Here is a 144,179-nt window from a genome sequence, read left to right on the forward strand (position 1 = left end):
TTTAATTCTTTCTCACTATACTTCTTAAATTTTTATTAGAGTAAATAATTATTCTACCATTAATAATTTCACTAAGTGTCACACTTCATTGGGTTATGTCGTCCATAATTGATTCTAAGACGGAGATATGCAGATAAAAGCAGTTCAATAAACATCAATTTTACTTAATCTTTTGAGAATACCTGAAAATTATGTATTTTCCTAGTTTTCCTAGACTGTGCGCAGTTGCTCCATGTTAGGTGCATGCATATTTGTTCCTGAATCTTTTGCTTTTCATTATAAACATCATCACCGCAGAATTCAGTGTCAGATTCGTTGAATGTCTAGAAGGACAAGGCAGGCCCTGTCTGGTAGGTGTGTATGCAGTCAGCACAGATTGAAAGCAGATGATTTTCTCTTCAGGATTTCATTGGCAATGAAGGGCACGGTTTGGCAGTATTGATGATTTAAATGCATCTGAGTTACGAGATGAGGCTATGGCAGCTACCCTCCATATAGATCAAGTTTAGACAGGAAACCCCATGATTTTATACAGAGATTGATTGCAGTTTTGGTGTGGTTTGATTCATTCCAAAATGTGTCTAACACGTCTCCATAAAGCAAATCCCCACCTCCTTGGACTTATGAACACTAAGCAAGACATTGATCTTGTGTTTTACGTGAAGCTGAAGACTCCCAAGTGCTGCTAGAAGATTTAGCCTACTCCTCCCCCCAGCCCCCCTGCCTGCTGCCTTTCACAGTCAATCAGATCATTGGTAAAATGAGAGGAGGCCTAAGAATGCAGTGTAACTTGGACTCTGCAATGCCACCCCAATTCTTTTGGGGACCTCCAGGACTGCATCAGCATGCTCTGAGAATCAAATTGGGTCAGCTTTGCTTAACTAAAAGCTATTCTGTTCCCTCCACAACTTAGCTAGATAATAAGAAAAGCATAGATATACAAAAATAAATTAAGCTAAACAGACATGGGAAAGGATACTTATTTAACACCAGTGAGAACTGAAAATAGGAGGCAAGGGATTTTCCTTGTTCTGTCTCAGCTGGAAATATACAGATTGAGTGACATAACTTTTCACTGCGCTGGACTTTTCCCAAAAAATGACCATGAGCACACCGGGGTCTACTGATTTTGAGACTGTATATACATTTTAGCATGCACACAAATTTATAGGTATGGAATTCACAATGATGAGAATGAATTGTTCTAAGGAAAATTCAATGACAAGGCAACCAAAGATTACATAACATTTTGTTAATTCCATAATAAGGTTGAAATTATGTTTAAGTGCCTCATCATTCTACTACATACATTTTGTTAATTCCATGATAAGGTTGAAATTAGGTTTAAATGCCTCATCATTCTGCTACATTATATTCGAACAATGAAAACTGTTTATAATCTTCGCATATATTTACTACTACAAACTTCTAATTACATAGCTTTCTCTGTGGAATGTTCTCCTTTATTTCTGTATCTACTTCTTATTCAATCTTTACAACTCAAATCAGCATCATCCTTTTAAGGAAGTCAGTCTTGATGCCGACCATCCTGCTAAACAAGCATTCCTCTATCTTGCCATTTGGTATTTAATATATCACCTATCACTTCAATATTAAAAACTTCCTCATCTATTTACCTATTTTATAGCCATAAAATCTAGCACAAATTATTGTCCATAAAACTGTCAACTATTGAGTTAAATTGAATTGAATCAGAAAAGATTTAGAAAAAAATGATAAAAGATAAAAATTTACCTTGGCTATGCAAAAAGATTTTAAAAATCCAGTACTGAATTTTATTGCTTAAATGAAATATAGCAAGTTTTAAAATACATTTGATTTAAAAAAGGAAAGACTTTTTGTGCTCAAGTATTGAGGGAGGGTGAATGATTTAAAACTCATATAATACTAACAGGATGATTCAGCAGCATAAAGCAATTATGTAGAAAGCTAACATTATGTTGGAGTATATTAATAGGAGTATGACAAGCTTATCATCAGTGGTAATCTTTCTTCCATATTTGGCAATAATCAAGTCTTTCCTGATTGTAAAGAAATTGGAACTCATTCAAGGATCAACAAAAATGTAAAATATAAAATTATTAGGAAAGATTAAAGGGACTTCAGGATTCTAAGGAGGTCAGAGAATAGCCTGGAGGATCATGAATTATAACTTATCATCAACCCCAACCCACTACTTGGCAGTAGTTTCAATAAGTATTTTTTATTATTTCAAATATTAATAATTCACAATTCAAATTAATATTCAGCAAAGATAGATCTGTGTTCCTGTATGGACTAGTAGTCAAAACTGGATAAAGTAAATCTATCAAAATTCTAAAAGCTGATTAAAAGTTCTTTAAAGGAGAATCTGATGGAAACAAGTGCCTAGACACTAGATACACTTCAGCAAAAGGTTAATTAGAATAATTTAAGTGACAAACTACTTTAAATGGCTTCACTAAGTCCAACCTAGAGAAGGCTTGGTTCATAGCCTATTATCCTTTAAATGATTCTAGCAGAATTTCATTATTTACTCATGTTTTATTTTTTTAATCTAGAATTCAGTGGTATTAGTTCCACTTAATCTGTTTATCCTGTGTTCATCGTGCCTATTTTCATTTCCCACTTTCATGCTTATGTATATTTTCCACAGATAAAGCACAATGTTTTCTCTCTTTATTTCATCCTTCTTATTCTAATGTTATGATAGATGCTGCCGAGGTGTAGGGAGAAAAAAAGAAGAAAATTCTTGGCATAAAGAGCTAACTACATTTCTTGCACAAATAATAACAATAATAGTTATTTTGTCAAGCATTTTGTTAAGAATTTAAATGCCACAAATCTCAATTGCTGCAAAAGTGTTTGGAATTTTATATTTCTAACCAACAGTTGTTGAGAGATATCTTGTCCCCAGAAAAGTACTTTCCTGATGCAAACATTCCCTTCACTCAAGGGCAACTATAGAGAGGGACTCGGCCTAGACTATGTGAGATGCACCAGTGTGAAAATAGAAAAGAATACTCACCTTAGTTAAGCTTGTGTATTACAGAACTGGAAGGATCAATATTAACATGGAAAATGGGAAAAATGTTTATGCTGAAGATGATCTGCAGCAGCCTAATATGGATGGTATTTCATGGCTAGAAAATAAAATAAAAGAGAGTTCGTTCAAAAGGACCGATGAGATCAGAAGTCAGTGAAAAAAACAGAACGGGAGAAAGACAGGAAGATGATACAGGAGCTCTGTGACAGACTAAGGGAACTGGCATTTATTATGGGCTGGAGTGATAGTGGAGTGAGTGGGGCGTTCGTCTTGCACTCAGCCGACCCGGGTTCAATTCCTCCATCCCTCTCGGAGAGTCCAGCAAGCAACTGAGAGTACCTGCAAGCTATCCATGGTGTATTTGATATGCCAAAAACAATAACAAGTCTCACAATGGAGACGTTACTGGTGCCCACTCAAGCAAATTGATGAGCAACAGGATGACAGTGACAGTGTCAGTGAGTTAAGAGTTTGATCGAGGATTTTGGAAAGAATTTGAATGTAAAATTGGAATGATCTGTTAAATTTATACCCATTTTTTCCCAGGACAGATAATAGGGAGACAGAAGAGAAACTAAATGTTTGCAGCAGCCCAGGTAAAACTGTGGGAGCATTTACCAGTAATTGTAAAGTTGATGAAAAGTAGCTGGACTCTGGTTACATCTAAGATGGAATCAAAAGAGTTTACTAATCTAAAATTTATGATGTGGACTTAAGCAGTTCATTTCTTTTTTGCTTTGTTCTTTGGTTTTGGTTTCCAGGCCACACCTGGGGTTGCTCATGGCTTCTGCTGGCTCTGCTTTCCAGAATCACTAAGGTGGTGCGAGGGATGGGGCCCTAACCACTATACTATCATTCTGGCCCATTATTTAATTTCTTAACTATTTTTTCTTAAAAATATGATATAATGGATAAGATGCTTATTCAATTGAGCAGCTTAGGAGAAGTAAATGAAAAAGAAAAAATAATTTACAAAGTGCCTAGAACATAATATATGTTCAATAAACACTATATTCTCCTTCTTTCTGGCCCATTATTTAATTTCTTAACTATTTTTTCTTAAAAATATGATATAATGGATAAGATGCTTATTCAATTGAGCAGCTTAGGAGAAGTAAATGAAAAAGAAAAAATAATTTACAAAGTGCCTAGAACATAATATATGTTAAATAAACACTATATTCTCCTTGTTCTCTTTGTCTTCCACTTTCATCAATGTAGTTTGACTTTTTTCATTTGGTCTTTGAAAACATAATTTAAGTTAATGAGACTTACCTTAAGATCACTATGATTTATAAATGGAGACTTGCAAAGCTGTTATTTTTAGTTATTATTTGAGACAGTATCAAAGCCTGATGAAAATATCACTGGACTGAACTCTATCAAGGGTAGAGCACTACCTCTCACATATTGATATTTGAACCCTTGCATACACCCCATCAGTCTTACAAAAAGCAACATTTACCCTCAGCAAAATTTTTGGTGAATTTTTAAAATGTGCTTTCCAAATTTTATATTTTAAAGGTTTCTTTTTAAGAAACATATGCTATCCCAGCTGTCTACATTTAATAAAGCAACAACTGACATAAGGAAGAAGAAATAGGATATAACATTTGAAGGTTCTTCATAGACACTGGAGACCGAATAATATGGATGAAGTTAAGTCAGGTTCTCATGTAAGCTAAGGGATTGTGAAAAGTAAGATTCCAATATATGTAAAATCCCAGAGTTTCAAAAGCAAAACTGTTTATAACATACATTATAATACACCAGAAAAATCAGGTTAATAAAAAGATGATACCTAACTTTCAGTGTATATAGCATATATTTATCTACACACATTTTGTGATATAAGATAAATTAGACGTTTTATAGATACTATTATCCTTGTTGCTCACGACACTTGGTTTTTTGGACTCGTTCAATGGAAACATGAAGAATTTGAGAACATGTTTAAAGAAAGTAGTTCAAGTAATATATCACAAAATACAGACATTTTAAAATGAACCCATGAAGGGTTTGATAGAGTGAACAAGAATCTTAACGAGGTCAGAGAAAAATGGGAAGTGGGCGAAGGGTGTTCTCCTTCTTGAAGTTGTGTGTGTGTGTGTGTGTGTGTGTGCGTGTGTGCATGCACAATGTGTGCATTGTGTATTAGAAATACAAACGGTATCAAACATACATGAAATTTGCTTCAAAAATGGTTAAACAACAGCTATAGGATAGATAAAATTTCTCAAAGACAAAACTAAGACATTGCTCTACTCTAGCAAAATATTGTCCCTATTTCCTAAAACATCGGTCTATGAGTACATAGTTAAACAATAAGGATGTTGACTGTTTAAAACATAAAATCTTGCTTATCGGTTCCAAGGGATAGCAAAGCACAGGGTGTGTGCACAAACTGAAGAAACTCTGATGAAATTAATGGCCAATAGGGTAAAGGTCAGGATGGTGAAGCAGCGACTGTGGTGTAAGTTCTCAGGGTAGAGGGGACTATGGCAGGGTGTAGGAATGGGAAGGAAGGCTTTAATAAAGTTGAATGATGAAGGTGGATGGAAATAGGAGACGGAGAGTTGACGGGAGGCTGGTTGGGAGTTGAAACTTCTATTCTGACCCCACGTCCCTAAGAAAATGTAGAGCTTCAAAGAAAGCCAATGCCTAAGAGAAGCACCAGGTTCGAGGAAGACAGGATATCCCGGTTGTGGAAAGATGAAGACACATAGAAAATAGATTCCCAAGGTAGGTGACCCTGAACGTTTGTTATGTGTCTCTAATGTCTTCAAATGGGGCTTTGCTCTGAGATGGGGCTCCTGCACCTGGGGTTTAAGGTTCCATGATTCTCACTTTTAAAATTCTATTCAATTTAATTTTTGGCTTTGTGGGTTTTAAAAAAATATATTGAATCATTGAGATAGAACCCTTACAAAGCTGTACATGATTAGTTTTTAGTCATACAGTGTCCCAACACCCTCCCCTCCACCAGTGTGCATTTTCCAGTACGGTGTCCCCAGTTTCCCTGCCATCACCCTCCCACTTCCTCCCCCATCCTTCCTCTACCTCTATAGCATACCTCTTCTCTCTCTCACTCTCTCTCTCTCTCTTTCTCTCTCTCTCTCTCTCACTCACTCGCTCGTTTGCTTTGTGGTTTGCAATATGGATACTGAAAGGTTATCAGGAATATCCCTTTACCTACTTTTAGCACTCAGTTCTTGTCTTGGATTTGTGTCTTATAAATGAAACACACACAGGCATGCACATGCACACACACACACACACACACACACACACACATACACACACACATGAATTCACTGCGATTCACCTGTTGTCTAAAATCTGCCAGTTCCTCTTGTCCCCTATTTCCCAGGAACTTCAGCTACCCTCATGGAGTCTAGGCATGGCCCTGGGGATAAAAACTGGGCTTCAGAATCCTAGCCCCTACAGAGAATTGCAGTGATGGCAGGTGGGGGAATGGGGTTTCTGCTAATGGTCCATACTCACTCTGGATTGAACAAGCATGCCATTTATTTCTAAATACATTTAAAAAATAAAATGTACTATGTCTTATTTTAATAGAAAAACCCGTTCTCCCTGCCCTTTATACAGTAGTCCCTGAATTTCTCACTGAGTACCACAAAAAAATGTTGTCAACCACCCCTGAGATTACTGAAGGAAACAGGCTGAAATTTATGAGGATGAAAATGGCTAGAAGAGGGATCAGAGAAAAAGAACATCAATGAGACTTTAGGGAAGAAGGGATTGATAGGTCACAGTAACAGGGAAGATAGATTTTACATTCTGAGCAGTGGCCAAGGATAACATTGCGGGAGACATGGAAATTGCCTTGTCAAAGATCCAAGTGGAACTCTGGCAAAAGTTTCAGAGTGAGTGTGCTGAATTCCAATGCTTAACTTTACGGCTGATGGCCTCTGCCACTGGGCAACAAACAGAAGGCAGAGAGCTTCTTATAAGTTGGTTCAATAAATCTTCTCCCAGGGGCAATTTAGTTAGAGAAGACTCACTTCAAAATTGAAACAGCTGCTCTTGTGGAATCTAACAGTAAGCCCATGTTACGTGTGGGTGGGTAGAGAGTGAGGAAGGAAAATGGGGACAGTATTGGGGACTCATAAAAAGGGATAATCAATGCCTATTGAACATACAAAAAGAAAAAATAAAAGACTTTGAGTACTCGCTTTTTCATCAACAATTTTTTAACCCTAGTTGCAGACCTTCATTTCTTTGGGGCTGATCTCTAATGGGAGTATGATTACAATACAAAAAGTCAGTTTTCTGACTGCCCAGGGATGTAAATGTGAAATTGCCTTTCAAGTAGCTAGATGAATATTAACTAGCACTTTAATTCTGTTCTGTTTTGTTCTATTTTGTTGTTTCAAGAATACAGGATACCTCAAATGATTATGTATTGCTTGTAGGAAAGAGTCCTGGAGTCATTACTTAACTATGGTCAGTCCCACATCTCTTTGAAGTCTAAATTTTAGGGTAACACAACGATAAACTTAAAGCAAAAGATGAAACTCCAGAGCAAAGGAAATCTAAGTGTTTCCCCAGACAGGGGAGTGGAGGGAGATAGGCCACACCTGGCTGTCTTTGGGGCTTACTCCTGGCTCTGAGCTCAGGGATTACTCCTGGTGGCAATCTGGCAACTATGAGCAGTGCCAGAGAGGGAACAAGTCTCCCAGGTGCAAGGCAGGCTCCCTACCCATTGTACTATCTCTCCAGATTCCTAATTTTCAATTTCCAAATATTTAATGCACATGGAAGAAGAAAAATGATGAGAATAATGTGGGCAAAGAAAGACAATATATTATCTTCCTAAAAATCTAAATATTTTCATTTTTATCATTCATATTCATCTAAGTATTCCCTTTTCTATACATTTTTGGTATTTTTAATTATATTATGGGGGAGGGCTCTGGAAATATGGCTAATCTACACATGAATATGTAAACATGTAAACCTTACATGTTTAAGAGTCTGAGTTCCATCCCAGGCCCACAAAATTGTTACGTATAGAAAGAAATCATAGAAAGTCTAAAGTAAGTGGGATTAGCTTTGTTTAAACTCTTTTCTTCATTTTATCAGTGGAATACCTCCAAAGGAGCTTTTCGACACAGTGTGAAAAGAATAATTATTATCAAAGAGATCATTGTATCACTGTATCACTGTCATCCCATGCTCATGGATTTGCTCGAGTGGGCACCAGTAATGTCTCCATTGTGAGACTTGTTGTTACTGTTTTTGGCATATCGAATACACCATGTGTAGCTTGCCAGCTCTGCTGTGCGGGCGAAATACTCTCAGTAACTTGCTGGGCTTTCAGTAGCTTGAGAGGAGCGGAGGACTCGAATCCAGGTTCGCTGCATGCAAGGCAAATGTCCTACCCACTGTGCACCTGGGTCAAAATTTTTGAAAAAGTGACATTTTCCTGCATACCTGCTATACAATTGTCTTCACTGGTTGAAATCTTGAAGAATTTAATTCTAGTTGAATAATCTATCTACTACTGAATTATTATAAGTCTACTCCACTGAACGGCTCCCTCTAGCTCTGACACTTTCTCTGTGCTTGGGTTTCTTTCTCAGAGAGATAGGTCAGTGGGGAGGGCGCTGGCCTCGTGTCCTGACACCCTCTTGGATTCGCCCGAGCCAGGAGTCAGCCCTGAGCAATGCCAGCTGCGGGTCTGAAACACAATTAAAAACAAATTGCACATCAAAGAGATAGATAAAAATTTTAAATAATGTCAAAAAAAAACAAAAAAGCAAAAGAAAAATATTAAATAATGTCAGCGTTTTAGAAAAGAAACTACAAGCAGTCCCAAACTCAAAATTAAGTAACATGCCAGTCACCTCCAAGATAAACCAAAATTTCTGCTTACTCAAACCAGTGTTTTAAAAGTACCTGTTCTCAATTGAGTTTAAGGGTTTTTTTTTTTAAAGAGAAACGATTGCTCTCTCACATTTTGTGAAATTTTAGAGATATAATTTATCATAGCATAATGTGCCCAAACTGCTCGTCCTCCCCCTGCCTCCTCCCCGTGGTTACGAAGCTAGATTAGGGTGTACACATTTCCTGCAGGCATTAGCTCATCCGTTAGGAGAATGGTGACCGCATCGCTTCTTTGAAACCATCGCCACCTAGCGGAAATCACGTATCAAAGCAATATCTGCAATGCACCACATTTGCTGTGTAATGCCTAAGAATATCTAAGAAGAAAAACGTGAAATATTCCCATCTGCCAGTATAGGAGGTGGACCACCTAAGAGACACATACTAACTAGTAAGTTAGTGGTCTTAGAATGTATCTGTACTCAGTTTCATTTTTTCCTAAGTAACATTAGAACTGCCTTTTGGATTTTGTAAATGCTTTAGAACTTCTATCATCCCCCTTCACACTGAGAAATATTTTCGGAATACTAACACCCTCAAATTGGATTCCATGGCTAAAATTACATTTTGGAAAAATTATTCCACTTAAAAAATTTTAATTATTAGCCTGAAAATGATGAAGAGTTTGACATGCAAAATTATTTCCATGTAACTTATATTATATTGACTTACAAATATACAGAATATCTCTCTATAAAATCATGTTTCTTGAATTTTAACAAGATCCCTCAAATAAGAGTAAATGGAATTGAAGAAAACTTAGTTGACTGACAAGTAAAATGAGATTTAAAAAAATTCCATTTATGATGTTTCTGATAAATGTCTTAGGGAATCACTACTTTTTATGGGACAAATAACATAAAACATGGTTTATCTTTACATGCCATGGTACTTGAAAGAAAACAATTATCTCAAAAGTTTAAATTGATAATTTTTTATCTGTAAGAAATGTCACTTTTTTAAAAATTTATTTTAGGGAGGCCACATCAGGCCATACCACACTTAGGGGTTACTCCTGCTCTGCACCCAAGGATCACCTCTAGAGGTGCTAAGGGGAACCGCATGGGATGCCAGGGATTGAACATGGCTCTGCCATGTTCAAAGCAAGCACCTTACCCATTGTAGTACCATTTTAGTCCACTATAATTAAAAGAAACATATATATATATATATATATATATATATATATATATATATATTGCTTTTTGAGTCATACCCAGCGAGGCACAGGGGTTACTCCGGACTCATGCACTCAGGAATTACTCCTGCTCGGGGAACTATATGGGATGCTTGGAATCGAACCTGGGTCGGCCACATGCAAGGCATGCCCTACCCGCTCTGCTATGACTCCAGCCCCCAAAAATATATATTTAATTTTTAAAAACTAGAAACTTTCTTTCTGCAGACAACAAACGTTGGTAATCAGATGTCTTTGGGTTTAAATGTTTTCATGTATCGAGAATTATGGAATAGAAAGGAGTATAAATTTAAAGAAAAACTATTCTGAGATGTTTCATTAACTTGAATTTTATCTGGGAGGGATGACCAATGCTCAGACCTGATTCCTGCCTGGCTCTATCTTCAGGGCTTACTTCTGGCTCTGAACTCAGGAATCTCATCTTAACCACTATATTTTCTCTTTGGTCCCTCACCTACCTTTTTAGATCACTTGTCTTACTTGTTTGGTGACAGCTTAACCGCTCATCAATCTTTCTCACTAAATAGAATTCTCTTGAGACTAGATACTATGTTTCACCTACAATCAGTCCCAGGGTGCCTTTGGGTTAGTCTCTTTTCTGATTTATTGCTATTCTAAGTAGAAGTAGTTAAATATTTTAAAGTATATCATCTAGCTGTATCTTTAGCACTTAGACTAATGGCTGACTAATGGGAGTGGAGGCCAGCAATAATGAGCACTCTAGATGCTGAACACTCCCCATTCTGAAAGGTCCTTGTTCTTATGAACTTTCACATAATTCTTTGTGTCTCTGTCTTAAGTAATATTGACCAATTAGCTTTCTGCCTTTAGTAACCATCAGTATCAGCTCATTTGAATCCTCATCAAATATTAACCCATTCTATTCCTAACTAGTTCTCATTCCCCTTACATCTTTATGAAATGGAATAAAATAATCAAAATTAACAAATATACTTATTGCTCAGTTTCTTGTCTCCTGATAAATGCAGAATAATTGATTTCTAAGGAAAAAAAAAAACCCTACCCTTAATCTAAAGGAGTTACGAGATTCACAGTGAGGGATGTTTAAGTTAGAGTTAACATAAAAACTCCATGGACCAGTAGGCTACTTTGAAGAAAGTAGAGTTTTAAGACACAGTGACATTTACACTTCCTGTCTGTCTTTTGTCCAGACTCATGACTGTCAAAGAAACTTTAATGCTACATATGGCATTATTCCCAATTGAGTTCAATTTACATATTATATTTAATTTTTTCCACACTCTAACTTCTGATCCTTTCCTAATGGTGACCCTTTTTCAGCTTGTTGTATTTTGTTACATCTATATGCTCTCAACTAACATTAATAGTTGATATTGATATTGACTGCTTTTAATTTTATAGCATAAATATAGTTCTGAACATTGGTTGCCACGTGGCAGCTCTGAAACACTTTGACCAGTAGTTAGCACTTTTCCATTTCCACTCCCTTCCATTAGGGATAGCTGATTCCCAATTTAGAGCATTAAGAACTCTGCAATCAGAAAGTTTTATACTTTTACCTCAGAAGAAAGGGGAAGCAGTCCAGAAAATTGTTCTAATGATGTGAATATTTTAGCATTGTTTTTCACTCTGCTACTTTTTCTCTCTAAAGCTTCTCATCCCATAAATAATTTATCCCAGAATTTTTGGACATCAATTACTGAGACTCAGCATTTTCCCAGGACATTATTGCAATATGCAGCATGACTGCAGGTTTGACTTTGAATATAGAATCAAAGTTATATCCTTGAATAATATCAACTGATACTAAAATTTCTCTACATTCCCCTCCATTTTGATGAAAGAGAGTTGTATGTTTTTCAGCTTCTGTCACCAATTAGCTGTTCAATTTTGGGTAAATAATTAATAACTTATTTTGGTGGGGGGGGGGACAGCGGAGCACAACCAGTGGTACTCAAAGCTTACTCCAAGCTCTAAACTCAGGGATCATTCTTGATGGAGTCCTGGGGACCATGGACAGTGCTGGAGATTAAACCCAAGTCAGCCATGTGCAAGAAAATGAACTTCCTTCTTAAAAGAATAAAGTGTTCTACTTAAGGACATTTCTATGACACAACAGAGTTTGGGTACAAGAGATGTGGATGGATGCTTGAACTTCAAGAGCTCCTAGTTTGCTCACCCATCTTTGTGCTTTCCTACTAAAAGTAATTTTTAGTGAACTGGAGAAATTGTACAGTAAGGCACTTGCCTTGCATACAGCTGAATCAGGTTTGAACCCCTCAGCAGTGTATATGGTCCCCTGTGCCCTGCCAGGAATGATCTTTGAGCCATAGACAGGAGCAAATCCTAACATGACCAGGTATAGTCCCAACACAAAACAAAAATCAGGTGATTTTAGTTATAAACATCATACGTGACTAGGGTTCTCTGTTAGCATTTCTTGTCATAATTCATTTCCTATTTAGTTTTAGTTATTTTTGTCCAGGCCTGGAGTGGAGCACAGCGGGTAGGGCGTTTGCCTTGCATGCGGCCAACACAGGTTCTATTCCTCCGACCTTCTCAGAGAGCCCGGCAAGCTACTGAGAGTATCCCACCTGCACAGCAGAACCTGGCAAGCTACCCGTGGCATATTCGATATGCCAAAAACAGTAACAAGTCTCACAATGGATACTTTACTGGTGCCCGCTCCAGCAAATTGATGAACAATGGGACAACTACAGTGCTGTCTTTGTCCACAGTATTAAAAATGCTTATTGAGAGTTTCTATGAGCAAGGTTTTGAATTGAGAATAGAAAATCAGTTCTAGGCTTTTAGGTTTACTAGGCTGAAGAAAACCACAGATAACTATTTATTGTTTTCAGAGATAATGAAATTATCACCACAGGGCTCTTATGCAAATAAAGTGAAGAGTATCTATTCTTCCTAAATGTGCTCTTCCTGCAATGAATGAGTGCGTTCCTAGAAAAGCTGTAAACCAGAACACAGCCTCTCCAAATGCAGAGCCCCTACATCCTTAGCACCACACTCCCAGTAGATGGGTTTAAGCAACTAAAGAGACACAGGAATAAGACAACATTAAACCTTTGAATCATCCTCTGGATGCCAGACCCACGATTACATGTTGATGTGGTCTCTTTCTCTAACATGTTGCGCTCTAGCTACTGACGACAATAATTAACAGATCAAATTATGTTCAAGTTCCAGGTGATTGACTTCCATTAGTCCCATATTTAAAATTAAGTTTATAGGGACCAAGAGATAATGCAGAGCTTGTGGTACTGGTACCACATGGTTCTTTGAACCACCAGCCTGGTTGGCTGAAAGTCACCTGTGGAGTCCAGGGACCACTGCTAGGAAAATCCCCATCCCCAAAATATAACCCCTAAGTTTCTGTATACATCTTATCTGTATATTTTAGGATTAAGATCACTGTCACTATCACTGTCATCCCGTTGCTCATCGATTTGTTACAGCGGGCACCAGTAACGTCTCTCATTGAGAGACTTATTGTAACTGTTTTTGGCATATCCAATATGCACGGGTAGCTTGCCAGGTTCTGCCACTCGGGCTCAATACTTTCAGTATTGAGCTTGCCGGGCTCTCAGAGAGGAGCAGAGGAATCGCACTCGGGTCGGGCGCATGAAAGGCGAATGCCCAACCACTGTGCTCCAGTCCAGGATTAAGATATTAACCAAATTTAATTGGAAATTTCAGTTTTTATCACATAAAATAAACCCATTTTGAATTGTTCATTCAGCATTCGAAGGAAAACAAGTAACCTATCAGAGTAACTGCTAATATGAATTAGTGGTATTGATAACAAAATGAATTAAAGTTTATCTATTGCAATAAAGCCTTCCTATAAATGTCTATTAGAGTATGAAAAGAATAATCTGGAGCTAGGGTGACAGTAGAGAGGATGGGGAGCCTGCCTAGTATGTGGATGAACTGGCTTTGATCTTTGGCATCCTGTAATGTCCCCTGAGCCTAACAGAAGTGATTCATGAGTACAGAACAAGGAGTAAGCCCTGTGTACTGCTGGGTGCCTCTTAGCCCCAAACAGAATAGTCTATAGGGGCTGGAGTGGTAAGCTTAATCTTGTCAGCTTGATCCCTAGCACCATATATGATCATCCAAGCCCAGATAGAAATAGTCCTGAGGGGCTGGAGCAATAGCACAGCGGGTAAGGCGTTTGCCTTGCACGCGGCCAACCCGGGTTCAATTCCCAGCATCCCATATGGTCCCCCAGCACCGCCAGAAGTGATTCCTGAGTGCAGAGCCAGGAGTAACCCCTGTGCAGAGCCAGGTGTGACCTAAAAAGCAAAAAAAAAAAAAAAAAAAAAAAAGAAATAGTCCTGAGCACAGAATCAGGAGTAAGCCCTGAGCTTACTTAGTACCATATGGCCCCAAAACAAAATAAATAAATAAAATAGAATAGTCTATGAAAACCAAAGAACTCTTATTTGTCTTATCATCATTTTTTTCTTTACAAATTTTGATAGCTTGTTATTTATATTTGGCTTCATATGTTAAATATTTAATTTTAATTAAATATGAACCCCTAATTATTAAATATTGAGGCATTTGACAATGCATTGTAGCAAATATTATCACTGTATCACTGTTGTCCCATTGCACATTGATTTGCTCGAGTGAGAGTCACTAACGTCTCCATTCGTCCCTGTCGCATTCAGGGTCAGGGGAATGAGGCCCATTATTGTTACTGTTTTGGGCATATCAAAAACACCATGGGTAGCTTGCCAGGCTCTGCCTTGTGAGATTATGCATTGCTCTCTTCCGGGAGCTTTGTTTTATAGTCTCTGGATCTTGATCACTGATTAGATTACATGAACGTCGGGGGGGCAGTTTGTGTGTGTGACTGTCAAGCTACTAGAAATCGGGGAGCCTGGGTGAAGGAGGCCCAGTTCCCCATCTGAGCAGGCTTAGAGATCTCAGCCATGGGTCCCACATACCTGGGTTCCTCTGTTGGTTCCTTCATGGGTGTGGCTCAGCCGAGCCCATGGAGAGAGGCCTTGAGCATGACTGTGGCTGGGTTCTGGAGGTTTTCTGCTGCCTGGACTCTGCTTGGGGTAGGGAGGGAAACTCATGGTCATGGAAGACCATGGTTACTGGTTTGCTTTGAAAGGTTTTAGTTTGCCACTAGGGGGCTCATGTACATTAGTAGTTGCAAAGCATACACTGCACAACACAGAAAATGAGACGAAAGCTAATTTTATTAACTTTTTGTGTTAATGTGTACTTGGATGGACTGGAGCAATAGAACAGCAGGTAGGGCATTTGCCTTGCACGCGGCCGACCCAGGTTCGATTCCCCTGTCCCTCTCAGAAAGCCCTGCAAGCTACCAAGAGTATCTCGGCTGCACGGCAGAGCCTGGCAAGCTACCCATGGCATACTCGATATGCCAAAAACAGTAACAACAAGTCTCACAATGGAGACGTTACTGGTGTCTGCTCCACCAAATCGATGAACAACGGAGCAACAGTGCTACAGTGCAGTTCTTGGATGACATGGGTTTATTGCATTTATTTAGTGCGGGCTACATCAAAAGCACTTTTGTTTTGTTTTGTCTTTTGCTTTTTGGGTCACACCTGGTGATGCACAGGGCTTACTCCTGGCTTTACACTCAAAATTAATCTTGGCGGTGCTCGAGGATGCTGGGAATCAAACCTGGGTCGGCCGCGTGCAAGGTAAATGCACTACCCGCTATACTATTGCTCCAGCCCCATAAAAGGCACTTTTAAAGAAGATGGAATATATTAACTACTGCCATTTTTCAGGATTGGGGGGTTGCCCCATAAGGACTGTCCTGCTGGGACCACTCTTTGGGAGGAGTGCAGGCATGAGAGTTTAGGGCTCTGGCCCTAGCGTGTTTACTGGGGACGAGATGAGTCACGCTCCAACATTCCCACGCCGTAGCAGCATTGAACCTGGCATCTCCACATGCAAGCCAATCTCCCTGGCCGCTAACCGTTCTTTTATTTTTAAGAACAATTTTAAATGTACACTTCTTTGAAAAACTTTCTCTGTGTGGGGCAGGGGTGGACATAGAGGTACCTAGTCTTGTGTTCTGTCATTTATATTATAATCTTTCTGCTCAAAGAAAAGCCACCATCAATAGAATAAAAAGCAATGCAACCTATAGCAAAATGACCATCTTTCACTTGGTAGTGCTACCTATTGGCTAATATGTGAAATATCTAATAGTGATTTTTGTCATAAATGGTAAACTCAAAAGTCAAAGTCATAGATTATAAATAAAGTTGTCATGCTAAAAATCAAAATACATTCTGGACTTCTTAAAACTCAGGTTATTGAAGGATGTTGTGTTCCTAGTTACAAAATTCAAAAAAAGACAATGGAAAAATACGGTGGATCCACAACTTTGGATTAAAAATAAAGAACTTGGACCTTGCAATAATTCTTTTCCTGGGGCTAGAGTGATAGCATAGCGGGTAGGGCATTTGCCTTGAACACGGCCAACCCGGGTTCGATTCCCAGCATCCCATATGGTTCCCCAAGAACCACCAGGAGTAATTCCTGAGTGAATGAGCCAGTAGTAGCCCCCATACATCGCTGAGTGTGACCCAAAATGAAAAGAAAATTCTTTTCCTATGATCTTTTATTTGAAAATGGAACAAAATCATTAGTTTGCAATGGTCAGATGTTTAAATGTGATAATAAATGTTAAGAATTTTGTATATGGCCAAGTATTTCTGAATGTATTAAATTTCTATACATAATCATTTCACTCTAGGTGAAACAATTTTCAATCCTTAAGTGTCACATAAAATATAAACTGCCTTAAGCATTATGATGCATTTAAATTGTTTTGAAATGTTCCATCCTAATACCAACTGCTTATATGGAAAAAAAATAGTCCTGCTTTAAGTAGGTGAATTTTAGAACTAGCCATTAGGATATTGTTAACCATAAGAAGATACATTATTCATATGAAGGTGGAGTAAGAAAAAATGTCAGAAAGAACATTATAGAATTAATCTAGCTCAAGAAATGTAATTAGCTCTCATAGTCCATACAGTGATATGTGCAACTCAAAGTAATCTAATTGCGGTTGTCCATGGGAAAATATAGAGTAATAAATCATTTTGGCAACAACCTTAGAAAATTCACATTATTTTTCCAATCACCAAAGTCACTTTTAGACAACACTAAGTATGTCAAAGATTCAATCGTGCATATATCAAATATGCATTACAATTAGTAAACATTAATGTCACTTATGAAAGCTTCATTATCTGGGCATTAAGTCTTTCTAAATTCATTTAATCCATTAAATAAATAAAAACACAGATAAAAAAATGGAAAATCAAAAATTTTAGAAACATGCCAGATTCTCAAAATAGTAATAGAAGTTGTTTTTTTTTTGGGGGGGGGTCACACCCAGGGATGCACAGGGATTACTCCTGGATCTGCAATCAGAAATTACCCCTGGCGGTGCTCAGGGGACCATATGGGATGCTGGAACTTGAACCCAGGTTGGCCTCATGCAAGGCAAATGTCCTACCTGCTGTGCTATTGCCCTAGCCCCGTAATAGAAGTTTTAAAACCACAAACCACCATCATTTCATTCCATGAGGCATAGTAAATCTAATGTGTCAACAACAGAGCTTCTAAGTATTTTTTTAAATATGTGATTGCGTTGACAGGGCAATCATAGTGTAATGGTTTTAGTGTGTAATTTTAGTATCTACCACTACCATTGGTGATGTGACACTAACCATCCACCACCGTATTATGTCACTTGGAGTCAGTCACAGCTTCTCCTTCTCCTAGCCACTGTCTCCCCCTGTACCCCCATACTTGGTTATCTCAGTTCCTGTATCTAAGTCCATGGGGTTGTTTTTTATTGGATACTGTCAATTTCCTAGTTTTATAAGTTTTTGTAATGCATTTCCCTCTGAAATCCTATAAAGTTCACACCTGTCAGTGCACAGGGCGTATTCCTGGCTCTGCACTCAGGGATCACTCTAGCGGGGTTGGGTTTAGAAAGATGCAAGATGCAGGTCACCTAGCCCTAGTAGGCCAGGCGATCCAGTCTCTGGATTCAGAATTTTAAATAGTTTCTCCTATAGATATATGACCAAATCAAGGCATTCAACCGGCACAAGTACTATTTTATTTAGCTATTTACCCGATGCCAACACTTAATTTCCAGGACTGATTCATGTGTGTTTCAATGATATTAAGCATATCTCATATCAGCATCTCATTCCAAGAGAATACACAATTTTTCAGTTCTTGTTAATTAATCAAGGATAATCTCATGTCCACAAATTAAGCAGATTCTCAAATATAGTTTATGTTTAATGTTTTAATAAGATTTATGGTCTATAGTGCAATTATTCTTTGTGTGAAGATATTTTTTTTATAATGTCTGATCAGTAAGTAATGAAGCATGACAACTTATCTCGAGGAAACAAAGACCAAAAGTGAGGGGTTACCAATAAAGGTCTGTCAACACCAACCCAACCTTCTCTTCCATCATCTGATCAGAGTTTGGAGCTGTGTTCTGGTTATTAATGGCTAATCCTAACTTGCTGGGGAAAATGCTAACACTGAAACCACGACTGCATCTTTGTTTCTGTTTTAATATACAAAGAGTCAAGGGCAACATGATTCTGAAGCATTGCTATCAAGAGTAATTTTTGAAATGTAATTATTATTACATTATTGCAAACAATTTAAGGCAAACAATTAATTTGCATTGGCAGGCTGTTAAGTGACTTTGGTATGCTGATAATAGGCTTTGCATGTGGCCGACCCGAGTTCGATTCCCAGGATCCCATATGGTCCCCCAAGCACCACTAGGAGTGATTCCTGAGTACGTGGTATGCTGATAAACATTAAACTAAAAAAAAATTTTTATTCACTCCTTTTCTCCAAAACCACTGATAGAGTAATATTTGTAACATTCTCTTCTCTGACCCTGTAGAATGGGTATAGCTGCTAATGTTATTACAAGAAGACTAGTTATTCATCTCTTGTGTTTATTTTAATGGAATTTAATATGTTGTAATTATTTCTTCATATGCAGCTGCTCTAAAATATTTATGAAACCAAACTCAAAATTCAGAATTGATCTCCATATGCCAATTTCTTATGCCCTCTCTAGAAGGCTAATATTTCATAGAAGAAAAATTTCTTTTATGGCAGATAATAAAGACAATTTTTTTAAAAAGCTGCCACTAACTAGTACAAGGAAAATACCTGAATCTCTACATATGGAAACATCTGAAAATTCAGTAAAATTTATTGCCTTCTGGACACACTTATGATTTACAATATTTTTTTCTGACAATTGACAAATGACTCCATTCTTAAATTGCTGTGGTACCTTATTATTCATACATGAAGCTTGATATGCACTTAAAAAACAGTGAACTTACTCTGGAAAACTCTCACAGCAGTATACTTACCTCTAAAACTAGAGACTGCGTATACTCTCAGCCATGCTAACACTGATGCTGTTGAGTCAACAATGCTGTGTTGAACAAGTTGTGATGAAGTTACCTATGGAGTCCAAAAATTACGGTGCTCCAATTATGCCTCACAGGCATTTTTAGGGCCTTTCCATCTCATGCTTGTGAGTTGGGGAGGGACAAGTATCTGAAAGGATTGGTAGTGTGTGTGACACTGCAGTTCATCCCCAATTTATTTCCTCATTTCACATTAGTCTTCAAAGATTAGTGAAGACTGTCACAAAACCTGGCTAATAAATGAGTTCAGAGAATCACTGATCACTATTTTCTCCTGTCATTAATTTTTGTGTTTCAGAAGTTAGAAATTACACACACATGCACAGATTCTATGATTTCCGCTTACCTCTTCTCTCTTCTTGTTGGCTGTTTCTTCTGGATTCTCATTTCTCTGTTCTCATTTCCTCTTCCTAGTTCTCCGTTTTTACCTCTGTCCACAGTAATTCTCCCCACTTCGGTGTTAGGCTTTCTTATAATATATACATTCTTAGTGTTATAATTTCCTTTACAGACTTGCACTGGCAAATTTGTCTTTCTGTACTAAATGTTCTTTTCTATCAAGAACATGAGTAGAGATTTTACTTGTTTATTGTGTATCTTTATCTCTAATTCACACTAATTGGTCCTCAATGGGTCATTAAAAGTTTACTGAATATCAGTCTGTGAACTTGTTTATAGTCCTTAAGCACTGCATATTTGCATTTCTTAGAATGACTTGTGGATAAAGCCTTATCTATCTATCTATCTATCTATCTATCTATCTATCTATCTATCTATCTATCTATCATCTATCTGTATATATATGGAGCCAAGTAATGTGCTGCATTATTTTTATGTCGAAGTAAAGCTGATGATATATTCTGTAAGTGTGATTGTGAGAAAATTCAATCATTAGTGAGAACATAGGTAAAACTTGAGTTTTCATCTGGATATATGGAATAAAGGCTTGTAATTTGTCATGGACTACAATTTGTAATGTGGATTAATCAGTATCAAAAGCAAGGGTCTTTGTTTGCCCCTCCCCCAGAAAAGAACCCCACAGGCATGACCATTTTATACTACCTTTATAGATCACCAGAAATTCCATCTTGTAGAAAATGATTTCTAAGAGTATGATTAAATTTTTGGTTACACACTGCTGTCATTGGAAATTTTAAAATTACTACAGATGTTATTTTTTTCTTTGTTTATTCTGACCATTGAATTACTGTTTAATAGATTTCTGATGTTTAAATAACAAGAAATAAGAACCATGGTACTTTTATCACTTTTATTTTTTTTTAAAATCGGAAGTATAATTTTATTGCACTGGAACATATAAATGTAAATCATTATTCAGATTACACATCACTCTCCAACAAATAATAAATTGTGTTTCAAATTATACTTATATAGTTTTGTCAACAATCTACTTTTTTGAGAAGGCAGGTTCAAATTATTCACATTAGAGTGTTCTTGAAATAGGCACTGGATCAAACCTTTGAGTGATGAAAATTAAGTTTCTAAGAAGAAATGCATTATCTTTCTTAAAAGAAACAAAAGCTATTATACTCAAATGACATATTTTCCATAGGTGATTGCTTAGACTGTAGAAACTAGCTCACATGGGCGAGCACTAACGCATCTTGGCCTTACTGCCCTTTATAAGGAGCATATACTGGGAAATAAGATATTCGACACCTGAAAGGCTAAGAAAATTTTTTAAAAATCTGTTCTGCAAAACCTAGTTTTATGATTCCTGTAAACTTATGACAAGGAATTATCTAGTGAACAAGGCTGTAAAAGCTTAGCTATGTTCCATGCTTTGCAGTTACCTTGGATTTTAACTAGATGTGCAAGTTGACATCTGACCATGGGGAATCCTCTCCATGCATGGATTTATGGACTGTTGAGGCCATGGCAACCAGTTCCACAGAAGCAACTTCATGTTCTTCTGAGGAAGATCCATAGCACTGTGGAACAAGGAATATAAATGAGCGAAGCCAGGAGAAACTGTGTTATGGGGTTATCAAAATACAACCCTCAAACACAAACCCTGAAAGTGCAAAGTCTACAAGGGAAAAAAAAAACAGACATTTAAAAATTGTTTGTTATGCTCAGAGCACTTAATGACATTCAAAGTGATGGTAGATACTTCTGAAACAGTCTGAAAATCTGTTGATTTCAAGCTCATTAAGTAAAAAAATTGTGTAGATTTGTTATTTAAAAAATAGCTTCTCATTGCCAGTATTAAAAAACAAAGAAAAACAAGATCTCTAAATTGTTTAGAGAAAAACTCCAAATAAAAATATTTAAACTGTAGTGATAACTATCGTAATCGTTTCCAATTAAATTTTATTTGTAATGGAAATCTTCCATCCCCCACCTATAGTCATACACAAACACACCGATGTTTAAGCATTTTATAATGGCCAAAGAAAGGGTTTACAGATGTTTATTAATGGAACTCACTGTTTAGCTCGGTTTACTAAATTGCTAATTTGTTTTAGCTTCAAATCAGTCCCAACCCTTTCCCCAATCCCTTTCCTGGTATCTAACAGTTAATGTCCTGTACCCTGAAAAGGTCCTGAGATACTTGGTGCATGTTTTCTGGGCTAAAATAAGTACAGTTTATAAAGTTCTCTCTCTCTTCTTCAGCCCCAACTAGGATTGATAAAGGCATTTCCAGAGGTAAATGATTCTCTTCCCCCCTCTGCTCCTGCTCTTCTTCCTCTTCCTCCCCCATCTCCTCCTCTTCCCCCTCAACCTCCACCTCTTCCTCTTCAAACTCCTCTTCCTCCCCCTCTTCCATAAAGTCATCATCTCCATAGTCAACCTCCTCTTCTCCACCGGCTTCTGCCTCTTCATCCACCTCCTCTCCCGCTCCATCCTCCTCTTCCTCCTCTTCTTCCTCCTCCTGCTCCTCACTCTCAGAGTCTTTCTCACCGCACTCCTCACAGCACCTCTTATGCTCCTCCTCCTCCTCCCCTTCCTCCTCCTCCTCCTCCTCCTCCTCTTCTTCTTCCTCCTCCTCTACTCCTTTCCCTTCTTCTTCCTCCGCGTGCAGTGCCTCGGGATACGGCTCAACCTGGTGGGGGTCGGGGCTGAAGACCAGCGAGGGCTCCTGCATGAAACTGAACAGAGACGCGGGCAGCTGGTCGTCGTCCTCGCCGCCGCCGGCAGGGGGCGTGCCCCCGGCGCCGCCCCGCAGCGCCCGCTCGGCCTGCCGCTGCCGCTCCAGCTCCTCCTGCTGCCGCATGTCCTCGTAGATCTGGTTCATGATGAACTGGGTGGTGTTGCGCGGCGCCCGCATGCCCGGCGCCCGCCAGCCGTACAGGTTGACGGGCCGCAGCAGCTTGCTCAGGTCCACGGGCGGGTTGGTGGGGCTGGCGCGGCGCGCTGGGCGGCGCAGCCAGCGGCCCCGGCGACCCCAGCGCTTCTTGCGGCCCGGGGCCCGGCGCCAGACCGGGGTGCGCGGGCCGCGCCAGCAGGAGCAGCAGCAGGGGCAGCGCGGGTGCGGGCCGCACAGCCAGAACACGGGCACGCGGGCGGGCGGCTTGCGGAACCCCGCGGGAGGTGGGTGCCAGGGGCCACTCCAGTGCCCCCAGTTGGAGTACAGGGCCCAGTAGGGCCAGCGGGGTGGCGGACACCAGGGGCCCAGGCCGGGCGGTGGCTTCGCCTTTTTTCTCGGGGGCTCGTACTCGGCCTTGGGACGGTAGCTGCAGCGCTGCTTGTACGTCGGGGCGCCCCCGCGCCTCTGCTGGCAGGAAGACCAGGTGGGAAACGGCATCGAGGCTGCCCAGCCGCCGCCGCCCAGGTTGAGAGGGTTCTCCCTCTGGTCCGGGATCTGGGTCATGATGCAGGCAGCTCTGAGAGGTCTAAGCGGCAGCCCACCCCGCCCCGAAGGTGGCAAGTCTGGCCCGGTTCCTACAGTCGTTAGAGCCTCACCCCCCGGAAGGCGGCTGGCAGCGCCACGTGCCCGGCACTGGAATCACAACTTCGGGTTCCGGGGGGCTCTCTCGGTTCTGCTCTCTCGCTCTGCGTCGCAATATCTTCTCGCGGGGTTGTCTCGCCCAGGTGGATTGGGTGGAACTGGGGCTGCCTAAGGATGCAGTGGGGAGGGAGGAAGGTATTGGCGGGCGCAGCTCAGTGACACCCGCTCCCGGGCCCCCCAACACACCCGCCTCTGCCGAGGAGGCGCTGGCCGGGGTTCGGGGAGGCCGGGGGTTGCGCTTTACCTTGCTGCTCCCTCACAACCCAGGGGCTCCACCGGCTCCGTCCAAGCCGGACTGAAGAGACGCGGGCCTCGTCCTGGCCTTTAAATACTGGCCAGTGCGGGCCAACACGTGCCTTGCACATCCTCGGTTGCCTAGCAACAGCCAATCAGCGTCAAGTGGTTCTTCAGCTCCTGGAGGCGGGGTTCTGGCCAGAACCTGCTGCCCCCCGAAGGTTCTTAGGGGGCTTGTGATGCAATGCTGAGGCCCACACTAGGGTTGTGCTGCCCAGATCGGGCAACGATGGAGGCAGTTAGACCCAGCCATGGCACCTTGTGTTACCAAGATCTAAAGAGTCTTCAGCGGAAAGCCTGGAGGGCTGGAGGGTGGAGTCAACTGTCCAAGTGGGGCAAAACAGTGCCTCCTACCCCTTTGAGGGGTCAGGGGACTCAACACAAAATGCTCCTCGAATCAGACAACTGAGCTCACTCCTTACGTTATGACCCGAGCCCGTTTCCAAACTCTCACGGTGTCTCCCTGTTTGCGAAACACAACTTTTAGCACCCTGGATTGCCGGGCCCACAATCCTTACCCCAGCCCCGGGAAGGAGGATTGCTATTTTGTCACACAAATTAGGAGTGGAGAGGTTCCTTATCCAGAGTCTGGGGCTGGTGAACTTTAATACAACTGTTTCAGGCTTAGGCAAATTTGACTACAGCGCACACATTTTTCTTGACTTCATAAAATTGTTTATTCCCCTACCCACCGGCTTGATGGAGACTCTAGAAGAAGGCATCTTGCTCATCGGGAAGTACTGTGCTAGCAAGCAGCGATTGACTACGTGCAGCCCCAGGATGGGACAAGGCCATGGGTTCTTGGGAATACAAACGCGTCCTTCTGTGTCTTTAACTCACCACGTAGTTACATACTCTGGACTCCTTATGTCTTAGGGTTTTGAATGTGTTAAGTAGACTTGAGCTGACTGAATATTTTCTCTTAGATGCATAGCAATGTTTAGATTGGATTTTATCCAAATCCTTCGAATTTACCTCGATTGATCCCAATGGATTCTATGTACTTTGCTGTGATTATAACATGCCAATATGAGATTACTAGCCAATGGAGGAATGTTCATAAGGGGGGGTTATGGGAAATCTTTAGTTTCAAGGTCCCCCCCTCAACATAAGACTGTTTGGAAAAAGAAAAGTTCTTTAAAAATAAATAGGTATAATTCTACTTTGGCTCACCAGTTATTAACCATGTAAATCAGTCTCAGTTTCTGTAGTCAGTTGTGAGTATAGAGATAGAGTAGCATGTTCCTTATTCATTCCATAGTATGAATTAACTAAGGTACTACATTAAAGTACTCAGCTCAGGTAGGTAGCTGGTATATACTCGGAAACTTAAATTTCAACACTGTCAAATTTAAATATGTGTGTCTTTTTTTAAATAAGGTAATGCTGAAATATAATTAACTATATTTTAATGCAAAAATTGGCATTACTGCCCTTGCATCTTTTTATTCTTTGTGTTTTTAGGAACATCACAGATATGCTTGGAAGCATCATCCTAGAGAAAATCACCTGGAGCATGAATCTTTATTATTTTCCTGCAGTAAGTAAGTGCAAAACAGAACACTGCCCACTGGGAACATGCGTCTACACATGTCACTGTGGAGTGACAGAGAACAAAATGTGGAAAAGTTCTGGAGTTGATAAAGGACATTTTATATGTTCCTGATTGAAAATTGAGGATATCACTGGGGTTCTTGGACCAGGACTGCAATTATAGACTAGGGACCTAGACTCCACACACTTAATTCTGCTTCTTTTGCTCTGTGGGTTGTTGAAGACAAGCTGGCTTAGCTCAACAAGGAGTATGCTGAAATATTTTACCTCTGGTGCCCCTTTCTGCTTATAGATTTACACAAGTGGAGGTTACTGCCCTGGATTGTAAGTGCCCAGTGTTTGTTTTTATTTCCTGCTTTGCTTCTTTCCTCTCATCCTCTATCCTTTCCTTCCTTCCTTTTCTTTCCCTATAAGGGTTGGATGTCTCAAAGATAATTATCTCAAAAAGAAAAAGACAAGGGCTATATAAAGACCAAGGCTCCATCCAAACTTAAAGATATCTTTGTTTTATAAATTCTGTAGCATATTGATGTTTACTAAATGGCCAACATTGCTTCCTCGGGAGATTTAGGAATGATTCATGTGGGTCATAGTACTCTTGGTGTTATTAAGGCCCTTTAACATATTAGCTTAAAGGAGCTTTTGGGAGCAAAGTGAGTACTTTTTAAGTATTTTTTAAAGACATAGCCAAATAAGTTCAGAAACTTCTAGAATAGATGTTGACCATCTTGTTACTGTAGTAGAATTTCCAAAGTTTTTCTTTGTTTAAAAAAAATATAGATAAGAATATTATAATTGGGTTGTTGATGTGAACTTTATAAAAATAACAATAGATTCAAACACTTTTTGCTTCATAGTGCATAAAATGTAACATGATACTGTATTGTCCTGCTATTTTTTTAAGTTGCAAATTTTGATACTATGAAATAGGCAGTAATTGCCTAAAATTAATAAATAGTTGGAAATATCAGATATTATCTGAAAAGGGTTGTCCTGAGACTACTCAGAACCAAATAAGGCCCAGAAAAGACCCAAGAAAAGAAGAAAACTTCAATTTCCAAGTCTTTTTTTGACTAACAATGAGTGCCTGATCACTCTCATCTGCTCAGAGTGATCAGAGCCCTAAGCTAAGGCAGCTTGGGAAAAATATGTATCTTCAAGTAACACCAAAAGAATTTGGGAATTTTCTCCTCTCTTTGAGAATCCCATATTCTTTCTTAAACATGTCTCATTTTTCTTTAACAAAGTAATTCTGCTTCGCTATTTTCTTCTGTAATTCTTCCACATGTGAAAGGCAAAGAAGCAGGACCCCAATGGAGTTAGGGTTTAACTCCTTTTCTTTTTTTGAAAAAGTGGGCTTTCATTTTTTTAAAGTTTTGCTCTTTTGGGTCACACCTGGCTCTGCTCAGGGGAGCACGACTGCCAGGGAAAATGGTGTCCATGAATGTTGAGCTGAACCTTCCATCTGCTGGTCCAGAGAGATGGTCCAGAGGTTTGGACACCTGTTCTACACCAGGGTCTCTCTCTAGCACCACGTGACCTGGTCCCCCCGTACTGTCCCTTGTAGCCCCAGAGGCCCCAAAGGACCACCAATTGTGTCCTGGATGATCCCAAGTCTGGTGGGGCCTGAGGTGGACTATGTGCTCGGCCTGGTATTGACCACCAACTGGGCTGGCTGGGAATCACCAGGGGCTCCCCCAGGCCGCCAGAACATCATGTGAAAAACTCCCACCAAATGCAACATCTCCCAGTTGCTACTAAGGGCAGTAAAACAGGAAATTCTGCATGTTCACTCCAGACAGTACTGCATGTTGGTGAGAACTGTCTGAGTTCAAGCTCTCCAGGTGACTTGAAAGTGCTTCGTGAGATACTGAGCAAGAACATTCATATGTAGGAGAATGTTCACTATGGGCTTATGGAATTTTGATCTTTTTAAAGCAATTAATAATCTATTACATTTATCTATTGGTGTGTTCTCTATTTTATCTATTTCAATTCCTTCCTTTTCAGTGATTCTACTTGGTCAGGCTCTGTGTCTCTATCTAGTCTCCTCAGGTAATATCTTGGATCATGGAGGTCTATTGGGTCTTATTAAACTATGACTTTTCCTCTTCTCATGGCTCTAGCTGTATACCTCAAATTTTGGATGCTGTATTCTCATTATCATCCCTCAAAAATTCCTTTCAACTAGTTCTTTTTTTTAAATGACAAATCTAGAATGAAATAGAAAGCAAATAATCCTTCCATTGGGGCACACCTGTGGTCACTATTATGCAAGAAAAATGAAATAGTGACTGAGGTTTGGAGCACCTTTTCAGAGCACTCATTTTAAAGTCCCTTTTTCTTCCAGTTTTGCTAACAGGGTCAAAGACCAAGAAGCCATCATCAACTAGGAGCAAAGTGCAGCCTTTTGGCATTTCAGGGAGATTTCCCAGTTCCCAGTAGCTAGACGGTCACATCCAGGGACTGCCCCCAGTGCTGTGTAATCCCATCCACAGCCAGCATCCAGAGACTTAAAAGCAAACTCCCAGAAGAGAGCGACACAGAGAGTCTCTCGCCTGCACACCTGGCTATCTTGGCTATCTTCCCCGGGACCCCTCGGAGGGGATGGGCCCCAGCTTCCCTCCCCGCCCGGAGCAGAGCTCCCGGCGGCCGAAGATCTTCGCAACCTAGCCACAACTATGCTCAAGGCCCCTCTCCACACGTTCGGATGAGCCTCATGCATGAAGGTACTGGCAGAGGAACCCAGGTGTGTGGGACCCAGGGCTGAGACCTCCAAGCCTGCTCGGATCGGAACTGGGACTCCTCTGCCCAGATTTCCCATTTCCCAGTAGTTAGACGGTCACACCCAGAAACTGCCCCCAGTGCCACGTAATCCCATCCATGGCCAGCATCCGGAGACTTAAAAGCAAGCTCCCGGAAGCTTGTGATATCTTATAACCTACTTCTCCGGGAAAACCTGGCAAAGTACCAGGAGTTTCCTGCCCACGTGGGAGAGCCTCGCAAGGTCCCCATGGTGTATTAATATGCCAAAGCTAGTAACAAGCTGGGTCTTTCTCCTGACCCTGAAAGAGCCTCCAGTGCAGCATCGTTGGGAAGGAGGAGAAAAGAGAGGCTTCTAAAATCTCAGGGCTAGGACGCATGGAGACGTTACTGAGACCGCTCGAGAAATTCGACGATCAATGGGATGATGATGATCACTGAGGTCACCAAGGCATGTGTATTCCATGTTTGATCTGTCCCTCTTTTAGCGACTTCCAGCCCTAGTTCTCCATACCCGCTTCTTCCTTGGTTTACCTGATATCTGTAGTTCAGCTGATACCTGGCAGCCCCAAGTGAGGGCTCTCATTCTTGTACCTGCCAGGATGCACTTCCCGGTGGAGGCGAGGCAGGAGAAGGGCCCTGCCAGGATGGGCCCCTGAAAGGAAAGGGGAACCTCACTCACTCATTGGTTCTCATTTGCTCTCAGAAACTTGGTCATGCGGGAAGGGGCAGGGCATCTGAGCCCCGTGGATGACTACATCGGGACAGTGAGACCAAAGGAAGAAGCAGGCTGCCCCCCCCTCCCCCCCCCCCCACACACACAGAGTCCCCAGGCCTTGCCCCCACCACACACACAGTCCCCAGGCCTGTCGCCGCTACTGGCCTAGGAGAGGAGTGAACTCCTGGGAGGGAAAGGCGCCCCCACTAACCCAGAGCCCTCACAAAGACCCTCCTCAACCATGTCCACACACAACAAACACGAACAGCAATGAATCCGTCAGGCTTAGACGCTGCAAATATAAACTGTGGCAGAAATACAAGGAGCTGATTTTGTGGGTGGAAAACTGGAGGGCTTGACAGATGAACAGAACCATTCACCAAAGTTAGAGGAAACGATGCTTCTAAAATGTTGTGCAGGTCCATGCAGACGACCAGTGGCAGACCCGCTGGCCACACCGAGGAAGAAGAGGTGTCCGGAGCCACCACAAGTCACTGTTCATCTTCAGCTTTAAAATTTGCATTTATGGGACTGGAACGATAGCACAGCAGGTAGGGCATTTGCCTTGCACGTGGCTGACCCGGGTTCGATTCCCAGCATCCCATATGGTCCCCCGAGTGCCGCTAGGAGTAATTCCTGAGCACAGAGCCAGGAGTAATGCCTGAGCATCGCCGAGTGTGACCCCAAAAGCAAAAGAACAAAATTTACATTTATGGGGCTGGAGCTATAGGACAGTGGGTAGGGTTTTTGCTTTGAACGTTGGCAGACCTGGGTTCAATTCCTTCGCCCCTCTCAGAGAGCCCGGCAAGCTACCGAGAGTAGCTTGCCATCATGGCAGAGCCTGGCAAGCTACCCGTGGCATATTCAATATGCCAAAAACAGTAACAGCAAGTCTCACAATGGAGATGTTACTGGTGCCTGCTCAAGCAAATTGATAAGCAACACGATAACAGTGACAGTGACTGGTCTTTTTGGGTCACACCCAGCTGTGCTCAGGGGTTATTCGTGGATCTACACTCAGGAATTACTCCTGGCAGTGCTCAGGGAATCAAACAGGATGTTGGGAATCAAACTCAGGTCGGACACTTGCTTGGCAAATGTATTTCACTCTGTATTATTTCACGCTGTATTATCACTCCAGCCCTTATTCCTTTTCTTGTGAAAAGCACACCTTACCTTGGTCTGAGTTCCATAGCCCCCTAAAATGCTGGTAGCAAGATGAGCTCATGTGCTGTGCAGATCAAGTCTGTGTGAATGTAGCTTGACAGCAACCTTAGTGCGGTTGGTAGCACCTTCACAGGCCTTGCCATGCAGGACTTCCTATAGACTTTGCCTGTCCTCACCATTGTGATCACTCACTCCACTGACCTTGTGCCCGGCTGCCAGCAGTGAGCAAACTCCCTATTATGACTTCTTCCTCCACTTTTATGGCTCTTCTCTTCATCTTCTCAGTGCATTCTACAGACAACTTGATCTTCAGTGTTTTTTTAATAGTCCACTGGCATAATTCAAATTGCATAGATTCAGGCAAATCATCACCCATTACCAAGCAGAGGATGTTGAACATAACCATTAGATGTTTAATTAATGACTTTATGTCCTCTTTCATCAGAATCTTTAAAAGCTACAAAACAAAATGTCCCAATTCAATAAAAAATAAGACACAGTTAACATGTTTTTCTATTTTATTTTTCTATTGCCACGTAACAAATTCCCATAAAGGTAGTTAAAGGCATTCAAAGCAGTATACAGCTGTTTTCTCAGATGTCAGTGGTTCAAGTTTCTTTGGATCTCTGCACAGCATTTCACTGGGATGTTTTCAAAGTATCTGGCTCATTTTGTTTCTGATTGGTATCAATTCAGAAAAATCTTTTCCCATGAAATTTTATTTATTATTGCAGATTTCATTCCCCTTTCTAACTAAGGGCCCTGGCATTAGCTGTTAACTAAAGGAATTTCAGTTTATAGGTCACAGACAGGCTCTGGATGCCAATAGTAGTTTCTAGAGACTGTCTTCTGTGTGTGTGTGTGTGTGCGTGCATGCGTGTGTGCATGTGTGTGTGTGTGTCTGTGTGTGTGGTCATTAGCTTGCCATTTGCCATTTGCTTTACTCAACAGTTTCATCATGTTCTATTTTCTGAAAATAAGAATGAGGTCCTACTGTACTCCAGTTCACTCAGACATGAGATCCAATAGGTGAGAAATTGTTGGGTCTTCAGCTTACAGTCTGTTAATCACATATATAGTGTAAATAAATACTTCATACTAACTAGTTATGACAATTTGGGAGTTTTAATTGCAAGATTGTGAAATTCTCAGTAGTATCATAAGACAACAGGTGTTACCTCATATATTATGTTAGGCAGAGCATTGTATTACATTTTATTTTATTTTATTTTATATTTATTTATTTATTTATTTTTTGCTTTTCGGGTCACACCCAGCGATGCACAGGGCTTACTCCTGGCTCTACACTCAGGAATTACTCCTAGCGGTGCTGGGGGACCATATGGGATGCTGGGAATCGCACCCGGGTCGGCCGAGTGCAAGGCAAACGCCCTACCCGCTGTGCTATCGCTCCAGCCCCGAGCATTGTATTACATTTTAAATTGTACAATGCAGTCTTCATCGGATTTTCTCTGTGTACACTCATATGACTTGAAAAGAATGAATTCTAACACTTGATGGCAGTAGTAACTCATTCAAGTTTCATTCTTCAAGATTTCCTATGCAAAACAAATTTTGAAAGTAAAGTACTATGTAAACTAAGGTACAAAAATTGTAGTATTTTATCATTAAATTATATCTCATTTCTAATACTAATTTCTGTTTGGTTTGGTGCAATGGATCTGATATATATTAATTTTAGCAATTTTTCCATTGGTTTTTAGAAAGACAACATGGGTTAATTAAATTTGTAAATGAGACACTTTGCAAGGGAAGTTGTATATACTTAAATATATTCAATCTGAGAAAGAAATTCAACAAATATTTTATATCTGTCTTTGTTAAAAAAACATTGCGACATTGGATGCATTTTACACAATTTCAAATATTTGTCTTTTTCAATCTTGAATATATACATGTAATATGAATTTAAGCTAAAGATGTTGTAACCAACTAAGAGTCACCAAAAGTGAGAGTCCCCTGGGTCCCCTGGGGTGGGGAGGGTTCTCACCCCTGCCCGGGCACCCCGAATGAAAATAGCCTGGTGTGGTGTCCCAACATCCAAATAAAAAGAGTATATATAAATATATTAAGTACATACAAATTACCAAAATCCAAGGGAAAGTCTGAAAACAGCCTTTAAAATGAATTACAATATCCCAGAAAATTATTGACAAAAACAGTACTTCATAATACTTCATACTAACTAGTTTTGTTAGTTTGAACGCTGACAGACCTGGGTTCAATTCCTCTGCCCCCTCTCGGAGAGCCCGGCAAGCTACCGAGAGTAGTAAAGTAAAAATGAAAGTAAAAATGAAAGAATTATAAAGGAATGAAAGATAAACAACAAATAACTAAATGTGAGCAAAGATTCCCACCTATTTTTCATTAAGTCTATCAGTCCTCACCCTTGTGTTAATCCATCATTCATTTCCTATAAATCATACACCAAAACTGTTTTTTCAAGGAACACTCTCTATACGATCCAGTCTAATAACTTCCTTACTTCAAATTAACCTCTTGAGGTTTATAAAAGCAAATAAAATAAATAAATAAACAGATAAATAAATAAATAAATAAATAAATAAATAAATAATGGGCTGGAGCCATAGCACAGCGGCCTTGAACACAGCCGACACGGGTTTGGTTCCTCCGCCCCTCTTGGAAAGCTACTGAGAGTATCTTGCCCACATTGCAGAGCCTGGCAAGCTACCCGTGGCATATTGGATATGTCAAAAACAGTAACAAGTTTCATAATGGAGACATTACTGGTGCCTGCTCGAGCAAATCAATGAGCAATGGGATGATAGTGACAGTGACAGTGAAATAAATAATAAATAAATAAATAAATAAATATAGTAATAAATAAATAACATTCAGTATATCTGTAGCACTATCTTCCCTTTGTTCATCGATTTGCTCGAGCGGGCACCAGTAATGTCTCTATTGTGAGACTTTTTACTGTTTTTGGCATATCAAATAAACCACGGGTAGCTTGCCAGGCTCTGCCATGCGGGTGAGATACTCTCAGTAGCTTGCTGGGTTCTCCGAGAGGGACGGAGGAATTGAACCCGGGTCAGCCACGTGCACGGCAAAAGCTCTACCCGCTGTGCTATTGCTCTAGTCCATTCAGTATTTATTAAATATAATAAGATAGGCAAATAGATAGATAATAAGTAAATAAATAAAATAACTACAAAGTCATTTTTATATAAATTTAAAAGTAAGAGAATAGATTCCACATACATAAGGGTATTGTGTTTATGTACATCAGTTCTCAGCTTGTGAAATATTTATTAATCTCACAGCACATCAGGATTTTCAGTGAATTAACAGAAAGTATTTGGGAAAAAAAGTGTGTTTAGCAGTGATTAGTTAGAAATTGTTAGCAGGGAAGTACTTATTTTTTTTTTAATTAAGGAAATCAGGAAAGCAATATCCCTCTTCCCAAATTTCTCTTTGATATAAGCTATTACCTTGAAATATTTAGATAAAAAATAAATGTGCTTAATAAATGAAGAATAAGAGTTAATAAAATTAATTTATTATGAAAAAATTCTGTGTTTCATCAAAGTTCAGTGTTAGAGTATTCAATTAAGTATGTAAAACATTTGAAAAGACCATTTAAATAGCACACTTGTAGCAATATTAAAACATTATTATATTCTCAGGCTTTGGTAAAGCATTTTTTCTTCCTGAAATTCATGGCAAATTTAACCTGCAGTGTTGCCTTCTGTGTAATAATATCATAATGCCTGTGCAAATGTCAATTGGACTCTTGCATAATAATGCCTTTTTCATGCAAGCACCTTATTTCACTTTTTTGCTATAGCTTCCCAGACTCTTTTTTTTTTTTAAATAATTATACTGAAGATGCTCTGAGGACAAAAATGTGTTTTATGACATTTGTGAGGTAATCTGAGATTATCAATGTTGTTTGAGTGGATAGAAACTTATTATCACTTTCTTGGTCCATCTTAAAAATATTAAAAGTTATATTTTATAATATAACTCTGGGCTCAATGGGACCTGGGAGCGGAGATCCCCTGCCTGCTTCCTCAGTTTCTGGTGACCTAGGGGTCACACCCGTAAACCACCTCCTCCTGACACCTGATAATCTCATTGGCACCCTCCAGAAGTCACGGCTGCTTCTCCTGGAAGGGAGCATAAAATGAGGCCCCCATAACCATGCCACCGTATTCCACTCCAGGCTGTTTCACTCGGGACACCCCAAATCGGGGAGGGTGAGAGCCCTCCCTGCCCTGAGGGACCCAGCCCTAGCAGCCGACCTCCACTATCCAACCACTGCCACGCTCTAGCACGCTCTAGGCTACTTTCCACATGCTCGGGCCAAGCCTCACACATGAGTGAACATATTCCTGGACACAACATTATAGAGGGAAATAAATTTACCTGCCTTTCTGAGAGCCCAGCAAGCTACTGAGAGTATCCCGCCCACACGGCAGAGCCTGACAAGCTCCCTGTGGCATATTCAATTTGCCAAAAACAGTAACAATAACAAGTCTCATTCCCCTGATCCTGCAGGAACCCTCCAATTGTTGGGAAAGACGAGTAAGGAGAGGCTGCTAAAATCTCAGGACTTGGATGAATGGAGAAGTTACTGGCGCCCAATTGAGTAATTGATGAACAACGGGATGACAGTGATACAGTGATATTTTATAAGCAGTCATTATCATAGTGAATGTAACATCCAATATTTATTATTGCATTTATTTAATAAATAATCATCCAGTACGTATTCTATTCTCAGTTTAATCGGCATGGTTCCTTTTTAATTAAATAAAAGTATTTACGTTCACCTTGGTATGTATTTAGCCCTTTGGCACAGCAGTCTGTGTCCAGAGTAATTCCATCAGTCTTGACTGAACGGTCTCCCTTAACTGTAACTGCTTTTTGCATCTAAACACATCTATTTTCACATGATCCAGAGCCTCAGTATCTGTAAGACGATGTTAGACACCCCAAATCTTTCCTATAACATTGTGCAAAGGTCCTTAGTCACTTGGAAGTCTGTGACATGTAAAACTCAGTTGTAAGCTTGACATTTGTAGTAGTCCATTTGACCCCCATAGAAAACTATTTTAAAGAAATAGCTTAAGCAATGTAATTTTATTTCTCACAGGTTTGGGGACAGGACATTCCAAGACTGGTTGAGTGCTGTTTTTCTGACTTGTAGAGAACTTATTTATACTATGTCCTCACATTGTGTACACACAGACACAGATAGATATACACATACACATAATAAGATCTCCTTTTCTTCCTCTTCTTATAAAACAAACACTAAATCTGTGTTGAGAGCCTTTATGACCTCATCTAACTAATTTACACTCAAAAGTGCCATCTCTAATACCATTACTTAGGGATCAAGGCTTAAATATGTGAATTTTTGAGTGGTCACACATGGTCCATAACAGATTATCTGAAATGTCTGCATATGGTTCTCTAGCATTATGCAAGAGGTATTTCTATGATATTTTAAACAGTATTTAAGTCAATAAGGAGTATAGTGAACTGGAATAGAAATGCGTTTTGATATTAATTCTTAACCCAGGTAAAGTTATTTAAGCTCATTCTCTGCTCTTTGACTTAGAGTAGTCATTACTATCCCCAAATCCTGTTATGTCTTTAATGAACACAGAGTTAGCATATTAGAGTCTTTCATGTCTTTCATGTTGTTTGTATCTAAAAGTTGAATATTGTTATAATGTGTATAAATACAGTAGCACTGTCATCCCATCATTCATCGATTTGCTCCTGGGTCGGCTGCGTGCAAGGCAAATGCCCTATCAGCTGTGCTATAGTTTCAGTCCAATACACTAATTATAAATAATACCCAAGATGCTTCAAAATCAAAGTTCAACTAAAAATGAACTTCTCCTTTGTGCCTTTCTTCTCTGATACTAGAGTTAAAGGCCAGGGGGATCTCTCCAGGGCTTGGAAGCTGACCTCATATGCTGGGGTAAAAGGCATCTGGGATAGAAAATGGACCACCAGGTAAATATGCTTGGAGGGCTCGCTCATAATGGGATATGTGTTTTGAAAGTAGAATATAGACCAAACATGATGGCCCATTACCACCTGTATTGCAAACCATCACACCCAAAAGGAGAGAGAGAGTAAAAGGGAACTGCTTGCCACACGAGTTGGGGGGCAGGAGATGGAATAAGGGTGTCAGGAGGTGTACTGGGAACATTGGTGGATTGGTGGTGGAGAATAGACACTAGTGGAGGAATGGGTACTGGATCTTTGTATAACTGAAACCTAATCACCAAAGTTTGTAAGTCTGTAACTGTATCTCTTGGTGAGTCATTAAAAAAAAAAAAGTTTGTTTATTGCATTTTTTTTTTGTTCGCTTTGTTTTTTCTGCTTTTTGGGTTACAACCGGTGATCCTCAGGGGTTACTTCTGGCTTTGCACTCAGGAATTACTCCCTTCATTCAGGAATGACTCCTGGCAGTGTTTGGTGGACCATACGGGATGCTGAAAATTGAACCCTGGTCAGCACTGTGCAAGGCAAACACCCTACCCGCTATACTATCGCTCCAGCCCCCAAAAGATTATTACATTGTTGTTTGCCATTCTATCCCTTACCCCTCACCCTGCACCTACCTAGCACAATTTCTCTTTCCCTATATTAGCACTGTTTGCTCTCAATAAAGTGGTCATTAGCCATTAGCCTGTCAACTCATTCTTCCATCCACCTGCCTGGGGAATGACTTGCAGTCCCAAACTCACCCAGAGAACAGGGCCACTGCAGGTCAGTGACAATACAGAAATACTCCAAGAGCCAGTGAGTCAAACAAAGAATAAATGTGAGTTGTGAGTTTAAGATGATGAAGTATTAATATTTTAAAAAAATGTATTTTAGTATCCGGATCCTTCTGAGAAATCTTCTGAAACTTGTTTAACACAGTATGCATATTTGGTTGAAGAGTCAATTTCATTTTCAGATCTCACTGGGACTTCCAATGGTAAGTCCTTTTTCCCTAGTACATGTACCAATTCACCCACTGAAATATTTGTTCAGTAGACATTTATGTTACTGCATGTTAAAATTTATCACAGTTAAAAGAATCCTTTCTGTTTTAGGAATTCATGTTCCTAGTAGAAATGTTTCAAAATTCTTAAGGTGTGAAAGACAGCAATGTCTGTTCTGAGATGCTACTAGTAAGAGTTAAGGAAATATTTTCAAGCTGATAGAGCCTAATACAAAGTAAAAGATCTCTAAGCATATTAACAATGCATTTTTTAGAGCAAATATACTATTTTTGTTTTGTTTTTTAATTTTTTTCTGGTTTGTTTTTTGTACAATAAAAACCAACATTGAAAAGTTATTTGCCTTTCCCAAAATCATATGTATGTTCAAAAAAATCACCAAGAAGTTATTAAATTTACTTTCAGCTTACCTGTCTTTTTTTGGGGGGGTGCAAACCAGCGGTATTCAGGGCTTACTCCTGGCTCTGCACTCAGACATTACTCCTGGCTAGGTTGGGGTACCATATGGGATGCCAGGGATTGAACCCACAACAGCTATGTGCAAAGCAAGAGCCTCACTCTTCTATTACTCTGGCTCCTTACCTATAAAGACCTATAGTTGTTTTTTTTTTTTTAAACCTATTCATGGGAGAGCTTGGCAAGCTCCCTGTGTTGTATTCATATGCCAAAACCAGTAACAATGATGGTTCTCATTCACCTGAAAGAGCCTCCAATGTGGCACTGTTGGGAAGGATGAGTAAAGAAAGGCTTCTAAAATCTCAGGGCTAGGACAAATGGAGATGTTAATGAGACAGCTCAGGAAAATTGACAATCCACTGGATGATGATGATAATGATAATGTATTTTAGTATGTCATTGTTGAGTATGATTATTTGTATGCTGTAAATGATGAAAATCATTGGTCATTGTAATTTTCAAAGTTTTTAAGTTTTATTAGCACTTTAATAAATTTGGAAACAGACACATGTTTAGTGAAAAAAGATTTAGTTAAAATAGGTAAATATTTTCAAAACTAAAGTATTCATTTGAATTATTCTTTACTTTACATTCAATTTGAAGTTATATGGTCTATGAACCCCTAAACTTCCTAGCTACATACAATACATGGGTTTGAAAATTTTTCTATCACTTCTTTTTTTTCTGTACATATTTTGACTTATTCCTAACTCACTTTATGTTTTATAAATTGCCACTCCCTAAAATTTTTTGTCACATTTTGTATGATTATGTCATTCAGAACACAACTTGACACTATGCTGGGTTTGTTTTTGAAAGCAACAAAATTTATCTGCTGTAATAACCATCATTAGGTTTTGCATTATTGGAAATCATACAAGACTTCCAATAGGCAAACGGGGTAGGCACATGTATGCCTGAGGAGTTTTACTAAGATTAATAGGATTTCCATCCAGTCGAATGTCCTCTAGAGCCTTGCGAATATAGGTCAAATTTTTCACATTGCAGAATGTATCTTCATGCATCTCAAGGATGTTGTTGTTCTAAACAAGGTGGAAACAAAAGGTAATAAAGACATATCTTAGCATGGATTTACATGGTATGTTTTAATTCTCATCCACAATTGCATGTGAAGTGATTATTGAACAAACCTTTTATTATACACCAAACACTTTCTAGTCAATAGGAAAAAAAAATTAACAGAATGGACACGTTCTGACTCTTCCAGAATTTATGTCTCAGCAGTGAAAGTATAAGTAAGACAAGAAGTTCAAAGAAAAAACTTATTTTCAAAATAATTAGTACTATGAAGAAAGGATTGATGACAGAGCATGTTATCTTGACAGGAAAAATTCTCCTTGAAGTAGAAATAGCAACAAAACATGAACTTGAAAGGAGTCAAAGTAAAATAGTCCAAAAATAGATTATCAGGCTTAAATTCTGAGTGATTAGTATTTTCAAGAATGTATTATTATAAGTTGAAACTGGCCAAGTATAGTACTCAATGGTAAAGTGGTAAAGTGGATGTCTCATTTGTGAGACTCTCAGTTGAAAGGTTTTTACACGCAAATATGTGCATGCACACACACAAAATCATATAGATAGAGATATAGATAAATCACACATATAATCAATATGGTGGAAGCAAGTAAAGGTAGAAAGTGAGCCAATGTTAGAAAGACACACAAGGTTCAAAATTTGATTTTGAAGAATTTATTGACTATACCTTATAGCCTGGCAAGCTACCGAGTATCCAGTCCACACGGCAGAGCCTGGGAAGCTACCCATGATGTATTTGATATGCCAAACACAGTAGCAATAGGTCTCATTCCCTTGACCCTGAAGGAGCCTCTAATCTCTGGGAAAGATGAGTAAGGAGAGGCTGCTAAAATCTCTGGACTGAGTGTAATAGAGATGTTACTTGTGCCCGGTAGACTAGAGCTATTCCCGACTGGATTCCACCTACAAGATGGTCAAATTTCTTCACCGGTGCCCTGAATGAACGGTTTGAGGCTCTTCATATTCCTGGAGTGATCAGACACCATTTGGATGAATGGAGATGAATGGAGATGTTATTGGCACTCACTTGAGCAAATCGATGACTAACTAGATGACAGTGATACAGTGATACCTTATAAATAATAAAATTCATCCCCATTTAGGTATACCCTTCTGTAGTTTTTTTAAAGGACTTTGAGTTATACCATTTCCACAGTTTAGTTTTAGGTCTTTTTAATCTTGAAAAACTTTATAACTATTTATGTCAATTATTTTCATTTCCCTGCCTGTAGAATCTTAGAAATTCCTATTCTACTTACATTTTTATAGTATTTTCACAAAAGACCATCTAGGTAAGCTGTTCCTAAGAATCTTTGCTAGAGATCCCTTTGGAGCAATAGCATAGCAGGTAGAGCGTTTGCTTTGCACGGCCGACTCGGGTTTGATTCCTCCGTCCCTCTTGGAGAGCATGGCAAGCTACTGAAAGTATCCCTCCTGCATGGCAGAGCCTGGTATGCTACCCGTGGCGTATTTAATATGCTAAAAACAGTAAAAACAAGTCTCACAATGGAGACATTACTGGTGTCCACTTGAGCAAATCTATGAACAATGGGGCAACAGTGCTATGACAGTGATACAGTGTTGCAATATGTTGTAGTGTGCACTGCACAAATCATTTACATCTTTTGTCAAAATTATTTACTTGTTATTTTTTTAATTATTTAAGTGGTTTTAGAATGTTTTAAATTTAATTTTCCATATTTGTTTTAGTATATGCTTGCAAGTAACATTAATTTATAAAATCAGCACGTGCTGAGCTTTTTTTTTAAAATTGCTTTTCGGGTCACACCCGGCCATGCACAGGGGTCACTCCTGGCTGTACACTCAGGAATTACTCCTGGCGGTGCTCAGGGGACCATATGGGATGCTGGGAATCGAACCCGGGTTGGCCGCATGCAAGGCAAACGCCCTACCTGCTGTGCTATTGCTCCAGCCCCCAGCACATGCTGAGCTTATTAACTCAAATAATTTTCATAGGATTCCTTAGATTTTACTGTATAAGATATTATGTCACCTAAATGTGGCAATGCTACTCTTCATTTCCAGTTAAGGTAACATCTAATTAATTACTTAATGATTTCCTAATTGCCCTAACTGGAGCTGCCAAGTGCAATGATGACAAGATGTGGTGAGACGTGAGCCAAACGTTCCTTGCTTCTGATCTTAAGGAGAAAGGTTTCTGACATTTTGTATTATATATATAGTAGCTGGAAGGGTTTTATTTTTAATAAAATTTTCTTTAATGGGTTCAAGAAGTTTCCATCCATTTCTAGTATTTTCAGTTATATTTTTGCCCTCTCCCCACTTAAAAAAAAAAACACCTTGCTGTAATTTGTCCAAAGCTATGTTCTGCACGTATTGTATAGCTTATAATGTATGTATATTTTTAAAAATATTATTTGGATGGCCTAAACCTGCCTGTGCTCAGGGTCCATTTTAGCTCCATGCCCAGGGACCACTCTTACAGTATTTATGGGAAAATATGTAGTGCTGGTGTTGAAATTGATACTAGCTGTATGCAAGGCAAGAATGCCCCTGTGTTATTTCTGACCCATAACTGTACACTTCGAACCCAATTCTATTAATATGATAGAATTTTATGGTTTATTTTTATTTATTTATTTTTTTGCTTTTCGGGTCACACCTTGCAATCCACAGGGGTTATCCCTGGCTCTGCACTCAAGAATTACTCCTGGCGGTGCCGGGGGACCCTAAGGAATGCTGGGAATCGAACTCGAGTTGGCCGTGTGCAAGGCAAATGCCCTACCCACTGTGCTATCACTCCAGCCTCTCATTGGCTGATTTTTTAATATTAAACCATTTTGTGTTTCTAGAATAAAACCCATTAATTCTCAAGTATTTCTTTTAAATTGCTAATAGATGTGATTTTCTTGTGTTTTGTTAAAGGTATCTGCATTAATACTTTAGAGATAATTGTTAGTCTTCTCAGATGGTATTTTTGCATGGTCTTTTGTTGGAAATGGTGAGAATGTGCCAGTATTGTTTGACAGTATCTCTTTTTGAAATTATTCTTGAAATATGTGACAAAATTGACTATTAAATCAATTTAGGATTGGATTTTTACCTCCTCGATCATCTGCAGCCTGGGTGTGCAGGCCTAGCCATTCAGCTCTGAGACGGTGTTTTGTGGCACGGGTCCAGCAACGCAGAGAGCCATTGGCGCTACCCCAGAAGTACTCAGGGGCTACCAGAGCTATAACCCACAAAACCCAGTGGGCCATGAGATGCCAGGGTCTGAAGCAGGGCCTTGTGTTTGCAAAATATGCACTCTAGTCCACGGAGCTCTCCTCTTTCCCCTTTCATTGTTTCATTTTTGATTTTAATAACTTTGCCCCATTTTTTTCTTGCTAAGAATTTTTCATTTTGCTCATGTTTAATTATTTATTTATATGGTGGGGAGTTGAGAATCATATGCAGTGATTCTCAGGGTTTATTCCTGTCTCTGTACTCAGGATCATTCCTTTCTTGCTCAAGGGACCAAATGGGGCACCAGGGATTGATTCAAGTCAGTTGCATGCAAAACAAATGCCCTACCTTATGTACAGTTGTTCTGGAGTCTATTATGGGTGATTTTTCTGTTTGTTTGCTTATTTGTTTATTTGTGGAACACACCTGATAATGCCTGGGGCTTCCTTCTGGATCTGCACTCAGGAATCATTCCTGATGGGCTCTTATGATTATATATGACGGCCAGGATCAAACCTTGGTCAGCTGCATGCAAGGCAAGCACCCACCCGCTATACCATCATTCAAGACCCTCAGCTTGCTTATATTTAAAACACCTAATTTTTAGTTTGATTTTGTCCATTATGTTTTTGTTTAGTTCTTTTTTGTTTTGCAGGGCCTATTTGTGTGTGGGGTACCATGTTCAGTTCTGAGGACTGAACAGGACTCCTGTGTGCAAAGCATGTGCTCATGGCATTAAACTTCTCTCTCCATCCCCAAATGTGCTTTCACTTTTTCCTTCAATGTCAAAAAGTAGCTTAATGGAAATTAAAGTAAGGCAAGCTTTCAATCATATTTTTTTTTTAAATCTTGCATTTTCTTGATTCTGTGTAATTGAAGGCTGTCATCTTTTAGTACATGAGGACCTCTAAGACAGTAAACTTAATTTAATACATAAAGCCTAAAATAAAAAGCTAAAATAAACCATTTAACCCCTGAAAGCTTAAAATAAAATTATATTTTCTTTACCCCATTGCTCTTACTTTTATAACACATTTTTTTCTGGTGGAACTTTCAAATTTTTCAAATCGTATTGGAAAACCTTGCTGTTTGTGGCAAAAAAAAATGATTTTGGTGACTAAAGACTAAAGATATATGAGTAGTTGGTGACTGCTCAAAAAATGATAATAAAAACTAACATTTTAAGAAATAAACCAATAAAAATAGGGTGATAAATATGCATGTTTTTATACTCAGAAAAAAAAAATGAAAAGAGAAGTTAGAAAAAGTCACAGTGTGTTAATGTGTCACTTCAAATAGCCCCCTACTTTCTCTTGCTTGCATTTCTCCCTACTAAAGCTCTTAGGCACATGCACCGTGCAAACCCTACCTGGAGGTGAAGGGCTCGTAGGTTTTCTGGGAGTGGCAGAGGAATGTGATCCAAGTTGTTATCGGTGAGGTAGAGATGATGGAGATCGTACATGTCCTGCAAGCATTCCAGATGTAAGGAGTTAGTAGAAACGGTGGTCCCGTTGCTATATTTTTCATTTGCTGTCGCTGTGACTATTTGTAAGTTATCTTATTATGTATAGACTTCCCAAACTCTAGGTAGAACTTTTTGTTGTCTGCTCTAGACCTTACTTTAAAAAAATATATAAAGAGAACTGCTTTCCATGAGAGATATTCTACGCTAGAATTGTGAGAAGTTGGTGAGGCAGAACAGAAATATTTTGTGTTGTAGTATAGAGAAATAATCATTTCTTTCTAATGGAAGGTCAAGCTCTGTCTCCGGAAACCAGGAAAAGAAGAGTCTAGCAAGACAGGAAACACTCACAGAGATGCACACAGGTACTATGATCAAACACGACAGAGCAAACCGACTTAGCATTCCCTTGAGAGCCAACGCTGGTGCAGAACTGAACTCTGACTCTTACCCGGGAGACTCACAGAAGTGACCTGACTCCCTGGACCCCCAAGCGCTGTCTGCAGAAGGTCAGAGGAGAGATCAGCCTCTCATCATTGCCTACTCTCAGTGGATCCGCTTTCTCTCAGGGAGTGGTGTCCCTTCAACTAGTATTTTACATTATTTGTTCCAACTTAAGTTACAAGGGATAGCAAAAATGCAGTAAGAATGTGTAAGAAAACTGGTGGCGACTGCTCGTAGACTGTGTGCTATTATTCTAGCAGGTTATCCGAGCCCCATTTCCATTCCTTCATAGAGAAAGCAGCGTTCCTACGATGAAATGAATCAATCCTCCTACAAAGTAATTTAGAAACCACCCACACCCCGCACAAGAAGATATTCCTTTTAACCACGTAGAATATTCTCCTTGAGTAGAGTTATTAGGAAATAAATGTTCTCTTATATCATTTCCAGTGACACTTATGTATTTAGATGATTTAGGCAGCTGCTTTGGGGAATTTCCCCACTTTCTGTTATGGGGACTGAGCAGTTACAGAACAAAATACTGCCACCCTCTTCCCCCCAAAAAAGAAACCCATGGTAAATCATTTTGTAAGGCTTATATTAGGTGCTAAAAGTTTCATCAAATTGAATCCCCTTATAGAAATAAAAAGACTAGTCACTGACAGCAAATAGAATGGGAAGATTAAAGTCTTTCATATCCAAACTTAAAACTTACTTTAAAAGCTTCTTGCTTGATTCCTTTCCTCCCGAGCCTATTGTTGCTGATATCAATGAATGTCAAAGTGGTTGGCAATTCTGGGAGCTGTCTTATTTTGTTGTCACGCAAGACAAGCTCTTGAAGCTGGGGCAGCCTTCTGAATGCATCTTCATCAATCTCAGATATTAAATTCGATGTCAAATCAATTCGTCTTAAATCATCTAGAAGAAAAAATGGAGAAAGCAGTTCAATCACATGTAATATTTTTGGTCACATAGAAATATGATTATGACTGGTCCCATGTGCAAAAAAAATTAAATATGAATTAAACCGTTGGAAGCAACAGAAATGATTAGTTCTAATTTATAAAATGTTATTGTTTCTACTGAATATGCTTCATATTTGTAAGAAAGAACAAACTTTAGCAAAGGACTTGACATGTTATCTGTAAAATTTCTGTTGTTTTCTTTATATTCAAAACTTATAATAGATTTTACCAATTATACTCCAAACTTTTAATAGATTTTACGAATCAATATATCTTCCTTTTGTGATATTGTGCTGTACTTTCCAAGACCAAAGTTCCATTAGTGTTAAAATATAAAGGCATTGGGCCTAGGGGAATGCTCAGAGGACTGAACAAATACTTTGTGGACAGAGTTTTGCACACAAAGTATGCTCCAGTTCCTGGCACCTCAAGGTCCCAGGTACTGTGGGAGTGACCTTCCAGCACAGAGCCAGGAGTAGCACTGAGTACCAGCAGTGTCTCTCAAAATCAAGCAAACAAGGATATAAAAAGTTTACGCAGAATTTTTTATAGAATTAATTTCATGATGGAAACTGCTACCAAAATTAAGTATGGCAATAATTATCAAAATAGAAGATGGCAATAATTATTTAGAACTAAGACATACATTTGTCGATCAAGAAGAACTAATTGATGGAATCCAATTCAAACAAGTCAAATATTTAGTAAGTTTATGGCCATGACATTTTTTTCAATCAATGTCAAAACATCTAATATTGAAAAAACATGCAAAATAAAATTGCTTTAATGAAAGATTATTGAATTGTTTTTAAAAAATCAACAACTATGTAGTATCTAAGAACCTTTAATTGTTTATTGTATCATGACCAAATATTCAAATATTTTATGGGGAAATTAACTTATGAGACAAATCTACTTATATTCATTTTTCCCTTCTCAGTGCCAACATTTTTAAGACAGTTAAAGAAAAGGAGATAAATGCAGCCATCCATACTTAGGTTTGCAAAGTCATTTTTGTTGATCTTCTTGATTCTGTTAAAGCGAGAATAGAAATAGCCAGTGCTCCTTGGAAGTGGAGGGATTGCATCAAGTTCATGGTCATCACAGTATATGGTGGTACTTATACAAGTACATAGTAGGCAGGTCGGGAAGTCTGAAAGGAAGAGAAAAGTAATGTGTAAATAACAAAAACAAGTCTTAAGAAATGATTTAATGTGTTTTAAAGAACATTGGAACCTCACTGAGCCATCTGGTATATTTTATGTTTTTCCAATACAGCTCATGAAAATGGATATTGATGGCAACTAGCCAAGTAAACTGTCCTAGCAATTAGCATATAATTTGTCATTTAAAAAAGTTTAATTACTGAGTGGGTTCAACATGGCTGTGTTTTCCTACCTACTAGAAATTTTATTTTTAAGTATTCTATTTTCAAACATAAATATTATAATTGTGATTATGTTTATATAGTTTTAATTGAGCATTATTCAGCTGTTTGGAAAATGAAGTTATGAAATTTGCTTATAAATTGATGGACTTGTGGAATATCGTGGTGAGTGAAATGAGTCAGAAGGAAAGTATTAGACATAGAATGGTTGCACTCATTTGTGGGATTAAAAAAAATAAACATAATATGAGACCAATACCCATGGACAGAAGAAACAAGGGACAGAAGGGACAGGAGGATTGGTCCACGGTAGGAAGCCTGCCTCAAGGACTGAAGAAAAGGCAGTTGGTACACAGAAGGGACTGATATGACAAAGATAGTTGGAAATGATCATGCCCCAAAGGTGAGAGAGAGAGAGAGACAGAGAGACAGACAGAGAGAGAGAGACAGAGAGACAGAGAGACAGAAACAGAGAGACAGAGAGACAGAGACAGAAACAGAGACAGAGACATAGGGAGAGACAGAAAGAAGGAGAATGTCTGCCATAGGGAGAGGCTGGTGGAGGGTGGCAGGAGGAAAACTGGGGACATTGTCGGTGGGAAATGTACACTGGTGGAAGGATGGGTGTTGGAACACTAATGAATAAAACCTGATCACAATCAGCTTTGTAACTCTGTATATCTCATGGTGATTCAAAAAATAAAATAAAATAAAAAATTAAAATGAATCATTATAGATAATGCCTTATTAGTTTTTGGTTCAATATTAACTACCTCACCAAAACAAAATCTCACTCAAGAAAAAGGATAATAAGCATTAATAATGTTGAATAGAAGTTATTCAACATTAATTTACTAAAATGTTCCATATATACACTATATATGTATATATACACTATATATACTATATATATGCTAGCAACTGAAATAGTAATGAGCAATGAGTAATGTTTTATGCTCTGCTATGTAAGATCATTGTCAATGACAAATAAATGAAATGACCATGGTGATAAATTTCATGACATATTATATGAGCAATGTTCCAATTAACTAAAGGATTTTGAACCAGTCTGAGAGCCACAGTTCTCTGAGAAGAAAATATAGAATTTGCTTTGCAGAGGTCAGGATAAAATATGCCAGCAGAGGAGGACATACCAAGGACATGCCACGTTCCTTCTCTTTGAAAAGGCTGAAAGACATCAATCTGGTTAGAGCAGAGTGAGCTTCAGAATGTGTTGGACAGGGCTTACTGGAAAGATCTAGATTGAATCATAGGTTTGGCCCCTTATTGTATATATACAAAAACAAACAAAGCAGGAATGGAACCATAGTTCAGCAGGTCAGGTTGTTTTCCTTGTTTGAGGCCAACCTGGTTCAATCCCAGGCATCCCATCTGACTCCCTGAACACCTCCAGGAGAGATTCCTGTATGTAGAGCCTGGAGCAACTCCTAAGCATCTCCAGATGTGACCCCTAAACACCAAACAAACAGAAAAAGCAGGAGTCATCTGTGATTAGGAAGGCATTTTAGAAGGCCATACAGCTTGAAGGTGACTGAATGTGGTGAAAAGGGAAGGATGGGGTAAGTCGGATAAAAATAGTTTACCCTGCTATCTTATAATGATCGGACAAAAAGAGTGGTGATCGCAGCCCTGAGCAGTGGCCACAAACCCCAAATAAATAAATGAAAAGATTAAAGTTCTGTGAAAAAAATAGTAGTGGCTTAGATAATGATCGAATAGGCAAAACATGTTTTTATGAAAGTTGAATTATCTTTTAACTTACTAAAGTATTTATCTCTGTTCAACACAAACACACACTCACACACATACACATAGAGGCACACATTTCATACAAATCTTACTCCTCCTACACTCTTTGCTCATGGACAAAGAATTTTTAAAAACACAATAATCAGAAAAAAATGAGGTAAACAGGATGAACCAAGTTTCTAGTGTCCAAGTGGAGAGGGAGTTTAAGGAAAAGGCAACAGGAAACAATCTGAGGATGCTGAGAGTTCATGGAATTTGAGGACTGAAAAATTAACAGCAAAAACACCCTCTTGGAATAGTTACTGTGTTGTTTAGGGAAGGCTGCGGAAGAGCCACGCCACTCGAGACCAGGTTATCATCAATTAAAGAGTGAGTTTTAGGTGAGGAAAATGCTAAGCAAGCATCGACAATGCAAGGAGACGTGTGATAGTGAAGGAGGAAAGAGAGATGGTGATAACCAGAGAAGATAAATGTGTGACTTGTAAAATGAAGGACAGTTACTAAAGTGGGAGAGCGGTAAAGAAAAGAATATGAAAGGAAATGTTGAATATAAGCGCCCTGCCGCTTTCAAGGCTCACTCCTGGATCTGTGCCCCAGGATCACTCCGGGTGGGGTCAGGGGACCATACGGGATCCTGGGGACCCAACGGGTCAGCAGTGTGTCAGGCAAATGTTCTACCTGCTGTAAAACATGCTCTGGCCTTCAGATCACTTTAAAGACAAACATTACTTCATGTACTCCTACTATTAGTAGTAACATAGTTAAAATGTTATTTTTAAACTGACATTTTTGAACCATAATATTGACTGAAGGTTATTAAAATATAGACATTATGAATTTCAGTTTGTCTTGGCTGAATTGAAAAGGTTCCTGGAACTGTTGATGGTACTAGATAAGTCAACCTTTGAAGGATCTGAATTTGCTTAGAAGCAAGTCATGTTCTAGGGCTACTTAATTTCCTTATTTAGAGGGCTTCCTTCTCAGTACTTTACATTTCCTTCTCATTGAGTGTTGTCTTCCCAATTCTCCTTGTAGAGTGCGCACATTAACTATTGTAAAGAATATGACATATTTATCAAGATGGAATGGCCTTGGATAGGAGAGTAAGCACTGTAGGTAAGGTGCTTGCCTTGCACATCTTGACTAGGATCTAATCTTCATACCACATATGCACCCTTGGGCATCCTTAGAAATGACATTTCAGTGCAGAGCCAGGAGTAAGCCCTGAGCACCAAAAGGAGCGGTCCAATCCCTACTACCCTAAAAGTGATCGTTGCATTCCAACACCACTACTTATAATCTTTACAATGTTGGAAAGTTTTGTTGTATGTTGGAGTTTTAGTTTTTATCTTAATAAAATGGAGATAACAGACTAAGTTATAGTATTGTAATTGTACTAACTCATGAATTGATGTCCAGAAAGCCTTGTTAGTCACTTTAAAATAAAATACTTTGGAAAAGATCCCTTCTTACATTCGCACTGTAGCACTATAATCCCACTGTTCATCAATTTGCTTGAGCGGGCACCAGTAACGTCTCCATTGTGAGACTTGTTGTTACTGCTTTTGGCATATTGAATACGCCATGGTTAGCTTGCTAGGCTCTTATTGTTAATTAATTAAAAGCTCCAGTTTGCTCTTTGATATCATCCTGTTGTGGTAACTTTGTATCCCTAATATGTTAAACTGTTTACATTCCTGTAAACCAATTCTTTCTTTATGAAAAACATTTTTTCATAACTCATGGAAATAGGGACTGGTGGAGGAGAAAATGTAGACGTGCTCAGTGGGCTAAGATTTTTAGTGATGTAAGATGAGTTAGTTTTAGTTATCAGTATTGCTACAGAGGCCTGTAGCTAAAAAATTCCATTATACACAAATTGTGATATTAGAAACCAGAAGATACTGTCCCCTCAATAATAGTACAATGATCATAGTGAGTGTTGTTACATTCACTATGGACCTGGCACTTAATCCTTGCAGTCAGTTTATTCATTTGCTTAATCCTCAAAATGACTCTGTTTTGTGACATATATTGTTTGTTATCCTAGTTATATGAAATAATAAAAGCAAAATGTATTGAATGACTTATTTGATATGTCTACCCAGCAAGTACCAAAGCCAACGAATGAATGATTTCCCTCATTTTCTCTCCCAGTATGATCCGAATTTGCTCTTATTACCGACTATTGACACAATAATGTCTCTAAATATCTGTGAGAGGATGGAGAGATAGTATAGGAGTTAATGTGTTTGCCTTGCAAAGCTTCTGCCTGTGGTGGTTCAAGTCCTGAGCATCACATATTGTACCCTGAGCTCTGCTAGGGGTCTCTTCTGAGCACAAGGTCCCGACTAGCCCCTGAGCACCTCTGGGTGGGTTGTGCCCGTCACCCCAACACATGTACACAGTCTGTGATCATAGCCACTTTAAGGTAAGCTTTATAGCTCTAAAATTAAGGGCAGAGAGACACGACTATCATTATGATGATCTTACAACCTTGAGTTGCTCTGAGCAGATAACTCACAGATTCTGATGCTGCCAAAAGGTCATCCTTTGTTCTAGAAATACATTTGGCAGCACAAATTTGAGCCACAATGCTAGACAAATATTTCCACTTCAAATCTGGAACTAATGGATCATTCCCATGAAACCAAAACTGAATTTTCCCAAACAGCTTCATACTTAACTATAAAATATGGCTGTATCTCCTACTTCGCCCTGATATATCCTAAAATTGGCCATTTATTCAACTATATGCGTTTGGCAGTTTGGGGGCGTCATCATGCTTTATTTTATCATAAATTCAACTTTGATGGACCAGACCTTCGCTTGTGTGTGGGCCGAGAACCCCAGTGAACTCAGGTTCTTGGGGTGAAGAGCCATCGATCAGCCTCGGGGTGGACTCCTCCTCCTCATCTTCTGCCTCCTCTGATTGTGGGGGCGGGGTGAGGAGCTCTCTGTTCCCAGAAGGCATCACTGTAGCTATTTCGAACTGAAAAAGAAGTGGAAATTTATTAGACAGTCCAGCACCTGGTGGGGCTGTGATACGGATTTATAAGGTATGTTTATTGGCCACCAGAGGGCACCCGTGCTCTGAAGTTCAACACCGACCTAGCTTGCCTGCAAGGGCAGCATATAATGAAGGAATTAACCTGTTGCTGTTTCCAGCTGTTCCCTGAAACCTTCATAATAGTTTCAGTGCCTTTTAAATATAGTTTTTCTCATTAAAATGCCACATTTAAAATTTTTCAAGGTTCAAAAAACTAGCTGTTTTCTAAAGACTAGAATTTATTATTGTGAAAGATTAAAATTAGTTCTAAAATGTACTGAGTAAAATCCAAAAGGTCCTTTCAATTTACAACACAAATTCTACCTTTTTTTGGGGGGGTCACACCCGGCAATGCTCAGGGGTTCCTCCTGGCTCTGCACTCAGAAATGACTCCTGGCGGGGCTCAGGGGACCAAATGAAATGCTGGGAATCAAACCGGGTTGGCTGAGTACAAGGCAAATGCCCTACCCGCAGTGCTAGCCCCACAAATTCTACCTTCTTGAGCAATGAGAAACTTGTGTGTCAATTCCAGTCCTTTTAATCTGGATTCAATATTGGTCGCCGTCATTTTTTGTTAATAATTTATATATACTTCCTTCAATAAAACAAAATCATTTTAATAATGAATATTATGAAAAGTTTCTTTGTATTAAACTATAAATACTCAAAACAATGTACTTTTATTATATGACATTACTTATTTATTTTCAATTTATTTATTACTCATTTATTTACTTTGAGTATTTGACTAAAAGTATTATGACATTTGAGTCAGATACGATTTAAATATTGTTTGTTCATAAACCTTTTTTGTGAAGTAAAATAGTTTTATTTAAAAAACTTAGAGAAATGTTAGGGGAGAGAGACATTTTTTGGGCAGTATGATAGAGGGACGAAAGAAGAGGGAAAGAGGGAGAGAGAAGAAAAAGGGAGAGATAAGTCTTTACTCGAGAACATAGGTTAACAAGGTTCTGACAGTTAAGGAATAGTCCCTAAGCAACACCAGGTGTTCACCAAATCCCCTCCTACATAGCTGATAAATAATGTTTCTTCAAATACTGTATTTTAAATTATACTTGCTTTTTTTCTACAGCAGCTACTTCCTTTTGGGGGCAACTTTTATATATTTTATTTTCATAAAGTAGTTCACAACAGTTCATTACAGACAATATTCAAACAATATTCAAACACCAATCTCACCACCAAGCACCTTCCCACCACCATAAAAGGGAAGTGTGTGAAGTTTGTTTTTCATTCTGGAGCCATTTATGCCCTTGTATAAGACATTACAATCATGTTTGATAAACCCAATCAAATGCTGTGGGCTGCTCTTGGTAAGTGGGCCAGAGTAGAGCTTACACGGCCACAAATGTTCTCTTCTGGGAGGTTTAGTTTATAGTCCCTGGGCCTTGGCCATTGATGAGATTACATGGCGCCAGGGGCAGTTTGTGGGTGTGACTGCCAAGCTACTGGAAAACTGGGGACCTGGTTGGAGGGGTGCCCAGTCCCGTCTGAACAGGCTTTGAGTTCTCAGTCATGGGTTCCCGCATACGTAGCAGCTCCTTATAAGAACACTTTACATCAACACACACACACACACACACACACACACACACACACCAAAACACACATAGGTATGTCTTATGTGACTCTTCATTCTCAACCCCCTTCCCTAATTTTAATGTTGATTTCTTTTGGACTTAGCAAATGTATACTTTCCTCATGACGCAGCAACCTGGAATAGGAATTATGATAGAGTATTTGCTCTCCGAGCCTGTGTTCTGCCTTGAACACATAATCTCACTTGCTTGTCTGGATTCTTTCTCTGGCTTTTTTCCTCTTTAGATAAGCTTGTTCTCTCTTTAACACATATGTCTTCTCTTTCTTTTCTTTCACATCTTTCGAAGTAAGCTTTATTCAAGAGAACTTATCTTGCTTCAGTAAAATTAAAAAAAAAAACAAAAACAAAAAACATGCTTGGGTTGACAAAGTGCAGGCCGCTCCCTCCAGAGACCACGTTTGTCCTGACATTCTCAGAAATCCAGAATCTCTTATGACTTTCCTGTTTGAACTTTTGTCCTCTGTACCCTCTTTGTTTGGTCAAAAGATGAACTACCCTCACACAAGTGACTTTCTAAATTTTAATACCAAAATGATATAAGAAGTATTGCTTTTATGTATCAGATAGGTCCATATTAGGCCATATAATTTTCATCACCATAAATACGCAATGAACAATTTTTTATTTTTTATTTTGAGCCACCTATGCAGTGCCTCTGGCCTACTCCTAGTTTTGCACTTAGGGAGTCACTCCCCTCGCGGACCCACAGGTCCATATGCAGTGTCTGTGATGGTATCAATCACGTGCATGGCTAATGCCTAAATTCCTGTATTTTCTCTTTGGCCCAAAGTTTGTTAAGTTTTGTTGATTTGGAGGCCATTTTTAGCAGTGCTTGAGGCTCTAGAAGTTGTGCTTGGGTGGAACAAGAAGCTCTAAAAGGAGCTCAGGGTCTCATAGAAAAAATCATAAGTTCTGCTTCTTGAACTTTCTACAGCCCAATCATAACTTCTTTTTTTTTTTCTTTTTGAGTCACACCCAGTGATACACAGAGGTTACTTCTGGCTTATATACTCAGGAAATATCCCTGGCGATGCTCAGGGGACCATATGGGATGCTGGGAATCGAACCTGGGTTGACTGCATGCAAGGCAAACGCCCTGCCCACTGTGCTATTGCTCCAGCCCCACATATAATTATAAAGATATAACTTAATGTAATTTTTATAAATGTTAATTCATTGCTTCAGAGACAATGCCCTGTCTCCTATCATAGTAAGAGTTAATTGACACATAACACTGCACTGTACTGTCGTTCCGTTGTTCATTAATTTGCTAGAGAGACCACCAGTAACATCTCCATTGTGAGACTTGTTATTGTTTTTGGCATATTGAATAAGCCACAGGGAGCTTGCCAGGTTGTGCCCTGCAGGTGGGATACTCTCAATAGCTTGCTGGGCTCTCTGAGAGGGACGGAGGAATCAAACCCAGGTCAGTTGCGTGCAAGGCAAATGCTCTACCGACTGTGCTATTGCTCCAGTCCAATTGATACATGGTACTGATAAAATATAAAGTATCTGACATGGGTATTTTAATTAATTTTTAAATCACCTAACAGTTTCCATTAGGGTTTCACTTACCCTGTTTATCTCCTCACTTACTTTCTATATTTTATCTATTTTATTTTTATTTCTTTCTTTATTTATTGCTTTTTGGGTCACACCCGGCAATGCACAGGGGTTACTCCTGGCTCTGCACTCAGGAATTACTCCTGGCGCTGCTCGGGGGACTACATGGGATGCTGGGAATCAAACCCGTGTCGGCCGCATGCAAGACAAATGCCCTACCCGCTGTACTATACCTGCTCCAGTCCCTATTTTATCAATTTTAAAACAGCAATAATTTTTGACGTTCAGGAAACAAATGTACATTAGAATGGAAAACACTTTTAGTCCCTAAGATATCAGCGTACTTATTTGATATAACAACCGAGAGGAAGCATCTTGTCGTTTCCTCCTTATGTTCATACAGTCCTTAGAGAGCCCCTGAAATAGTTGGTGATAACTCTCTCTAGCCCATCACTTCTCTATGCTCCAAGGGGCTCACACAAACCGCCCAAATTGGACCAGGTAGTAAGTAACACAATAGAATTATTTTTTTTGTTCTGTTTTGAACAAAGGTCACCTCTGATGATACTTGTCCTGGTAGTGCCAGGCCTAATGGTTTGGTACCCAGACCCAAACAGACCCGAACATACCATGATGCTCAATTGGCAGAATTGACATGGTGATGCTGAAGGGGGTGTGTGTATGTGTGTGTGTGTGTGTCTGTGTGTGTGTGTGTGTGTGTGTGTGTGTGTAGGTGGGCAGGTCAGTGCCAGGATTCCAACACAAGGCCTTGAAAACGTAAGGCATGAATTCCTCTTCTTTGATTTATCTCCCCAACTCAAAAAACAGCTTAAATTGAAAAAATATATAATTAATTAGTTCTTGGTACCAGAGAGTATAGCAGGTAAGATACTTTTCTTGTAGGCAGCCACTTCAACTGACTCTATTTGATACCTGGTACCTCTTCTGGTCCCCTGAGCACTGAGCTAGGAACAGTCCCTAAGAATAGGAACCCCTCCTAAGTTATTTTTTGATTTTTTTTCTTAAGACCAACATGTTTTATACTTATAACACTGCACTCCAAGCTCACTCCCAGGGTGCCGAGATCCTGCCAGCATTATCCTTAGGTCTCTTTTCCTCCCTAGTGAAGTGAGTCAGAAAGAAAATGACAAATACCAGATGATCTCACTCATGTCCTGTAGAGAGAAACAAAGCAAGGGATTAGCCAATCCCCAGTGGAAACAAACCCAGAGAAAATGTCTTGAACTGTGATCTGAAGATGCTGTTTCTTTCTTGTGGTATGAACATTTAGAATGCACTCTTCTGACAGTATTTAATATATGATATAATGTGATTTATATTCACTCTGCTGTACATTAACTGCCTAAGCTTCTTCATCTAATAACTCAAAGATTGTGCTCTGATAGATTTCTCAATAATATTCTCCACTTTTCATTCCAGTAACAAATATAATGAATGTGTGAATGCCAATTTTCATACATTTATGACATGAAATTTAGTCAAAAGCAAATCATACTGTACATCAGGAGCCATCCACGAATACATTGTGAATAAATTTCTTCTTTAAATAGACATACGGTTTCCATCTGAAGAGTCAGAATGAGGCAGATCAGAAGGAATGAATTTTCAGAGACCAAAAGTAAGCTTCAGGAAGAGAGGAAATGAAGACAGATGTTTCATGGCACAGAGGCAGTCTAAGGAGAGAAATGCATTCCACACACATTGCCTTGAATCTCCAGCTTTGTAGGAAAAAAGTTTGCACATACTTTTTATAGATAATTACTTTTGCGTGGTTTTGATGGGAGCTGTAAGATTTCACTTGTCTTCCAACACAATGAGGCAAAACAGCTTTTGTGTTTATCAGAAACTTTGTATAAGTGTACTTGCTAATAAAACAGAAAAACTGACCAACTTTTGAAATAAAGAGCGAGGGAATGGTTTTAAGTTCAGTAAATTTATAGAACTGAAACCTCACAGCAGTGTGTCTGGAGAGCCTTTTGAACCACAGATGCAGTTATTCTCAGTATTGAATGGGAGTGATTCAGTGTGCCATTATTTTTCTATTCGTTATTAAAACAATTTTTATGCAGTGACATGAAGTTATGAAACAAGGAATGCAATGGAAGGAGACCATGGAAACACATGAACCTGACCCTTTTTCTGGCAGCAGACTTTCATGCTCATGCTGCAGATATAAATTGGTCATAAATACAAATGTCCAGGCACAACTCAGCCTGAGACCTCTTATTCCTCCAAAAGAGCTCAAATTACTCTCATCCCGATGCTGTTTCCTGCAACCTGATATAGGTGAGCTGGATATCAATTTGTCCCTGCATCCCAGAAGAAGTATCTGGGCCAAAATGTACCCTGTCCAACTCTATGCCTACAGAGGATCAACGAATGCTCCCATCCCAGTACTATTTCCCCTGACCTGATATAAATGAGGAACATTGCCCTTCCACTTGTTCTCACCTCACTTCTCTCTCACAACTAAGTGCAGAACACTAGGATCCCCCTTCTGGTTTTCCAGATTCATAGAGCTTTCATTCATAACTCATGGAGAAAAAATTTGGGACTCCTCCTGTACAGTGAACCCACAGACTCTAGAGAGATCGTCTGCCCCCAATTCTGCTAGGAATAAGTGAATTCTATTAAATTAGGATTAATCACCTATTCCCACAACCAGTCACAGACGTAGCCACGCTTGGAAGAAATCATAAATCCCTAAGTTAGAATCAGATGTGAGGCATGGACAGAGATAGTGTAAGTCACCTTGGGGCCCTCACATGAAACTGCACACAGAAACAACATGAATTGGGATAGCTCTGGTGCGAGAGGAAGAGAACAACACTCATGTGAAGTTCTCAGAGTGATGGTAATGGTGGGGACATGATTGGTGAATCAAAAAGACTCACCACACACAGAGCAACAGACTCAATGGGGTAACAGCATAGAACCTCACTAAGTTTAGTGAGTGAAGATAATAGCCTGGAAGACTAGACCAGTCCCAACCAGCTCTATAACTTCTCAAGTCATGATTTTAGAAGCAAACATGTTAAGGATATTTAATGATCTCAAAGAAACAACACAAGAAACAAATAAAGTTCAAGAAAGCATTAAGTTGGAAATGAAAAAAAAACTGCAATCAAAAATGACAGAAATTGGTAGGTGACATTTTAAAAACTCAGTGGAAGATATTGGCAGTAACTGATAAAGCAGTGAGCTGCAAGATTGGATCTGGTAAACTTCTAGAGAAAAAAATAATAGAGCAGAATATGAAAAAAAGTGTCTCAAAATAAGTGAATATCACGAGAGAATTATGGGATCAGTTCAAGAAGAACCACACAAACTCATCAGAAATGCAAGGATAAGAAATTGATTTTGATGAAACTCTGTTAGTCAAATAATCATAGCTGAGAATTTCCCAGAGTCAAAGATTCCATGTACTCAGGTTCAAGAATCCTAAAGGGTTCAAGACAAAGAAGACCCAAATAAAAGTAATATGTTATATCATAATCAGCTGATAAAAGCTAAAGGCAGACACAGAGAGACAAAATATTGGAAGCAGCAATATCAAAGGAGGGAATTCTATACAAATGATCTGCTTTAAGGTCCTCATCAGATCTGGGAACAGGAGAAATTGTACAGCAAGTATGGTACCACATACAGTCCCCAGAGAGCCACCCAGAAAGATTGCTGAGCCCGGATCCAGGAGTAAGCCCTTCACATTGCTGGGTGTAGCCCCCCAAAAAACAATAAAGAAAATCAGCCCATTTCTCCGCGCCCGCACCCCCAGAATGACTGACGAAGAGGATGGAGCTGCTTGGGACACCGGCAGCCCACCAGCAACCTGCACACAGCACCTACCCCACTTCTGAGCACAAAATGGAGAGACGCACCCAAGTGCGCGGCGCGGCTGGCGGGGGATCGAGGGCGGGGAAGTACCGGTCTCCGCCCACATCGGACACTTAAAGAGAGTGCAGGCACGTGGGCTTTCCCATTTCTCCGCGCCCGCACCCCCAGAATGACTGACGAAGAGGATGGAGCTGCTTGGGACACCGGCAGCCCACCAGCAACCTGCAGTATGTGACTTGAGAGTCTCCGCCAGGTCCCCCGTGCGGAAATCTCTCTCTCTCTCCTTCAACTTTTTCCCTGGACTTTAGACAGAAACCCAGAACCGCGCGGCCGCGACAGCGCGCGACCTAATGTCATCTTAGTATCAGCAATATGTAATGGTTCCTTCTTAATGGGTCGGACTTTTGTGGGTGATCCTAACAAGAATAGTAAGTATTTTGCTGAAATATTGAAGGCAATCAAAATGGTAGCCATCTCTCTAGACTGAACTAAGCTATATCCCCACGCCGGCTGAGAAGAAATATCCTTCTATCTCGGGAAGAAACGCGGCGTGGTGTCAAACATAGTGTGATGTCCATTAAGCAAACAGACCTGGTGGCGTGGGAATGGGAAATAAGGGGAAAAATTAGGTACATGGACCAGCGGGACGCTGGTGGTATCTCGAGCCGGAGCCGATATTAGCGCAAGAGCTTTGGTTCCAGAAACTGCTTCCAGACACTCTACTAGACTATCAACTAAGCCAGAGCCCCACGCCGGCTGATGACGGGAAATAACCATCCTCTTCGGTTTTTTTCCCTTTGTCAGACAGCGTGGCGATTACTAAACAGGCGTGAACTCGGTGGCGCGGGGCAAGGGGGAAAAAGAAAAGTTATGTAACAAACAGCAGGACTTAATATCTCTATATGCTTAGTAATGGAGAATTATCAAATGCCTCATTGGCAATACGACTGTCTTTTTATTTTTGGGGGGAAACCCCAGCAACAGTAGTGAGTTGTGTGTTGAAACATGGGATGTAATCGAGATAAGTGCAAATGAAGTGAAACTTATCACGTACAAGGGTGGGGACTAGGGAGGTGGGAGGGGGCGGCAGATATACTGGGGGGGTTGGGGATGGAAGATGGGCACTGGTGAAGGGAGGGGTGTTTGAATATTGTATAACTGACATAATCCTGAGAACTTTGTAACCCTCCACTTGGTGATTCAATAAAAAAAATAAAAAATTAAAAAAAAAAAAAGAAAATCAAACAAAACTGATTCACAGCAGTTTTCTCAAATGAGAGACTTGATAAACCAGAAGAGAATGGTTCAGTATTATAAAACATCTTAATGGTATGAGCACCTCACCCAAAATACTCACCCTAACTAGACTTTCATTCATGTTTAAAGGAATGAGCTCCACAGAGAAGCAAAAATTCAGGAACTTTATAGCCTTGAAACCAACTTTCTGAGACCCATGGAAAGGGCTTACTTAAGACAAGACAAACAACAAACACATAAGCTATACAGAATGATAAAATAAAGAAAAAGAAAACTTTTTTCATGCCAGTGATCCCAGTCAATATCAAACGGCCTTAATATACCAATAAAGAAATAACAGCAGGGTGAATCATACAATTGAACCCAACTTTCTGCTGCTCACAAGAGATACATTTGAATAGTAAGGGCAAGCACAGGCTCAGAATCAAAGGCTGGGAACCAATATTTCAAGCAAACAATTTCCTTTTAATGGCCAGGTTAACCATATTTATATTAGACAACATAGACTTTGAAGTTTTAAAAAAAAGTTTTAAAGGAGAGAGGAATGATCTGTATAACAGGAAGAGTGAACTCTCCTAAACATTGTGCACCTCATTAGGGACCATCAAAATATTCAAACAACTGCTAAAAGGCCTCAAAGAAGATATTGACAGAAATTAATAGTAGCTGGAGTCTTCCACACTACTTTGTCATCTCTGGGTCTATCAACCAGTCTATAACTGAACAAAGCTTTGAAAGAAGAAATAAGATGTGAGCCAAATTTATAAATATATGAGTCTACATCCCCAAACTTAAAAACACATTCTTTCCCAAGGAAAATGATTTATTCTCCAATAGAGACTGCACTGTTCAAAAAACATGCTTCCATAAAATCAAGAAGATAAAAATTATATCAACTATCCTTTTAGACCATGATCCATTGACAGTGGAAGTTAATCAAAAACAGAAACAAGAGGAAATAACCAAATACTTGGAAATTAAATAACTCATCACTGAACAAACAGTGGGTCAAGAAGAATATCAGAAAGGAAATCAAAAGATTTCTGGAAACAGAAGAGAATGAAGAAATGAACTGCAAAATATAAGGAACACCAAAGGCCGAGTTAAAAGTAAAGTTCATAACAATGTAGTGATTCATGAGAAAACAATAAAAGTCCACATAAATAACCTAACTGTATAGCTTATGCAGCTAGAAAAGACAAAGGAAGCAAAAGCAAACACAGAGACTGAGATATTAAAATCTACAGATGAAATTAATGAAATATGAACTTAAGACACATGAGTCGCTTAGTTGATTCAAAAGATCAACTAAGATAAGAATTATTTCATTAAATAAATTAGCAAGATTGACAAATCATTAACAATACTTGCAAAAAAAAGAAATAAAACTGTAGGAAATTAATCAGCAATGAAGGGGGAGAAGGCATAGCAATTCAAAGGATTAACAGGATTACTTAGACCTTTATGCCATAAAACTGTAAATTCTTAGAAAGTCTTTATGCCATAAAACTGAAAATCTTAAAAATTTTCAACTACCATAAGCTTTCAAGGTTAAATGGACAGGAAACAGAACACCTGACTGTACCAATTATTATCATCGAAATAAAAATGTTAATCAAAAATCTCACCCCAAACAAAACCCAGGTAGACTATAATAAATGAGTTCATCCAAACCTTTCAAAAGACCTACTCCCAATATTCTACAAGCTTTTTCAGAAATTCAAAGAAACAGGGATCTTCCAAAACCATTTCTTTTTTAAATTTATTTTTTATTTATTTATTTATTTATTTTGCTTCTTGGGTCACACCTGGTGATGCACAGGGATCATTCTTGGATCTGCACTGAGGAATTACCCCTGGTGGTGCTCAAGGGACCATATGGGATGCTGGGAATTGAACCTGGGTCAGCTGCATGCAAGGCAAACGCCCTACTTGATATGCTATCACTCCAGCCCCCGGAAACAATTTCTAGAGACAAACATTACCATGATATCAAAAGCAGACAGAAACATCACACAAAGGGGGGAAATTATTTATCTGTATCACAATGAACATAGATGCCAAGATAAATTAATTATTAATACTTTATTAATACTCAATAAAGTATTAATAATCCAAGTTCAGTTATACATAAAAAACTTTCAGGTATCACGGCCAAGTCTGATTCGTCCTGAAGATGCAAGAATGACTTGATATATGCAAGTCAATCTGATACCAGAGTAATAGTACAGCAGGCAAGATGCTTGCTTAACATACTGCCAACACAGATTCAACCCCTAAAGCCACTTTGTCCCCCCAAGCCCTGTCATAACTGATCCCTGAGCACAGAGCCAGGAGTAATCCCTGAACACTGCTGGTGTGCCCTCCAATATATATACATATATAAGTATATAAATACATGTACATGTATTTTAATAAATACATATCCCAAGGATGATTTAGCTTGTATATGTCACTGACATCAGCAAAATCTCATAGTTTTTGTTATTCTATTTTTGATTTCTCTTTTATAGCCAACTGTTCTTTGAGTTTGGCTAATTTTATTTATTAAGCATTTTTACCCTCAAATTTGAGGAGAATTTACTTGTTAGGTTTGAAAAACCTCAGTATCTTTAAATTTAAGTAAAATTAAAATGTATATTGTTAATAAATGTAGGTTACATATTAAAAATAATGGCTTTCTCTATGTCAAAATAACAATAATTTTAACATTTTTATTACCTTGCACTTATATAAAGTTTCAAATGATTTATTATTTTAATATGTTATAAGTGGTAATTCTTTGTACATTTATAATTCTATGTAACAATGATTTTTAATCAATGTCATATTTACATGAAACCTTTTGTACCAGTGAAAAGAGCTGATAACTTGAAGGTTTTTATTTAATTTTCTCTTTCTAATCTGTTTCTCTTCTGAAATCTTGGCTGTTTTTATTCTTGTTCAGATGTTTATTTTCTTATTCCCTTTTCTTATGTCAGAAAATGGTCACATTCCAGCTTCTGCTGCCAGAAAGATTTTTCAATTAAATGTTATCCCAGTGTATTCAGGACTCCAATTCATCATCATCCTCTTAGGCTCTTGGAACTCAGTGGTTTTTGTTATCTTAGTTTTCACTAGTTGTATCATCTATTTCTAATTGAATGTCTTCAAATAATATTGTTAGGGAGCTTTAGAAAAGGCTTTAAAAACATTATCTAATTGCAAAGTCAGTTCATGTTCCCTTTCTCCTTTCTGCCTTGTTCCCCAAGTAAGGATGCCAGAGGGGGGGAAAATAGTGTAGGCTGAAATCAGTAGTCTCCTGAGGATAGGGGTAGGGAGACAAAGTTAATCACAATAATTTAAAACAAAGGCATTGGACAGAAAACCAAGTGCTTTGAAAGCTTTCAAACTTTATTTTTACTGTTGGAATACCTTAGCATTTTTAAAAGTTTTAGTCTTTCCTGGACTGGAGCAGTAGCACAGTGAATAGGGCATTTATTTGCCTTGTACATGGCCAACACGGGTTCGATTCCTCCGTCCCTCTTGGAAAGCCCAGCAAACTACTGAGTGTATCCCACCCACATGGCAGAGTCTGGCAAGTTACCTGTGGTGTATTCGATATGCCAAAAACAGTAACAAGTCTCACAATGGAGACGTTATTGGTGCTTACTTGAGAAAATCCATGAACAACAGGACGACAGTGCAGTGCTAGTCTTTCTTATCCTAAGACAAAGTACACTGTTCCTTTTAATATAGAATTTATTGAAGCACAGAGTATAATAATTTATGCTATTTTATTATAACTTCTCTGAATATTTCTTATTCAAAATGTTTGTAAGTACCCAGTGATCATAATGGCAACAGTTTTATCTTCATCAGAGAATAGTAGTTATATTGCAGAGGAGTTATAACTAAATCACTGACAGTGATACAGTGATCAGTCAAAAGAACATTTGTTTTCCGAGGGTTAAAAACTTTTTCATTTGTTACATACTATAATTTTGAAGTCATTTATATGAAAAATCTTTTTGTGATTAAAAGCCTACTAAGTGTCACTGAAATGAAATTTGATAGTTTTCAAGTGACTGATTTTTATTTTTCTCTTAGAAACACAATGGGCAAATCCTCTAATCTTCATTATCTTTGAATGCCACAGATTAAATATAGTTATAGTGAAAGAAGTTTATAATGTCCTGAGTCTGATTTTTTTCACACTAACTCTCCAAGAACTTTGGATATTATAGCTCCAAAGATAATATATTTTACAAAGAAATTTGATCCAATCCCAATATATATTATATGTATTTTTTGTATTCTCCTCATATTAAAAAATAGAGAGAGCCTCCCACCTACTGACTGTGATCCTGAGGTCTCCTAACCCATTTTGGCACCAGAGCAGGTTCTTGCAGCCATGCATTTTGACTGTGAACTGAACTACAACCTCGTGCAGCCCGGGAAGGGATTTTTTTCCCTCTCCACCCCATTTTTCTGAGCGAAAATGGCGGCAGCGGCAGCAGCCACGCGGTGAGAGCCACCCTCTAAGACCCCTCCACCAGGAGGTAGGACTCTCTTTAGTGACGTAGCCTGTAGATGATCCTGGGAGGGGAGGTGTTCCCGGCGCGCCTTCCGCCCAGAGATGAACCAAGAGCCGCGGCACGAGAAGCAGAGCCTCCCGCCTACTGACTGTGATCCTGAGGTCTCCTAACCCATTTTGGCACCAGAGCAGATTCTTGCAGCCATGCATTTTGACTGTGAACTGAGCTAAAATATTAGAAACCCAAAACTCAAAGTCTTCACTTTTACCAAGGAAGAGAAATTATTAGATGATGCTTATTCAGCAGGCCTGATTGTTGGGGAAAATTTCCAATCAACAATAGTGAGTTCTGTATGGAAATATGAAATGTACTCAATATATATAGAGAATAATGGGAATATCATCAGCTCCTTAGATGGGGGGTGGGGTGGGAGGGGGGTGTATTGGGGTTCTTGGTGGTGGAACGGGTGCACTGGTGAAGGGATGGTGGTTTAATCAGTATTTGACTGTGACTTAAACCTGAAAGCTTTGTATTTTTTATCTTGTTTTCACGGTGGTTCAATAAAATATTTCTTTAAAAAAAAATAGAAGATATAGGGCAGGAGAGATAGCACAGGAGGAAGGCACTTCCCTGGCATTTAGCAGACCCCAGTCTGATCTAGGCACCACAAATTGTCCACTGAGAACCACTAGGAGTGTGCCTGAATACAGAGCCAGGAGTAATCCTTGAACAAGAATGGATGTGATGCCAAAATGAAAGCAAATAAGGAAGGAAGGAAGAAGAAATGCAGGACAGAAAAAGAAAGAAAGAGAGGGGAGGAGATAAAGAGGGAGGGAGGGATGAAGAAAGAGAGGGAAGATTCATATTAATATAGATGACATATATCTTTTAAAGCCTTTGATAAATGTTGGCAGAATTTGCACAATGTCATTATGATGGTCTTTTAGGGAACACTATCTATATCTTATTGATTTGACCTGAGCTAATCAGATCATGCAACCTGGTTAAGGATGGCATGTTAATGAAAGAATTCTTGAATTCCTTTAACGGTCAGTATGCCTGCACCTTAATGAGTATAAGGTAAGTCTTTCTGCTCCTAGCAAATCCAAGATAGGGTTTAGTAGAACTGTCCTGGAATAAAGATATTTTCAGCATCATAAGAGATCTAGTAAATTTTAGAAGGGTAAAAGGAAGGCTAGCAGAACAATAACAGGCCAAGTCAAACTATAGAAATTAGTATGAAGGGAGAATGTTTCCAACATAGGATCATCTAATTACAAGATATGAAGAGGTCTAACATTTTTGATCATTACTTTTAACACATTTATAAATTAATGATCTTCTATCTGTCACTATGGAAGATAAGATGAAACAAAATCTAGAGTGTTATAATAGAAAATCTAAAGTCTGGACCACATATTAAAGAGAAGGTGCTCATTTAAAACACCTTCAAGCAAAGTACTATAGACATCTCATAACTATCACAGTACTAGAATAGTTCTAAAAAACAATGTTAGAAAAGAAAAGTAACTAAACAAAGCAAATAAAAATACATGTTCTTGAAAGTAAGAGCGAAACATCAACTGACACAAGAAAGAACAGACAAGGAACAAGTCCCATCCTAAGACACTCAGCATAGCAATCTGGGGGTATGGCCTGACAGAATTTTTTAAAACTCTAGAGGTGATTCAAATGCGTGGCCACTGCTGAGAGTTTAGTGAAGAAGAAGCTGTAGAAGACAGAAATGTTGATGTTCTCTCCCAGAGTTTTGAGATGGTGGAGAGAGTGCTTTACACTTGGATCCTGGCGGGTCACAGCCTTCAGAAACATCAACAGCAGCTGCAGATCAGGTGCAAGGTGAGTTTGATTTTTCAGTTGAAAGAAATTAGTAGAGGACTGTGGAAGGCTGAATTTTTGAGTTTCTTTGTAGGAAGCAAGAATGTAAATCACGGATAGCTTCAAGGATGGGGAAGAACCCTAGGTAAAAAGCCTTTAACAAAAGATGGATGGTCATTTCACAGAACAGACACTTGATGCATCCTCAATTTCTGGAAACTCAGCACTTAACAGACAACGGAAACTCAATGATTTTGAGTGTATAGATAGAAAGAGGAACTTCAGGTAAGTTCTGATGACTGGTCTGCTGTCATTAATAAAAACAACACACACACACACAAACACAGATAAACACCACATATACAGTGCTAGACAAGAGGCAGTAGGGGGATATTTCCTAGCTTCAGCACTGCAAAAACCACAGGTGTATCAGAGGAACCCAGAAAATTAGCTTTATCACTGAATCCTGGACTTATAGAATTTCTGACTCAGTAGGTTTGAAGTAGGATTTGAGAATATATGCTTTTGACCAGCCTCAGTTCAGAACCCAATGTTGTGCTAAAAATGGTTAAGCAATGCCATAACTTAACTCCAAATGGTAGATTTCTCCAAACCGTGGACACATCTCTCTTGGTTCTCTAAAACCACTATGTACTGGTTTGAGTATAGCTCCGGCAGCTGAAAACATCCAGAACCCAGCCACAGTCATGCTCAAGGCCCCTCTCCACACGTTCAGACGAGATTCATGCATGAAGTGACATGCAGAGGAACCCAGGTGTGCAGGATCCAGGACTGAGATCTCCAAGCCTGCTTGGATCCGGACTAGGCTTCCTGCTCCTCCACCCAGACCCCCCCATTTTCCAGTAGCTTGGCAGCCACACCCACAAATTGCCTCTGTCACCATGTGATCCCATCAATGGCCAACATCCAGAGACTAAAACCAAGCTCTCGGACATCTTATAGCCTGCTTCTCCCTCTGGAAGAACCTGGCAAGCTACCGAGAGATTCCTGCCTGCATGGGAGAGACTGGCAAACTCCCTGTGGCATATTCGTATGCCAAAACCAGTGATGGGTCTCATTCCCCTTACCCTGAAAGAGCCTCCAATATGGTACCATTGGAAAAGATAAGTAAAGAGAGGCTTCTAGCTTTTGGACCCGGCTGTGGAAGGAGCATGATGGAGGGGCCCGAGGGAGCGCCCTCGGACCCCAAGCAGCCCACTGAACTAATTCCGGCATGGGACCAGAGACCCCACGGCGTGCTGAAGCTGTGGGACCCGGGCATCCCCCAATTCTTTTAACCTGTCTCTCTCTCAACTCCTCCCTTCTGAGCACAGCGCAGGGGCCGCGGTTTTCCTGAGCGCAAAACGGAGTCGCCGATTCAGCCAAAACAGGACGTGAGCGCGCTTGCGGGAGTCCCCAGGGGGCGGGGGCGGCGACCCCCGCCCACCGCAGTTAGATACTTAAACCCACCTCCCCCACGTGTGCTTCCTTTTGGACCCGGCTGTGGAAGGAGCATGATGGAGGGGCCCGAGGGAGCGCCCTCGGACCCCAAGCAGCCCACTGAACTAATTCCGGCATGGGACCAGAGACCCCACGGCGTGCTGAAGCTGTGGGACCCGGGCATCCCCCAATTCTTTTAACCTGTCTCTCTCTCAACTCCTCCCTTCTGAGCACAGCGCAGGGGCCGCGGTTTTCCTGAGCGCCAAACGGAGACGCCGAGCCTCTCTCTAGGTTTCTCCATCTTATGAGCACCATAAAAGGGTAAAAGTTTATAGTGATGTTATTTCTGGTTGTACTTTCCCTGGACTTTATACAGAAACCCAAAACCGCGCGGCCGCTGCCGCGGCCGCGCGACTTAATGTCATCTTAGTATGAGCAATATGTAATGGTTCCTTTCTAATGGGGCGGACTTTTGTGGGAGATCCTAATAGTAAGTCTGTTGCTGAAATATTGAAGGCAATCAAAGTGGTAGCCATCTCACTAGACTGAACTAAGCTATATCCCCACGCCGGCTGAGAAGAAATTTTCTTCTTTCTCGGGAAGAAACGCGGTGTGTCATCAACTACAGTGTGATGTCCATTAAGCAAACAGACCTGGTGGCGTGGGAATGGGATATAAGGGGAAAAATTATGTACAAGGAACAGCGGGACGCTGGTGGAATCTCGAGCCGGAGCCGACACCAGCGCAAGACCGTCGGTTCCAGAGACTGCTTGCAGATACTCTACAAGTCTATCAACTAAGCCAGAGCCCCACGCCTGCTGATGACGGGAAATAACCATCCTTTTCGGTTTTTTTTTTTTCCCTTGTCAGGCAGCGTGGCGATTACTAAAACAGGCGTGTACTCGGTGGCGCGGGGCAAGGGGGAAAAAGAAAAACTATGTAACAAACAGCGGGACTTAATATCTCTATATTCTTAGCAATGGAGAACTATCAAATGCCTCCTTGGCAATAGGACTGCTTTTCTTTTTTGGGGGAAACCCCAACAACGGTAGTGAATTGTGTGTTGAAACATGGAATGTAATCGAAATAAGGCGTAAACGAAGTGAAACATATCATGTGCAAGGGTTGGGACTGGGGAGGTGGGAGGGGGCGGCAGGTATACTGGGGGGGTTGGTGATGGAAGATGGGCACTGGTGAAGTGAAGGGTGTTTGAGAACTGTATAACCGACATAACCCTGAGAACTATGTAACCCTCCACATGGTGATTCAATAAAATTTAAAAAAAAAAAAATAAAAAAAAAAAAAATAAAATAAAAAAAAAAAAAAAAAAAAAAAAAAAAAGAGAGGCTTCTAAAATCTCAGGGCTAGGACAAATAGATACATTACTGAGACTACTCAATAAAATTGATGATCAATGGGATGATGACCCAAATTGTTCCCTCTCCCCCCAAAAAGAATTTCCTTTAAATTGGCTACTTTCAAGTATAACATTCGAAGGCAGCCGAAGACCTCCAGAACCCAGCCACAACCATGCTCAAAGCCACACTCCACACGTTTGGACAAACCTCACGCATGAAGGAACTGGCAGAGGAACCCAGATGTGCGGGATCCAGAGCTGAGATCTCCAAGCCTGCTTGGATCGGGACTGAGCTTCCTCCACCCAGACCCCCCACTTTCCAGTAGATTGGCAGCCACACCCACAAACTGCCCCTGGCACCGTATCATCCCATAACTGCCAAGATCCAGAGACTCTAAAATAACACTCCCAGAAGCACACACCTGCATTCTTGGCCGCATGACCATTTAGAGCCTATTCTTCCTCTCAGAAAACCAAGCAAGGTACCGAGAGCATCCTGCCCACATAGCAGAGCCTGTCAAGCTCTCTGTGGCATATTCAATATGCCACATACAGTAACAATGATGGGTCTCATTCTCTTTACCCCGAAAGAGCCTCCAATGTGGCACTGCTGGGAAGAACGAAGAAAGAGAGGCTGCTAAAATCTCAGGGCTAGGGAGAATGGAGACGTTACTAGTGCCCGCTCAAGCAAATTGATGATCAGCAGGATGACAGTGATACAGTGATACGTACAAATAAAATACTCAACATCTTAGATTTGTTTTTCTGAGCTGTGACTGATGACAGATTTGTTTTGTTTTGAGACTGTGGTCGGTGGTTCTTAGGGCTTAGTCCTGGTTCTGGATATGCACTCAAGGACTACCCCTGGCAATGCTCAGGGACCATATGGACTATTGGGGATTGAACCTGGGTTGACTGCAAGCAAGGGAAGCACCCTACCACATGTACTGTCTCTCTGGTCCCTGGGGGACAGATAATTTTATCATGAATATATTTGTCTGTACTAAAGAAAAAAATCTTTAAATATATATCACTCCCTTCCCATTGCTCATCAATCATCGATTTGCTTGAGCAGGCCCCAGTAACATCTCCACTGTGAGACTTGTTGTTACTGTTTTTTTGACATATCAAATACACTACGGGTAGCTTGCCAGGCTCTGCCGTGCAGGTGAGATACTCTCGGTAGCTTGCCAAGCTCTGCCATGCAGGTGAGATATTCGGTAGCTTGCCAGACTCTCTAAATATATAAAGCTGGTCTCACATGCTGGGGGAAAAAGGCAGCTCAGATAGAGAAGGTAACACCAACTAAAATGTGGTAGAGGGTTCGCTCGGGATGGGAGAGGCAGGTTGAAAGCAAACTATAGATTGAACACAATAGCCACCCAATACCTCCATTGCAAACCACAACACTCAAAAGGAGAGAGAGAACAAAAGGGAATGCCCCATCACAGGGGCGAGGTGGAGAGGGGTAGGATGGGGGGGTGGGAGGGATCCAGGGGCCACTGGTGGAGGAGAATGGGCACTGGTGGAGGGATGGGTACTTGAGTATTGTATGACTGTAACACAAGCATGAAACTCTGTAACTGTACCCTCACTGTGCTATTTAATAAAATAATAATAATTAAAACAAAAGAAAACAACAAATATATAAATACAAATATTTATGTGCATCTATTTTTACTTTCTGACATGTCAAATTGTGTTTCTACTTTACCTATGCTGGAAGGTGCAAAGAGTTATGAAGATATTTGGCATTCATCCAACCTAGCAACTCAGTCCTGGTTTTCAGCAAAAGGCTAAAAATGGATCTAGAATGAACCCAGTGATGTTAGTTTTCATCCCAGCTACGTGAGGACAACTTTGATCATCAATGTTTAATATAAATTTGACCCTGACTGACGCTTAAAAGGGACAAATAACTGCCCAGGACTATGTAGTGGATGATAATAACGGAGACTCGCACATGGGAAATATGTTGTTTCCATATCCCATGTCACTCCACAACAGGCCAATTCCAAGGTTGAAGCAGGTGCAACCATAAAATCAGAGATTTCTCCTACTGTTACTTTTGTGTATATAAATGGCTTAAGAGTACAGGATAAGTTAGTCTGGAAGGCAAATATTCTAATGAACTTATTTTGGGTTTGGAAGGGCCACACCCAGTGGTTCTCAAGAGGTACTCCTGGTTCTGTGTTCAGGAGTGACTCCTGGCAGTGCCCAGGGAATGATATGGGGAGCTGGGGGTCGAGTAGGGTAGAATGCACATGAGGCAAGAGAGCGCCCCACCTTCTATAATATTTTTTGGACCTTCACCTCTTTATTTGCTAATTGGAGAACCCCCTCTGTGGAAGTCAAATCCTAACTCCAAAGCTCATTTTTTTAAACAACATAATATTTAAATTATTGGTCTCATCACATTTTCTTAAATATTATAAATCTAGAGAACAATTTAGATTTTCACTCTAGCATAAACTAAGTTTTGTTTTTAAGAGAACAAAACTGTATACTTATCTTTGGTTTCCAAGGTGTGAACTGGCCATGAGCTCTTCAGCTGGGTTACTAAAAACGACACTCATGAATTTCATATATTGACTTGCAGATATTTCAGTTGCACTGGAATTGTGCTTTTAACATGAGTCTGGTATTCCAATTGGTTTAAGAGACCCATATTAATTATCTAAAGGAATGTGACCATTAACACTGGCAATGAAAGCTGTATCTTATTTTCTATTTTATCTTGAAAATGGATGAGAAAGAAATGTATTTGGCAAAAATTGCTCAGTCCTAGTTCTGACAAAACAGAGGATCATCTTACCTCTGCTCCCTTAAATACTTTGACATCTCTGATAGATGCTGAGGTATTGTGAAAACTATAATCGCTTGGAAAGTCTTGCTCCTTTCATTCCTAATAATCAAATTACTGAATTTCAGAGAAATGAAAACTCAAAACTGGACATAGTTAAAAGAAATAAAGATTAAAGTGGAGCAGTAGAAAATTAATGCAGGCTTTTAATGCCAAAGTCTCTCTGGCTTGGTATTAACAGAATCGAATTTAAGTTTGACTCTGAAACATCTGAGCTGAGTAACCTTGGACAAAATGCTGATCGTTGGTTGTTATTATTAATAATAGCAACAATAGTAGTTGAATTATTTCTAGAAATATTTGTGATATTTAACTTCTGGTTTGGGGTTCATATATAATTAAAATTCAGACAAATCATTCTGAGACAAAAAATATCTCAGAATTCTTACTGTTTCCTGATGATCAAACACAATTATACATTTGTGTTACTTTTCCTTTTGTGTCTGAGCATCTTTAGCGAAGAGAAAAGGAGGATAAAAAAATTCCCCATATCCTGAAAATATGATTAACTGAATTTACTTTTCCTCCTCCTCCTTCTCCTTCTCCTTCTCCTCCTCCTCCTCCTCCTCCTCCTCCTCCTCCTCCTCCTCCTCCTCCTCCTCCTCTTCTTCTTCTTCTTCTTCTTCTTCTTCTTCTTCTTCTTCTTCTTCTTCTTCTTCTTCTTCTTCTTCTTCTTCTTCTTCTTCTTCTTCTTCTTCTTCTTCTTCGTCTTCTCCGTCTTCTCCTTCTCCTTCTCCTTCTTCCTCTCCTTCTCCTCCTTCTTCCTCTTCCTCTTCTCCTTCTCCTCCTTCTTCTCCATCTCCTCCTCATCCTCCTTCTCCTCCTCCTCCTCCTCCTCCTCCTCCTCCTCCTCCTTCTTCTTCTTCTTCTTCTTCTTCTTCTTCTTCTTCTTCTTCTTCTTCTTCTTCTTCTTCTTCTTCTTCTTTCTTCTCCATCTTCTTCTTCTTCTTCCTTCTTCTTCTTCTTCCTCCTTCTTCTTCTTTGTGTTTGGGTGACATCCTGCTGTGCTTAGAGCTTATTTTTGGCCCTTAGATCAAGTATAACTTCTGATGGGACTGGGGACCATATGGAAAGCTGGCTCTTAAACTCAGGTTGACTGGAAGCAACGCAAGGGTTCTACCTACTGTACTATCTCTCCAGCCAGCAGATTTACTGAGTAAAAACTATTTATTTACCTTCCAAAGGTTTTCTTTGTATCCAAATCATATTTAAGTTTTAAAAATTTGTTGTATCCATGAGAGATGTTACTGGTGCCTGCTTGAACAAATCAATGTTGTATCCAGGCTAAAGACAGTATAGCCACTAGGTCATTGCCTTGCACCTCATTCGTTCCCCTGCATCCCATATGCAGGGGAATGAATGAATGGAATGAATGCAGTGGAATGAAAGAAGTGGTCCCTCCACTAGCCAGAACTTATTATTGAGTGCAGAGTCAGGAGTATTCTGAGCATCCTTAAATGTAGTCCAACAATCCCCTTCCCCCAAAAAAAGTATAAATTTGTCAAAATGAGGCATAATTCAAGTGGATATAGAAAATCATACTCCACATATCTTTGTCAGAGAAGATGAAGAGTATTGTAATTAACTATTCTTTTTTTTTCCTTTTGGAATACACCTGGTTGTTTCCAGGCCTAACTTCTGGCTCTGCACTCAGGAATAAGTTCTATCTAGTCATTACTGATGGGGCTCAAGGAAACATGTTGTGTGCCGGGGACCAAACTTCGGTTGACCATCCACAAGGCAAATGCCTCACCTGGACTATAGATACCCTTAGTAGTCCCAAATTAATAAATTTTGTTCAGAAAATTTATTGTTGATTTTGAAATGAGTTACCATTAAGGGTTAATAAAATTCCTTACCAATTACTTATAATATAAAATCTAATTTTACATTCTTCTCTTATTTCTTTACCTAACATAGATATATAAGTTCAAAAAGTAGTTAAAGTTATAATTAAAAATGTTATTCTATATAAGAAATTCTAGTGTAGCAATACATTTTCTTAACTTATGTTTTTATAATTATATTATGATAATAGAAAACATATGGGCTTAATTTATTCTCAACACAAACACCATCATGATTTTTCTCTCATTTTCACATTTTTAATACATTTCATTCTTACTCCTTTGGTGAATATTAGACATTCTTCATCTGTAAGAATAATTTTGTAATTGAATTTATTTAATTCAATGAAAATTTTATTTAGAAAAAGATTTTTAATAATATAACTGAATGTTTCATGGAAGAGGAAAAAGTTGCCTTTATTTCAAAATTAATGGAGAGCAAAGATATGAAAAGTATTCTTCATTAAGGAATTTCTTATTATTTAATTATCACAGTATTCTGTGGTTAGTTATTGGTGCTATTTTCTTATAAACACACATGCTATCTAATTCCAGATAGTATGTGAGACTGTTTTTGGAGAATATCTACTGGGGAGATTAGGATGACAGGAAATCAAGATATGGAGCTAATACCAAAGAATGAGGCATGAATGTGTCTCCAAATTTCTGAGCAAAATGGCAAACACTGTTTGAAGATGTAGAGTTTATAAAATATGTGAACCCCTTTAAATTTATAACCCATTCTGGCACTGAAGCCTGAGAGAGTTTTCCTTAATAACCTCATGAAAACCATTGTGTGTTGGCTATCAGTATGAATTCCCTCACAGCATCCAATAGTAAATCTAATCAAGTGCTCCCTAGAATTACGGAGTATTTGTGAAGATGCAGGAATAGCACATTGCACTTAAGTAAAATTATATAGGACTAAAACAATATATGTAGGGTAAATGTCATTATCTGAGTGGAGCCAAATAATTTTTACTGAAGGAATGGAAGTTTTTATCTTCTGTCAGTCTCTACAAATATTAACGTAGTCATTGAGTATTTCGCTGGGCAAAAACACTTATTCACAGGGGTGGGAGAATATTTTTAGGCCTGGAGAAATGAAAAATCAAGACCATAATCTTAATATTAAAAATAAAAACCCTACCTTGATCAAAAATGTCATTGCAATTCAAGCCATCCTAGGAATAATACAATTTAAATTATGTATTTATGTTCATGGTAAACCATTTAAGGCAAAGAGAAAAATGTTTTCCTTTTCCTAGACATAATGAATATGTGAGAAAATTTGAAAAAAGCTTGTCAACAATTGTAATGTGAAGTGTTAAGTATTAAATCATCCTTTCTTATACAGAAGATTAGTAATAATTGTCTATAAAGGTGACTCTCAGATCATATTATTCATGTAAGAATGCTTTAATTTTTCTTTTAGATGTTTTGGAGCTTTTAATATTCTAACTAGGCCCCCTATCAAATTAAAAGGATCACTGGAAAATATTAGAAAATAGAAGGAGGGTAATGCAACTTTTCATTAACTTGGGAACTATTTTCTAAAGAGAATATAACATTGTTATGATATGTCATTATATATCATTAGATACCACTAAAATATCCATACAATCTTAGTTGTTAACCAATAAATTAATGCTTTCATCTATTCAAATAGTAAAAATAATAGTACTTTATAGCTTTCTTTGAGAATTTTATGATGTAATAAATAATATTCCCAAAGTAGTACCAGAAGAATGATAGGTGTTTTCAGATTTATGTATTTTTCATGGGGAAGTAAGTAATTTACATTTTGGAGTAAAACTTAAAACCAATTACTATTCATATAGTTAAAGAAAAATCTTAGCTAAAAACTCCAATTATTTTTATTATAAAAACAAAGAATATTTCCTAGGTAATATAGAAAATTATCGTAAAAGTGATCTCTTAAAAATCTGCTCTTTGTGGAGATTATTACTGAATACAGTTTTTAAACAGGAACACTTTCATGATCCTTTTCCAACTGCTAAAGATGTACTAAATATATTACCACCAGTATAAATTAATAAGGTTCCATTGATATTTTAACACTGGAAAACATGTTGTATGTTTCGTTGACTTGGTAAATCAATGGACTAACAAATGAAAATCTTGCAGCAGTATATTTCAAATTAGGTGTCATAAAATTTAGCATTATTTTATGTTGTATTTCCTTTATACTGATACATAGAATGGAAAGATAAATTTAGTAATTGAAAGCTATACTGTATTTTTGGCCGCAGCCAACTGTGCTCTGGGCTAATCTTGACTCTGTGCTTAAAGGTCACTCCTGGAGGGGAAGGGGGACCATTTTAACTGCTAGGGATAAAATCTGGGGTGGCTGCATGCAAGGCAAGTACCTTATCCTGTGTAGTGTCTCTCACACCCCAGGATATTAAGTTTTTTTTTCTTGTTGTTTTGTTTTCTTTTTGGGTCACACCTGGTGATGCACCGGGGTTACTCCTGGCTCTGCACTCAGGAACTACTCCTGATGATGCTCAGAAGACCATAGAGGATGTTGGGAATCGAACCCGGGTTGGCCGCGGTCGAGGCAAATGCCCTATCTGCTGTGCTATCGCTCCAGCCCCAGGATATTAAGCTCCAGAGTTATTGTGATCCAGAAATAATGTGAGTTCTCTGCTCAGGTTCCCACAAAATAAATATGAGGACAGTGGTTAACAATGCAAACTTACATGAGCCTCAGATTCCCCTGTGTATAAGACTGAGGTCTTCAGGAGCTTATCGAAAAACCTCAACTTCTCCAGGTTTCCTGCATTTATTTCTATATTTCACTTACATTACCATTTCACCAGCTTTCAGATTTGTTCCTGACCTATAGACCCTGACATAAAGAACTCATAAATTCAGGTGACAGCAACTAAAATAATATTTTTTATGTAATGTAGTGGTTTGGAGCGATAGCACAGTGGTAGGGTGTTCGCCTTGCTCATGGTCAACCTGTGTTTGAGTCTTCTGCCTCTCTCGGAGAGCCCGGCAAGCTACCCTGAGTATTGCACCCGCATGGCAGAAACTGGCAAGCTACCCATGGTGTAATCAACATGCCCAAAACAGTAACAATAATTCTCACAATGGAGACGTTACTGGTGCCCACTCCAGCAAATCTATGAGCAATAGGATGACAGTGACAGTGATGTAATATAGCACAGTCTACAAGTTACACAACTGATGCTTCAATATATTTATTATGTTAAGATATGGGCATTCTAGAGACAAAACATCACAGAACTGTGCCTAACACATAGACAAAAGGCTAAATCAGTCTTAGAATTCTCTTTTGTTTTTCTTTTTGGTAGGGGTGCTCAGGATGTGGATGGGGCTTGGGAACCTTATCGGGTGCTGGGTATAGAACTCAGGCCATCCAGATGCAAGGCAAGCATCCCACCCAATGTACTATTTCTCCAGCCCAGTCTAAGCATGTTCAAGAAAGACGTTGGCATGCAATTTAGAAGCACTGTTTTTCATATTATTTATTTAATAATATATTATTTTCATCCTACTAATGGAATACATTCTGGGTTGAACCACACAGAACCGGGAGCGGTAGCACAGCTGGTAGGGTGTTTGCCCTGAACACAGCTGAACTGCTGAACTGGGTTCAATCCTCAGCATCTCATATTGTGCTCCGAGCAACGTCAGTTACTAGAACCAGAAATAACCCCTGAGAATCGCCGTGTGTCACTCAAAAGCAAAAAACAAACAAACAAACAAACAAAAACAAAAAAAATAGAACTATACTCTTGGCTTTGGCAATTTAAAAAAAAAGCTGAAGTAAATGAGAATGGAGAGATAGTACAGTGGTTACAGATTCCAACTGATTCAATATCTGGCATCACATCCCAGCCTTTCCAGGAGTGATTCCTGAGTATAGAGATTGGTTCATGCTTCAAAACCCAAACCAAACCAAACTGAACTATGTACTTCCACTATCCTCTAGTTTCTCATTTACTTTACACGTATTTGTCTACTGTCAAAGTTCACTTGGAAAATGAATGAGATCAAGAATATCTGGAGCCACTGACGGGACCTTATATTATAAATATGAGGCAAATTTATACCAGGAACCACCATAGGCTGAATTTTCAATAATGTATTTAATAAATTCATTCTATGAATTTCTTTACTTGTATTCTAGGACTTATTACAAACCATAGCTATTGATTTTATTACATATATCTCATACAAATTATACACTAGTCTTTGTTGACTAGTTTTTGACTCTGGAAAATCTTGTAATTCATATTTTAACTGAGTTTTTAATTATAATTCATATACATGTGCTTATCTATATAGATACCTTTAAACTGATGTTATGAAGATGACCATCATTAAATACCGTTAAATCTTGGATAATTCATATTTCCATTAAAAAAAGATTTATTAGTGGTCCTATGGAGTCCTCCCATTTTTAAGGAGTCAGGTTAGTATGAAAGAATTCCTTGGAAATTAAAGATATTTGATAAATTATGGACTAGCACTTGGAAGGCTAAAATTCCACATATTTGATGATTGATAGGAGGACTCTATTGTAGAGTATGTAAATCTCTTAGATTTACCTTATATCTAATAAAAGATACATGCTACATAAAATTTAAACATATGCTTTTTTCTAAATGTTTTACTTCCCTATTTATCAAAATTAGTTATTCTACGAAGATTTAAATTGAAAAGATTACCCCAAACATGTAAAGGTGATGTAATTTCCCTTTTGGTTTATTTATACTTAGGGTTTTTTTTTTAAAAATTGTGGGGTGGGGTGTGGGGGAGATAATATTATAAATTATACTCCAGCATTTTGAGCCCTGTTTGTTTTCTCAGTCAGAAAATTAGTCTGTATCCTTTAGTTATTCAAAAGCCTGGCATTTAATTAGAAAATGTCATATCAGATTTACGTAATGAGTTGTAACCTTGCCAGGGCCTACATTACTGCTGAAAGATAATCAGGAAAACACATTTTTGTTGTTGGTGTTGGAATAGAGTTGACTTCTAATTTTTTTCTCTTTGTTTCATTTTCCTCTCTTCTCTCTCTCAATTCTCTCTCCCTCTCTCTCTTCCTCCCTCCCTCCATTCCTCTCTCTCTCACTGTCTCTCTGTCTCTGTCTCTGTCTCTCTCTCTCTCCTCCCACCCCCACCCCACCCCTTTGTGTGCTTAGCAGACTGTGTGAATCAGAGGATACGGACAGGGTGATCCCCGTGTGGATGCGGGGGATTCCCTAGATTACTCTGACAGGTCCTGTTTGAGGCCTCCATGTCTGAACCTGGCAATGCTGAGGGAACCCTGTGTGCCAAGGATCAAACTAGTGTTCACTTGATGCAAGGCTCTCACCTTCTCTCTTCCATTCACCTTCTCCTCTCTTGCCCCCATTCTCTGCTTCCTTTTTCATTTCCCTATTTTCTTCCAATTTACTTTATTTTAATCAAGATTTTTTCTTTTCCACCAAACTTTGTTGTCACGTATATTACCTTAGCTCATCTTTTCATTGACTGCTTTCCTTTAAGTTTTTCTTTCCTAACTTGACAGAATCTCGTTTTTCTTTTCCAATTTGGGAAAGACAAATAAAGAAATACAGCAAACTGTAAGGGTCAAAAGAACTCCCGACTGTTAACCTTTAAAATGCTGAACATGTTTTGGAAAAGAGGATATTATGAAATGACTGGTAGATCATCTTTACTTATGAATAAATAGAGCGCTCTTTGACGAGCTCAAACCCTAACATTTCATTCCTAATTTTTTAAAAAGTCTCAAGGAGGATAGATTACCTCAGTTTGGTAAATAGGTACGTTTCTATAATTGTATAAATTATCCATGTCTTCCAGGGTGGCGTCGTAGGCGTCTGAGTCATAGTTGATGGGCTCCAGGGTTGGAGCTGTCACAGCAGCGTCAAGGATGACAAGTCCCAGAATGAGTCTTGCTAACATTTTCAAGTGTTCCTAATCACAAAATATTAAAACTCATAAATATTTAATTGATAATGACTTGTGAGTAGCTTGCACTAAATAAGAATGATTCATCAATGTCAGCACTGAGGAACTCTAGCTAGTAGCTTTCCTTTAATGAATAGTTTATAAACATTGTACACACATTTCTCCGACTTCTGAAGATCACGGATATAACAGTCCAATTCACAAACATCCATGTTTTATAGCATATGCTGCCTTTACAGTGAAATCAGTTTCATATTTAGAGAGAACTATTTTTAAAAGATGAAGAGGGAATGCATAAACATATGCACAATGTCCTTTGTTATCTAAGATGGTTATCTTTTTCTTAGTGCTAAGACTTTTTCATCAACTCTGGAATGTAAGAATATTATCATGATTAGAATGGTGAAAATTAAAACTGACACACCATTTTGTAGATGGGAAATTAATTAGTAATACAATTAGGTCTCAGTTTCATATGTTCAGTTATAGGCCTTTTCTGAATGAAATCATATAGTTTTGTTTTTCCATTTACTTATTAATGGAAAATTAATACATAGGAAATTATTCAATATTTTATGCAATAATGGTTTAGAATGTTCTTGAATAAACTGTACTTAAAAATCCATTTGTCTTTAGTATTACATATTTTATTTCAACTCTTACAAATATCTAATATTTAAATTCAGAGTTGATGCAAATACTTAAAAGAACTATTTGGTAATATTCCTCTAGAGGAATATTCACACACTATTTGGAATAGTGCAATCTTTTGTTTCATAATTATTTAATGAGCACAATTCTAGTTTCTTATAATAATATGCTTTTTGAAATTTAATCAAGACCTTAATTTAATTTTATGGGCATTTCTTTGAGTATATTGTAGTTTAGGCCAAAATGAACATATAAATTTAGGTCTATCAGAAACGTTTGAGTCATTTACTGATGGCAGTGAAGTATGTCTAAACTTTTTATCACGCATGTCGAATTTTAAAGATTTTGTATTTTGAATATATTTCTTGGGTTTATTTTAGAAGCAGTATGTGCGGTGTTTATATCCATACACAAATAAAGGGGAATTCATAATATCATTACTTTTAAATTTTAATGCACTGGCATAAAAACGGAACTTCAGTTACCTGAAAGAAAGTCTTTATGAAAAGTTTAGGCAGAAGGACATGAATTCATCTGGGAATAAGAAGGAGCACAAGGAGCTCATTTTATCCCCTCCTATGCTTTCTTCAAATAATTTTTTTATTCACACCAGATCAACTAAGCCTTTATTTAGTTCCCTTTGCAGAGGTCTTTACTGGACTGCAGATTTGGAACTGTCCTACCCCCTTACTAACAAAGTCTTACTTAATAGAAGTGTGATTTGCAAATCTTCCAGTAACCATGCTCCCATACTCAAGTGAGAAGCACTGAACATTGGCTACTACTAACCTAACATTTTCCCTGTACATATTTGACAACTTTCATTGTTTAGAGAAACTGTGCCCTTACTCAGTATTTTTCTCACAACATAATTTATACTTAATAATAAATGTATACACATAATAATTTGATTGTATTTGGCACAACCCCTATGGCCATCAGCAATAACATGGTGAAACTTAGAAATTTGAATATCTCTCAATATAGTTAAAATGCATGTTAATTTTTAAAAGTAATTATACTAATGTCTATTGTTGAAACTTTGAATACGTTGTCTACTTAACATCATTGTATGCCATTTATAAATATATGTTACTTAAACTTTGAAATACATAGTTCAAAAATCATTATAAATGCATATTATATGTTATCTTTAGCATATTTCAAAACTTAAATAACTCCATTTCTTCTTTTTCATAATATTTTAATCATTATCAACCAATATTGCATGACTGTCCTGGAAAACAATGCAATCTGTGTCAAGGAAGTTGATTTAAGGAATATATTGGAAACTATTTTAATTTTATTGGCATCTGCCATGACTAGTAAGATCAACTGTTTTGTTGTATGTTATTCCAAAACTAGTAGAGAATTTTGATTTTCCAGTATAACATAAATATTAAAGTTGCAGAAGTAAAAGGAATCCATTGACTTTAAAGTTCACTATGAGATATTTAAGCAAGATGAATTACTTTTAAAGGTTATTATAGCAGAAATGGAAGCCTCTAGCCCAAGAAGAAAGCAAGTGTAAAAACTTACCTTTGGCTCCCACTTGATGAAATGGCACGAAGAAACTGAGAATGCAGAGCCAGTGGTATTTGCCCCTGACCAATGGTTGTGAATTCTGGTCTGTGGGAGGTGGAATTTATAACACACAATTTCTGTTTGGAAAAGCTAACCTTGAAAAATGCTTCTCAGTCTTTAAAAACCCCAAATTGCTTTATAATCATCCAAACTAAGCAGTAGAATCCAAGTAACATAATATATGAAGTTCTCGAAATTGTGGTAAAAGGAGGTAGACTTGTTAGTATTTCATTATGAAACAAAATCAATATGTTGGTGTAACATATCTTGTCTAAAAGATTCAAATCAATAAAATAAGATAATGTATATTGTTGATGCTATAGTTATATAGTTCAGAAATATTCTAATAAGAAGTACATGGCTAAAATTCTCTTTTCACTTTTCATTAATATTAACTGATATTCAGTAAATGTTGTAAAAGTCTTACCTCTTTAACATTGAGTAGTTTTTTTTAATATGTATCCAAGTTATTTTGATTGCCTGGATTGCTTTGAAAGAACCAGAACAAAGAACCCTTTGCACCAAAAATCAGCAAAAAAAATGTGAGAAATAATGCATTAAAATGATCCAAATGTTTTGTAAAAAAGCTCCTTTTTTCTCTCTTTTATCTTTCAGAGCCAAACAAATCAAATTACATTAAACAAATTTCCCCTAGAACACAAGATTTGTTTTAGTCTCTGAGTGCTTGATATGGTTTGTGAAACCAGTTTTTATTACAGGTAAGGAGAAATTTCCATTCTTTTCTTTCATTAACGCAATAAAAATTCTAGAGAAAGATGAAACATATGCCTTGTATTCTGGTATACATTACATAAATCCAAGAGTCTGGTACTAACCTATGCATTAGGAGGTGCTCCTCCTTTACCAGAAGTGAATATCTGTACTGGGTGTTGAAAGCAGGTTTGTACCTTGCCAAATTTGAAAAAGAGTTTCTTCATGACTATTACTCTTTTTTGTTTAAAGCTTCCTTTCTTGTCTTTCCTACTCACACAAAGACATTGGTCCATTCTGTCATGTTATTCTCATTACTTTGATCTTACATACTTGCTTCCAAACGATTTTCTACACTGTGCATTATTTTTCTTAACACTGGTTTTAACTTTCTTTTCGTTTTTACTTTTGAGTCACACCCAGTGGTGCTCAGGGATTTCTCCTGCCTCTGCAATCAGGGATCACTAGTGGTGGTGCTCAAGGGACGATATGGGTTCCCAGGGATTGAACTTTGGTCAGATGCATGCACAGCAAAAGCCCTTCCCACTGTACTATTATCCTGATGCTGGTTTTCTTTTTAATGGAAGCAGTGATGGTAACACCTACTCAGCAGGAAGAACACAATCATGAAAACAGGCATTTCTTTCCAGTTTCCTTCTCTCTCACCATGTCATATAGACACCACTTAGAAGCTCTTCTGGTAAGTGACTTTTACCTGAACTGCTATACTAATGTACTTAACAGAAATGATCCACATCATGTTAGATTCTGTCATATTTTATATCTCTGAACACACCCAGAATTGAAGTGGTTATCACTTATCACTCTTCACAGATAAGTAAACCCATGCTCAGGCATTACATTGCTCAGTGCCATGGTTGACACAAAAGAACAAACCGAATTGAGTCAGGTTCCAAATATCAGAGCTCCTGTCTGAGGAATCTCGGTGGATATTAAAGGTAGAGGTATTGTTTAGTTACTTATTTTTATGTTTCAATGCCATTTCCCTATCATTAGTTTCTAGGTTCTTTAAGATTCTTTAAACAAAATCAATATATTGTCTATGAAATACTAAACCTTTCCTATTCTTCTTGTATATTATATCAAGCACTCAGTAGAGTGTAAGGTGGTTGAGTCTATCTAGTCTTTTGTTTTCTGGATGACTCTAAGTGAACTTTTTATACTCTATTTCCAGAAATACAATTGTCACACACCTTTGATTAATTATTGGTGATGAAATGATGTCTTCCTTAAGTTTCAGATCACTCCCATTAAATTATTTGTGATGATTGAATACTCAATACTTGCCTTACTTATTGAAAATAGAAATGGCTATTTCTTAAGCTTTCTTACTTCAAAATAAGTAAGAGTTTTAGCTCTTGTTATTAGACTAAATAATTTTTCATTTGCCTTTTTTCCATAATATTTGTATTCCCTCTAATATTTCAAAATCCAGTTTGAACTGTGAGAGATTGAATTTGTAACTGTCTCTCAAAGGCCTAATATCCATCGAACACTAAAAAAGGATTAGTTACTAGTTCTGATTTTTTTTAATTATTAAATGTAAATATCTTAGTGTTCCATTATAATTTTCTTAATAGGGTCTATGCTTGGTAGTTTTCAGAAATCTTCAAGAAATGAGTCACATGACTCATTGCATTAGCTAGTAAATTTTCAAACATTTAAAAAATCCTTGACCCTACAAATCTTTTAGAAAATTAAGTAAATAGAATCCTGCTTGCTTTGTATGAACAAAATGTTTTCTGTTATTAATTGCCTTCTCTCTGTTATGTGGGACAGATAGTCCACACTAACTGGTTATAAAAAATACACTTCTGCTTGCAATAACTATCTGATGAATTTCCATATAGTCTCAGAATCTTTCTACTCTTCAGTATTAATTTCTAAATGACAGTCTTCCAGTATCACAATAAATCCTGATGCACTGCACTGTGCTGCGTGTAGCCCTGTCCTTAGTTTCTTTTAAAATATTTCATCCCTGCTTTTCAATAAGCTTTCCTTTTTGCTTAGAACAAAAATGTCTCCTTCTGTCCCAGTTTGTTGTTTCAAATATCCCCCATTGTTTTATTGTTTTAATAGAATCCAGACTTTTAATAAAATCCAGATTCAAGAATTTTTCTCCATAGTCTTTCTGCACTAACATAACTCAAAGTTGGAGAGATTTTGTGCTCTCTTTTTTCTCCCCCAAATGATTTCTTCTCTTGTCTTTTTCTAAAATATTATTCACTTTGAAAATTCTGACACGGCTTAATGATCCACAATGGTCTTCTCTGTCATCAGCTACTTGATCCAGAGAATTTTCTCTTTGTGATGACTTTGACTCCTGATTCATTCACATACCTTTCCCACAATTATGTCATCATTCCTGATTTCGACTTCCATATACTTGATCTTTCTATCATGGTAGTCTGGTAATTACTTTATCTTCTCAGGGATAGTAAATTTCCCCCTTCCTAGCCATCACCATTAACATACTCCTAGCTTATAGTAAGGCAACACACAACCCTACTATAGAGATACTGTTATTTTATTTTTTGCTTTTTGAGACCTTCATTATTTATACACATATTTCACTAATCATTAGCAAATCTATCTTCAAATTACTTCTTTCTTTTAGATTTAGTAAGCAAGAAATATCATCAAGGAACTGGAGAGATAGTACATCACGTAGGGTCTTGCCTTGAAAGTTGCTAAATCAGGTTCAGTCCCAGGTACCCTGTTTGCTCACTGGAACCCTGTCAGGAATGATCCCTGAGCACAGAGCCAAGAGAGTTCCCTGAGCATTTTGGGTGTGGCCCCCAAACAAAATAAACTGAAACAAGTATTATAAGTAAGTGATCCCTTCAAAAACCTTTTTTGTTCTCTTAACACATTTACCCCCTATTATATCTCCTATTATATCTTCCATCCAGACCATCTATTTTCCAGTAGCTTGGTAGCCACACACACAAGTGGCCATCAATGGCCAAGATCCAGAGACTCTAAAAAATGCTCCTGGAAGAGAGCAATGCAGAGTCTCTTGGCCCTCTCTGAGGGGCCCCAGTGAAGACAGCCAGGCTTGGGGGCAGGAGACTCTGCATGTGTGTATATATTCTATACATGTGTATACATATGTATTTATGCATATGAATACATAAACTTGATTAATGCTACAGGTCCTTCAATTTTGACTTTGAAAGTTAATCCTCATCAAAAAAGGAACCATTGCACTGCACCTTTTGATCACATCATTGTCCAATTTCTATGTATCCTTTTGTAGTTTCCTAGATAAATGTTTCATATTAGCTGTTTACTCTTGCTCTGTGCCTCTATTCACTTTTTATTTCACTGTAGTTTATGCTCTGTAGAGCATACGTACTCTACACTCTATGAAGCGTTCATCTTAATGTGCCATTTGCACATTACCTTAAATTGAAGGGAGTTTTACTCTGACCCTTTGTCAGTGTCTTTAGTGGAGGCCTTCTTTTATGCCTTTCCTCCAAATTGTGAAGTTCCTCACTTTTATGCCAATGATGCATCTTTCCTCATTGGCAGTAGACCTGATCTGTTTTCATTCTACAATTACAACAAAAGCAAGACTATCTTAACAATAACAAAGATCTTGAATGTTCACTTTGTGCCTCAAATTGTTTATTATCTTTATTTTTGGGAAAGGAAACTAAGGTCTTCTGGGGTCAAATGACTTGAGTCAATAAGTGACAGAGCCAAAATCAAGGCTGAAGGAGTCTTTGAAGAGTTAGAATTTTTAACTACAACTCAGCTCTACCTTCATATATTTAAGTCTTCCCACTTTATGTCTTCAATCCATACAGTTCAATCTGAGCAACAAATTCTTATATGTCATGTCTAAATAGAACTTGTTATCATTACTTTGATGTCTAATTGTATAAGCATAAGCATAATATGCATAATATAATGGATTTGTATCAAATGTTATCACAGTTCTCTAGGTGATTTCATAATTTTGTAAATATACTATGTAGCACTATTGCACTGTCATTCCATTGTTCATTGATTTGCTCAAGCAGGCACCAGTAACGTCTCCATTGTGAGACTTGTTACTGTTTTTGGCATATTGAATACACCATGGTAGCTTGCCAGGATCTGCTGTGTCTTCGAGATATTCTGGGTAGCTTACCGGGCTCTCCGAGAGGAACAGAGGAATCGAACCCAGGTCGGCCGCGTGCAAGGTAAACCTACCTGCTGTGCTTTCACTCCAGTAGTGAGTGATCTCAAGGTCAAACTAAAGTCAACCTGCAGCAAATATACTATAAATACATTCTATTTTCCAATGTCTTTCTGCCATCAAATTTATAAAAACATTCATTTCTATTTCAAATATGTCTAATTCTGCCATTATCTTGCCTGAACTACAGGGAAAAAAAAGAGAAAAGAAATAAAGAGAAACATACTATTGAGTCTCTTGCTTTGTGTTTCTATTATTTACTCTTCAGACACTAGCTAGAGGTCATTTCAGTGCAATTTTAGGGCTTGGGAGCTGCTTTGTATGTTAGAGCCCCAGATTTTCTGCCATAGGGTTTCCCACATAACTGCCAGAAGTGATTCTCTAAAAATTATAAATGGGAGATGGAAATGTGTCTGAGGGATAGTTCACTTGCCTTTAATGTGTGATATTCTGGCTTAGATTCTGTCTACCACCAAAAATAAATAAATATAAGTAAAACAGATTGAAAATACTCAGTAGCTTCATATCACTGTTAAAAAAATTGAAACTCTTTAATTTTAATTTTTCACTGGAAATCTTCCAATCAATTGATCTCAAACACGTATTGGCAGGCACTCATTGCTGAGCCACATCCCCAACTGCAAACTTATGGTCTGCGAAAGTTGAAGTGTTGTCTTCACTAACCACCATCAACTCTGTGTAAAATAGTTTATTGAATTTTTCTACTTGGAAAATTTGCAACTGTTAAATAAGTTTGTATGATTATAATTTATTATAGCATTCATATAAAATTAAATCCCAAACTTCAAAAACATATTAATCATTTTATCAGTGTTATCATATCAATTGGATTTACTACCTGTTTGATTTATTCTCTTCATGAACTTCTCTATTACTAGACATGGATGTCAGACAGAGCTAAATAAAAATGCAACATATATAGTAAAATTCAATTTTAAATTAGAGGCAATTTTTAAAAGTATTAATAAGTCTCAATCAATATTAGGATATACTTACACTAAAATAATTACTCATTATTTACCCAAAATTTGAAGTGGGAGTTCCTTCATTTCACAGTCAACCCTAATTAGTTCATAATTTGAAGAGGCAAAAGCTTTTTTCAATCCCAACAAATTATTACAAAAAATTCTAGTTCAATTTTAGAATCTTAAAGTGGCAGTAAAATTAAAGATAACTAAGTAAAGTTAAAGGTACAATAATTAAATACTTCTCATGGGATATATAAATGAGGTTTTATTGAAAGCAACTGAATCCCTCTCAATCTAGAAGGATCAGTGGGCTTGCATGTGAAAACTGTGCAATGTGAGTCATTAAGGGAGTTTTATTTTTCCTTTGAAATCTAAGGTGATATTTGAGAAGTTGCTTGAAATCATTTGTGGTGTGTGTGTGTGTGTGTATGTGTGTGTGTGTGTGTGTGTGTGTAGGGGGTAGGGATATGAATCTAGGACCTCATACCTGCAGATAAGTACACTATCCTCTACCACAAAACTACATTTATGACCCTTGTTTTCTGAAGTCTTAAAGGCACATGTAATTTAAAAACAGATCCAATTATTTCTGAAAAAAATAATAATAACAAACCTAACTTGAATAGGTTTGTAACCAACACCCTGCTGTTAGGCATATGTTTGTTAGCATACTTATGAATGATCCTACTAATCATGTTTCTTCAGAGAAATAGAACCAACTGAAAATATTGTTACATCTAATATAGATGTATTTTAAGTAATTTGTGCTCACAATATAGAGCATCTAGAAAGGTTAACAGTCCAATGGCAAGTCAAGAAGCTTGAAAATTCAGGTAATCAGTTGATATTAAACCCAAATCTATAGGTGGAATATTACTAAAGTATAAGAACTATGGAAAGAACCACTGGGGTAGGGTTTAGGGGGTTCTTTATTGTCCTCTTTAATTTGTACCTGACTCTTGGACTGAGGCAAAATCAACAACATTATGGTAAGAAGGAGAATATCCTGTTGAAAAAACTCAAAAGAGTTGTTTTGTTTTGTTTTGTTTTGTTTTGTTCTGTGAACCTTTTGCATAGCTGTTTTCTGTCAAGAATCTTAACTGAAGCAGAAAGTCAGATTGGTGTGGGGAGAGAGCTGGAATTGAGTTCTTGGAAAATGATAAAATCAAGTTGTGATGTAAATGAATCTCTCAATTACTAACTACAGTACAACCAAAAGGCACGAAGGTCGCATCCACTATGCGTACACAGGAACTAAGACCTTTTGGACTCTATGTAGTGTCCACATCAGTCCAAAGAAGGATGGGCCTCCTAGAGAAAGGAATAACTCTAACAAGAAAATAAAAAAAAGGCTGTGATAAGAACATAAAGGTGTACCACCAAAAGTTCAAAGGTCTTCCCTTTGACAATGCCCTAGCAACAGGCTCTTACCTGCATAGAAATCACCAAGTGGAGGGAGTTTGGGTTAAAAACCTTTAACTCTAACTTTGCAAAGGAAAGTGACATGCTTCCCATTCTGAGAGTTGCCTTTATCTCAACATATGGAGCATGTTGTAAAAAAAAAATCCTTTCTTTATCCTTTCTTTCATTTTAGAATTTTCTTTTGGCTCTCTCCCTCTTTTGGAGGGACTTCTAGTTATGACCAGGGCTTACTCTTGACTCTGCTCTCAGAGATCACTTATGACAGTGTTCCAGGCATCATATGGGGTGCTGGGGATTAAACCTATATTGGCCATGTTCAAGGCCTGACCTGACTTTCTCTAACCCCAGGTCCCTCTCTTCTGGAAAAGCTCATGTTTCCTTCTGAATGTTTTACATCCTCTCTTTCTTGTGTCAGAACCTTTAAGTAATACTGTTTTACTTCACTATTCATCTCCTGGGGCTGGAGTGATAGCACAGTAGTAGGGTGTTCACCTTTCACATGGCCGACCTGTGTTTGATTCCTCCGCCCCTCTCAGAGAGCCCCACAAGCTACCTAGAGTATTGTGCCAGCACGGCAGAGCCTAGCAAGCTACTCGTGGCATATTAGATATGCCAAAAACAGTAACAATAAGTCTCACAATGGAGACGTTACTGGTGCCTGCTTGAGCAACGGGATGACAGTGACAGTGATAGTGATTCAGCTCCTGAAATTCTTCTCTAGGAGCAAAGTCAATGAATCTGAGCAGAGGTTAGGGATCATTTTACTCTTTCTGGAAAAAGCAATTATTCATTTTGCCTGAGTTCCACAGCTCTCTTAGAAATAAGTTGTTGGTGAATAATTTCCATATGATGTTGATCAAGTGGGACTCGGGGGCAATTTGACTTGTGGAATTATAGAAAACAAGTTTCCGCACCATGTCAATGCATGTCATAGACTTTATCAGTTCTGACCATCCCACATTTTCTTCAGGTGACTAAGATATGTAGAAAAAGGTGACAAACTCCTCTCTTAATGCTCTACACCTTTTATCCTCACTTTAACAAGTTCAACAGAAACACAATCCCACTCTCACAAATACTTCCTCAATTTAAATTCAGTTTGGTTTACATGCCTGATCTTCTTGTTCTCTACATAAGGGCAAGCTGAATATCAATCTCTACATCAATGTTGTAGCTAAATTGGTCAGCTCTTCTAAATCTGAAATTTGTCCTCTAAATGTCTTCAGGCTCTGCCATGCAAAAAGCCTTGCAAGCTCCCCGTGGCATATTCGGTATACCAAAAACAGTAACAATAATGGATCTCATTCCCCTGAACCTTAAAGAGCCTCCAATACGACACTGTTGGGAAGGATGAGTAAGGAGAGGCTGTTAAAAATCTCAGGTATGGGACGAATGGAAACGTTACTGATGCCAGATCGAGCAAATTGATGAACAATGGAATGACAGTAATACAGTGATACAGTAAAATGTCTTGAGCTGGTTATATAAGGACAATTACAACATTACAGCTATTTTTTTAAGTAAAACCCAAATGACTATAGATCTTAATCACATCCATAAAATATCTTTATATTACATCATGACAAGTGTTTGGCCAACTATTACATTTTCTCATAAGAATAATCACTTAAATATTTTTTTAAAATAATGCTTAATAGACACTTTAAAGTCAGATGATTCCTGAATTCAATTTTCACTAGCTAGCTAAATTTAAAAGATCTATTTAATCCCTTTCTAGTCCACTAATTCTGCAAATCAGGAACAATGTCGCTATAGGTTAAAATGAGAAATGTATATTTAAGTGATATATATCTTGCAAAAACATATAGCACAATTTATACTGCACAGGAAATATTAAACAAATACAAATTTCATTTATAATAATTATCATTTTTGCTGGCCTTTGTGTTATTTGCTACATATTTAATAAGTATAGAATTATGCCTTAATAACTTCAAAAATTTTGGTAATTTTTTTAAGGAAGTCCTAGATAAGAACATTAATAAATACAAAACTGGGCACTACTTAATTATTAACCAATACATTTCCTGTAAAATTAAATTTAAAATTACTTTCTTAAAAAATCTTTTGGATAACCCCAGTCACAATCCTAAAGTGAAATACAGATAAAGTATTCTCTGTAGATGAGGCAAGGAGAAAAGAGAAAAGTGTGAGAGAGGCTTCAAATAAGTGTTCTCAGAGGCCAAAGAAATAGATCAATTGGCCAAATGCATGCTTTGAATTGAGGAGGCCTGGGTTTGATTCCATGCTCCCCCAGAGCACAGCCAGGAGCAAATGTCAAGGACACACAAGGGAATAAATTCTTAGCAAAACTCAGGAACAAAATCAAACCAAATTCATATTGACATTTCAAATATATATTTATAAAATATAGAGAGATTTGATGTATTTCATCATGGAAAAAAAAGAATGTACACCTAAGGGAAAAGCATAACTGACACAGCAAAAGAGAAGATGTTCAAATTCCAATAACCCCTCGTCATCTCTCACAAGTCTGCCTTTCCATTACAAGTAAACTAAAATAAACAAAACCCAATTAAAATAAGTAAAGTGAACACCTACTAGTTTTCCTCTGGCACATTCGCTTTAAATCGAAGATAAGGAGCATTATAGAAGTCCAAGTTATTCCCACTTTCATTCGGGGTATTGGATAGAGGCAATCATAGGATCTCATCAAGGGTATTTGATAAAACGCTGGGCAGATAGATGGAAGACAGTGTATACACACACACACACACACACACACATACACACACTATAAATACTCTAACAAGAACCATCAGAGAAGAATAAATAAAGTTTAAGTATCAATGAATCTCCAGACCAAGGAAAACTATTTATTTACCAAAATGGTTTTAAGAAAAAAAAGATGAGGCAAAGAAATACTTCCTAGGGATTAGTAGCTAGTTCCTCTGTCCCTCAAGGGTGACTCAAGTGATTTTGTGACACTGTTCCTAAGAAAGCTCAAAAAAGAGCTTTCTGGTTGGAAGGTGATGGACTCATGTCCTTAGAGTAATTATTGTGTCTGTATGGTGACTGAAAGCAGTTTTAATAGACAAGAAAAGCACATTTTTAGAAACTGTAGGTTGCAGATTGGTGGTCTCCAGAGTGATCAATAAATTCCCTTCTGAGATGAACCCCCTGGGGCATATTTCATATCATTTGCAAGCTTAAAACAAAGATTTCTGGGTAAGATTTTGACCTTATTTTAGTGTTCTGGTAGAAGGTCACAATAAGGATTACAGTTTCCGTCCAGAAAAGCTTGCTGATATCTAATTTTTAATTTACTTCTTAGAATCTTTCGGTAATGTTCAGTAAGAGTCAAGAATTACATTGCATTAAATGGAATTTATAAGCAGAAAGAAAATTTAAAAAATGGAAAAGTGCCCCTAAACAGTTTTGATATACATTTTATTGGGCATACTTATCAAGTGAGTGAGAATGGCATCTTCTATAGCTAGAACATGTGGGTGCATGCATACATATTTTTCTGTATGTGCCAACACACACACATACACACACACACACACACACACACACACACACACCACAAAGGGACTTACTTTTGCCAAGGGAATTCTTTATTATGTTACTAGGGAACAAAAGGATAGACATAGGATGATAGGATAGGAACTATCTCTGCCATGGGATTAATTGCAAAACATAAAACAGTTTTATTGATTTTGTAGGAATAGAAGATTAGGGAAACTACAGAAGAAATACCGATGGCACACCATTTCGTCGGTAAAGACGAGTACAGCACCCGGTTCAGACAAGGTCAAACCCCAACACCTGAAGAATCTGCTGCCAGGACTCCTCAATATATTGGCTCGGCTCTTCATATGCTGCCTCTCTGAATTCAAGATTCCGTCCCAATGGAAAGCCAGCAGGATCATTCTGTTGTACAAGAAGGGAGACCTCCACAACATCGGCAACTATCGCCTAATCTGCCTGCTATCTGTCATCTACAAGTTGTTCACTGGAGTCATCCTGAATAGAATAGTCAGAACACTAGATGAAGGACAACCATGCAAGCAAGCCGGGTTCTGAAAAGAATTCAGCATGATCGATCATATCCACACAGTGACCAAGCTCATCGAAGTTTCGTGAGAGTTCAAGATGCTGCTCTGTCTAATATTCGATTTAAAGAAGGCCTTCGATTCTGTTGAGACTGAAGTGGTCATCGAAGCCCTAGCCAAACAGGGCATTCAAACTCAGTACATCAAGATCCTCCATGAGCTGTATTACCGATTCACCACCAGGATCTCACCATTCTACAAGGAATTGATCATTGCCATAAAGAGAGGGGTTTGGCAGGGTGATACCATTTCACGAAAACTCTTCAGTGCCACCCTCTAGAACATCATGCGACGACTGGAATGGGAAGGAATGGGAGTGAAGATAGACGGTTGGCAATGACACCACCTCTGCTTTGCTGATGGCATCATTCTCATAACGCCAAACATTAGCCAAGCGGCACAAATGCTGGTTGACTTCAACCGTGAGTGTGGAAAGCTGAATCTCATGAAGACAATGTTCATGAAAAATGAACTAGTCCCTGATGTTCCATTTGCTCTTAATGGAACGAACATCTCTGAATGCAGCAGCATGTGTACCAGGGTTGAGAATTCAACATGAGGAACGATGGCGCCAGAACTGCGCAGGGGAAAGAGAGCAGTGTGGAACGCCTTCAGGAGCATCAAAGAAGTGGTTAAGAGGATGAAGAACCTCCGTTGCCAGGCACATGTTTTTGGCTCCACGTTATTCCTGCACTAACATACACCTCAGATACCTGGGCCCTACGCAAGAGGATGAGAACGCTATTAGGGTATCCCAAAGAGGAATAGAAACAACTATGCTAGGAGTATCACATTTCACCCAAGTTAGAGAAGGAATCCGGAGTTCTGACCTCAGTGGACGGTCAAGCATCAGGGACACTGTCTCGTTTGCCAAGGCATCAAAAATCAGATAGGCCAGACACAAATGCAATTCAGAGACAACTGCTAGACTAGAGCTTTTACCGGCTGGATTCCATGTGACATCAAAAGACCATGTGGCCGCCCACCAACGAGATGGTCAGACTTCTTCATCAAAACCCTGAATGAACGATTTGAGGCTCTTCCCATTCCTGGAGTGAGCAGATATCATTGGGCTACACTAGCACGTGAAAGGGACAAATGGAGACGTTACTGGCGCCTGCTTGAGCAAATCGAGGATCAATGGATGACAAGTGATACAAGTAATACAGAAGAAATAAAGAAGAGTGGGGAAAATGTGTGAGGGAAAGCTTTTTCTTGAAATTTAACTTTAACAGAACAAAATTAGATTAAGTAAAGGTCTGTCAAAAATTTCACTCCCTCTCCATATTTCTTTAAATAAAACTCCCTTGCTTCACTATTTTTTTCCTCTTGAAATTATTTTCTGTGAAAGAAAATGAAAAACTTGGAAAACATGGACAGACATGAAACTGACATTTCTTTCCAGCAACAATTCCTCACACCATCCTTAGTACATGGCTCCCTAAGAACTCTAGTGGCGGGAATCTCTTCCCATGTCATGCAGATCAAGTGGACTTTGGGCACAGTCTAATGATTGGCCATTGGGTTAGTGGGATGATAGTGTCCCTGCAGTGTAGGTGCTAATGGTAGAATTTACTGCCTAACCCTCAGGCATTCTGTGCACCTAAGGAGGGTCAAATAGGAAGACAGTAGCATCCTTCTCTCAAGGTTATTGCTTTCTTTGCTTCAAACTTCGCCCAATTTATGTATATATCTGGACAGATACCTAGGAAGCAGATTACCTGCAACATAATTTGTGAGTCAGCCCAAAGAAAGAACTACAATATAATTGGCAAACAACACTTTAAACCTACTACCTTTGGTGGGATCCACTTTTACCACTTATTTCAATACTGTATTTTATAATTAAAAATTTCAAATTTATTTGATAAAATTATAACTTTGAAGATCCAATTCTATGGCTATTTGGAGATCAATCAATTGAGAAACATGGTGATTGATCAGAAAGAGGCATATTCACAAAAATCTGGCAATTTGGAATATGGTAGATTAATTCCTCAATGTACTCATCTGGCCTGCACGTTTAGGACTTTTTTGGAGAGAAAAAGGACCCGTAAGTGCATTTTTATAGACGGTGGATTTTAGACTTGTAGTTAGGTGCCAAGAATAATCAATAAATTCTTCCCTGGCTGATCTCCTGAGGTACACTCAAATTTTCAGCATAAATAAAACTTTCCAGTGAGAGTTCAGCCTGTCCTTATATTAAGCTTTTGGGAGGAGGACAAGATAAGACAGCTCTCCCTGCCTAAGAGAGCTGATGGCTTTTAATTTTGAATTTAGCTACTAAGTCCTTTGGGTCAGTTTTAGAATGAGTCATGAATCTGAAAGCAAAAGGACTATAAAAATTATATAAAATAGTTATACACAATATAATTATTATTAGATGAAGATTGATTCATGAATATTAGCAGAAAAAAAGAAACTTACTTTAGGCAAAATCACCTTTCTTAGGAATGGAGAGAGAGTACAGTGGGTGGAGTAAATCCTTCCAAAAGCTAAAAAAAAGTTTTTTAAGGTAGAAAGTATTGTCATGCATATTATCTCACCCGTATAAACCCATTTTTTAATCCTGAAATAATTCTGGTTATTTTATATTTACTCTTTTAACAGAGCATAAAACTTCAGTTATAGAAGGTATTCAATCTTGGTAGTTTCTGCATATCTGTATAAATATCTCTTCAAAATCTATTCTTGTTTCTTTCACTTTTCCTTTTTTTCTTCTTAGGTTTGGTGCCACATTTAGTGGTGCTCAGGGTTTACTCCTGGTTCAGGGATCACTTCTGCCTGGGCTCAGGGGACCCTATGTAGTGCCAGGGAAGCATTTTGGTCACTTTAGTATCACTCTAGCCCCCCATTTTCTTTTAAGACAAGTCTTACTTAAATTGAAAGATTTAATCGCAATTTAAGGCATTAGCACCAAATTACCAGTGGTCTGTTATCTGTGAGATTTTCTTTGATCTTCTATGTGTTATTTATAGGTTTCTTACACCATACTTTACATTCACTTTTTCCATAATTCTTTTGGTAATTTTTTGATGCTCCAATCTTAGAAATCTTTTTTTTAATTTTTTATTACTGAATCACCATAGGGTATAGTTACAAACTTATGAACTTTTGTGTTTGCATCTCAGTCATGCAGTGATCATTTACTCATTCCTCCACCAGTGCCCATTCTCCTCCATCAATGTTCCCACTATCCCTTCCACCACCCCCACCCTCTCCCCTACCAACCCACCCTGCCTCTTTGTCAGGGTATTCCCTTTTGTCTTCTTTCCTTTTGGATGTTGTAGTTTGCAATAGAGGTATTGAGTGACCATTATGTTCAGTCTATAGTTTACTTTTGGCACGCATTTTTCAATGGGTTGGAGAATGGGTTCTCCCAACATCCTCTACTTGAAGTTCCCTTCTCTATCTCAGTTGCCTTTTCCCCCAGCATGTGAGGACAGTTTCCAAGCTGTGGGGCAGACCTCCTGATCCTTATCTCTACTACTCTTGGGTGTTAGTCTCCCATTCTGTTACTTTATATTCCACAGATGAGTGTGATCTTTCTATGTCTGTCTCTCTCTTTCTGACTCATTTCATTTAACATGATACTTTCATGTTGATCCACTTATATCGAATTTCATGAATTCATATTTTATAATAGCTGCATAGTATTCCATTGTGTAAATGTACCAAAGTTTCTTTAACCAGTCATTTGTTTGTGGGCACTCCGACTTTTTCCAGATTGTAAACAGTGCTGTAACAGTGATGCCTACTCTTTGCACTTCTGTTCAATATAGTACTGGAAGTACTTACAGTAGTGATTAGGGAAGAAAAAGATATTGAGAGAAAGCAGAATGGAACATACCTTTTATTTAACACTCCATTCCAGTTAGCCATATACTATATTTCTATTTGTACTCTGCTTCCAGTTCTTTTTAACTGTTGATGAGTTATTTGGATTGGGTTTTTAGTTCTAATGGATCATTTTGTATAATTTGTAAACTACAGTTACAGACTGGTCAGATAACACAGCAAGGTGGGGCGTTTGCCTTGCATGCGGCTGACTTGGGTTCGATTCCTCTGTCCCTCTAGGAGAACCCAGAAAGCTACCAAGAGTATTCTGCCTGCACAGCAGAGCCTGGCAAGCTACCCATAGCATATTTGATATGCCCAAAACACTAACAGCAAGTCTCACAATGGAGATGTTACTGGTGCCCAATCGAGCAAATCGATAAACAATGGGATGACAGTGCTACAGTGCTATGGTATTTATACACTTTATTTTCAAAAAGTAGTTCACAGCAATTCATTACAGATAATATTCAAACACCCACCAAACCAGCAAATATCTTCCCACCACAATAAGAGGGAAGTGTGTGAAGATTGTTGTATTTCAATCTGGGGCCATTTAAGTCCACGTGTACAAGAATATAAGCAAAAGAGGCCACTCCAGGAAATACTGCATCACTCTCTTCTGGGAGCTTTATTTTATAGTCTCTGGATCTTAGTTGCTGATGAGATTACATAGCTCCTAGAGCAGTTTGTAGTTGTGATTGCCGAGCTACTGGAAAACTGGGGACCTGGGTGTAGGAGGCCCAGTCCCTATCTGACTAGGCTTGGAGATCTCAGCCAGGGGTCCCGCATACCTGGGTTCCTCTGCTGGTTCCTTCAAGGGTGAGATTCGTTCGAGCATGTGGAGAATGGCCTTGGGCATAGTGGCGCTTGGGTTCTGCAGGTTTTTGGCTCCTAGGGCTCTGCTTGCGGTGGGGAGGGAAACTCACCCCGAGCCCCTCTGAGGTGAAGACAGCCTCACATGGATCAGATAATTCTGCGATTTCTACTTTTCTTGTAACCAAGCAATGTTCCATAACCTTACCACAGTTCCCTTATCCAGTCATCTGTTCTTAGATGTGGATTATTTTCAGATTTTTGACTATTGTATGTAGTGTTGCAATGAATACAGGAGTGAAAATGTCATTTTAAAGATTTTTTTTTAGGCACCATGATTTACAAATGTGTCCAAAATAGAATTTGTCATGAAATGTTACAACACTGATCCCAACATTGGTGCCAACTTACATCCACCAGTGTCCCAAGGTTCTTACTCAACCCCCAGCTTATCTATCTAAAATTATTATGGCTTGGGTCCCATGCTTACAATTCTGATGGCTATGAGGTTTAGATATATACATATTCCATACATCTGTACTGCCAGTATACTCCTGTCCCTGTTACCACATAGATACCACCTCTTACTTCCCTCCTCCATTTCTCTGAATGATAACCTAGGTGGTTAGAGTATTCTTGATAATGTGTTAATTTTATTTACTATTGTTTCTTTATTTTTATTTTTTCTAAACTATTCTATACAATTCTCTTTTAATTTGTAACTAGTGTAGTATTTGATAGATTTGTTTTAAATCATTTTGTTTGTTTATTTTTGGGACACAGCCAGCAGTGTCCAGTTCTTATTCCTGTGAACTCAAGGATCACTTCTGGCAGGATTCAGGATACCATATGTGGTTCTGAATATCAAACGCAGGTTGAATGCATGAAAGATCATTATATTACGCACTATGCTATCTCTTTAGCCCCTCTGTTATGAATCTTATGATGTACTTTGTAAGCAAATTCCTTCTTTGATTCTCACTATAGATATTCTCTGTTTTTGGCTTTTGTCATTCTGATTACCGTATACCTTGGAGCTTTCTAATTTTTTTTTTTTTTGGCGGGGGGAGCATTTAGTTTCTTGAATCTGGATGCATTCAATTCTTAACTTTGGAAAATTCTTAGTTAGTATGTTTTAACTAGTAGTTCTTGGTCTCACCATCCTGTTCTTGACGCTTAAAGTTCTTATGTTGTTCTTTAAGTAATTCCATAGTTCTTTGGTAGTCACTTCATTTCTTTTTATACATTTTCCATCTTGTTGTTTTCTGAAAGTTTCTTACTTTTACTTTCAACCTCTGTTTAGTCTCTCTGCTACTAAGACTTTGAGGCTGAGGGATTCCATTGAGTTTTAGTTTACTGCACTCATCCCAATCTTCAGTTATGTCACTTCTGATTATAATTTTCCTATTTCCGCTCTGATACTCGTGTGGAGTTGCTGACTGTAAATAACTAAGGCACGCCGATGGGCCTGTGCACTCGCAGGCTCTTTGGGTGGCTCAGTCTCACTGCCCGTGTTCGGTGCTCTGGAACCACTGTGTGTGGCTGTTGGTCAAGGGCAGGCGACGAAAGGAAGAAGGCCAAACTGGTTGCTCGATCGGTTTATTTCATTCTCTCTCTCTGCTTCTCTCCCAGCTCTGGATCTCTCTCTGGATCTGTGGATCTTCCCCCAAACCACTCTTACAGTCTAGTTAAATCCCCCCAGCATGAGGAGGTTGGGGCGTACACATAGGTGTGGTCACAATCAATAGGGATAAGGTTCCTTTCCCTCGGGGGATGCTTCTCCTAGGACTGATTCTCTTTCAGCAGGAGGATCCACCCAAGGGCGGAGTTCCATGAGTGTGTTTCTCTTCTCCTCATCCAGCAAACATGTAAGCATTCATAATATTAATCATTTTGTATGGACACAATAAGAAATGCATTAAAGCTTACAGAATTGCTGTCCTGGGGCCATCTTGATCTCAGACTATAGTGCTCAGGCCAGATCAGTCTTTCCAATCCCTAGCAGGGTCCAAGTCTCGTCATTACTTTTGGATCATGACAGCATTTGCCTATGATCAAGCTCTTAATTTATAGTTAAGAATTAAGCACTTTGGCCAGGCCCATCTTGATGCCAGGTAGCACATAACTCACTGCTTGCCCTGGATCCATCCTGTCCCCAAAAGGGACCATGCTTTTGGGGTGCTAGGAACCAAGGGAAACTGAGGCTTAAGTGGAGAAAGCAGATGCCTGAGAATGAATAATATTAGAAGCCAATTAAGTCCCAAGTTACAAAAGCATAATATTGTCTTCTTGTGTCTATACAAAAAGGACATTGCTTTAAAGTAAATTAATCAAAAGGCATAAGGAGAGGAGAAAAGTAATATTAACATATAATATAAGTTCAGTATCCTAGGAAGGTCTGACTTTACAAATTAGCAGAGTCAGATTAGGGGGAGAAGCTGATTAACTATTTTGGGGGAAGAGAGCATGGAGAAGTAATTACAGCTAAACAAAGGGATGGGGAGATTTGGGGACGCCTTGATGGGTGAGACTGGGGTAAGCCTAAACTCTGGGAAAAACCGGGACAAGCTCCTCGTGGCAAGGGGGGAGAGGACAAAGTAAAATCATCCTACAGGGCAGTAGCACAAAGGTGGGTTTAACATTAACAAATGAACAAAGAAGAGTAAGACCATTTCTTGAGGAGATTAACAAAATCTCATCTAAAGAAATCTCATCTAAGGAGATCAGCTCAAGGGTGTGATTCCAAACAAGGGTGTGTCAGGGTGTGAGCTAATGATCTGCTTAAATAGTTATAGTAAATATACTTCTAATATTTCTAGCGATGTCATTCTGTATGAGCACAGTAAGAGATATAAATTTTGATTCTTCCTGAGGACATCTCACTATACATTCCAGATCACAGTCTTCAGGCCAGCTTAATCTTCCTAACCCCAGCAGTCATTACCTTTGGATCATAAGAGCATTGTCCGTGATAATGCCCTCAACTTATAGTTGAGTATTGTGGTGCTTTGGTCTGGCCCATTTTGATGCCAGGGTAGCTCACAGCTTGCCTGGGTCCATTCCGTCTCTCTTCGGGACCCTGCTCTTGGGGTGCTAGGAACTAAGGGCAACTGAGTTGAGAAAGCAGATGCCTGGGAGTAAATATTATTGGAGTCAGTCAGCTCCCAAGTTACAAAGCATATTATTAACTGTCTTCCTGTGTCCACACAGAAAGGCCATTGCTCTAAGGTAAACTAAGTTCCCTGCGGCAAGGCTAAAAGGACAAATCCCACGTTATCCTACAGCTGACTACCTATACTACTATTTCTTTGAATTCATTAAACATCCTCAATTAGGTGTCTCTGAATTCATTGTCTGAGATATTATTGAGTTGGTTGGTATTACTAGAGACTTCTGGGCTCTTAGATTCTCTTATTAAGCTTAGTGACTTTCTATGCAGTTTTTTCATGGTGTCTTCTGTGTAGTTTGGTAGTTTGTATGTCAGTTGTCGTAGAAATTCAGCTGAACCTTGTTTTTTTTCTTTCCATCCTAGGCCAATCACAGAAAATAAATACATATTGGATACTGCTGTGTGTGTGTGTGTGTCTGTGTGTCTGTGTGTGTCTGTGTGTCTGTGTGGCGGGGCAGGGTAGGACATGAGTAGGATGGGTGCACAATCAACTGAAAGTCTCACTTGCTGTGTCCAGTGTAAAAAGTTTATTAAGTCTCACTTGCTGTGTCCCGGGTAAAAAGTTTATTGTGAGACTTAATAAAGCTTGGAATATTCACAGACTGAGTTTAAGTTGTATTGGGTTCAGCTCAGGCAAATAGGGATTGTAGACTTGAGCATATTCTCCTTATTACTTCAGCATCTCATTAGTTAGTTTACATGTAAGTGTATATTATACATATTTCGGTCTTAATTTTTGTTTTTTGGGGGGCCACACCTGGCAGTACTCAGGTGTTATCTTATTATAGGCTCAGGTATCACTCCTGGTGGGCTCAGGTACCATATGATTTGCCAGGATCAAACTCGAGTAGGCTGCATTCAAGGCAAACACCCTACCAGCTGTATTATTGCTCTGGCTGGTCCCAATATATCTTAGTATTAATGAAGAAAAAAAAGTAAAATTGGGGTTAGTGGTCTTCTTTCTGCATGCATTATTAGCCATTAGAAACTGGTTCTTCTGAGGTCTCTTATCAAATGCTGATAATGGGAAAGAATCATAAGGATGTCTGCACTGGACAATTCCATTTATCCAGTCATTTTTATACTACCTGTCCTACCTCAAGTTTATTAACATACACAAGTCAACACCTGAGCCAAAAAAATGAAAAAAATTAAAAGAAGAATACTTAAAATATGAAATCTTGATCCTACATCTCAGGTGGATTAATTGCCTCAAATTTAGCTATGTCTTGCCTATCTCTAGCCTCATTATCTTACCTATCTCTATGTTCTCTACAGAACTAGATTTCAGGGAAAGTGCTCTTAATTTATGACCTTTACAAATTAAAGCTATTACATATTAATCATTTCTCATTAAATTTTCTATGCATATATTCTTGATATATTTTTATTTGAAAAATATCACTATATGGGCACTAAGCTTGGATGTAGTACAACTAATTATTTAGACACCATTCTGAAAAAGAAAATTCTGTCTCTGCACATATGCTGCCCAAGCCCATGTGCTGCTTGCACCCACATGGCTGAGCACATGTGTCGCCTGAATTTTCCCTCTTGAGATGTGTACTTTCATGCTTTTGTGTCTAATGCTAGGATGTGTCTAGGGGCTCTCTGCCTCTGAAAAAGCCCGTGTTCTCTCTTGAGCATGTTTCTCTCTCTCTCTCTCTCTCTCTCTCTCTCTCTCTCTCTCTCTCTCTCTCTCTCTCTCTCCCTTCCACACCTTCAAAAACCTTCCAAATAAAATCTATTTTACTTCAAAAAAATTTTTCTGCCTCTATACTGTCTGAATAATAATTTTTATGTGTTAACTTTAACTTCAATAAAGACTTATAAATTTTAGAAATATGTGTTTACAAAATAAATCACAGTCCATCCAAAGACTTAGTTTCTTTATAAGAAACAATTTCTTTGCTACAATTCTTCTTTTTATTTCACCTAAATATCAGTCCTAATCAAATATAACAATTATGTAAAGCCAGAGTATTTACATAAATCCAATTTTTAGAAAAATTCTATCATTTTAGTAAGATCTAGGGTGTATATTTGTAAAGAATTATGGAAAATCAAGAAGAATAATGAATTTTATGGTTTATAAACAAAGTGTAATCAAGTCAGTTTCTTCATCTGAAATGATAATTTTTAAATTAGAGTTATGAGTTTTATTTATCTCAAGTCTACAAATGCTCAAAAGTGAAAAACTAATAATTTCATCCAGTGATACTGTGACAAGATATACAAATATATCTAGTTATGTACAATGTGTACAATATGTACAACTGTTCTAAAAGCGCCTATTAGTAGTCTTCTGCTAATACTGAGCCTATGAAAATACTATGTACATATATGAAAGATTATGATGGGTAGTGACATAATCACTTTCAAAAATATTAACTAGAAACTATGAAATATAGTAAGCTTCTTTTAGTTTATAACTAATATTTGTTCCACTTTTTCTCTACAAATATTAAGATCTTCTTGTTGAGAAATCTACTGGAGATGGTACAGTTGGTTCAGATACTGTTCATGACAGTGGAGACTCATAGACAGGATACAAGAATTGGTTCCTAGATGGGCAAGTAATATAATGCATCAATTACAATCAGCAATCACTATATCACTGTATCACTGTCATCCCATTGCTCATTGATTTGCTCTAGTGGGCATCAGTAACATCTCTATTGTGAGACTTGTTACTGCTTTCGGCACAGCGAATACACCCACGGGTGGCTTGTTTTCCAGGCTCTGCCATGCGGGCAGGATACTCTCGGTAGCTTGCCGGGTTCTCCGAGAGGGGTGGAGGAATAAAACCCAGGTCAACCACGTGCAAAGCAAACACCCTACCCACTATGCTATTGCTCCAGCCCAACAATCAGCAATAAAATCAAGAATATATTGTATCGATTAGTATCTATGCCATGGTTCAAATTCTGCCCATGCCTCCACAATCATAGGTAAGATACAAGAATTTGTTTATTGATGAAAAAATAATGGGTTACATCGATCAATTGTAATCAATCTCCAAGGCTCAATTATAACCAGTCCAAGTGTTCATTATTTGAGAGAAAGATAGACAAAAAAAGAAATGGAGTTGAGAAAGGAAAATGCAGAGTGGAGTGAATTTTATCAAATTAAAATATTACCCTAAAGGCTTTTTTTGACATCTCTTTATTTCCTCCAATAGTGTCCTCATAGAGTTGATATCCATGTACGAAGATTAAGAATTAGGACTTTGTCATATAGATTCGGAGGAAGGGTTCAGTCTATCACTAATCAAGAATCACGAAATCCCGTTGATCGTCGAATTTCTCGAGCGGTCTCAGTAATGTCTCCATTTGTCCTATCCCTGAGATTCTAGAAGACTCTCTCTACTCAGCTTTCCCAATGATGCCTTGTTGGAGGCTCTTTCAGGGTCAGGGGAATGAGACCCAACTTGTTACTGGCTTTAGCATATGGATACACCATGGGAAGCTTGGGAGGCTCTCCCATGTGGGCAGGAAATTCACAGTAGCTTGCTAGTTTCTTCCAGAGAGAGAAGTAGGTTATAAGATATCACGCGGCTATAAAGCAGCCAAGCACTTCTGGGAACTTGCTTTTAAGTCTCTGGATGTTGGCCGTTGATGGAATTACACACACCTGGGTTCCTCTGCCAGTAGCTTCATGTGTGAGGCTTGTCTGAATATGTGGAGAGGGGCCTTGAGCATGGCTGTGGCTAGGCTCTGGAGGTCTTCTGCTGTCAGGAGCTCTGCTCAGGGTGGGGAGGGAAGCTGGAGCCCATCCCCTCCGAGGGGCCCCGGGGAAGACAGCTAGGCATGCGGGCAAGAGACTCTCTGCCGTTCAGCCTATCACAATCACGATCACGAAATCCCATTAATAATCAATTTCTTGAGCGGGCTCAGTAACCTCTTCATTTGTCCTTTCCCTGAGATCTTAGAAGTCTCTTTCGACTCAGCCCTCCCAATGATGTTGCACTGGAGGCTCTTAGGCTCTTTCAGGGTCAGGGGAATGGGATCCAGCTTGTTACTGGATTTAGCATATGAATACACCATGGGAAGCTTGCAAGGCTGTCCCATGTGGGCAGGAAACTCTCAGAAGCTTGCCAGTTTCTCCCAGAGGGATAAGTAGGCTACAAGATATCCATTGCCCCGCTCTTCTGGGAGATCGCTTTTTAGTCTCTGGATGTTGGCCATGGATGGCATTACACACACCTGGGTTCCTCTGCCGGTACCTTCATGCATGAGGCCTGTCCGAACGTGTAGAGAGGAGCCTCCAGCATGGCTTCAGCTAGGTTCTGGTGGTCTTTGGCCGCCGGGAGCTTTGCTCGGGGTGGGGAGGGAAGCTGGAGCCCATCCCCTCCGAGGGGCCCTGGGGAAGACAGCCAGGCGTGCGGGCAAGAGACTCTCTGCCTATAACAAGGAAATAATGCCCCAGATTTTGCCAAAGGTGTTGAAAGGATTAATTAACAGATTCAATATTTTCAATAACCCCCAAGGAAAGACAATATAAAATCACAAGATAAATCAAGCAAGATATCAAAAATTAATGAAGATAAGTAGGAAAATATCATTTTATTACAATAAAATAATCATTAAATTGAACAATATATTTAGTAAGTAGAAAGATATCATGTGTTACCTACAGTGGATTAACAATACAAATAATAACCGATTTTTCAGAAATAAAGAATTAGATAACAGTGGAATGTTATTTCTTTAGGTCCTCAAATAAAACTACCATAAATTTTATATTTAAAAATAATAAATTATTTAAAATAAAGGTAACCTTATTTTCAATAAAGGTTATTCAAAGTAAAGGTAACCCTGACAAAATAGGAAAAATTAGCATTTGAATTTGTCAGAATTACACTTTAAAAATTACAGAAAGTTATTCAGCCTAATGGGGAAAAAAGTGAGGCTAGAGAAATAAAACTGGAGTGTGAAAAGATGTTATGCAGATGTATCGCTGTCATCCTGTTGTTTGTCGATTTACTCGAGCAGGCACCACTAACCTCACTATTCCTCTCAGCCCTGTGATTTTAGCAGCCTCTCCTTACTTATCTTTCCCTACGATTGGAGGCTCTTTCAGGGTCAGGGGAATGAGACCTATCGTTACTGTTTTTGACATATCATATATGCCATGGATAGCCTGCCAGGCTCTTCTTGTGCAGGCGGGATACTATCAGTAGCTTGCCGGGCTCTCCAAGAGGGGTGTGTGTGTGTGTGTGTGTGTGTGTGTGTGTGTGTGTGTGTGTGTATTACTCTCTATGATTTGTTGTCTACTGTCTGAACTCCATCAAATATGGTGTGGTAATGAAGGAAAATGGGTAGGAAGTGTCTTATAATAGGTCTGGAAAGCCACCTGAAGTGTGGTGGCAGTTGGGTAGAGAAGGTCGGCTGCTGGGGCTGGGTCCTTGGGGCAAGGAGGGTTCTCACCCACCCCCTCTTGGGCACCCCAAGTGAAAATAGCCTGGCACGGAGTCCAGTCATGCATATGTAGACAAACACAAATGGTACATTTATATTTTAAACATTCATGCATTACCTAAGGAGCCAGGAGGATAGCTCAGGGTTCAAAGGAATATGCTTTGCGTGTAGAAGAACCCAGTATCTCAGGGTTCTATGAGCACTTAAGTGTATCACCCTAGAGACCCTGAACACCATTAGGTTTATTTCTGGTGACCCGAAGCACCACTGTGAAGACTAAATTGCCTAAGCACTGTTGTGCAAGTAGAGAGCAAATCACTGGGCACACACATTGAAACTTCTTTTTTTTTTGGCTTTTTGGGTCACACCCGGCGATGCACTGGGGTTACTCCTGGCTCTGCACTCAGAAATTACTCCTGGCAGTGCTCAGGGGGCCATATGGGATGCTGGGAATTGAACTCGGGTCGGCCTCGTGCAAGGCAAACACCCTACCCTCTGTGCTATTGCTCCAGCCCCAACACATTGAAACTTCTGACCTGATTGGCCAATTACTTCTGGTCAGGAGTTGTCCTTATGTCCTCGAAAAACTGCATAGGAAGCCTCTTAAAATATTAATTAAAAACATTTAAATCAAAATCAGCAGTTCTATTTTATGAGAATTATGTATATATATGGGCTGGAGCGATAGCACAGCGGTAGGGTGTTTGCCTTTCACGCAGCTGACCCGTGTTCGGTTCCTCCACCCCTCTCGGAGAGCCCGGCAAGTTTCTGAGAGTATTGCGCCCCCACGGCAGAGCCTGGCAAGCTACTTGCGATGTATTGTATGTGCCAAAAACAGTAACAATGTCTCACAATGAGAGACGTTATTGGTGCCCGCTCGAACAAATCAATGTGTATATAATACATGTAATTTTACTATTAACATGAAGAATGAAGAATTGGAGCTGGAGCTATAGCAGGTAGCATGCTTGCCTTTGTACATGGCCAACCCAGGCTTAATTCCCAGCATCCCATATGGTCCCCTAAGCATCACCAGGAGTGATTCCTGAGTGTGTCGCCAGGAGTGATCCCTCAGCATTTCAGCATATGGTCCAGAATCCAAAAAATTAAAATATGAATAATTCATAAAACTACAATATTTAAATATAAATGTAGAGTTGAGACATGGTTCACTTCTCACTACTTCTATCTCTTTGGGTTTGCTTGTGAGAGACTGCTGCCTTTCTTTGCACCCCAGTTTCACTCAGTGTTCAGAATTCAAGGCAACTGACACTAAAGTAAAGTCTCAAGAATCTGCAAAATAACAAAGTGTCCTGAGATTTATTAATGGAACAATCCTTAGCTAGACTTCTCAAAAGAAGACATTATGTCTTATAGTTCCTTGCAGTTGTCTCAACAGCTATCTATCCGTACTTCCTGATAAAAATGCTAATTGAGTGAAAAGGTTTTGAATGAAGGAATTTTTTAATGAAATTATTAATTTTTAAAGAAAAGTCTTCAGCTGAGGAAAGAACTTCTCAGATAAAGATGTTTGGGAGTTTAAGCTTTAATATCGGTACAGCAGCAGTCTGGTAAAAAATATACAGAAGTTGTGAAATGTTCATTTAAAATGACAAAAGAAAGGCAGGCTATATTACAGGTAAAGTCACATATCTCATAGAAAAATGATAAAAAAGAAAAATACCTGAGCAATCTTTCAAAATTTAACTTTTCTGTACATTTGTGTATATTGCTAACTTCTAACAGACAGACTTATTTTTCAAATTATGTGTTTTATTCTACAGATAAAGATTCTGAATGCAAAAACCATAATTGTCAATGAAAACTTACTTTATTATGTTACAGCAGACTTACTGACTAATCCAAATTTTGTTAATTTATTTTCATAAATCAGCGTCCCATTGTTTCGAATATTTTCTGCATAAATTCCCTATCTTCTCTGTTTACTGAATTTTATTAACATCTGGAATTAATAAAGGGGTTGCTTAGAAAAGATTTCAATATATGGGTTTTTTTTTGAGGATTTGGTTTGCTTGGAATTCTAGTTTTATTACTTACACATGTTGTCACTCTATTTAAAATTCAAAACTAAACATTGACTAACTTCTTTTTCAATCTTGAAGCAATGCTTCTACTACATGAAGTAACATGAAAATTGGTGTGAGCTATGTCTAATTACTTTAACAGATAATTTAATCTCCTGAGTAAAGAGTTTGGTATAGTCATGTTAATTTATTCACTTCACAGATGGCTTTCTGGCATTGTAAAATTTAATGGAAAAAAAAAGATAAATATGGCAATGAAAGTTTTCAGCCTGACAAAAGAGTAAAATTATTGTAAACATTTAAAAACATCTTTACTCAAAGATATTTGGAGCTTAAAACTACAAAAACAGTTTCTTCAATAATTCAAGTTCATCATTTCTCAAGTGACAAAACTAGAAAGGTAGACAGAATCTACCTCGTTTTGTTGTCAGCTAGAGGCAAAAGCAGGCTAAGACAGAACCCAATTCTTCTTATCAAATTCTTTACACTTTTAACTACCAGGATGAACTTGCAAGATTACTCAGCATTTACTACTAAAGTTTTTGCAAACATTGCATCTGAAGTTGTTCACAATGCAACCAATTTAAGAAGCATGTTCAAAGAGATGACAAACTGCAGAAATTCTATTATAATCTTTATATATATCTATATATTATAGATATATATATACTGTCATCACTGTCATCCTGTTCATTGATTTACTCAAGAGGGCGCCAGTTACATCTCCATTCTTGCCAGCAGTGAGATTTTAGCAGCATCTCCTTGTTTTTTACAAAAATTGAAGGTTCTTTTCAGGGTCAAGGGAATAAGACCTAAAATTGTTACTGTAATTGGCATATCAAATATATGCCAAATGTCACTGTCATCCCGTTGTTCATCGATTTGCTTGAGTGGCACCAGTAATGTCTCCATTGTGAGACTTGTTGTTAGTGTTTTTGGCATGTCAAATAGGTCACAGGTAGCTTGCCAGGCTCTGCTGTGCAGGCAAGGTATTTTCAGTAGCTTGCTGGGCTCTTCGAGAGGGGCAAAGGAATTGAACCCCTGTCAACCCACGTGCAAGGCAAATGTCCTACCCGCTGTGCTATCGCTCCAGCCCATATGTCAAATACAGATACGCGCGCACACACACACACACACACACACACACACACACACACACACACGCAGAGAATCTCTTGCCCCCATGCCTGGCTGTCTTCCTCGAGGCCTCTCGGAAGGGGTGGGTTTCAGTTTCCCTCTCTGCACTGAGCAGAGTTTCTGTGACCGAAGGTTTCCAAAGCCTAGCCACAGCCATACTCAAGGCCCCTCTCCACACGTTCGGAGGAGCCTCACGCATGAAGGAACCAGAAGAGGAACCCAGGTGTGTGGGACCCAGGGCTGAGATCTCTAAGCCTGCTCAGATCTGGACTGGGCCTCTTCTGCCCAGATTTTCCATTTTCCAGTAGCTAGGCGGTCACACCCAGGGCCAACATACAAAAACTATAAAACTAAGCTGCTGGAAGCTTATAGATATCTTATAGCCTCCTTCTCTCTCTGGGATAACCTGGCAAGCTACTGAGAGTTTCCTGCCCACATGGGAGATTCTCACAAACACCCCATGGCGTATTCATCTGCCAAAACCAGTAACAATAATGGGTCTCATTCCCCTAACCTTGAAAGAGCCTCAAATGTGGCACTGTCGGGAAGGACAAGAAAAGAGAGGCTTCTAAAATCTCAGGGTTAGGATGAATGGATACGTTACTGAGACGAAATGATGATGATGATGATGATGATGATGATGATGATGATGATACACATACACACATACACACACACACACACACACACACACACACACACACACACATATATATATATATATATATATATATATAAATCTGCCTTAAAGAGAACTGAAGAAATGAGGAAGGAAGAAGTATAAAGTAAATATTGAGGCTTTCCTATAGCTATAGACAAGACGAAAATAGAGATGGAACTCAGGAATGGCTCATTTCATTCGCCATTGACTTACCAGCACTGCATTGTAGCTACTAGTAATATCATTACAGAAAAACTTAAATTCAAGAAATTTAAAAGCTGATGTGTTGTTGAAGGCTGAAATTACATAAGAACTCAGTGGTGTGCCTGACATCTATAATCTGTTACTCTGTCACTGAGCACAGGATATGAGAGCATGTTCTCTGTGGCTAGAATAAACAAGAAAGAGAAGTAGGTTAGCCTTATTTTTTCTTCGCTTTAGTTGATTTCTCAATCTTTTCTATAATCCAGATTGAGAAATAACACCTTTGATATTTAATTTACTTTCATTTTTATTAAAACTTCTATTTACTACTCTACTATTTCTTTATGTATGAGATTTCACATCCTAATGCCATGAATATGTGCTTAGCAATTTAATTTTTATAGCAATGACAATTTTTCTTTAAGCTCATTTTTATTCCTCATCTCATCAGTAACCTCAGTGCTTAGATTATTTTCTCTCCAGAAATCTAATAATTGATTATAGGAATCTTATTCTACAATGACCTACACTTCTGGTAGTATTTTGAATTTTATTTTGTGATTAAAGATATAATCTCATATAGACATGAAATAACTTCCTGGCACATTATTTTCTACACAAATTAGACTCATTAATTTCTTTGCTCTTCCTAAAATTGCTAATTTTTTTACTTATTTTTCTGCAGAGCTCTTTTTACAGTCCTAAATAGATCACATAACACAATAGTTGTCAAAAAAAGAGAATAAAGTCTAACTTTTTATTTTGAGAACAATATTCATAGTATCAGAATCTTGTTTTATTGTTAGATGTAACATGAGCAAAAATTATTACTATTGACCTGTACCAAAAAATATTGAGAGATGAAAAAGGAAACAACAAAAAGAGAACTAAAGAGCACTTATTTTTAACAGGACTTTTTATATATTGGACTCACACAACCTTTGGTGAAAGATATTGTGTAATAGGTACTGGCAGAAATTAAAATACTTACATTTAGCAAATTATAAAAATGTAGAATTTAGTAAAAGAATACTTACTCAAAGAATAGTTGAGCATCTTTATAATATTTTTATATAAAATCTTATTGCAATGATAAAGACGCATAGAAATGATAACTTTGCAGCTTTTTTCCCCCTTCATGTATTTAAACTCTGAGTAAGTAAACATAAAACCTAGTTTTTGTGATCATATCCTTTGGCTTTGCCAATGAAGAGATCTAATTTTTTCCAGATTTTCCTGATTAGATTTTGGTGCATACAGGCACTGTGTGTATGTGAGTGCATGAGTGCATGCTAAAAACTAAATGAGTTATCATTTTGGAATGTTTATTCTCATTTACCACTGTGCCTAATTTAAATGTAATGGAATTACAATAAACCTTTTGGCACAAACTCCCTAAACTACTTTTTTTGATATTTAATTGCAGGGCTGATTGGAACCCATGGCATCTGCAAATTCCTCTCAAATGGGTATGTGCTGATTTTATTTTCTTGTGAAAAAAAATGTTAATATTCAAAACCCTTACAGAAAGATAACTTTTAATATTGATTCATTGCCCTCAGGGTTCTAAGTCACAGCTGCTTCTTTTGTAAACACAGAAGCTTTAATGAGGCAATTCTCATATTATTCTGTTGAGATGTTTTCTCAAACATTTCAAATTACTACTCAGGATCAAAAGATTCCATCCAATAACTTAGAAATTATGTAACTATCTTGGCAATTTAGCATTACTAAGAATTCAGATTGATCACATCCTTTTTATAATCCTAATTTTCTTAGACATTGCAGTATAAAATTTTATTTTCATAATGAAGAAGTTTCAAAATAATTCACTAATTAGTTCCATTTATATTTTAAATTACAAATACTTATAGTTAAGTTTCCATGAATTTTATAGAACTAAATACGGAGAACTGGATCTAGTAATGATAAATGTGTTTTTTTTTCCTACATATCACCTTACATTTTAACTTTTTAAAGAACCAGTGTGTCCTATATCTTATAGAAATGAATGCAATTTTACTGGATTATACTAAACAGTAAAAGTACTTAAGATATTCTTCACCATTAATAGCCTACTAAAATGTGAAAATGACACACAGTCTATTATAATGTATTTTTGCTAGTTACTCAGTAAAATACTGAACTACTAAACAAGAGAAAGTATTAAATTTCCAATTGACTACTGATTACAGGTCAACTTGCATTCCCTCAAATTACATGTTGAAATTCCTAACCCCTGGAATCTTAGGATATGTCAGGTGAGGTTTAGAAATCGGTAAGTTAATATGATCCTTTTAGTCTGAATTCCAATATAATCCTATTGAAGTCCTTATTGAGAGAGAACATTTTAAACACAGTGAAACTTCAGGGTTATTTTATACAAAAGGGCCATGTGGAAATACAGCAAAACAGTGACTTTTATCTACAAGCCAATGACAGAGATATCAGGACAAGCCAAAGCTACCTAGATATTGATTTGGGGATTGTAGCCTTCAAACCATGAGAAGGCTGTTGGAATATAGCTTTAAACATTTTAGGTTTAACATTGGTTTGTCTGTCTTCCATGGCTGTAGGGAGCTTAGGTTTATTGGGTTATACCTATCACAGTGCTCCTGAGTCACTCCCATTCCTCTGTGTTTACTGGAATTTAGCTCTAAACATTTGAGTCTTAACATTGGTATGTTCTTTCTCCCTTGCCACAGGGAGTATAGATTTATTGGGTTACACCCATCACAGTACTCCTGTGGTACTCCCAATCCTCAGTGTTTATCTATAACCTCTTCTCTGTCTTTTCCCCAACCAGTTAATCACCTTTTTCCCCTAAGCAGTACCTGTGACTTGTAAAGTCAAATTCCTCAGAAATCTCTGGTTTTGTATTTGTAAGTGAAATATTGCTTTTCTCTTCTCCTTATATCCTTTCCATACTTACTTTAGAGCAATGTTCTTTTTGTATAGACACAGGAAGACAGTTAATGCAGTCAAAGTAAGGTAAAGTCAATTAACAGTAAAGACAGTCAATTAACTTGGGAGTTAATTGACTCAAATAATATTCACTCCTGGGCATCTGTCTTCTTGACTTAAGCCTCAGTTGTGCTTAGTTCCTAGCACCCCCAAAGCAGGGTCCCGACAAGGGTCTGGATGGACCCAGGACAAGCTGAGCTACCCTGGCATTGAAATGGATCAGACCAAGTGCCAAAATACTTAGCTATAAATTAAGAGCACAGTCATGGACAAATTCTGTTATGATACAAAAAAGTAACAACTGGATTTGGACCCTGCTAGGGTTAGGAAAGACTAATCTGGCCTAACACTGCAGTATGAGATCTATAACGAGATGTCCTCAAGAGAGCGACCCTATAAGCTTAATGTATCTCTTACTCTGTCCAAATAAAATGACTAATGTAATCAAGAAGTAGAATTAAGATGAATGTTAAAATGGTTGTTGGACTAAGCAATTAGAAGCAGACCCCTAGATGGTATTTCGCCCTTAAGCAGGTCTTCTTGCTGGATGAGTATTTGTCCTAGAAGAAGCTTCCCCTGTGGGAAGGACTTTACATCTGTTGACTGTATGACAATACCTATGTGTGATTGCTACTCCAACACCTCATGATTTGGGAATATAATTAAGAGTGTAAGAGAGAATTGAGGAGGAGGAGGAGAATCTAGAGGGATAGAGGAGGAAAACAGGAGTGGGAGAGACTGGAAGGAGGCAGAGGAGACAAGATTGGAATAAATTGCAACTGATCACCAACCAGCCTGGCCCTTCTTTCCTCCTTGTCAGCACATTGCAAGAGACCATCCAGGATGTAGGAAGTGGCCCAAGACCACAGAACACAGGTGGCAATAGAATGCTGTGGTTTCCTATTTATTTTTTCATTTGTACAAAGGGTGCGAGAAAGATAGTACAGGAGGTAAGTTACTGGCCTTAGATGTTCTGACACTGGATCATTCTCCAGCACAACCTGAGTTGTCTCCTGAGTACAACCAGGGGTCATTCCTGAAAACAGAGCTAAGAATAGATTCTGAACACTGCTGGGTGTGGAAATTACTTGCTCTCCACGTTTTTTCTTGTTACCTGAGTCCTAACCTCCAAAACTGTGAGAAGCTAATACCTAGAAGGTTGCAAAACTGAATGTGGGTGTGATAAAACATTGGGCAGTTGTAAAATATTTTAAATATGCAGTGTTTAACTGAAAGCTAATTAAACATCAACCAGGTAATGAATCCATAATCAATCTAGGTGTTTCATGGGCAGTGCTAACTTACGTTGCATTTCTTAGGATAAAGGGGTCACCAGTGGAAAATACAGCTTAAGAAGTCTAAGTTACACACTTTATTATATTTTGTTATAGCAACACATGCACACAGCCGACCCAGGTTCGATTCCTCCATCCCTCTTGGAGAGCCTGGCAAGGTGCTGAGAGTATCCTGCCCTCATGGCAGACTCTGGCAAGCTACTTGTGGCATATTTGATATGCCAAAAACAGTAACAATAAGTCTCTCTATGGAGACATTACTGGTGCCTGCTCGAACAAATCTATCAACAACGGGAAGACAGTGTTTACAGTGCTATGGCAACAATAGTAAGTAACTATAAACAATGATTATAATGTTATATAGATTTTATTTTAATGTTGGAGCCACACTTAGGAGTTCTCAGGGCTTAACTCTTGGGCCTGTGCTCAAAGATCTCTGCTTGCCATGCTCAGGGGACCATCTGTGTCACCAGGGATTAAACCCCCATTGGCTGCAAGCAAGGCATATACCCTACACACTGCTGTCAATCCAGCTTGGACATTGACTTGGCCGTGGTTGTCTGGAGGCAAGCAGACAATGTTGGAAAAATTGAGATGATCATTTGCTGGACAGGGTACCATAAGGTATGGGCAAGTGATGCCGTTCACAGGTAAGGCAGAGGATTGGGGAGGAACCTGAACTCATCTACTTTAACTGTACAATAAACTAACTTCTTAATCTTCTGAGTTTTGTATGCAAATATTACATACAATTCTTAAGAACTCACCGGTGCATGAAAATTTGACTTTCCTGTGAACAGGGTGAGTTCAGGGCTGGGCAATTTCTTCCTAAATTATATTAGGAAGACATTTCAATAGTCTCAAATTTCCTGCTGCACCTGTCCTAATTTAATAATGTACTTAGTTAATTTTAATCTCTTGAGTCCTGTAAGAAGTCCGTGATTTAAAAGGTCCTACCATACAATACTTCAAAGGACTAAGTTGAAGTTTTGCCTTAGGAGCTGTTCTATACCTCAGAATGGCTATTGGCAAGATTGAGAGCCAAGACTCAGATCTTCCTTGACGTAAATTCCCTCCCATATTTTTTTATGGGAGCATTAAAGTTACCCACTTCCCAAAAACTTATTACCTGCAACATATTCAAGCAAGAACGTCAACTTCTTCAGAGTGGAAATAAGCAGAGAATGACTTTTGGGAAGAGGTTGTCTATAATTTTTACAAATTGGTTTAACTTGCAGTTCTTGGCACACAGAAAAGTTAATCTAGGTGGTCACAGGGAAAGTCTTGCATTCTTGATATTCCTTTTATATTCTTATCACAACCTTTAGATTCTTCTGTAGCATCTCCTTTCCTGAGGGGGTCCACCCTTCCCTGGGTGAGTCCTCAGTTTCTGCAACTGGGTAATGCCTCAACTTCTCCTCCTTAAAGAGCTCAGGATTTGCTTCTCAAAGAGATGTGTTCTTACATCTTTGAGTTATTTTAAGCCCTTATCTCCCCAGAATTCATTACCAGGACTCTCCTATCTGTCTGACTACAACATTTTCCTCTCCCACAATTTTAGCTCATTACATATGTAAGGGGTGCCTGGGTGAAGGTCTGTCTTGTGCAACTTCTTCAGGCTGATAAAGGCACAGATTCTGCACAAGAAAGGAAGTGATATCTTATACTAATTTAGGATTAATGGGGCCCAGGAAATGGTCTATCAATTCTCTAATTGAATGAGGTAAAACATTTCAATAGTCTCAAATTTCCTGCTGCACAAGTCCTGGTTTAATAATGTACTTAGTTAATTTTAATCTCTTGAGTCCAGTAAGAAGTCATTTAAAAGGTCTTACCATGCAATACTTCAAAGGACTAAGTTGAAGTTTTGCCTTAGGAGCTGTTCTATAACTCTGAATGGCTTTAGCAAGACTGAGATCCAAGACTCAGATCTTCCTTGATATAAATCCCCTCCCACATTTTTTACAGAAACATTAAAGTTATCCACTTTTCCTGATGATTGGGGATACTACACTGTGGATTTGATCATGCTTAGAGCAGAGGCAAAACCTTGGGTGACTTTGCAAGTGAAAGAAGTAACATTGTCACTCTGCAGTGACTTGGGTAAGCCAAATCTAGGAAGCAACACTTAAGTGTTCCTGAAGTAACACTTTAGACTCTTCTCTGGTTTCTTGGTATGGGTGGAGAATGCTTCTACTTACCAGGAGGGTAGGGCAGGAGCTATAGCACAGCGGCTGGGCTTTCGCCTTTCAGGCGGCTGACCCGAGTTCGATTCCTCAGCCCCCTCGGAGAGCCCGGCAAGCTACCAAAAGTATCGAGCCCGTTCGGCAGAGCCTGGCAAGCTACCCGTGCGTGTTGGATATGCCAAAAACAGTAACAATAAGTCTCTCAATGAGAGATGTTACTGGTGCCCACTCGAACAAATCGATGAGCAACGGGATGACAGTGACAGTGACCAGGGCGGTAAAAGGTGTCAATAAGAACCAATAAATATTTATTTATTGAGCACCACCTAGACACTTATGTGAAGTCAAGCTCTCAGTTCTCCACTGGAGATGTTCTTTGATGTTGAACAGGTGTTGCCATGAGAAGAAGCCTAGAATTCACAGCTGCTTTTTTTGAAAGACCAAATATATCACTCCAAAGCGATTTGAAAAGATCAAATGTGAATAGCAGTTTTTGATGACCCCCTAGAGGAAGGAAACCAGATTGTTCTGAATGAGCTGGTAAACAAAAGTTGAAAAAGTTATTTCGTTTTCTCAAACAAGCTTAAGACTTTTTAATATGTAATCACAGAAAACAAAGGTCAATCTGTTACAGCAACTCAGAAAAAAATACCCCATTTATTCTTGCACAATAAGCTTTCTTTTCTCTCTATTTTACTTCAAAAACTTCTGTTGGACACTCATTTAATAGATGGTACATAGATAATATAGTTAAATTTTAAGAAAATGTGAACTAGAACAACTTTTGATGCAGTGAGAGTGAAAGATAGAGCACTAGACAGTTCATGGGTTTAATGACACCTTATATTTTATTTATAATATTATGTACTTATTTACACACACATCACTCTATCACTGTATTACTGTCATCCGCTGTTCGTTGATTTACTTAAGCGGGCACCAGTAACATCTCTATTCTTCCCAGCCCTGAGATTTTAGCAGCCTTTCCTTACTCGTCTTTCCCAATGATTGGAAGCTCTTTCAGGGTCAGGGGAATGAGACCTATTGTTACTGTTTTTGACATATCGAATATGCCACAGGTAGCTTGCCAGGCTCTGATTGTGTGGGCGGGATACTCTCGGTAGCTGGCTGGTCTCTCCAAGAGGTATATATGAAACATATATACCTCTCGTATAAAATATATGTAAACCTCCAAGAGATGTGTATATATATATGTAATATGTATATATATGTATATGTATATATATATATATTACTCTGATTTGTCACCTACTGTCTGAACTGAATATGGTGTGGTTATTGTGGAAAATAGGTAGAAGTGTATTATAATGTGTCCAAAAAGTGGTCTGGAGCATGGCGGCTGTTGGGTAATGGGGGTCGGCTGTCAGGGCTGGGTCCCTTGGGGCAGGGAGGGTTCTTATTTGCCCCCCTCTGGGGTGCCCCGAGTGAAGACAGCCTGGCGTGGAGTCCCACATAATTGTACATACACACATATTCAATTTTTTTGGAAGGCTACAATTGAATCAAATGTATCACCTGTAAACTTTCTTTTAGGGTGATAATCATTCTCCTATTTTACAAGTTTATTTAGAGAAATTATATAAAATAATTATGTTGTAGGAATGCTACTGCTAACATTTCATCTTTTTTATTAATTTTTCATTTTACTTTTAATGTAGATACATGTAACAACTGTTGATTTAATTCTAGAGTTGATACTGATTAGATAATATTGCTCCAATATTAACATTGATAACTATAAATCATTTTTTGTGAAAATTGTTATATCTTACAGTTGATTAATCCTCTTCTAAGAATTTACTAAGCTGTTTGTTGTTAGTGTTCTGTCTTATTGCTTTTGTTTGTTGAATTTAGTTGCCTCTAAGTTACTTTCTCATATAATTTGGTGTGCTCCTATTAAAATTTCAGTATTGAGGAATTAGTAGGTATTGTGGTCCAGAAACTTCAGGATCTATGATGTGGGTCATTAGTGAACCTGTGGAGTTGAGCCATTGGCGAGGTTGTAACCATGGGCTGTGGGTGAGACTTCCAGGGCACGTACTAGGTCCACCTGCCTCCCAAGGTGACCCAGAGTTTGCAGTGAAAGGGCCTGTGAGTTCATAAATTTTAGCTACTGGGCTTGTGTCTCCTCAGAGATTGCGTTGTGAATTGGTAGAGCAGAGCCAGTGAGTGTGTGAACATGGCAATGGCTGTGGAAAGTGGGCCTACCTTGACTTTTGAGAACTTATTATTATTTGGGACTGGAGAAAGAGTTGTTGAATTTAGTTGCATTTGCCTTGCATGCTGCCAACCTGGGTTCGATTCCTCTGTTCCTCTGAGAGAGCCCAGCAAGATACCAAGAGTATCCCACCCACACTGCAGAGCCTGGTAAGCTACCCATGGCATATTCGATATTCCAAAAACAGTAACAACAAGTCTCATGATGGAGATGTTACCGGTGCCCACTTGAGCAAATCGATGAGCAAGGGGATAACAGTGACAGTGACACAGCACTTAATACTGTCAGGCATTATTCAAAGCAAGTTACACATTTTAACTCATTTAAATTTCACTCTAAGGAAGGTTCTAGTATTTATCCCTGTTTTATAGGTGAGAAGAAACTAATTCCCAGAGATTTAAACATTCTATCCAAGATCATTGAACTGTGAAGCTGGAATTTGAACTTTGTAATTTTGACTGCAGTATAGAACATTGTACCACGGCATTCTATACCTCTCATGGAATATAACCTACTCTTGAAGAACTTCAGTGACTTCTAAATTGTTCCTAACACTACAGAATATTTACACACTCCCTGAGGTGATTTTTCATCTTGCACTGTGTTGTGAAGTACTTATCATTCCTTAAATATTTTAATTATTTCTGATAGCACCAGAGATGCTCTACTCTCCTCACACATGTTTTTAATTGGTGCCACTGAGCAGAGTTTAGAGAACTGGGACTAGATGTAGGGTTTCAGTTTTAGTACAAATCAAACCACTGTTAATTCATTTATACCATAAAGTACTGTGTTCATAGTACTTAAAACACATCAAATTTTAGGTAATTTTTGGTTATTCAACTAATTTTTGTTGAATAATTAATATGGCAGTCCCATTGAACTATAGACTGATATATATGTGTATATATATGTTCTATGGCTTATATGTATATGTCCTGTGCATAAATATATTTAAATAAGTATATATACAAATGTAAATATCTATTTGGAGCGGCATACATATTGCTTTATAAGAAGAGAGGGAGAAATGGGGTCATTCAAGATATCTTCAAGCTGAAGATGTATTTAAAAAGCCTTTTGCAACTTGGTGCACACTTTTAGATCAAGAATCTTATTTGCATCCATCCTTTTAATTCACCAATAATGCATGATTAAATTTTTACAGTAGTCGATAACTATCTAAAGAAAAAACACTTCCATTACTGGATGACTCTAACTTGAAAATCCTTTCATAGCTTAAGTTAAATATGGCTCTTTTAAAATTTCAACCATATGTACTAGTCTTCATTTTGTAGCCTCCTGGGATACATTTCATGCCTTTCATATGGCAAGGTTTCAAATATTTAAAGATTCTGTGCTTCTCTCTATGTATTTTATACATTTTATGATTTTTTAAATAATTTTCTTGATGTGATTTGAAGTCTTTAAAAATTATTTTATATAATTGTTTTGCATTCAGTTAGCATTAAAAAGTATATCCAAATTATATTAATTGATTCTTTCCTCCACCCTTAAATAAATTTGGTGGGAAAATAGAACTATGTATTACATTTTCTTGTTGGTAATTTGTACCACAAAACAAGATATTAAGTTTCTGAGTATCCTAGGAGGAGATGGATATCTCTGATTTTTATTTATTAAATATTTTAAAAAATATATGATTTGTATGTTTCTAAGATTTGTGATAAACTGGAAAAATATATACAGTTTGTCTATAGCATATATCTAATAATGGGTAAAGAAAACTTTATATTATCACTTGATGAAATTGTTTCTTTACTTATAAATTATAGATATGTATGTCAAGTGTTTAGAATATAATATTTTCTTATGTTTACTAAATAAAAGGAAATTATAATATAAAACAACACTTTTGTCTAGCCTAGGATGAAATATGGAAACAGTAATAAACACTATTAATATATGGTCTTAAAATTTATTTATAATGGTTCTTAAATAGTTTAATATATTTGGGTGCATTATTCATAAAATTTTATTCACTCTCCTGATAAAATTCACAATTTTATTTAAAAATAATTGACAAACATAAATGAGAACAATTTTTAATTCAAGTGAATTTCAGATGTTAAAACACTAAGACTATGTTAAAAATGTTTAAAAATCAATGTATAATTTAGCACTAGTTAAATTGGTAGATTACTATAAGATAGTATTGGTTTGTTGTTTCTCCCTTGTTGCAGGGAGCTTATGTTTATTGGGTTGCTCCCATAACAGTGCTCCCAAGGCATTCCCATTCTTCTGTGTTTATCTTTAACTTCCCCTACTCTTCTCCCCAATCTGTTAATCACCTATTTCCCCTACGCAGTACCTGTGACTTGTAAAGTCAAATTCCTCAGAAATCTCTAATTGAATTTGTAAGTGAAATATTGCTTTTCTCCTTCCCTTGTGACTTTTGCATAGTTTAGAGCAATGTTCTTTTTGTATAGACACAGGAAGACAGTTAATGGTATGTTTTTGTAACTTGGGAGTTAATTGACTCAGATAATATTCACCCTTGGGCATGTGTTTTCTCAATTTAAGCCTCAGTTGCCCTTAGTTCCTAGCACCCACAAAGCAGAGTCCTGATGAGGCACTGATGGACCCAGGGCAAGCTGTGAGCTACCCTAGCATCAAAATGGGGCAGACCAAGTGCCAAAATACTTAACTATAAATTAAGAGCATGGTCAATGATAAATTCTGTCAAAATCCAAAGATTAACAACTGGATTAGGACCCTGCTAGGGTTAAGAAAAACTAATCTGACCTGAGCACTGTAGTCTGGGATCTATAGCCAGATGTCCCCAGGAGAGCCACCCTGCAAGTTTAATGTATCTCTTACTGTTTCCATACAAAATGTTTAATATTATTAAGAAGTAAAATTAAGATCAATGTTTAAATGTTGTTGGACTAAGGAAAGGAGAAACACACCCCCACTTGGTATTTTGCCCTTGAGCAGATCTCCTGACTTCAGGAGATCTTTGTCTTATCTGAAGGAAGGGCTTTCATATGTTGATTGTGCTACCTTAACTGGGTGGAGTGGCTACCACCAATGCTTGGAGGTTGGGCACTGGACCAAGACTGAGAGATGGAGCATCGAGAGACTAGCATCGGGGACAGGAGGAGATGGGAGTGGGGAGCTTAGTGAGACTGGAACAGGCGCAAGGGGAGAATTGAGACAAAACCAGGATAAATTGCAAGTGACCACCAACCACACGGAGGCCTTGTTCCCTCCTTCATACATCTGTTGGCGGTAGCTGCAGGCTGGTGTGGGGAAGCAGCTCATACCCACCAAACAATATGCTATTTCTGAGAACAACTGTAAGATATACTATTAATCTAAAATGATTTGCCGTGTTATCTGGTATTAAATATTTTCTTGGTAGTGTTTGGCACATTTTATTATTGAACTAAATACCAAATATTTACCTACAAAAGCTACATAGTACTATAAATTTAATTATTTTTATAATTATGCTAATGAAAATCTTACTTTTTTATTTTCTTCAGATCTTCAACCCCCTTTTAGATAATTGCATTTGTACTGTAAATATTGTATCTACATAAGCAAATTTAAAATGCATTCAAACAAATATGTCCTATTACATAGCTGTGTAATTGCAATACTTGGTATTATTAAATGAGAAAAAGACCAAAATGAAATCTTTGAGTCAAACTTCTTTAACTCTGTGTCTATTCACTTAAGATAGAAAAGCAAACAGTGCCACATATATTCTCAAAGCATATTTGAGTGGGAAAGAAATTAATGCATGAGTGGAAAGATAACCAATAACAATTACAAATATAAATTTTGTCTAAAACTTATGAGAGTTAATTAATTTTTTGTTAGAAAACATAGCTTATTTACTCAATTTAGATTGTTGCCACATGTTCAAATAATGATAGCCTGAAGGAGTTTAAAACAACTCATTAAGTCCATTGAGATTGGTGGTTTGATTTCATTTCCATCTAGACGGAGGTAACTGAGATGTGGTCCATAGCTGAAGAAATCTTGTTCTGCAGGCAATACTGTAGGAGTAGGACAAATAACAGAGACATTCACGTCTGTGGAAACAAAGAGAGCATGAATGAATGAGTTGAAATATGAGGAATGGGGCTAGAAGACAGTACAGGTATTAAGGAAACTGCCTTGCAAGTGGCCGATCCCAGTTCAATTTCCAGGACCACATACGATCCCCCAAGCCCTGCTAGGAGTAACCCCTGAGCACAGAGCCAGGAATAATTCTCAAGCACCACTAGATGTGGCCCCAAAACAAAAACAAACTTGAAAAAAAAGGGAATAGGAGTGGGAAAACCAAGATTCTAATGCAACAATCTTATTGCATGACAGTAATGAATTGATTCTATGAAAATTGAAAGACGACACATTTGTCTAAGTTGGAGATTATATTGTCTGCTTTATAAAAGTAATCTTGAAAAATGCAACATCTGTGCAATAAAATAACTACATATTCAGTTTCAGTTAGTACAAAGTACTCTAAAGGATGTAGTATTAAAATATCTGATAGAAGTAAAGGTACATAAGATATATTACCTGTATTCTAAGATTGCAGTTGCTGTAAGACATATTATTAGAATATAAGGCATCAGTGTATCACTGTATCACTGTCATCCCATTGTTCATCAATTTGCTTGAGCAGGCACTAGTAACATCACTGTGAGACTTGTTACTGTTCTTGCATATCGAATACACCATGGGTAGCTTGCCAGGCTCTGTTGAGGGGAGGAGATACTCTCGGTAGCTACGGGGCTCTCTGAGAGGGGCGGAGGAATGGAACCCAGGTTGGCTGCGTGCAAGGCAAATGCCCTACCTGCTGTGCTATGGCTTTTATTTTGCCCTCCCAAGTGTTACTCAGGAGGCCTCACCAGCCCCATTTGTCTATTCTCAACCAACTGGGAAGATTATTCAAGGTTAGAGCCTGAGGACACTGTGCTGCATGGGCCGCTGGTGCCAAGAATTACCATGGACACTCCTGGTGTTCTCCAGGATTACACCTGGAGCCTCAGGTCAGCATGCAGCAATGCCTAGGGAACGTTGTAATGCCAGATGAATCAAGCTGGGGTCAACTGCCTGCAAGGAATGTGCCTGAACCCTTATTCTCTTTCTCTCTTTCTCTCTCTCTCTGTCTCTCTCTCTCATGTGAGGCTGGTAGAGTTTTGGTAATTAGAGTTGGAGACAATAGTGAATGATTGGCACTGGAAGAAAAGTTAGGTGCATGATCTACGCATAGATAGAGATACCTAAAAATTAGTCCTTTGTTAGAAAAAAATGCATGAACCCACAAAATCAAAACCGACAATTTGAATAGTTTATGATAATTCATTTTCAAATACATCCAGAATAAATTTGCATACACAATACTTGCAGAAATCAACCATAAATTTCCCTACTTAAGTGTATCTAATTTGAAAAGAAATGCTTGTCAAGAAATGAATTGCAAAGAATTCAATCCAGAAAATCAGCCTTTTCATTGGTTAGTATATGAGAAATGATGCACCTGCCTTGGATCACAAGGATTCAGCATAAAGGACCTGTCAAACACCCAAAACTCTGAAACATGTGTGTATCTGATAGTTGATTTCAATCATGTATGCATATATTATGAATGCCTTAACAACCCCTTTAAAATTATTTTGATCTGGAAATTTTAACTTTTTTCCTGATTTTGTGGTCACACTCAGAGGTGTTGCTTATAGTCCTGTACTCTTCTTAGGTATTCAGGGAGCTATATATTGTATAGGGGATCAAACCCAGGTTAGCTACATGCAAGGTAAGCATCTTACCCTCGGTACTATCTTTCCAGCCCAAAACATTTTCTTTAAAGATCTTAAATTAAAAAATTATGTAATAGCCCTTATTTGTACCCTATTGGGGCATAAAACTTTGTATGTTATTGACAATTTGTATGGTTACTGAAAAGATGATTTGCTCCCTCTCAAGTTATTTGTGTATTGAGTCTACTAAAAGTAATGATTCATTGGAGTAACTATTTTGTGCTCATTAAGTTGTTTCTCTTTTTGTTAAGCATACACTGGCAACTTAACATCAATCACATATCCTTCATCAGGTCATGATGTGATAGTAGGGCGGGTAGGCTGTTTGCCTTGAATACAGCTGACCTGGGTTTGACCGACCCGGGACCCCAGATAGTGCCGTGATCCTTGCCAGGAGTGGTCCTTGACTGAAAATCCAGGAATAAACCCTGAGCATGGCCATGTGTATGGTCCCAAACAAAAACAAACATTTAATCATGCATCATTTTCCCCACCAGTGTATTAAGCTAATATCGATTTGATAGGTAAGGTGATATATACTAGGTATTTCAGTTAGCGACAGATGTGAACCCTATCATAGCTCTTTGTCTATTACTCAATTCTCTTCTTGATTGCAGAAATTGTTTCCTTTGATAGGTTAGCTATCTCCTCCTTATTATCCATTACATGAGTGAAATAACGGGTCAAAGAAGAGAGTGTTCAAAATCTAATAGTCACAAAACTTAATATTGGTGATTCAGAAAGGACCAAAAAGTACAATTTTGTCAAATCGAAGACCCTTCAGATGTTCAGAATGGGCAAATATGAGAAAGTTTCACTGTTCTGCAAATAAAATAGAAAACTCCATAAAAACGGTTTCTTGGAAACCACTTTATTCATGACTAGATTATTTGGCCAGAAAACCTAAGTACTTTAACAGTCACTGTAACATAATGTTAGCCATTATTTTTAGCCAGGGAAATTCTTCTGTTACATTTATTTTCTTAGAACAGAAATAACCATACTTAATTTCCGCATTATGAAAAATTAGACCAAGTTCTCTTGATATCATTTAAATCATTCTGTTTTCTATTGACAGCTTTTATAAAGTCTTATTTCTGGTGCATGATGAAGGGTTCTGTGATATGATCTTTAAGGGAAGAAAAGTACATGAAATGAGAATTACAATCACTATCAGTCCTAGAGCAAATACTTTCAGAGGGTTAAGCTTCAATTTCTGTCTTTAGAAATGACTAAAAAATGCCATAAAATTCTTGTGAGGTTTAATCTTTATGGTTAACTAACAGTACCGATAATTACTTGGGAACTAAATGGTAAATCCCACGTCAGGCTTAGTGGATCATTAACTCTGGGTGGGAGTGGGAGAAGTTAAGGGTTTAGGCACTTGCCTTGTATTCAGCTGACCCTGGTTCAATCTCTGCCACCACATGTGGTTCCCTGAGCACCACAAGGAGTGACCCCTGAGAACAGGGTCAGGAGTAAGCCCTGAGCTCTGCAAAGTGTAGCTCAATCCACCCCACCTCAAACCCACAAAACAAAAGGAAATAAAAGGAAATCCTGGTGTTGGAGTTGAGTCTGGTAAGTTCTGATTTATATCGATCTTTGTCCTCCTTAACTCTGATGCACACTAAGGTCTGAGAACAATACAAAGATAGACAGATAATGAGAAAATCATTTGAAAAACACTAAAACAGGAATGGAAGAAAAACAGTCCTATTGTTGTGCAAATTTTCAAAAGTTCTAAAACATGAGTGTATGAGGTATGTGTCCAATTGTGTGAGGAGTTTTTTTTTTTTTATCTCACTCCTACACACTCATACTAAAAGTCTTCAGATTCATCACCAGTACAGAAACAGGAATCTATGTAGTGTAACTTTAAATTAGCTTTCCAAATTGGGTGTTTATATGATTTTGGTTCCATATGGAAAAGAAACACAAAGCTTTTATCAGAAAAAAATGCACTGAATATTGGCTATTGTGCTACTTAGTTCAGTGAAATAGATTCAGCTCCTATATTTAATAGTCTTTATTTATTAAATTGTGAGTTTCAATGATATGTCTCTATAACATGGAAAAATAGCCCCATGGAAATAACTGGCCTATTAGTTCCCAACTCATATGCTTGAGTATTCAGTTAAGAAAATCAAGTTTCTTAAATAACTGAGTTGGATCCAGTGGAAAAAACAGTCTATTGTTATAAATAAGATGTTTATGGGATTGCTTGCTTGGAAATGCTAGCAATAACCTTACTGCCCAATCTTCTGAACAAATTTGTGTGCTATTTTTTTTTAAATTATCTAGCTTATTCTCACTTTAGAAATGTATTTCATAAGTTTGTTCAGGAAACAGCTCATTGAGGTTATCTTTCTAACACGATGATGTTGTGATTGAGGATGAGGAATACCAATGCCAGGCTGCAACAAACACTCCATGCCTCTACCCTGATATCGTCCATTTCTCCACTGAGTTTAGCCTCATTTCAGGGATAATTTTGAAGACGCCAAATTTTCCTTTTTATATCTCCAATCTCTTCGTTTTATAACCATTTTCCTTGATACCACTTCTGCTGCAAAGGTTTTCTGCCCTATTCTCTAGTCCTTATCCAAAGCTACTTTTAGGAAAGGAGCAGGTAGTTGATGTTGTTCGTCGTATTAGTTCCAGGGAGTTTATGACTTCCAGGAACATTTGTTTCTATTTCAATTCAATAATGCTTAATTTAAAGTTTGGTTCCTGTGGATGATCTCTAGAGCAGCAATCCCAGCTATTTCCTGGGCATTTGTTACCAGGCTCCACTGAGACCTACTCACTCAGTAACCAAGAGTTGGAGCCAACTTTCTACATACAGTTTAGGTTACACTTCTAATACACAAGATTAAATTTGGATGATTTCAGACATCACTTACCCTTAGTTTTTAGGTCATAGGTATCTTCCTAACACCCCCGAGTGGTACCCCTTCTATTACAATCCAAGATGCTGCTTGTGTTTGGAAAAACTCTGAAATACTCTAGGTATATGTACCGAGAGAGTCAGAAATATTTGAATTTTCTTGGAGAAAGAAAAGTTTAGTATCTCTAATAATCACCCTTTGTAGATGACAAAAGCCAATCTTCAAACTGCAGTTTGAAGATATAAAATTCTGGTTTCATGGAGACTGTGATTAGAGAAAATTTAAAATGGCGCTAAGAAAATCTTTCAAAGACCCACATGAATTGGGGGTAAACATCAAGACAAGTATTTTTACAGAATATGCATAATATAATAAGTTCGATTACCCTGAGCAGTATAAATATACAACGTGAGGGCAACTTACTTTTAATTTTGTTGTGATCAAGATGAAGGTGCTGAAGGTGAGCACTGATCCGGGGAACCTTTGTTAGTTGATTGTGAGAGAGTTGAAGATCTAGAATGGATGATACATCAAATCCTCTTGAAGGGAGACCAGAATCTGATAGCTTGTTATAGTTTAGTCTCAGGAAGGCCACTTTAGGGATTACATTAAAATAATTTTCTGGTATACCTTCAATGGAATTGTTGTCTAAAAACAGTTGCATGGTGTTTGCTGGTAATCTTGGTGGCATATTCTTCAGGGAGTTCTTGGCCATATTTAGTTGCATGAGATTCTTGAGACCCTTAAAGGTATCTCTTTGGAAGGCATTGTCCACTAGTTTATTGTGCTGCAGATCAAGAAGGGTCAGATTCTCCAGGTTGCTGAAGGTCCCCTGAGGAATTCTGGATACTTTGTTTCTTGCTAACTGCAATTGTTCTAAACTTCTTGGTAAAGGAGAAGGTACCTCTTCTAGTGCATTATCTTCCAGAAATAAGAAGAGCAACTTTTTCAACTGACTTAGAGCTCCCTTTTCAATTCCATAGTTAGTAATTTTATTTTTATTGAGATTTATCCATCTCAGCTGGGTGGCATTCTCAAATGGCTTCTCAGGAATGGTCTCTATCAGGTTGTTTTCAAGATAAAGATACCAGATCCTTGAAGGAATTGCTGGGATTTCTTTGAGACCTCGGTTTTCACAGTAAAGAGCAGTAGGGAAACTTGGAGGACAGAAGCATTCACTGGGACAATCAAAGTCGTCATGTTCATTGAAATCCTCTGGATCATTTATCTCATAGACCTGTCTCACACTTCGGGTCCATACAGTATCTGTTATGAATAACCCCCAAAGGATGAAACAGATGCTAGTTGCCATTATAGTACCTGTGGTAAGGAATATAGCCGTGAGGTGTTTGAAAATATTAAACTGGTGACTGTGTCCACCATCAGTTTACATTAAACAAGTCTCCTTTGCAGGGAAAGTAACCATTTCTCAACATTTTGCTCATATATAAGAATCAACAATCATTTTCTTAGCAAGCACCATATGCAAATCATTTTACTAACCCAGAAACTGACTCACCAACATGAGGCTTTCTGGTTTTAACTCAATTACAACAAAAACCGAGAAGTGGAAAGTAAATTTTAGCAGCTCTAAGTGCTTTTCCATTTCTAGCTGTTTAATGCAAGAAACTTAACCCAAAACTATAGCAGAAAATAAGAACATATAAAAGTGACCTTTAATAGTTTAAATTTAAAGTTTGTGCTATACCTGAGAAGTAGGCATTTACATTTATTTGTACTCCTAAACAATAAGAACATCTGGACGGCTTTCCCCTGTTTGGTTTTTTTTTTTTTTGATCTTGAACCAAAGATATAGATTTATAGCAGATTGTTTTGAAGGAAAAAATTTAAAATCTGAAGAAAAGTGTGTGATTACTATTTTGTTTGGTTGCTCAACTTCTCAGGTAAGTTTTATTTGGGGTAAAGGGGTAAGGTTTCTGAAGTAAGTATAGAATTAAGTTGTTTAACTAAGAAATTTGGATTGTGACTTATTTGAAAACAAAGCAAGTTTAAGATATAGGTAGAGCATCGTATGACTGCTGAAAAATAATCGGTTTAATCTTTAGTGGTATGTAAAACTTCTAAAATATATAAACCTTTCCCATTAAATATCAACAAAGTTATGGGTACAATGAACTACTATAACAAAAATATATATGTGTGTATATATGTATATACACACATATATATATTTATATGTGTGTGTAACAACATTCTGGAAAATATACATCTAGTTTGAATTCTGGATAACAATAAAAGAAAAAAATGTTGCTGGTTCCCTTAGGAAAAAAAAATCAGTGTCATACAGTGGTATTTCAATTTTATCACTAAATTGACAAATGTTGAGCTGCTTCTGCAAGCTGGCAAATTATTTTGCAGTTGCAGAATTCAGCCCTGGTCATCTTCCAATAGAGACACATTAAATCCTTTTTTTTTTTCCAGAATAGGAATCTGTTCATTTTGAAGCTATAAAATTGTCTCTTCTGAATCAGACTTTTAAAATCTTAACTTTTAAGAGTTTTTAAAAGTGCAAAAGCATTTACCTTGCTGTCCAGGAATGTATCGTTGAGTCCTGTAGCTGTCTCTGAAGTTTGCTATGAATCAGTTTTAATCTAATAAAAAAAAAAACACTTCAACTGAAATACTTTGGTATTTTATGTAGTCAAGAATAATTTTCTGAAAAGAAATAAAAATCTCTTCTCTGACCAGTTACTATGAACACCTTTTGATCTATTGTTTCTCCTTTGACAGAGTTTTAGGAGACTGCTTACCTCAGTCTTCTTGGATCTTCTTCTTCCGTTCTGATTGGTTAGTGTTCATTCAGAGTAATGGCTTGACCCAAGCACTACTACTTTGTATTTTAAGAATCCTCCCTAATATATCTGCATCAGTGGTTCCAACTTTAACCCCTTCGATAGCCATAATACCTTAAAAGTTGTTGGTGAAGCAAAGGATATTCTAAAGTCAAATCTGAAGAACATACAACAAAATTCTAGATAGTTACCATGATGCTGTTTATTTATGTGATCAGTTGTCTCTAAACTGAACTGATAGCAGGTATATCCAATTTCAGTAAAAGAAAAAGACAACAAACGTTTTCTCTAAATGATCTTTAAAAAAGTAAATACAAAGAATGAAAAGTTAATGTTCTTTTTAAATGGAAATATTCATTCACGTTTTATGTAAAACAGATGTTGGAATTCTATTCTGATATACTGTGATTTAGGGAGAAATGATATGGAAAATATCTTTGAAGAAATTTAAAAGAACTGGTATACCGTACTTAAAATGTTGGCATAGAGCATAGTGCTGCATTTTGTTTCATTGAAGCACTTTTAATTTCCAACTGGAGTTTTATTTTAAATAATTTTTTAAAATATAATTTTGGATGAAAAATATGATTTTCTCATTATAATAGATGTTTATGAGATAGTTTGTTGAATACCGCTAAGTCTTTTTTCTTTATGAATTTTTTTTTTTTTTTGGTTTTTGGGTCACACCTGGCGATGCACAGGGGTTACTCCTGGCTCTGCACTCAGGAATTACTCCTGGCGGTGCTCAGGGGACCATATGGGATGCTGGGATTTGAACCCGGGTCGGCCGCGTGCAAGGCAAACGGCCTACCCGTTATCTATCACTCCAGCCCCTCTTTATGAAATTTTTTAAAGAAATTTAAGATAATGTGTCTTCTATATCTTGTATTTGAGGAAATTTTGTTGTCTTTGTGGGTAAAAGAAATTAAAAATATCATTTTTAAATATTCTATTTGTGTTCAATATATTTTTAAAAATCTCTCTTAATATAGAATCAGGAAGTTTAAAGTGTGTTATTTGTTAAAGATTGCTCTCATCAGTATTATCAAAGAAGACAGTGAAGAAGAGAAAAACAATGGACTCGAATAATCATTCTGAGTTAATATCCTTCATTTTCACAAACTATAGGCAGGCCAATTAGAGTTTTATTTTCTCAAGTATAAAACACGATTGGACCAACTGACAGAATTGATTTGAGTATGTTAAAAATGGCTATGGGAATGACTAGCCTTATACTCTGCACTCAGAACGTTGTTTTATTTTAATAAATTTTATAGATGAATGGTTGATTGAGACATAGTGTTTTAGTGATTTTATAGGAGCTTTCATATATTAACAGAAAAATCAAGTGTCGTTTGCCTTTTTGTGATAAAGATCTCTTTCCACTGCATTTTATCCTCTTATCTCTACTTCTTAAGCTCTCAGGATATAAACAACAGATGATTTTCAGATCTACATGGTTCCCTTCAACTACTCCCCTAATTTTCTATTTTAGCCAAATTTATTGCAGTCATTTCTTAATTTTATTTTTTAAATTTCCCAACATAGTCATTGTAGATAAATTAGAATACCATACTAATTACCTCAATTTACCATTCTACTTATGATCTACCCAGTAAAACATGGTTTGTAATCTCTATTTTGCTCACACAAAAATCAACAATAAATATTATATTGTTAATTATTAACTGTTACTACACATCTTACTTGCAACATTTGACAATGCAGACCTATCATTTAAAAAGTATTCCTCTCATTTATTATTATTTTTATTTATAATCCGAAAGTTTTAGTTTCTGGCATTTAAAGATTTTAATAGGCTATCAGGAGTTATGTGATTTTCCTGACTATAGATAATCTCTGTGAGATTAAGTAGCTTTTATTATCCCCTGTACTATAAATTTTGAATCTTTATGTCCTAGTTGATCCAGCTGTAGAAGACATATACTCTAGTGTATGCATATACCCACTTTCTGGAAAACTCCCATTACATGTGTCAAAGACATATATATCTGACTAAAATTCCTTATTTACTTATTTTGATTTTATGTATTTGAGTGACACTATCATCTTTTTCAGTCTTCAAAACCAGCAATCTGAAAAGCATTCTTAACTCTTCTCTATTATTTGTGAACATATGATTACCATCACTTTTGAAAGAAACGAGGGGGCAAGATATAAATATAAAATGACCATGTACAATGCTTGCCAGGTTTGGTATCTTTGTTTGCAGACTTAAACACAGAATGTTTTCCATAATCGGCGCAATATTTCATTTCCTATATTTTAATTTTTTCTATAAACAATCCAATAGAGCCACCTCGGATTACTGGCTCCTAAAGGGGGGGAACTTAAACTCGCCATTGGATTTCCATCAGTGGAAGCTGAATAAACTAAATCAAGAGATGATGATGATGTATGACTTTAGCTAACTGTTAAAGAATTTATGAAAGATACTTCCCAATCTTATATGACTGTATTTTGGGAGAGGAAGGAAAGAGAGATAGTGAAGAGATAGTCTGGCCATCAGGTCCCAAGCCAGCTTGCACCCAGTCCCATTTGGTTTCTGGCACGGGTCCCCCAAGTGTCCAAGTGCAGTTCTAGTGACCCCTGAGTAATGCAGGGTGCAGCACTGAAAAGTATCAGCACTTCCAGGTTTACTTAGATACCCCCCACACAGCAGAGCCCTACCCTTGTTTTATCCTCTGTCCTTTGCTCTGAACCACTGACCTGGTGACCAGAATCACTGGTGGGGTTTGGGGAACCTCCAGAGAGCTATTTGGGTGACCAACAAGAAAAAAGAAAAGAGGATGAAGGAATTCCAAGGCTTAGTTTTGTGATTTTGACATTATCTCTCAATGATACATTATCAAAAAGATATTTTAGAAATCTCCCTGAGACTTTGGACATACTAGGTTCCAATACATCTTTATTGAATGGCACTGTAGCACTGTTGTCCCATTGTTCATTGATTTGCTTGGGCGGGTGCCAGTAACATCTCAATTGTGAGACTTTTTGTTACTGCTTTTGGCATATTGAATGCGCCCTGGGTGGCTTGCCAGGCTCTGCTGTGCGGGTGGGATACTCTCGGTAGCTTGCTGGGCTCTCCGAGAGGGACGGAGGAATCGAACCTGGGTTGGACACATGCAAGGCAAATGCCCTACCCACTGTGCTATCACTCCAGTGAACCTTTTCCTTATTGAATGGATATATAAAAAAACAAAAACACATGAGACACTGATGACATTGACTAGCATGACTTGACATTTTGGGAGGGGGGAAAGGGGTAGAACAGCAGATGGGTTCAGGGCATTCTGTTAGCTCTTCACTCAGGGTTCACTCCTCGCAGGGCACGGGGGATCGAATGGAGTGCCCAGGATATGCTGATGACAAGCAAGTTCCCTATCAGTGTATTACTGCTCTGGCCTCTGGCATAATTTTTTTGACAATGTAATTTTGTAAATAGAAATACAATAGAGAGGCTTAGATATATAGTATAAAAATGTGTGCTCAAATTTTCTTTTTGCAAATTAGTTGCTTGAACTTCCACAGACTGTTTAACTGTGGTGAGTCTAGCTAACTCACATACATTCGACATAATTACTATGAACTTTGGTTGAGAATGTTGTTGAGAAATAAAAAGACCCAGAAATATCTTTAAGCCCAGAATGTGATTGTTTTTTATTTACCTGAAAGAGGTTTTTGTAGAGACCTGATGTGAGATTAAAGGATGGATGTACTTTAGTTTTGGCTTCTTTCGTTTTAGCATTTCATAACGGTTCTTTTCATTTACCTTGCTTCTACATCGTTTAACGAGAATATGTTGCCATATTTTTTCCTCCACATGACTTGGCCTATACAGATACTTTATAGTGGGAGTTTTTCTTTAATATCTGATGGTGCCTTGCATTACTTTGATACATAGGATAAAGAAATAATGAAAATATTATTGTAAAAGAGACATGAAAATAACACTTGGCTTCACTCTTATGTGACCATTCTAATATTTAATTTTTTTTTGCTTTGTTCTGTTTTGTTGTGCTCAGGGCTTAAACTCCTTACTCTGCTCTTGGGAATAACTCTTGATGTGTTTGGGGGACCGTATGGGATGCCTGAGATCAAACTAGAGATGGGTACATGCAAGGCAAGCACCCCTCCTGCTGTACTATTGCTCTGGCTCCAGGTACTTATCTAATTCCCTCTCACATACATTAATAAACAACTATGCATTCATGTGTGCACATCCATGATTATAAAATAACAAAATCAGTGCTTATGCCTCTTAGTATATGTCAGTATTTATTAGTACTGATAATATGACATTTCTGTTATAATCACTGTATCACTGGCATCCCATTGCTCATTGCTTTGCTCGAGCAGGCACCAGTAATGTCTCCATTGTGAGACTTGTTACTGTTTTTGGCATTTTGAGTACTCCACAGGTAGCTTGCCAAGCTCTGCTGTGAGGGAGAAATCCTCTCGGTAGCTTGCTGGGCTCTCCCAGAGGGGTGAAGGAAACTAGTAAGCCTATCACTTTATATTTTGGTTCACCATAGAGATACACACACACACACACACACACACACACACACACATCTTCCTTGTTCTTATTGCTCTGAGAAGCTATGACTCATTTTGTTGTAAAAATAAAATACAAACCACCAAGAACTATCTTGCTTTAGAAAATTTTCGTCCAGATTCTCAAGTCTTCTTCATCTAGATCTGGTTAGACTTAAACAACTCATCTCAGAGGGCACTGAAAAACAAAAAATAAATTACTTGAACACTAATTAGTTTTAAAATCATTTCTATAGAAGTTCAGAAGAAGTCCTTCCAAGATAACAATTCATCAGAATGCTGACAAAATACTAACAGTTTCATCACAGCATCTCCAGTAATCTTAAAATACACTGAACCCTTCATGTTTTATTGTTATCCCTAGGCTTTTATAATACTACCATTCCATGTCATCTCAAATCAGAATTCTGTTGTAGCAATCTACTTAAATTGTTTTTGCAAATCATTTCATTTCGACCTTAGTCATATATTATTCAGAATACTCAGAACATTGTATTCAGATTATTGTAGGTAAATGGCAGAGAGTCTCTTGCACACACGCCTGGCTGTCTTCCCCGGGGCCCCTCGGAGGGGATGGGCTCCAGCTTCCCTTCCCACCCCAAGCAGAGCTCTCGGCAGCCGAAGACCACCAGAACCTAGCTGAAGCCATGCTGGAGGCTCCTCTCTACACGTTCAGACAGGCCTCATGCATGAAGGTACTGGCAGAGGAACCCAGGTGTGTGTAATCCCATCAATGGTCAACATCCAGAGACTTAAAAGCAAGCTCTCAGAAGAGATATCTTTAGCCTACTTCTCTCTCTAGGGGAAACTGGCAATCTTCTGAGAGTTTCCTGCCCCCATGGGACAGCCTTGCAAGCTCCCCATGGTGTATTCATATGCAAAATCCAGTAACAAGCTGGATCTCATTCCCCTGACCCTGAAGAGCCCCCAGTGCAACATCGTTAGGAGGGCCAAGTCGAAATAGACTTCTAAGATCTCAGGGAAAGGACGGAATGAGATGTTATTAACCATCCCCCCCCCCCGAGAAATCGGTGATTAATGGGATATTGTGATTGTGATTGTGTGTGATATTGTAGGTAAACTGGTATAAAGTCCCTATCATGTCAAAAGAGAGCCATTAATTGTGCCATAAGACTGAGGCTTGGTTGGTCCCATCACCATTTATATATTGATTTACTGAATCTTCTAGCATTTCAGATTAAGGAAGACATGTCCAACTGACTAGTATTTGTTCTAAATTAATGTGCAGCTAATATTAAATTTCTCTTTATCTTTACCTGGGTCTAATTTGTCAAAAAAAGTAGTCTACGATTTAGAATATGCCCTTACTTTAGAGAACACGGAGTTTTTTCCTCTGTGGAAGCTATATAATGCATGTATGTACTGTATACTCATACTCATATGCATATTAGTGTCCTAATATGCTTTAGAGTTTTTAAATGCCATTGAATTATATGAGTGATAAGCAGCAAGATCACTATGACTCAACTACCTATAGAGCCTTCCCTTGTCATGGGAAAATTTAGAAACTTCAACATCTCTCTTTTTTCTTTTTAAACTTTTTTGGGTCACACCCAGCAATACTCAGGGCTTACTCCTGGCTCTTCACTCAGAAATTACTCCTGGCGGTGCTGGGAGACCATATGGGATGCTAAGGATTGAACCCGTCAGCCACATGCAAGGAAAAGGCCCTACCTGTTCTACCATTGCTCTGGCCCCAACTTCAACTTCTTAACAGCAGTTTTACTTATAATAATAGGTGGATTCCAGGGGCCGGAGCGATAGCACAGTGGGTACGGTGTTTGCCTTGCACTCGGCCAGCGGACCTAGGTTCGATCCCTGGCATCCCATATGGTCTCCCCAGCACGCCAAGAGTAATTCCTGAGTGCATGAACCAGGAGTAACCCCTGTGCATCGCCAGGTGTGACCCAAAAAGCAAAAAAAAAAAAAAAAATAGGTGGCTTCCAAAATTCAATGAAATAATTCACATTCCTAATAGTGATGGGTACATAATTTGGCATTATTTTCTTCACTTTGGAGAATATCACAATTTTCCATAAATTTTAAAGTCCTACAGTAAATCAATTATTTGTATGTCTTATCAACTTTTATATATTTGTCTCCAAGGATCTGGACTTCAAGTATCCAATCTATATATTTAGATGATAAAAATTTACCCTATAGATTGTATCACTTGATGTTTGTGACATGGTATTTCTGTAGATTAAAATTAGTAGAAAGCCAACGATTTAATACAATCCAGAAACAATATGGCAAAAATTATATTGCTGTTCCTGTTTGGTGAAAGAAAACAGACTGCTTCTAGTTATTTTTTTTATTGGCATAGAGTAGAAAGACATTAATCAGACCAGTTGCTTCATACAAGGTACTAAGAGCTGTAATGACTTGGCCCACGTATGGAACAGAAGTTGTAACAGGAGTTGGCATCTAATTAAACTTTGGAAAATACATTTTTTTATCCTCTTACACTATAGTTCCACTGCCAAACACAAATGGGAACCTGCTAAGAATCATTAATTCTGCACTTTTACCCCTTCTCTTTTTTATTGAATCACCCTAAAATAAACAGTTACAAAGTTGTTCCTAATCCTTTTCAGTCACACACTGTTGCATCCCATCACCAGTGCACATTTCTCCCTATCAATGACCCCGATTTTCCCCCTGCCACCCTTTTAGCCTAGACTACCTCTATGACATCACTTTTCTTCTCTGTCTCTCTGGGTCTCTGTCTCATTCTCCCTCCTCTCTCTCTCCCTCTCTCCCTCTCTCTCACCCCACTCTCTCTCTCTTTCTTTCTCTCTCTCTATCTCTGTCTCTCTCTGACTCTCTGTCTCTCTTTCTCTTCCTCTCTCTCTATTTAATTTTAAGCAATGTGGTTTACATACAGGTACTTAAAGGTTATCATGTATATCACTTTACCTCCTTTCAACTAGAAAGAAGTGCCAATATCTCTGCTTCTTTTATTGAAGGCGTACTGATAATATTTTTGTAGGACTGAAGAATTTTTTAATTATTTACCTATTAATTTTTTCCAGTTAGAGCAATCTTTCCATGGATTGAAGAACCAATGTGAAAAATTTGTTCCTTTTCTAAGGTAATAAATTCTGACTCTATATAAAAATCTTGGTAAATAAATATGGGAAAAGTATCGAGTGGATAAGGATAAATTTACTACTTGCTAGATTATTCCCAGAAATCCTCACTAGTACACTGCAGACATGTCCAACATCCACAGGAATCAGTTTGTTGTTGTTTTGTCAAAATGATGTTCATTTGTTTATTTTCCCCTTGGGGTCCATTTGGTAAGTACCTCTGGTTCTTTTAGGGGAAGAGGTTGATTAAAAAAAAACATACACTTGTAACTTGCATTGCAAGTCACTACTTAGATTTCTTTCTCAGCTGCTTAAAACAATTTAATGAATCCAGAGTATTAGAATTATAATTATCTAACCAACACCAGAGTGATATAATATTATTATTCTCTTTCCTTGGATGGGTATGTTTAGAATATATCTTTCCTAATACTTAGCCAATGTTATTTAGAAAATTCCTTTCATTTATCTAGATAATGTTTTTATTCTTTCTCCTGGTATCCTCCTATTTTAGGTATCATAGAAGATTAAAAGGAATGAGGCATTAAAAAGGGAATTTCCTCTAAAAGATATGCCTTAAATTGAGGAAACAACAACATTTTTAACATTTTGGAATTGTGTAACAATTCAGAATTGAAAGGAAATTCAGTGTGGTTGTGATCATAAGCCTTATACCTCACCTAGTGTGTATGACATCATATATATATCTCAAGAATTGAGACACTGTTTCCACATAAATTTTCTTAATTTTTATAGAAAACAAAATAACACTGTATTTATCCCAATTCATAATGATATATTTTAAGCTTTCTTACCCTGCTTGCAAAGAAATGTCTTTTGCTTATTAAACTTAACTTTTGAAGTTCCTATATTTCACATGCAAAACTTGAGTATAGAACTGAGATAATTGATTTTTTTACTCTTTTATTCTAGCTTTTGCATAAATTTGGGCCAGCCATTCTACCCTTTGATTATGGTTGTGCCCTACATATACCATTGTAACAAATGTAAGTTCTCTTAGAGTTTAACTCTCAATAGTTATGTCATCTAGGGAATCTATAAATACTGTTTCCCATTTTTTGTGCATCATAGTTTAGTTTCTGATTAATTAATAATGTCAGGGATTTGACTTTTATCTAAGCTATGCAGATAGCCAATATTACATTACCCATATTTTCTAATATCATATAAATAATGGATTTCTGGTACTTATGATGTCTTTATCAAATTCCTAGGCTATAAACAGCTGATAGAAATTATCAATTTTTAACAAAAAAAAGGATTTTTGAAGTCATAATCATATAAATGAGGAGTTAGAACACTGAACTTGGAAAATATAAGCTAAGCAAATAGATAGAAATAACTATTTCAAGAAAGTTCCACTGAATTATTATTTGAAGTTTACTAAAATCAAATGGTCCCACCGATCTCTTCATTGGGTCAGTGGATCACTGCAATTAAATTTTACCAAAAATGTAAAGTATATTTGAGTAAATAAACTCACTACAAGTTTCAGCATGAGCTTTTGAGATTGGAAACAAAGAAGAAATTCCTTAGTGGCTATTGAACCCAAATAAGATTACAATTAAAGTAGCTTACTACATAAGAGTTTGGAATTTGTACATATAATGACATGACTGGTTTTTATCCAGGAATATATTAAAGAATATATTTGTAACATTCTGTAGTTAAGGTTACTGTCCAGAAGAAATGAGGCCACCAATGGTAGAAGGAAAGTTTAATGGGTTGGAATGAAAAGCTAGTGAATAAAATACTTCTCAAACGCACTTTGATAAAGAGAGAAAACTAACAGGCTACTTGTTTATTTATTTAGTCAGAGGTCAAGTGTAAATGAAAGCATTAATTGTACATCCAGTGCTTTACTGATCTTTCTTTTTTTTTTCCTTTCCTTTCCTTCCTAATAAGATCTTCTAAGGGTGGGGAGGGTCAGTATTTTTTTTTTCATTTTTTTCTTATATTTGGTTGCTGAAGATAAAAAGAGACTACTGGGGAATATTATAATGTAATTATTACACATTTTCATGTGTATGTAAATGTAAAAGTGTATTTTATTTAATTTTATATATTATATATTTTTAACCAACCATAGTATACTGTTTTAAGCTTACAGTGTTTACATTTTGTCACTGCTTCAAATCAAAAGATTTTTATTGGAAATATTCTTTGAGAAACAAGGATATTATATAAAAAAATTATGTTTGTCTTCCTATTGGAATAGTCACTTACTTCCATGACTAGAGACAATATCCATATTTTTATTATTCATAATTTTGATGAGTCTCCTACTCCCTCACCAGGCTTTCCTCACTGGGGCCCCTCAGAGCAGAGCAGGTTGAGATTCCCTCCCTACACCAAGCAGAGCCCCGGCAGCCAAAGGCCTCCGAAACCCAGCCACAACCATGCTCAGGGCCACTCTACACACGCTCGGACGAGCCTCACCCATGAAGGAACCGGGAGAGGAACCCAGGTATGCAGAACCCAGAGCTGAGATCTCCAAGTCTGCTTGGACTGGGACTGGGTCTCCTCCACCCAGATCCCCTATATTCCAGTAGCTTGGCAGTTACACCCGGAAACTGCCCCTGGTGCAAATCTCACCAATGGTCAAGATCCAGAGACTATGAAACAAAGCTCCCGGAAGCACACAACCTCTTATAGTATAGCCCACTGATATACCTAAAGCATCACACATGCTTTTGGTTTTAACATACTTGTATTCTCTTATATACATTCTCTGTCCCTCTTGGAGAGCCCAGCAAGCTACCAGAATATCTTTCATACATGGAGGAGTCTGGCAAGCTCCCTGTGGCATATTCGATATGCCAAATACAATAACAATAACGGGTCTCATTCTCCTGACCCTGAAAAATCCTCCAATATGGCACCAATTGGAAGGACAAGAAAGGAGAGGCTGCTAAAATCTCAGGGCTGGGATGAATGGAGACATTACTGATGCCCGCTAGAGCAAATTGATGAACAACAGGATGACAGTGATACAATGATATAGTGATAATTTTGATGAAGACACTTTTTTCCCCTTAAAATTGTAAGAAATAATTAAAGAAGAAACTACAAAGATAAAATGGCTGGTTTGTTTTATGGTCACAAAAGCTTATGTCCTAAAGAAGTGTAACTCAAACATACTTTTGTACATGTAATTCTCTCAAAAAGAAGCAAAATGTTTGTTATACTATGTTTAGTGCTGCCAGTGTATAGTAATGGAAATTCCAGAAACCATTGCGAATTTCATTTATTGAATCCGAAGAAATAAACTGATGGTAATACTGCCAACTGTTCTCCACCCTCTATTTGCTAAATTAGGAGAGCAGAAAGAAGGTGATTGTAGTTGTAGTCTGAAAGCCACTGTCAGATTACTTTCAGAGAATTCTTTTACTCTTTATCCAAGTTTTAAGAGAATCATTTTCTAGTGAAATGAAGGAAAAGTTATTAGTTATGTTTTTGAGTAAAAGAAAAGCTAAGATACTGGCCAGAGAGATAACACGCTGGAACATATCCCGATGCAGAAGGTCAGGGTTTAATTTCCAGCACTGCATAATCCTCCAAGAATTGCCAGGGGCAATGATTGGGCTAGACTGGCCCCTGAATACTGTTGAGTATGGCCCCCAAATACCCTCCCAAACATCCAGACAGTAATAGCTCTAATTTTTATCTCTATGTCTAGCTCAGGAGCTCCTAATGACTTTGGTATCAAACTGTTGCCCGTTTGGATTCCCAGGTGACATATAAAGTGGGGAGCAGAGAGGTGGCAGCCTCAAAATGGGAATTAATGGTGTTCCCTCTGTCACCCTGGTAAAGCCTGAGAGAATTAGGACTGATAACGTCTATGGGGCTTGAGCCTCTGTAGGACAAGACCAGCCCCACGCGGCAGTCATTAGCGGCTCATGGTGTCCACTTTTTCTGCTAGCATGGGAGTGGATTCCTTATACCTGTTTTCTCTCAGAGTCTTGGACTCTATCTGGAGAGAAAATTTGCTCTTTGCAGGAAAGGGCAGTGGGTCCTAGATCTCACTCAGGCCTTTTGGGCCCATTGTCTTTGTCCTAGAATTTCAGGAGAAAAAGAACAGTGAAGTATAAGTTTATTGTCAAATAAAGGGAGATAAGGAGAGAGGTTAGGTAAGAAACCATATATAAGCTCAAGTTTACATACAATTTTTGCAAACTGCCTCTCACCCAGTGTGTTGCTAGAGGGTTTACCAATGGAAAGACCTTGGAGGCTTTGATGATCTTCTTTTGATATATTTTTTCCTGGTCTTTGTTTCAGTAATGGGGACTCTTCTCACTGCTGGCTGGCCTAGTCACTTCTCCTTGGGAAGCCATCCTTGCAGTTGGCCTGGAATTTTGCATCTTGATGGTTTTCTGGGCTTCTATGAATGTACTTTTGTGTCAAAGGCTTTTATGCCTTTGGGCTGGTTTTAGTTTCTGACAGTGTTTTTTCCCAACATCCATTACCTGGACCCCCTAGCTTCATGCCTGTACTCACCCAAAACTATTCTTTTGTAATAAGTACACTAAAGAATGCTATAACAGGTGTTTAACATTGTTATGATATGATACGTAGAGACAAAATAAGGAACTTTTTATTTTCTCCAATTCTTCTTAAAAAGATGCTATCTAGTTGGGTCACATGAGATAACACATTATTAAAGGACTATTACAGAATATTCCTTCAAAATGGTCTTTGCAGACTGAAATAAAGCTTACATCTTAACAAAAGAATTCATGACCTAACTTTTTGCAATATTTTTCCTTTACCATTTCAACCTAAAAATATGAAATTTTATAGTGAGTTCAAACCTTTTTTTAGAAATTTATATTCTAAATGTCAGTACTATTTTTATTTTCACCTTTATTTTCCATCATAATCTGAAGTATTCTTTTATCTGCTTAAATGTTGGTGAATAATAATTATTAGAGAAAAAATAGCCAAAAGGAAAATTCAACAACGAAACACTTTTTATAGAAAAGAATTCTTGTAAAGTAAAGTAAAGCTACTGGAATCGACAGAGATTTGGCCAGGAATATTCACTGTTAAGTAGTTTTACCCTCAGGTAGAGAATTTCAGATTTTATTTGAAATACTAGAAATCTAAAACTAACTGGCCACATAACCCCCTACACACTTTATAATTTCTCCCAAACCAAAATCTTTATTCTGAAGAGCACATGCAAAGTATGATCAACATTATTAGCTATATTGTCAACTACAGTCATAAAAACTCAACTCTATTGATTTTTTTTCAATTGACAACTGCTTTCTATTTCTAAGACTATAATTCAAAACCATAAACATTATTAAATATTTAGATTAAGTCCTGGAAGGCTAGCTTGCATACTTTTAACATACTACTTTACTATTAACAAATACCTTTGGACAATTTTAAATATGGCCTAACCCTTTTCTAAATTCTTAGAAGAATTATTGTGTCAGTTCATATTACAAGACTAATTTCTTTACATAATTATTTCAGGAAGGAAAAAATGTAAATTTAATAGAAAATTACTTCTTTTAGTATGTTTCAAAATATTTGGTTTAGGGATTCTTTTGTTTTGTTTTGTTTTGTTTTGATTCTGTACTCAGGAGTTACTCCTGGGCCTGCTCAGGGACGATACGGGATGCTGGACATTGAACCTATGTAGGATGCCTGCAAGATAAATGCCATACTTCCTGTACTATTTCTCCAACCCTAATCAACTAAGTCTTAAAATGTATAGTCAGGGGCTGGAGCGATAGCACAGCGGGTAGGGCGTTTGCCTTGCATGTGGTCGACCCGGGTTCGATTCCCAGCATCCCATATGGTCCCCTGAGCACCGCCAGGAGTGATTCCTGAGTGCAGAGCCAGGAGTAACCCCTGTGCATCGCCAGGTGTGACCCAAAAAGCAAAAAAAAAAAATGTATAGTCATTCAGGAACCAGTCAAAATTTCATGCTCCTAAATCAAGTTTCAGATGATCTGGTTTACAGGCACTGGATTTGCATCTTTTTCATATCTCACAGGAGATGCTGATTCCGATGGGCCCAGTTATACAGCTACATAGTGATAAGAAGAAATAGGCAGGTCAAGATTAGAAAAAATAGCCTCAGAGGGAAATACTCCTGAGTATGATTCCAGATGGGCCCACAGGAAACTGGAGCAATAGTACAGTGGGTAGAGTATTTCCCTTCCAAATGGCCGAGCTGGGTTTGATCCTTGGCATACCCTATGGTCCCCTGAGCACCACCAGGAGTAATTCCTGGTTTCAGAGCTAGGA

General features: G+C 38.2%; 3 protein-coding genes and 1 long non-coding RNA gene across 4 annotated transcripts; 1 reads left to right on the forward strand and 3 right to left on the reverse strand.

Annotated features, from left to right (window-relative positions):
- Positions 1-22,187: 22,187 nt before the first annotated feature.
- Positions 22,188-23,489, reverse strand: CCER1 (coiled-coil glutamate rich protein 1). Its single transcript, XM_055118365.1, has 2 exons — positions 22,722-23,489; positions 22,188-22,661 (listed from the first exon to the last, which is right to left on the reverse strand). The coding sequence occupies exons 1-2, from the start codon at positions 23,487-23,489 to the stop codon at positions 22,188-22,190; spliced, it is 1,242 nt and encodes a 413-aa protein (XP_054974340.1).
- On the forward strand, positions 23,088-27,946 carry LOC129399136 (uncharacterized). The gene is made up of 3 exons (XR_008626958.1): positions 23,088-23,209; positions 25,386-25,465; positions 27,826-27,946. It is a non-coding gene; the product is annotated as an uncharacterized LOC129399136 (long non-coding RNA).
- A 10,138-nt stretch (positions 27,947-38,084) lies between these two features.
- EPYC (epiphycan) lies at positions 38,085-81,358 on the reverse strand. Its single transcript, XM_012936148.2, has 7 exons — positions 81,261-81,358; positions 78,906-79,076; positions 50,716-50,884; positions 45,730-45,888; positions 44,486-44,688; positions 43,234-43,329; positions 38,085-38,641 (listed from the first exon to the last, which is right to left on the reverse strand). The coding sequence occupies exons 2-7, from the start codon at positions 79,062-79,064 to the stop codon at positions 38,471-38,473; spliced, it is 957 nt and encodes a 318-aa protein (XP_012791602.2). The 5' UTR covers positions 79,065-79,076; positions 81,261-81,358; the 3' UTR covers positions 38,085-38,470.
- A 41,240-nt stretch (positions 81,359-122,598) lies between these two features.
- On the reverse strand, positions 122,599-128,702 carry KERA (keratocan). Its single transcript, XM_004602735.2, has 2 exons — positions 127,814-128,702; positions 122,599-122,771 (listed from the first exon to the last, which is right to left on the reverse strand). Exons 1-2 carry the CDS (start codon positions 128,700-128,702, stop codon positions 122,599-122,601), a joined length of 1,062 nt encoding a protein of 353 aa, XP_004602792.2.
- Positions 128,703-144,179: the final 15,477 nt, after the last annotated feature.

The sequence above is a fragment of the Sorex araneus genome, chromosome 10, assembly GCF_027595985.1.
Source record: "Sorex araneus isolate mSorAra2 chromosome 10, mSorAra2.pri, whole genome shotgun sequence".
NCBI classification, from domain to species: domain Eukaryota; kingdom Metazoa; phylum Chordata; class Mammalia; order Eulipotyphla; family Soricidae; genus Sorex; species Sorex araneus.

What these genes read in the sequence shown, in the direction of transcription:
- CCER1 (XM_055118365.1), bottom strand. Translation starts at nt 23,489, where the DNA reads ATGACCCAGATCCCGGACCAGAGGGAGAACCCTCTCAACCTGGGCGGC. An exon ending in TCAGCCCCGACCCCCACCAG is followed by an intron (nt 22,662 to 22,721) that starts GTTGAGCCGTAT and finishes GGAGTAGAGGAG; the next exon opens with GAGGAAGAAGAAGAGGAGGA.
- EPYC (XM_012936148.2), bottom strand. Translation starts at nt 79,064, where the DNA reads ATGTTAGCAAGACTCATTCTGGGACTTGTCATCCTTGACGCTGCTGTG. An exon ending in CGGCCCACACACAAGCGAAG is followed by an intron (nt 45,889 to 50,715) that starts GTCTGGTCCATC and finishes TCTTCCTTTCAG; the next exon opens with ACTTCCCGACCTGCCTACTA. An exon ending in TCAAGCAAGAAGCTTTTAAA is followed by an intron (nt 43,330 to 44,485) that starts GTAAGTTTTAAG and finishes GAATGCTTGCAG; the next exon opens with GACATGTACGATCTCCATCA.
- KERA (XM_004602735.2), bottom strand. Translation starts at nt 128,702, where the DNA reads ATGGCAACTAGCATCTGTTTCATCCTTTGGGGGTTATTCATAACAGAT. An exon ending in TGATCACAACAAAATTAAAA is followed by an intron (nt 122,772 to 127,813) that starts GTAAGTTGCCCT and finishes TTGTTTCCACAG; the next exon opens with ACGTGAATGTCTCTGTTATT.